The 121896-nt window shown below is 39.5% G+C and overlaps 1 protein-coding gene across 6 annotated transcripts; it reads right to left on the minus strand.

The window, feature by feature from the left end:
• Positions 1-36223: 36223 nt before the first annotated feature.
• Positions 36224-120984, minus strand: LOC149309402 (transmembrane protein 245-like). Of its 6 annotated transcripts, XM_089532366.1 has the most exons (18): positions 120331-120970; positions 113321-113438; positions 110489-110590; positions 109166-109276; positions 105905-106099; positions 101304-101473; positions 90549-90572; positions 82264-82368; positions 80993-81075; positions 77383-77473; positions 76566-76664; positions 76061-76192; positions 72941-73063; positions 70298-70443; positions 51135-51235; positions 50011-50185; positions 42915-43109; positions 36224-41753 (listed from the first exon to the last, which is right to left on the minus strand). In XM_089532366.1, the coding sequence occupies exons 1-18, from the start codon at positions 120865-120867 to the stop codon at positions 41708-41710; spliced, it is 2553 nt and encodes an 850-aa protein (XP_089388492.1). In that variant the 5' UTR covers positions 120868-120970; the 3' UTR covers positions 36224-41707. The 6 variants fall into 6 exon arrangements, with proteins under 6 accessions (XP_089388492.1, XP_089388493.1, XP_089388495.1 ...); XM_089532367.1 differs by lacking the exon at positions 90549-90572; XM_089532369.1 differs by lacking the exons at positions 82264-82368; positions 90549-90572.
• Positions 120985-121896: the final 912 nt, after the last annotated feature.

Below are 121896 nucleotides of genomic sequence, written 5' to 3' on the forward strand. Positions count from 1 at the left end.
TATCCCCCCACTGAATGAAAATGGCCTCATTCCAAGAAGATCTGGTATTGACCATGTGCTCCTATGTAGCAAGAGAGATTCTCAGATGGGGAGCAATGAGAGGAGAAGGATGGGAGCGAAGCACCATGCTTCCATCCTTATTGCGTGATCACACAAAGATTATCAGACACATGGCACTTATCCCGTGATTATCCCATCACTTCCCATTAATAAGAAATGAAGGTAAATGAGAGAACAATTCCTCTTCCTTGATGGGATAATCATGAGATATTGCAACGTCATCTGATAATCTTTGTGAAATTGTGTGATAAAGATGGGAGCACTGCACTTTGCTCCCATCCTTCTCCTGTCATTACCCTGCAGTGTCTCATCTACTATTCCAACATGCGATGCAATTTTCCCTATCAATATCATAGCCTAACAAGGCCCAATATCAAGGATATAAAACCACAGAATACTGTAAATAGTTTTAAGAACAAAACAGGATTCACTTTGTCTACTAACTTTTCCTTTCATTGTGCTTCACACAGCTGGGCAGCGATAATGTTTTGTGAAAGAATGGGCAAGGTCACTTGTTCAGCTGTCTCTTAAAACAGAGATTAAACATATTTGGTTAGACATAAATGGCTAAGGGGATAACTCACACAGGATTTATTGGTTACAGAGGAAAGGTCAATTTATTGTCATCAGTACTGCATTTGAAAACCAGTTCACTCACACAGGCAGACTTGCTATGTCATCTTCTCCTTACCGTCTGATTTTTCCTCCAAGTTCTGAGTCACATTCTTCCACGCTTCCCAAATACAGGGCTTGAGGAAGTACTTTATTTGGCTTGGAATTAGTCAGAAACAGGTGGTTCCACCTCCTCCAAGTCAGAAGCTGTAGCAAACAGAAGTTTGTTTTGCAGAAATCTCTTGGTCACAGTGGAAGGAGAAGTGGTAGGGCCACTGCTGGGGTTTGGAGGTTTCCAAATTGTTTTGACATGCCAAAACAAATGCTGCTTTTCTGAATATCAGCTTGACACTATAATGAACCTCCACTATCCAAATTAATTGTTGCCAAAATAATTTGATGCTGTGAGCAGATCAGTACAGTATTCCTAGGACTTGACTATATGCAGCTTTGAAACTGCCATTAAGGTTAGATAATAGCACCTTCAATGATACTTAATGCCCATCTCTATCTCATTGTTGCCTTGCCTTACAAGCGCTGTTAGAGCACATCTTTGTCATTGACAGGAAAAACCAGTGAACAAGGTCTGAAATGCATTAGTTGTGATACACAGTTCCAGTACTGGGCAGTCAAGTGGTGTCAGTGTCTCCTCCTCTCCCTCCCCACTCACTATTCCAGAGCAGGCTGCTTCTTACTTTCCTTTATTTTCCCTCCATCCACCGCCAGCCAAAAAAGAAATGACAGTCTCCCCTTTTTGAAGAGAGACTCTCATTTCTGTTTTGGCAGTCACAGTGGGAATACAGGGGTCAGAAGGCAGCATTATGGTGGTGGTATGTAAATTAGATTGCACAACCATGGATCACCAAAGCAGTGCTACAGCACTAATCTGGAGAATGTGATAAAGACTGATGCAAAGCCAGTATGTGTCCAATATTAAACTAGCATGATTGTGGCAGGGGATCAGGTACATGCGACAAAGGCTGTAGTTATCTAGACTTTTCATCTTCCACATAAATTAGTTTATTGATTAGATTCTGGACTCAGCTCTGTTCTCACAACAATCATATCAGTTAAAAAATAAAACAAAATAAGGGCAATCAGCCAGCCTCAGAATCGCTAGAGGGAAAGGTGACAAATGGGGAAGAGGAGACACTGACACCACATGACTGCTAATATCACAACTGCCCCGTTGTTTCACACCTAAGGACTGATGCAAAAAGGATTTCCCCATCAATGAAAAAGAAAGCCCTAACCCTCACTTTGGAGACACAGAGCCTTTGGTGATACTTTGGAGATACAGCAGTTATGGGTTGGAGGCATCATCGTGAAATAAGTATCACCAAATGTGCTTTTTTCCATCCTGGTTTAAAAGCTGTGTGTTGTAATCTCCTTTTATAGTACAAACAGATTAATGGAAACTCAGTATTGATTGTGGTGCCTACTAAACATATCATTGCTGTTGCATTCAACAGGGGCTAGCTAGTACAGAAAGTGTGTGGAAGAAAAAGGAACAAGCCTCTCTCTATTGCACAGATGGCAAACTGTGCAAGCTAAGGAAGCTTTTTTGGTGTAACAACAACCCCCCTCTTTTGACAAGAATAAAATCACATACATGGGGCCCCACAACAGCATGGAATGTCACTTTTATAAAGGAACTAATTTACTCTGCTCATCCGACAGGTTATTACTTGTTACTATAGTCCTTCTATTTCTATTGTTGTAGCAAAAACAAACAAAAACTCAAAAGCCAGCATGGCATAGTGGTTTGAGTGTTGCACTATGACTCTGAAGACCAGAGTTCAATTCCCAGCCTGGCCATGAAACTCACTTGGGCAAGTCACATGCTCTCAGCCTCAGGGGAAGGCAATGGCAAACTTCAGATGAGCAAATCTTGCCAAGAAAAGCCTGTGATAGGATCGCCATAAGTTGGAAATGACTTGAAAGCACACAACCAAAGCAACCAGTGAAAAACTGAAAAGATAGTGATAAATGGTCTCTGGTTCCCCAGGTTCAACTCCTGACGCCTGGAAAATTTCCAAGGCTTAGACATTACAAAAATTATCTTTCCCTAGCACTTTTCTCCCATCCAGACTACAACATCTTTACACGATTCAAAATAAAATGGAAAAAAAAGATAATGTGCACTTGATCCTGCATCTTCAGAGACTAGTTGGTTTTATTTTTCTAATTTTCTTGGGAGATTGGAAATACTCTGCGCTCCCCTGCAGACATCAGGTTGCTTCTTGATAAGAAAGTATTGCTAGCTAAGCAAAGTCCCAATTTATTTCACACCCCCTGTGTACTGTTGCCTTTATAATTTACAAAACACTGAAGTTAATACCATTTAATTCAGTGGGAGTAATTCACTACTCTAAGGATACATGGAATTATAGCATTATACAACAAGTGCCACTCTCACCTGAAAATATTACAGTTGATTGATTTCCCCCAGTCCATATACTTTGTGTTTTGTTAGGGAGGAGGAGATTTTAAAAATTGCTTGCAGAGGCAGGCAAGTTAACCCATATACCCCTTCTCTGCACCTGATCATCACAGTTCTAATACGCCTCCACCACCACCCCCCACACACATTTCACAGGCACAGGGTAGCAGACCACTGCTGCCAAGTGAATTGCACACAGATACTATGAGCCAATATGCAAATGCAGTCATTAATTTAATCCGCTTTCCTTCCTTTTCTCCACCAGCTATTTGCTTTGTATCTTGCACCTGAGCCAGCACAAACAGTGAAAAGAAGCACCCCCTCCCACTTTAAACTCTCTTATACAGTTCATGTAACCTGGCCCAGTACAAGTGCACACATGGCACTGTTTTGAGCAGCCACCCAGGGAGGAAGCCCTATTCCAGGCCCTGTATACTGATGCTGAATCTCTCCTTCTCTTCCCATATCTGGTTGTGGGAGCAATCTCATTTGGATAGAACACAAGAAGGCAGAAAAGAAGTCGAAGGCTTTCATGGCCAGCATCCATAGTTTTTTGTGGGTTTTTTGGGCTATGTGGCCATGTTCTAGAAGAGTTTCTTCCTGACGTTTCGCCAGCATCTGTGGCTGGCATCTTCACACCCAGTATCATAAAACAGCCAGAAAACCTATGTCCTAATAAAAAGTAGTAAATTAAAGCCTTGGCCATTGCAGATAAAGAGGTACACAGAGCCAGTTCATTAAACCAATTACCAGAGCAATTTGCTTAAACAAATTGATGCTGGCTTTGGGCTCACACATAAAAGACAAGACTGGAAACAGGAGAAGGAAATAGTTGAATTTTCATAGAACTCAGCCATAGGACAAGCTAAAGAAATACCCCTTTCTGGAGCAAATATTATTTATGAAAGAGCCACTGCTCCTTGAATTTTGTAAGCAACCTTGCTTTTCTAGCACATTATTTAGCCTCCATCTCCATCTAATTTTTGGAGATCTTTGTACATTGAGCACAAAGCTCTGCAGAGGGCTGTGTAACTATTTTTGGTTGAACATGGTCAGATAACTCCCATGATCAGGAGCCTAGCATTGTTAGGGTGGTGATCATGGAAGCTCTGTTACCGTATTCATCTGAACACAGTTACAAAGCCTTCTTTGTGCTCAATGTGTGTTCCATTTTGGTAGTGGATCTTATGTGTAGGCTGTGTCCTCACTACTAATTCAGCCCTGCGCACATTTCAGTGAATGCCTGAGCAGGGCTAGATTCCCACAAATATCTGAAATAATGTACATACAATATGAACACATGTACTGTAAAATATGTGAACACCCCATTGTTAGCAATCTATTGCGGATTTAATCCAAGCCAGAAAAGAATCTGATTCCTCCCCACTTTCTCATTCACTCATGAAACCACCTTCCTCTCACCTATGAACAATCCTCAAAGGATTGTTCTCTCACACACATTGACTTGGTTGATAGCTTGGTTGAAAGTGGGAGATATAACACTAACAACAAGTGCTTGGCACATTGAGTAGTTGACTCAAGAACGACTAATGTCTGTTGTATCTCTTAGGATGCTTAAATTTGTCGTGTGAACTTGAGCCTAATGTACAGCATAAATGAATGTCATACAGCAGAACAAAGGAGAGTGAGGGGCAGGAGAGGAGAGGTTGCTCACTTGTTACTGCAAACATTTCAACTTTTTAGTACCGCAAGAAACCATACAAAAGTTGGAAAATCACCAAACAGTACTTTCATGGCAAAGGGGACTTGGCCATCTAGGTTGTCCCAGAGTATTGAAATCCAGAAGTGGTGGTAGTAGAGCCAGAATAGTGTAGTGGTTTAGATGTTGGATTCAGACTTCAGGAGAGCAAGGGTGCCTCTACACTGTAGGAATAATGCAGATTGACACCACTTTAAGTGTTGTAGCTCTATCCTATGGAATTCTGGGATTTGTCATTTTACAAGAGCTTTTCTTTTTACAAGCGAAAGAATCCTGGTGGCTCACAAAACTACCGATCCCAAGATTCTGTAGGTCAGAGCCATGGCAAACTTCATTAATTTTACAGTGTAGATGCACCCTAGGTTTCAAATCCACACTCACTCATGGAAACCTACTGGGTAACTTGAGCAATTCACCTCTCTCAACTTCCAAGGAAGGAAATACAGTGGTACCCCGGGATACGAATTGATCGCGTTACGAAATTTCCGGGGTACGAAAAAGTTAGATTGGAAAAAACTGTTCCGGGTTACGAACTATTTTTTGGGTTACGAAATTCATTTCGGCGCGTTTCGGCGCGAAATTCAAATGCGAAGCGCGGCTAGCGGCTTTCCAGCGCTAACGGAAAGCCTTTTCGGGTTGCGAAATGTATCGGGTTACGAACGGAGCCGCGGAACGAATTAATTTCGTAACCCGAGGTAGCACTGTACCACACTCGCTGAATAAAATTCACCAAGAAAACCCTATGATAGGGTCCTCATAATTCAACGTTGACTTGAAAGTGCACAACAAATAAAATTAAAAATGGTGGTGATGGATGTGACACTCAGAGTCTAATGACAGAGATTCTAAATTGTCTGAAGGAAATCAAAATGGTGAAAGGTCTGGAAACCATGCCTTATGAGGAGCAGATTAGGAAGCTGGCTATATTTAGCCTGAAGAAGAGATAGTTAGGAGGTGACATGATAGCCATATTTAAATATTTGAAAGGGTATCATATTGAAGGGTGTTAAAGTTGTTTTCTCCAGAGACTAAGACATGGAGGAATGGATTAAAACTACAGGAAAAGAGATTCCACCTCAACATTAAGAAGAACTTCTGATGATAAGAGCTGCTTGACAGTGCAATATGCTGCTTTTGAGTGTACTCCTTCTTTGGAATTTTGTAGACAGAGGCTGGATGGCCATCTGTCAGGAGTGCTTTGACTATGAGTTTCTGCATGGCAGGGGGTTAGACCGGATGGTCCTTGGGGTCTCTTCCAATTCTATGATTCTATTATAGAATGACTATAGGCCCATGGCAGATTATGTACACCCCTGCCAATGCACATTGGTATTTTTTCTGCATGAGGGCCTTCACTTCTATATCCACCAGTAAACATGGCAACTTGCACAATAACAATGAAAATGACATCTGAGACAAAATGTAGGCTGGTGAATCTAACATTGGCCCGTTACAAACGGGCACCCTAGCACGGACTCAGTCTGTACTAGGGTTAGAAAGGGACGTCTCTTCCAGATGACCGCCGCTATCTTGACATAGCGGACATGCTACGTCCACATGTCGCACCCCAGAAATGATGCCGCGAGTGCACACTTCAGCATTTGCGGCATCTCTTCCGGGGCGCAGGAAGGAGTGCGATTTTCATGCTCCTTCTTTGCAGTGTCTGGGAACTGCGCCGTTTGGCTGCTGTGGTTCCCGGACGGTGCAACCAGTGGCGGCAGCAGACCGCCGCTTTTCGGCGGTCTGTAACCCGCCATTGTCACTTTTCCTCTCCTGTAAGATTTTTTTAACATCTTTGCCTGGCGAAGAAGCAAGGGAAGCTTTGAAAGATTGCATGATCTATTTTCTGCATATTGGTTGGCCAATAGAGGCGTTGCTCTTTTGTGGATTTTATATTTTGTTGTAATGTCCAATAAGAACACTCCCCAGCCATAACCCAACTAATGGCTGTAGATGTCACAAATGGGATGCTAACCAATATTCCCACTCCTACTCTGCATGGCATGCTACTAGAATCAGGACTAGTGTTTTTCCCCTGTTGTTATTGTTGTTGTTGTTGTTGTTGTGTGCCTTCAAGTCATTTCCAACTTACGGTGACTCTAAGGTGAGTCTCTCATGGAATTTTCTTGGCAAGATTTGTTCAGAGAAGGTTTGCTATTGCCTTCCCCTTAAACTGGAAGAGTGTGATTTGCCCATGGTCACCAAGTGGGTTTTCATCGCAGAACAGGGATTCCAAATTTCTCTGTCTTCAGTAGCTTTACTTTAAAGAGAGAGACAGAGAAAGACATTGCTGGTACTTCACATGCAATTGTCCCCTGACTGGGGGTAACTTTTAACAATTAACTTTTAACAATGACTTTAATAGTGCGTAATAAATTGCAAAAATACCTGTGCCGTATTTGGAAAGATGCTATGCTTTAATATTTCTTGACTTACCAATGGTAGCTTGAATATTAACTTCATTCTCTTCTTCCTCAGCATTTGTTGCAAAGTTTGTATTCTCCAACTTTCCCACTTTTGAAATTCCATTACTTGTTGACAGTATGTAAGTTACTTCATAGCACTGTAACCAAATCTTTCTTTTTGCCAAGGGCTTTAACTGTTTATAAAATGAACAATATAAATCAGGCACAGAGCTTAAATGCACAGCTGAGTAGGAAACGTCATAGAAAAGTAGCTGGAATATATAGAAGCAATGAATCTCATAAACTCATTTCCATGAGTGGAAATGGTGTATTGATTTTGGACTGATTTAAGGGGATCTCGGACTAAGATTAGGTAAATAAGGAACTGTATTGGATTTGTTGTGTTTAGGCTTAAAGAAGGAGATTTACAACCTGATCCTAGATATTTTTTCTTGAAAATAATACCTGCTGATTTACTGCCAAAAATAGGTTCAAGTCTCAGGGTGTATAGGATTGCTTAGGCATGCCTAAGGCTATTGATTTTAGGGGATATTGGCACAACTGTATATAGAGAATTCAGCTGTCAGGTGGAAGTTCTATACTTGCTTTTCTGGAATAAGCCTTAATGAACAAAGTGAGATTTAGGCAGCATTGCATAGCAGAAATGGTGAGGCTTAGTGGGAGGAGAAAGGAGAGTAGCACATTTAAAAACATCACATTGACCAAATTTTCACTTTGACCACATGAAACTATATATATTTAAATGCATTTAAGATGTGCATATGATATTGTAACTTAAAGGTATAATTTTAATTTTGCTAGTTGTTTATGCCACAACTATTTCCACTACATTCAGTAATATACAGGAATTACAATTAACAAGTAACATTAGTACAAAAAACATTTCAGTGGCCTCATTCTCTCTTACGAATGAATTGGTTTGCAATCTGAATTGATGGATCAATTCGACAGCGGAGTGTAGTTCACACTACATTTGCACTGATCTCATTTTTCCCTGTAAATCAACCCACTTGTGGTTCACATTTGCGAATGGATCAGTTCGAAATGGACCCGCTCCAGCCAGCCGAAGGGCAAATTTAAATCGATTCCGATCCGCATCTGGTTCACACTTGCGCAGAATCAATTTATCCCAAAAGACGTGGAAAAAATCGGCATCAAAAAGACGGGTTAAATGGGTCTAGCACATTGCCCCCCTCTCTGAATCGCTTCAGCAGTTTGGTTCAAGTGGTCATTTAAACTGGTTCAAACCGATTTGCGATCCGGTTTAAAATGTAGTGGGAATAAGGCCTAAGTTTTCTGTATGATTGCTATGGGAGGAGGTCAATGGGGTACTGCACAGGTGATGCCAAACCAAGTGATGCCACCGGGTGTCACCCCACCTTCCTTGTTCACCTCCATCAGTCCTATCTCTTTCCTTCCCTCCTGGTTGCAGCTTCATTGGGAGAGGTGAGTCTGAATGGCTAAGATCCCCAAAGGGGCTTGCTGGAGCCTCTTCTCTCAAAATGAAGGGCATTTGGGAATTTCCCCCAGACTCCTGGACAGAAGCCTGAAATGTAGGATATGTCCAGGAAAAGGAGGAGGTCTGGTCAACCCTGATCTTCCAAACAAAGATAAAGTAATGACCAGCAGATACACATGCAAGTATTTGTATGAAGTAAAATAAAATTAAACCCATATGAAACATTTCAGAATATGTGTCAATTTCAGTCACAGTGGCATGGTCATGTCTGCTCCTTTTTTCAAACGCATGCAACATTTTCTTTGCCACATTAATCTGAATGTTGGCCTTTGAAGAACACAAAATAAAAATTCTGGAATCCATAACTGGGCAACAGCTTTACAGTATCTAGGATGAATTTTCTCATTTTAATTTTAGTCAGCATGGCTCTATTTGTGTGTGTGTGAGTGACTTGAAAAACTGAAAGTTTATTCTCCAGATACCAGTTTGTACTGACAAGCAATGCACAAAATCCTGAATAAAACAGACCTCAGATGTTTCAAATATAATCCTATGCCACATTATCTTTATTGCTGCAAATGATTATATTAAAAAAGTTAATAGAATTTGTATCAAATTTTAAAGGGTGTTTTAAAATACAAATGTACAAATTCAAGATCCTAGTTAACCATTAATAACATGGAAGTAGAATTCAATGATATAGCCGTGTTAGTCTGTAGAATCAGTATGTAGAGAGATCTTGTAGCACCTTTGAGACCCACTGAAAGAAAGAAATTGAGCTTTCATAGACTTCAGTCTACTTTCAAATACATCTGAGGAAGTAGGCTGAAGTGTACGAAAGCTCATGCTGCCAATTTCTTTCTTTCAGTTAGTCTCAAAGGTGCTACAAGATTTCTCTACATACTAATAACTTGGAAGTTATTTACAGATGCCTTTATCCATTCTGCTATTATGTTATAAGAGTGGCTAGTTTATTGGGGGCAGAGAAGTTGGTATGATCCCCTTTTCCCATTTTTTTTCTTGCTAATGTTGAAGTCTACATACTTTTCCTAAGTCCATATAATAAAAGTTTATTATAGAAGAAGAGGAGGAGGAGGAGGAGGAGGAGGAAGGAGGAGGAGGAAGAAGAAGGAGAAGAACTTTAAAGGTTTCTATTTTCAACTATTCCTCCTAATTCTCTTACTGATAATCATATAAACTCTTTCAGATGTTTTACCATAAAAATGTTATGGAGCGGGGGAGAGAGACAGATTGAGACAGAGAGGATGGACCACTTCGGTAGATAAAATGTAACAGAGCAGAGATTCCAAAATAATGACCTGGCTGCTGTTAACAGATTTAAAGCACAGGAAGGAAGACATCCCAGGCCTAGAACTGAACACAATAGTAGTAGTTGGGAAATACATTTCTGTCCAAACAAACTGCTGTCACGAGACAAAAACCACATCGTTAACTGAACACTATGATCCAGGTGGTGGTGTTTAAAGAAAACAAAACCAAAAGAGACTGGATGACACAGCCAAATGAGACACAAGCCCAAGAAGGAAATGTTATTCCGGATATTTCATCTGCCAACAGTTGCAACTGCATTGAAGACTCATACAGCTTTGGAAAAAAGTCTATTTGGTTTAGTGTGCAGAGGCTTAGATTTGGGAGACCTCAGTATTCAGGATGTTGGGGTGAGGCAGCGGGATGAAAAGTAGAGATAGCTTGGTGGAAACTACAGCTGTCAAACCTTCCTGCATCAAGAGGTCCTTGGAAAAGGATCTGGAAAAACACAGGCAGTGACTTACAACAGCATGCCTTTATTTGTTTACAACATTTGCCATGTTAATAACACTACCAAAAATGACCGGCAAGCTTACAAAATGAGGTGGAGTAAGGTAACCATTTAATAAAAACAATAAAGACGTGTGTACTAACTGCAAAAATGAGATCGGATCCTAATTTGGTGCTTCACAGACAGCCAAATTTGTTTCAGATGGCTCTAGAGGCTGGATGACTTGACTAGAGTTCTGCACAAAGTCATGATTCAGAAATCCTACAGCCTATTCCTTTTATTGGCAAACACTGAAAATATTAAAGTCCTACAAAAGAGTGTAATGGGGGGAGGGAGGGAGAATGAAATCAATGTTGCCTCTAACATTTTTGCCCCTAATGAAAATTTATTTCAGCCCCCAAATTTCAAGAGAGACAGAGACAGAGACAGAATTCTTTATGCATAGAACTCTATTGTATTCAAATTCCCTTGGAAACTTTACCACTTTGCTTTGATAGCCCAAACTCTACTTCTAAATGTTTTACTGAAATTTCAGGTCATTTAGATTAGTGACAGAAAAGTAGTTTTAAATTGTTCAAATGGTGAATGAAACTGAGAAGATGGCCAACTCAAGTGTCCTTTTCTGTAGGCAACTGGACACCAATAATTAATTTTGTTATTATTATGAATTGGGTACCTCTTAGAAATTTAACAGTACATAAAGGTGTGGGAGGCTGAAACGTTTTTCAGTAGCATCAACTGTCGTCTTGACAGTTACATAAAAAACCAACAAGAAGTACGGTATATCTCCCAGGATGAAAAGTAATAAGGCCAAATGAAAAAGGCAACAGTAAGATGCATTCTAGCTCCCGCATCTTCCAAAACTGTATGGTTTTACACCAGTCTCCAGAAGACTTCTTATCCTGGGAATGATTACTATTTTCCTAAGTCAGCAAATGTGGCCATTCTCAGAGAAGAGAAATATTAGGCGGTAGGACAAAACAAGGGCTAGGGGAAAATATGCAGCAGAGAAGGTGGCTTTCCCTCTTCCTTGTCTTGAGTAGAAGATACAGCAATGACTTCTCTTCCTGTCATTCATTCTCCATTTATGCTGGATATCTGCCCAGTACCACTCTTCAGGTCCATCATACACCTCTTAGCATCTTAGTCTAAGGAAACCTATCATCCATATTTTAGCCTGTCTGATAAGGAATGGATCATCATAACAATACAGGCATACCTCCTTATAGAGACCTCCCTTCTAGTGTCATGTTGAATGTTCTAAAGAGATTAGTGCACTCTCTTATAACGTGCCTTATCCCAGATGGGATAAAGGCACATTTATTTTTAAAATGGGTTTTATCACATTCGACCATCATTGGGCGAATGCATCCCAGATGCCAGCTGGGGGAAAAGCACAGGATAAGCCCAGCTGGCATCCAGAATGTAAACGGGATGTATTTGCACTGCCATGGGCGAATGCGATAAAACCCATTTAAAAAATAAATGCATTTTTATTCCATCAAGGATAAGGCATGTTAAAAGAGAGTGCGCTAATATCCTAAAGCCCCCTGCGTATATCAGTGCCAGTTGGCCATTCTCAGTGTGTACCCAGTTTTCAAAACTAGGCCTGTAGTGCTAAACACAGTGCTAAACAGGTCAGCCCTCCATATCCACAAATTCTTTATCCACAGATTCAACCATCCATGGCTTGAAAACATTCAATAAACAAAAGAACAGACCTCCATTACATGCAGCAACAGCTGCTACCTGCTAAAGTAGGTTTGGAAGCAAGGTCAGGCAGTGGGGAGTTGGGCCGAGAGATGCCTTAGTAAAGTATACTTAACTATACTGACCTAAGATCTTGGCCCATATTTCATTCCGACCTCTCTCGTGTTTTAATTATTTTTCCCAAACACCTTGATAGGAACAGGGGGAAAAAGAAAAGACAGAAAACAGTATCCCTGTCCCTGGTTTATCTGTGCAACTGTATAGCAACATGTTATGACTCTTCTGTCTTGTGGTGCTCAAAAATGGTTTCATAGTTTCTGTGATATTAATTATGAGCCTTCAAATCTCAGTTTCATCTGGTAAACTTTCTCTTAAAAAAAACAGGCATTGTGGTTATGTTTTAATAGGAGTCAGAAAGAGTTTGTGGTTAGATTATGTATTACAGATGTTTGTCAGCAGCACAGCTACCCAACAATTTAAAGTCCTTCTGAACTTTCTGATGAATACTATCTACTTCTGACAATTTATTGTAATTAAATGACACTGAATTCTAAGGGAAGTTGGTTTTCTTGGCTTTCATAGTAAAGATTGAATTATACAGTTATTCTGCTCCAGATTTTTTGCATCTGTGCCATTATCCTGCTTAAAACAGGAGTACAGAAAATTTACATCATTTACATCATTTACCTGCTCCATGCTAATATAAGACCTTTAATCACACAGAGAGAAATTATCATTTATAGTCATAAACAAACACCTGTAAAGTCTTTAACATTAGAGCAACATTGCGAGCTTGACACTTTGCCTATATAGAGAATGAATGTTATCCCAGCTGCATTAGAATGGATTTAAAATTTGGCAGAAGAAAACTGGAAAGCTTTCACACTCGTACCAAAAAAAAAGTTCTTCCCATAAAAAGGACCACTTTACATATTTTTCCTATGTCATATGAAATTAGTCTCCGTTGACAAACATAGAATATTCGTATCATAACAACCCATAAAAGTGAAACTGATGGAATAGTGAATCATGATCTGTTTGTTTATGGATCTGGGGGAATTTTAAGGTGTCTTGTGTCACTGGGAAATGCCACTTTTCACTGAGCTCAGAATTTCTTTTATGCCAGGATAGTGGAGGCTGTAACTTGTTCAACAGCACTGAATGACTGAATGCAGAGAAGTTATTTAAATAGAGGAAAGGGGGTTTCTGAACTGGGCAAGAGCCATGGTTTTCAGATTCTACCATTCCACATCTGAATATTCAAGAACCCTGACATATTGGTCGCAGAAGATTCTGCACCAGGATTGCTCCAAGGGTTGGCAGACTGCCCTCAGTGGCCTCACTCAGCCCATTTGCCAGCCACCACTACTACAGGTTCCTTTCCCCTCACAGTCATGAAGGGACTTTCCTAACAGTGTTATAATAAGGATGCTTAACAGGCAGCTAGATTTTAAGGAATGAGAGAGAGAGAGAGAGAGAGAGAGAGAGAGAGAGAGAGAGGTGGAGTCTGCTATAACTGGGTACATGACTCAAAAAGAAAAAAGAAAGTAGGACGTGGCGAAATTTCCACATACATAGTAGTGTATAGATGAAGAAGCAAAAGAACAGACAAGACAAAGGAGTTTATCACACTAGTGAGATTCCACGGGGAAATCAGAGTTAAATGAGATTTAAAGCACAGAAAACCTGGAAATGCCAAAAGTGTATCACTCAATATCGCAGTTAACGTGAAATAACACGGAGTTAATCTGAATGCAAAGCAGAGCAAACAAGCAGCTTTTTACTTCCAGAACAACCCGAAAGTAAAAAAGCTGCCATTTTTCTCTGCTTTGCATTCAGATTAACTTCGTGCTATTTCACTTAGGCAATTCCCTAGTGTGATAAACTCCCCAAATTTACAAGTTTTGTTTCAAATGTACTTTAAATTCAAATGTACTTTAAATCACGTTTCACTCCCGTTTTCCCACAGGATCTCGCTAGTGTGATAAAGCTCAAAGAGGAAACATACTACTAGGGAGCCCTAACATCTTTAATTCATCCATCCAATATTTTACAGATATAAACCATGGCACATGTGGCCAAGCAACATCAGAGTGTAGTCAAGATACTAAAAGTTATTTGTGAGGAAGAACTCGCAAGCCAAGAGAGGTTGCAGCAGCTTGGTTTTGCCTGAGCCCACTGGGAAGAACAAGAGTCCAGCTCTTCTTGTCCTGTCTCTCCTGCTGAGTTAATTGAATGCAAACTACTTTTGCACTTTGAACTCAGTTTGCAGCAATTAAAGTAAGCTGAGGACAAAGGGGGAAGGTGGGAGGAGAAGAGAGATACTGGGACATTTTAAAAGCAGCTGAAAAAATGGGATGGCAGAGGATTAATTGGGACAGTTGGGTGTAATCGTTGTGCAAGCATGGTGGCACATTTCTCTACTGTGCACCTCAGTACCCACTGCAGTGGTTAGCAGTGAAGCTCAGTAATGGTACCCAACTGTTATGTGGAGCCCCCTGATCAGAGGGAGGGGGGAGAGTTTTAACCTTATCATATACCTTTATATACATTGTTTAAATTCTCCACATTTTTCTCCACCTTTTCTGCACATGTGAACCAAGCAGAATTCCAGATCTCCAGTCTACATTTTTCAGATGTCAATTTCTTCTGCCTAGAGAAAAAATATGGGCAGAGGGAGAGTTTGGAGAGCTATGAACTTTAGTTGACACAGAAATTTCAGTCACGAGGGTCTGGGGTGATATCCCCAAAGTCTCTTTATATTTTGTCTCAGGTGAAGTTTCTCAATGAAGTGGCCACTCAATTTCATGGCTCTCCAATTTTCCAAAGGGCACAATTTGAACATCATCAAGCAGGAAAAACTCTACCATGACTACAGATAGGATGCTTTTCTACAAAACACATACCCTGTGAATATTAGTATATTCCGTGGTTTTTGAAGAGCAGTTATTTGAGATACTTTGAAGTAAAGCCTTGGTTTGGATTTCTTCAGTATAGATTTTATTTTTTAAAAAAGATCAGATTCAAACTACTGCAAAATCAGAAGACTTTATCTCTTAACACAATCCAGATGCCTAAGCAAGGCCACAACCAATTATTTTTATAAGGAGTATTTTGATATTAACTTGAAGCAACATTAATCAGGTACAGAAATATCAACAATAATGGAAGCCTATCCAAATGTTTTAGGGGAAGATGGAAGCAGACAAAATGCAATAGCTTAAGCACATCTTAGGCCACATACACTCCATGGCTACAGTCAAACACAACACAAGCTCAGAGAAAATCCTTGCTGGCCCAATGGCACTGGATTCTACTCTTGCACATGTGGTTGCACCAAAGGTTGAACAGCTGTTATGCAGCAATAACTGTATTATGTAACACTCCCCCATTAACTCTGAAAATATCCGCAACCATTCATTTAATATATTCTAATGTTTTTATAATTCTAAATTTAGTGTCTCATTTCATTTCTCATCCATGTTGGTTCTTGCCACTCTTCAATTTACAAGAGAAGAATGACCTTGTTTAAAAGACAATGCCCTGATTTTGCAGGCCATCACAGACATTAAGAAGCTTAAGTAGTTGTGATAGGGCATTCATGTATTTGGTCAGAGTTGCTGTCCAAGAGTGTGTGGAGAGGTAAGGACAAATGTTTCATCCACATTCTTTAGGTGTGGGCCAATAGCCACTGTGTGAGCTAACACAACTTTGATGTCTGGATGGTAATGGAGGGCTGGACAAACAGACTTCCAATGGCAGGTTGCAGGAGTCACAATCACTAGAATGAAATGTGAGCTGAGAAAGAATGGGAGTCTGCTCTAACTGACTGCATGATAGCTGTGTATGCCCACCCACAACAGGCAAGGTAAACAGCAACTGCCTCCATAATTTCTTATTGAGTATGCATGAAGTATGCACACAGAGAGCAAAGAGGTGAGTAAATTAAACTGCTGCATCAACTCCCCCAAGCATGTTAAAGAAGCACAGAATATAAATCTCAGCCACCAAAAATGAAAATCTAAGAGAAGTAGATGCTGGTGAAAGAAAAAGTCATCCCTGGAAATTATTTGGAAGATGCCTTCAAATGGTCCCAGAAAATTCTGTATCTTTTTGTCTACTTATGCAAGGCTTCCCATCTCTTTCAGCTGAATCAAACATATTAACTCTCAGTTCTATGAAAGCGTAACGCAGCTGGGCAAAAGTCAAATTGTCAAAATAATCCAAGTGATCACAGAATTGCCTGAGGCTATAATATAAAGGGGCACACAAAGAGTCATGGACAGTATGTAACTCTGCAAGTGTAGTAACTTCTAATACAATGCACCTATACTTTATGCGGGGATCCGTTACGGACTCCCCCACGTAAAGCAAATTCTGCTTATGCTCAAGCCCCATTTAAATGAATGTTCCCTATGGGATGTGCCACCCCTTCTCCCTGTGCGGCTTTCAGTGTATGACGCAGGCACACTGTATTGTATTATTTATTTTTACCTTCCTTGCAGGATAATCTAACCCTGCCAGTTCGCTCACTGAAAGCCTGTACTTAATAATTAATTGAGCTGCCCCATGAACCCAATTATGTATTAACAGATAATCCATTATTAGGTTCCAAAAGACTTTTTTTTTTTGGTAGTCTAGAAATGGCATCTCTTGGATCTTAAACCAATAACAGAAGATCCTTTTATATATTTGGCTTTCTAAAGTTGGAACAAAAGTTTTGAGACGAATCCTAGCAGTTAGGGTATAATTGGCCATGAATTTGTTCTAGGAGAATCCCTCATGCTGTTCCCTTGCTGGCCGCCTTCTCTTTCAGCACCCAGATGTCCACATATGTAAACTGGCAGAACTTTAGTTTCTGTCACCATCCTGTAGGTGCTCAAGCAGTATCTGATTCTCAGCTGTCATGGCTTTATGCAATGTAAGATCAGGTTTTAACAGTAGGTCTTCTGTAATATGAAGCATCCTTTCATTCTCTATGACAGTGGTTCCCAACCTGTGGGTCTGGACCCCTTTGGGGGTCGAACGACCCTTTCACAGGGGTCGCCTAAGACCATTGGAAAACACATATTTGCATGTAGCAATGAAAATAATTGTATGGTTAGGGGTCGCCACAACATCAGGAACTGTATGAAAGGGTCGTGGCATTAGAAAGGTTGGGAACCACTGCTCTGTGAAGTGACCTCTCCAACATTTTCTCTGCCCAAAAACACAAGGAAACAAAATTCCCATACGGCTGGAATCTAGTGATCTGTAGTTTCTCCTTTATTCTGTTCCCACTAGTGAAATGTAGAATGTTCTGCCACAATATTAACTATAATATTAACAATATTAAGTTGTCTCAGATTTATCCTTCACAAGGGGAAAATTACAGTGGTTTCAGTGGGAGTCTGCTCCCAAGCACTGGATGAGTAATGCATAGTTTCTAGCCTCTGGAAGTTCCTCATCATTAGTAGCCAGCATAAAGCTGACCACATTCTAATCAAAGCAGTAAATGGAATCACAGGGTTTGGGAGGAAGGATGGTGGTGCAGTCAAAGTACAGGGAGCTCTCGCTCACCAACATGTTATATTGTAAGAATCACCAAATCCTGATGTTAAAAAACTCTCAACATATAGAGGGGTTTTTTTTTTAATTCAGTTCACTTGAGTTGCAGCAACTTCACAGCTAGGGAAATAGAGTGAAATTTGCTTCTATGGTGTTTATTTCTACAGCTGTGAATCAGAACACTTCAGCTTGGGAATAAACACCATTTTATTGTAAAAAGCCATAATGGCTACAATCCTGCATCAAGTTTTGGAGTGTTAATTTCTGCCCAGACAGAACTACACCCTGCCTCCCCTCTTCCCTACCTTCACTCTCTCTTGCCTCTTGCTACCCTCCAGACAGAGCCATGTAGTGGCCAGGGAAAGTGGGGTGGGGTGGGGCATTGAAGAAGTTTATTGACTTTTCCCCTTTCACCATATATACAATGATGTCATCTTCTGGGCCCTCTGGACAATCCCCTAGGATGTCCCAAAGAATGCTGTCATTATTGTATGTCTGACTAAGAGACATAGATGCTTCTTGCTGACCTCCACCCTTCACTGATCACTACATGGCCTTGTTTGGATGGGGAAAAGCAAGAGTCAAATGGGTTTTGAGGGAAGGGGGGTCACTGCACAAGAGAAGTAGTGAATTCCTTCCTCCACAATAATAAAAAAGACATAAAGAGGGGAGAGACACTAACAGGATGTTAACCAATCTATTTTAAAATAAACACTAAAATTGTTAAAGAGCACAGAAAATACAACCCCAAGGAACTCAGCTGACCCCATATTCTTTCCATCTCTGTACTCTGCCATGCTGTAAGAGGAAGACACATCACAAAAGTAGACCACTCATAGAATCACAGTTGGAAGAGACCACAAGGGCCATCCAGTCCAACCTCCTACAATGCGGGAATACACTCCTGATAGATTGCTATCTGTTTAAAAACCTCCTAAGAAGGAGACCCCACAACTCTCCGAGGCAGCATGTTCAACTGTCAAACAGCTCTTACTGTCAGAAAGTTCTTCCTAATGTTTAAGTGGAAACTTTTTTCATGTAGCTTGAAACCATTGCTCTGGGTCCTAGTCTCCGGACCAGCAGAAAGCAAGCTTGCTCCCTCCTCAATATGACATCCCTTCAAATATTTAAACATGGCTATCATGACACCTTTTAAACTTTTCTTCTCCAGGCTAAACATATGGAGGTCCCTGAGCTGCTCCTCATAGCGTCTCCAGACCTTTCACCATTTTGACTGCCTTCCTCTGGACATGCTCATTACATTCACTTCTAGTGAAAATGGGATAATACTTATGTGAAACAGGAAGAGAAATTAAATTCACATCTGAGCCTATTCTACTAAAAAAAGGCTTGTCAAACTCCATAATGATATCAACCTATTGTGTGTCACACTCCAAAACCAAAGGCATGTAAGAGCTGTTCAACAGCGGAACAAACTCCCTCAGAGTATAGTGGAGTTTCCTTCCTTGGAGGTCTTTAAACAGAGGCTGGATGGCCATCTGTCGGGGATGCTTTGACTGGGAGTTCCTGCATGGCAGGGGTTGGACTGGATGACCCTTGCGGTCTCTTCCAACTCTGATTCCATGTATGAGCAGTTCAGTACATGTGTAAGATAATGGTTTGTTATAATGTCAGGGATATTAGTGTCTCTGCTTTATTTCAGTGAACAAACCCTATAAAAATATCCTTTGGGTCTGTCTCACCTTTATATCAGATTTTATTGGATGCATCCAATTTCTTTTACTTTTGAACCAACAATCACAACGTTGCTAGAGAAATCCACTGAAAATTTCTAAGTGCAGTATCACCTCTCAATTGTCCTCATTCCCGTCTCCTTCCAGTATTGTTATTATTGGAATAATTTTCATTGTTATTTTTACTTGTATTTAAAGAAGAAGGGAATGTGGCGGGTATCATCCACAACTAAAGGAAGTATTTATATCTTGGAGCCTGAGCAAGAGGTTGATAGATCAGAGTGCAAAAAGTGAGAGATGGTGTGTGAGAGAGGAAGCTTAAGGGGAAGACCTTTATTACATAAGACCAATACAAAAACTGATAACTAATTGAATGCATTATATTATAGACTCTAGAATGGAAATAGCACATATACTGTATAGCAGAATGTATTGAATGCTTCAGAGAGGCCTGGCAGAACCAAGAGGTATTTGCTCCACTGTTTATTCCCAATGAAGCTGTGTGTGTGTGTGTATGTGTATATGTGTGTGTGTGTGTTCTGTACCTAATTCAGACCCTGAACCTGGAGTTGCAACATCACTCATCAATCCTGAATTTTACTCAACGAAAAGAAGATTTGAGACTGGCCATTAATTTTGTAAGATACTGGAAGCCAATTATTACTCCTTTGGTAAAAGTCATGCCATTGTTGCTTTTAGAGAAACTAGGACAAGTGTCTCTCTCCAAGAGGAATTCCATTATCTGCTCAGCATCTGCTCATAAATTACTAAATAAACTAAAGGGATTTTCTTAGTTTTCCCCTTTTTGCAACTCCTACTCCAAACCTCACATACTTAGATGTGGTGTTCAAGGACACGTCTCTAGACAGGGAGGAGCCTTTCAGTATCTTGGAATAATTTTCTCAGCCAATAACAGCTGGGATAAACATCTCAATGAAGCAAAGGATTTTCATTCAAATGTCTCAGAAGTAAATCTGAACAAAGTTGCCAGGATGCCAGTTTCAAATTACAAGCAACACTTCATCAATCCCACAGAGAATGAGTAAGATGTCTGGTTGGAAAATAAGGGTGTGGACAAATAGGATTGCATTCATAACATGAATAAACTGCTCTAATGTAGTTAATATTGCATGGCAATAATAGAATCTTTCTTCACACTGTCCTTGGAGCTGCATCAGTGAGAGTAAAGTCTCACTGATTATGCTGGACCTCTTAGCAGCTTTCGATATCATCAGCCATGGCATCCTTCTGGGTTGCCTCTGTGGAATGAGATTTTAAGGCACTGTATTACAATGGCTGTGATCCTTCCAGGATGATCAAGCTTGGAAGATGATGCTGTTGAATCCCTGCTTGATGCCCTGACTGCTAGCTTTTGAGGCTCACAAGTTTCTACCTTGTCCCCTTTGATATTTAACATAACAGTAAAACTGATGGGAGAGATTTTCAGAAGTTTGGGGGGTCCAGTGCCACTAGGGTGCTGTGACTGTGGAAGGGCAGCTATCAACAAACTACACAAGATGCTCACGTGTAAAAATATATGGACAGTAGACAGTGAAGTTTGCAGGACTCTGAAAAATGTTAACAGGAAGAGAATCAACTCATTTTGGAAAGTTGTGTTGGAGGCATGTTCTATAAATACCATGGACAGTTGCACACTACCAGTTGACACATCACAGGAGGGTTGACACCCCAGTGGAGTCTTCCTCCCACTGTGGCAGAGGGGTAAGCATAGCCCTTGTGATTTTACCCTACTCAGCTCCCTCCCCAGGGAGGGATGTGAGGCAGTAGTGAGTGCTGTGGAGGGGTGAGACATGGCTTTGTCATTGATCCAGGTTTCTCCCTGGGGAGGGAGCCAGGCCAGCAATGAAGCCACAAAGATCAACCGGGGGGGGGGGGGGGCGCGGAGGCAGGAGAAAACTTCTGCCACCCCACATTCACATCAGGTGTCACCAAGTCTTCTAGTGAAAGGCAGTAGGAAAAAAGGAAGATCACATTACAGGTGAAGAGACTCAATCAAGGAAGCCATGGCCCTGAATCTGCAAGACTTGAGCAAGGCTGTTGACAACAGGGTGATGGGGAGGTCTCTCATTGACAGTGTTGCCAACAAGCCTCGAAGATATTTCCTGGAATGTTTTACCAAAATCCAAAATCCCCAGAATTCCCCAATACAATATTTACCTGAATATTCAGTCAAAATCCCCAGAAATAAATTAATTAAATCTTCCGATTACAGGGAATTCCCTGGAGATTAGCAACAGTTGCTCATTTATAGTTACCACAAGTTGAAGCCAGCTTGATGGCAAATTAACAACAAACTACACATAGATGCCATAACCCTAAGAAAGCATATTGCATGGTATCATGGCAGGAAGGGCATATGCTAAATTGATACACAGTATTGTTTAGTTGCTAAGCATGATTACAGACACTGCTGTATTCATATCACTTTGCACAATCAATGCAAACAATGCAGGGTTGGTGGGGGGACTTAGGAAGGGTCACTGAGGCGCTTTACACACCGCCCAAAAGGGCGGTCTGAAAAGCTCCGTAATTTGCGGCGCAGAGGAGCCCCAGTGGCCAAACTGTGTGACTCCTCCCCGCCGCAAAAAAGAAGTTGCAAAATGCTAAGCGTCTGCTATGTCAAGATGGCAGCGCCCATGTAGAATGGGTGCCACCATTTTGTACATGCCAAGCACGTACTAGGGTTAGCGGCGTCCAGAAAGGACACCCCTTTCTAACCCTAGTATGTGCTCAGCACGTACTACGGTGCCCGTGCGGAACGGGCCTGAGCCACTCTTAGAACCATGTCACTGAAAGAAACACAGAACTCTGATAGCCTAGCTTTGAGACAAGTTAAGAGTTCAGTTAGCCAGTAATGATAAGGTCTCAGTCAGTAGAGATTCAAAAAGCTTGGGGAAACTGCAGGAGTGGGAGACATCATCCAAAATGGTTACCTCTTGTTATATCCAGAGACATTCTATATGAGAATCTGCAATATAACCTTTTGGGGAAATAGTAGTGTATCTCACAAGCAGAACAATTTGTATTTTCAAACTCATGACAAACAACTAATCCCACACTAACCTCACCCCCAACACATGTGCCAGATGTAACGCATTCTTTGGTATTCTTTGGTAAAAACATAAAAGCAGGCTTACTTAAACATTTTAGAGGTTTCATAACATCTCTAAGGACTTTATCGCATGGGGGAAATTTCCTGGGATATTTGCTTGATCGAGGGAAAGATTTTCCCACGACATTGTGATTAAGGAGGACTTATCTTGTGAAGAACCAGGAATGCTCCAGCAACAAATCATTCATGGGGTTTAAATAGCAATACCACATATTCTCCAACATTTCATAGATGAAAACTGAGACATATGTGGCCAAGCAACATCAGAGCGTGGTTAAGATAGCAAAAGCTATTTATGAGGAAGAACATACAATGTAGGAGAGTCAGCAGCAATTTGCTTTTGCCTGAGAGTCCACCCCTCCTATCCTCTCCCTCTTATTGAGTAAGAATACAAACAGCTTTTTGCACTTTGAACTCAGGTTGCAGCAAATGAAGTAAGCCAAATGAAGGGGGAAAGGAGGAAGAGGAGAAACTGGAAGCTTTTAAAAGTGGCTGAGTGAGTGTAGTGATAGGAGATTAACTGGGACTATCCTTCCCAAACTGGGATAGTTGCTCGGCAGATTTGGTGGTCAACATTGTGGATTTTAATCTAACCCATGCATAAATCAAGGGTAAAAAGTAGGGGGTTGTAGCAAAGGATGTAAAGGATGAAGCAAAGGAAAACAATGCCAAGGAACTACTAAATTCTGGCAGGCATAATGTTTGTGCTCACCCTAAAGGCTGGATGGATGAAGATAATTATTAATTAGTAATACTAAATATTATTAATATTAATTCCATCCTCCCCCTCCTCTGCCCAGCCCTCTCCTCAGGAGAAAGCTGAGTGGCGGAAAAGCCTTGAGGAGCGTGTGTTTGCCCTTCTTTTTCCTCTGCCACCTGGCCTTTTCAGAAGAAAGCCAAGCATTTGAGGAGCCTTGCAGGGCAAGTGTTTGCCCGTTCTCCTCCACTTGGCCCTCTCATCAAGAGGAGGCTGAGTGGCAGAGGAGCCTTGAAGTCATTCCACATCTTGGTGGGCTGCCCAAAATCCTTTGGTGGGCTGCATGCAGCCCTGGAGCTGTATGGTCTAGAGGCTTGCAATAAATTGAGGGGGTCTCTTGCACTATTTAACATTCTTAAAATATTCTTTTAAAAAACTGAAGTGGACGTAAGAACCACTTCTGAGTTTTTGTTTATTTGTGGCATTTTGGTACCCTGAGTGATCCCTGGAGCTCCAGAGGCGTAAGATTAACTCCTTGACATTCTACAGTTGCTCACCACCAGTCCTTTCTGACTGTCCTAAGCCATGTCCCCTTTCAAATCCATGACACACTGTTTATGATTGTCTTAAAACACCTTAGCAAATGAATATCTTTGTAACAGAAAGTTACAGACACAGCATTGAAATCAAACATTCAATACATTTCAGGCTAATTGCACTTATTTTTAAAGGAACAAGAATTCCTCAAGGCTTATTAGAAGGTTACTGAGGCAATTCTGGTTAGTCTTCATATTAAGAGGGAAAATATACACTGTGTTAAGACAAAAGGACAACTTGCCTAGGCAAATATAAGTTGCTTTCAATAGCACCTCTACTACTGGCTGCAGAGCCTACCAGATGTGCATTTTGAGCCCTTCATGTAACCATGTCAATAGTAAATGAAGGGGAATAACAACCTAGATATGCCATTGGGATATATGGAAGCCTGTTGGCCAAATAAGAGGCCTTGCTAGACAAAAGGAGGATTCCGAAACCAAATGGAATTTATGGCAGATTCCAGGGAGGAACTCCAAAGCCACATCACATTCCACCAGAGTGAAAACTATAATCTGCTGCTGAATTTTATTTTCCTTGGGCTCAGCAGCTTCTGGCTAGATGGATTTGGATGAGCTATGCTTTTTCAACTGCAGCCTCCATGTGCATTAAGAGCATACACTGGCTCACCTTATGCTACTTTAGCATTCTAGTTGCTGTGATTAGCTTGAAGTCTTGTGTTGGTGTTTGTCCATTTCTTCCTGGACTCCTTCATAAAACCTCTCAATTACTTTTTCCTCTGCCTCGATGGTTGGTGCATACACTTGGAATATTTATATGTTTTCTGAAGACTGGCACTAGAGACCACCTTGCAAACATACAATGGCTAATGGAGCACACAAAGAAATTCCAGAAAAGAATCAGCATCTACCTTATAGGTTATAGCAAAATATTTGACTGCATAGTTCATCAAAAGCTATGAATAGTTCTTAAGGACATGGGAATGCCAACACATCTGATAGTCCTGATGAGAAATCTATGCTTAGGAGAAAAGACTACTGATAGAGGCAAAGGAAGCAAGGTCCTAAATCCACAGAGGTCATTCAGTCATGTTTCTGCATCACTGGCGCAATGGCAAAGCAGATGCTTTTAAGATCCTTGATTGTATTCCTGGCACCATCATTAGAAGGACCCTTTGAAACCAAAAGCTTTTTTTCAAAACAAAATATCATTAAAAAAAGATGAATGCAAAAAAAAAAAAGTGTCTCCAAAAGGCTGTTATTCCTTCTACCTTCACAGTACTATTTAAAAATGTGGTTTCAGAGGAAAGCCAATGAACCCAAGTTAATCTCCGGATTGTAGAGAATTGTTCTCTTCAGTTCTTTTATGGGTATTGTGTCTAGACTAGTTTTTAAATGGGGCAAAAAGTGGAGGCTTCCAAGCTTTCTGTGGCTGACAAAATTAATCATAATTGAATTATTCCCATGGTTCCAACCATTGTCATCTCTTTCCCATAGAAAATGGTAGACAGGGTAACTGTTATTTGTATTAAGGGGCTGAAGTATTTCCAGAACTTTGGTTCTTGTGGCAGAGTGATGTCCAAAACTCTGTAACATACTGTTCCAGCTTAGGAAGCACAGCTTCATTCATGGATCAAGTTCAGGTGGCTAATCGGAGAAGAAAGTGTACTGTCAAGATAATAAAAAATGATCCAGTAGGGCATTCCTTGGAACCCTAGAAAATTATCTTTAATGTTAGCTAGAAAATTATTATAGATTGATATGAGAGGCCAATGCGAGACAAATATAATGGTTCAGTTCATTGTATCTGAAACCTAATGAGATATACCAGTGGTGTTAAAACTGTGGGTCCCCCCTTTATTTGTATTGGTTTTATTTAGCTCATTTCCACTGAAGAAGAGCTTTCCACGTTTCTCAAAACTAAAGTTTTTTTGTGGGTTTTTCGGGCTATGTGGCCATGTTCCAGAAGAGTTTATTCCTAACATTTCCCAAAACTATTTTTGCATTCTTTTAATGGTGGTGATGATGCCTCCAAGTTGTTTCTGACTTATGGCCACCCTAAGACAACGCTATTACAGGTTTTCTTGGCAACATTTATTCGGAGAGGGTTTGCTATTGCCTTCCTCTGAGGCTGAGAGTGTGTGATGTGCTCAAGTTGGTTTCAGTCGGTTTCCATGGCCAAGCTGGTATTTGATGCCTTGGATGCTTTTATCTCACCAGTACCTTTCTGTGGTGGTGGGATTGCCTCTCCTAGAACAGTGGTTCCCAACCTTTTTAATGCTGCGACCCTTTAATACAGTTCCTCATGCTGTGGTGACCCCCAACCATACAATTATTTTCATTGGTACATGCAAATATGTGTTTTCCGATGGTCTTAGGCGACCCCTGTGAAAGGGTCATTCAACCCCCAAAAGGGTCCCGACCACAGGTTGGGAACCACTGTCCTAGAAGAATAGAATCATAGAGTTGGAAGAGACCACAAGGGCCATCCAGTCCAAACCCCTGCCATGAAAGAACTGTCAATCAAAGCATCCCCAACAGTTGGCCATCCAGCCTATGTTTAAAGACCTCCAAGGAAGGAGACTCCACCACACTCTGAGGGAGTGTGTTGTGAAGCAGGAGGCTGTGTTGATGGTAGTACTGCTGCTGGTTATCTCCCCCACATTAGATAGGCTTTTACCAAGGAGACAGACTAAATGTGCCAAAAACAGCTATTGGGCAGCACCAATAGTGAAGGCTGACACTGGGAGGAGAGCTCTCAGAGACAACAGCAGTAGCGCCATAGCTAACACTTGTTAGTACTGTGCAGAAGGTGACACTAGTAAACCACTTTTTAATTGCTTTTACCGTCAAAATACTATGATCCAAAATAAAACAAGACGTAATTCTAGAAGATGAGACTTCCAGATCAGAGGTACTCAGTGAATACCTAGGGAAGAGCATAGGGCAAGTATGAGTAGCGCTGTAGTTAATGATGCAACGGAACTCAAGCTGAAAAGATGGCCAGCTGTTGATGACCTCAGAGGTGAAAGGAAAGTCCAAAGCTGCACAAAAGATATTTTAGGAACATGGCATATGAGAAGCATGAATCATGGAAAACTAGACATTGTAAAAAAAAAAGAAATGGAACGTATGAATACTGCAATACTTTGGGTGAGAGAGCTAAAGTTGACAGGAATGGGACATTTTCAGTCAAATAATTACAGTATTTTACTCAGGAAATGAAAATCAAGAAGAAATGGGGTGGCATTAATAGTGAGAAGTGATGTATCAAAAGCAGTCAGAGGATATAATGCAAGGTTTAATAGGTTCTTGATATCCACTGGGGTTGTAAAATGGTGTCCATTATATAAAATGTAATATTGAGATTTGCTTTTTGGGATTTATTTCTTTTTGTGTGCCTTCAAGTTGTGTGCCTTCAACTTATGGTCACCCCAAGGTGAACCTATCACAAATATTTCTTGGCAATATTTCATCAGAGGAGATTTACCACCTTTGCCTTCCTCTGATGCTGAGAGTATATGACTTGCCCAAGGTAACCCAGTGGGTTTCCATGGTCAAGAGGGGATTCAAACCCCGGTTTCCAGAGCTGTACTCCAGCACTCAAACCACTACATCATGCTGGTGCTTCAGTAAACATAGCAAATACTTACAAGGTAACAGGTTTCTTTCACTGATTCCTATCCACATATCACTATCTTCTCTCCAGTTCAGAGTCCCTGCTAGGTACTTGCAGTAAGATCTGGGTGCATGGAGCAACAGTTGAGTATGACAGGTGACCATAACAAACCCTCGCCTTCTTCTATAATCCAAAGTGAAAACCTAAATAAAAGCCATAACAGTTCAGGACTGGCAATCATAATCTCTTATTAACTTGCTCTATAGGTAGCTGTCATAATTAAGATACCTGATGTAACCATAATGTCATTGTATCTTCAAACAACTATGTGAAGTCAAATTAAAGTGCGGAGAAGGTGTTGTATCTCCTCTTTCTCCACGGAAACAATGAAAGAAAACAGACCTCCTCAATCTTAATTCATCAGATCAAAGCAAAGCAAAAAGGATGTATCCTTATTGCTTGGCTTTGATCTGATGAATTAAAGCATGTATAAGGCATTACTGTAGTATCAGCTTTAAAAGAGATAATTCCAAATAAAATCATTCCATGACTGGAATGTAGAAATAGAAGGGTATAACCTTTTAAAGAGAAATAGGGCAAACAGCAAAGGAGAAGGAATACCATAATATGTCAGTGATGTTTACATCTGTGAAGAAGGCCAAGAATCCTGGAATCCTGGAGAGCATCTGGGTAAAAATTAAAGGGGAGGGAAACAATAGGGATGTTATTGTGGGAGTCTACTATAGACCCCCAGACTGAGGAATTGGATGATACCTTACTAGAATAGATAACCACACACTCAGAAAGGAAAGATGTAGTAGTGATGGGTGACTTTAGCTATCCAGATATTTGCTGGAAGTCAAACTCAGTCAAAACTTTAAGGTCTAGCAGATTCCTCATTTGCCTGAAAGACAATTTCATTGTCCAAAAGGCAGAAGAGGCAACAAGGGGATCAAGTATTTTAGATCTGATCCTAAGCAGCAAGGATGACTTAGTTAATAGAGTGCAAGTGGTGGGATCATTAGGTGGAAATGACCATGTTCTCCTGGAGTTTGTTATACAATGGAATGGAGAAGCCAGGCATGCATTCTAGACTTTAGGAGAGCTGATTTCAGTAAACTTAAAGAAATACTGGGGGTGATCCCATGGTCAAGAATACTAAAAGAGAAGGGAGCTCAAGATGAATGGGAGTTTCTCAAAAGGGAGATACTGAAAGCCCAATTTCAAATTGTTCCAATGAGGAGGAAAAATAGGAAGTGTCTCAAGAAACCAGGATGGATGACTAAAGAACTTTCAACGGAGCTAGGTTTTAAATGGGGCATGTATAAGATATGGTAAAAGGGGGCAATTACCAAGGAGGAATTCAAGCAAATCGCTAGCACATCTAGGGATAAAGTCAGAAAAGCTAAAGCGCAGAATGAGGTCAGGCTTGCTAGAGAGGTTAAGAACAATAAAAAGGGCTTTTTTGGATATGTCCGCAGCAAAAGGAAGAAGAAGGAAATGGTAGGGCCACTGTGTAGAGAAGACTGCAAAATGCTAACAGGGGACAGAGAAAAGGCAGAATTACTCAACACCTCATTTGCCTCAGTGTTCTCAGAAAAGAAAAAGGGTGCTCAACCTGAGGAAAATGGAACAGAGGACAGAATAGGGGAAATAAGTAAATTTTCAGAATAGCAGAAAATAAGTAAAGAGGTAGAACAGAAATACCTGGTTAATCTAAATGAATTTAAGTCTCCAGGACCAAATGAACTACCAGGAAGGATTCTAGAGCAGGTCATTGAACAGAGAATCTGTGAACATTTAGAAAGGAATGCCATAATCACAAAAAGTCAACGTGAGTTTCAGAGAAACAAGTAATGCCAGACTAATCTGATCCCTTTTTTGGATAAAATTATGGTGTGCTCTTGGTATCTGCTGAGGTGTGGTTCCAGGACCCCTCGCAAATACCAAAATCCATGGATGCTCAAGTCCCATTAACTACAGAGGCATTACAACAAATGGCAAAATCAAGGTTTGCTTGTTGGAATTTCTATTTTTTAGAATATTTTCAATCTGTGGATGTTTGAATCCATGGATAAAAAAATCCATGGATATGGAGGGATGACTGTACTAGCTTGGAAGATGAAGGGAATGCTGTGGATGTAGCATATCTTGATTTCAATAAGGCCTTTGACAAGGTTCCCCATGACATTCTTGCAAACAAGCTTGTAAAATGTGGGTTAAACAAGGTAAATATTACATGGATTTGTAATTGGTTGACCGACTGAACTTAAAGGGTGCTCAGCGATGCCTCCTCTTCATCTTAAAGGGAAGTGACCAATGGGGTCCCACAGGGTTCTGTCCTGGAACCAGTGCTATTCAACATCTTTATCAAGGACTTGGACAAAAGAATAAAGGACATGCTTATCACATTTGCAGATGACACCAAATAGAAATATGATTCGTTGTTATGACGACAAATCGTAAGATTTTTGCTTTGGTTTACAGAACCTTGAAGGACAATATGACATCATTATTGGCTACCATCTGTAGATAATCTATACTTAAGAAAGTGTGGGTTTAGAGCCAAAGAAAGGAGCTGGGAGATGTAAGAAAATACCCAGAGTCCAACCACTTCTAAATTTAGGCTTAAACTTCACAACTAATGAGCTCCAGAAACCGTGAAACCAAGCCTTAGTTGTACTGTGGATGCCTTTGTTTGTTTGTTCACTGGAAGGCTCTTTGATGTCGCCTCCTAATACAAATTCGACAATCAAAGAATTGCATCAGCATTTCTGTGGAAAGAGACTGCTATAATTTCAGACAGGCAACATTCTTGGGTTATTTTTTTAAAGGACTGAACATTTGCGTTGCCAGTCTGGCATAACAATAAAGGGCTAGTGGTTTTCATTATTGCTGTTATTAATCTATTAAGAAAATGTTTATGTGTTAATTTGGGTGGGGTTTTTGGTGAGGGATTTTCAGGGTGATAAAAGAGAGAAGAGAATGTGCATGGAAAAAGCCATTTAGACATCTAGAATGTAGCAAAATATCAAGTTAAGGAAAATACTGCATAAAAACATCTGATCACTGTTTGCAGAGACTAACAGAATGCTACACACATATAGAAAGCATGGCGGGGCTTGATGTTATGAAGATGTGGTCCATCTGCTTTTATGGACATTTCAGTATGGCTCAAGCAGTTCTTTCTCTCTATCCCTAAGAGTATCTGTTACTCAAATCATCCATTATTATTCAGAAACCAGATGGAATATATTCACCACAAACTACATTTCCTTTCCTTTTCAGGCTTGACCTATGGAGAGAAACACAAAGCACCAACCATATGTCCTGCTCTGGTAGGAGCTTGACTAAACAAATAAAGCTTCGGTTTGAAAAGTCCCATGCAGGTAGTTAGAACAAGAGGTTCATCGAATTATTAGTAGGCCATCACAGCGGTTATGTACGTAACAGTGTTGTAAATGCCATCTTGCCTTCTCTACCTGGATCTTTGCTCAAACATGCTTAGGCCCCTGCTTGAAACCTCATGCTGACCCCGTTTCCTTGGGCGGGTTACAAACGACCCTCAAGGGGCCGTTTTCCCACCGCCGCCATTCGCTGCGTAGGGAAGCCCCAGCGGCCAGACCGCGAGGCTTCCCCGTGCAGTGAAAAAGGAGCGCCGAAATGGCGGCGTCACTTCCGCTGCGACACGTCTGGACGCACAGCGTCCAAGACGTCCAAATGGCGGCGCCCATGTGGATGAGCGCCGTCATAAAGTCTGCGCTCCGCGCGTACTGGGAGGAAAGGCCGTCAGGAAGGTAAGAACCTTCCTAACCCTAATACGGCCCTTCCTAACCCTAGTACGCGTGGAGTGTGTACTTTATGGCGGTTTATAACCCGCCTTGGGCACAAGGACATTGAAAATGGGTCTAATACGGAGGTCCCATCTTCTTCAGTGGATACTCCTATTCTGAACACCTGAGGGAGAAGATTCTGTTAGCCAGCACAACTCTGATGTAGATCTACTTTTGATTGTTGTGAACGGGGAACATTCACTATCTCCCTCATACAATGACCCAAACGTCCCCTTGAAAACTACTGTTTACATATAAATAGAGACAGTCACTGGTTGTCAGAGAGTCAGGGGTGAGGGCAGCTGCTATGCAACAGTAGCTGGGTGCATGACAATGAAGGTATCCTCCAGGACTTCACTGTGCATCTAACAGTAAAACAAGATACAATAAAAAAAGCATTAAAAGTTCCAAGATCCCCATCCCTCCCCCCGTCATAAAAACATAATAAAGGCTAAAAAGAGATTAAACCAAAAAGAGGTTAAAAACAATGGTGTACAATAACAATTAAAATGAGATGAAATTTCAAGCAGAGACCGAGTAGAATAAAAGGTAAAAATAGAGAATAATGGGAGATGGGGGTGAACGGGGAGGCAGGTCAACAAGGATATTCTAACCCGCAAAGGCCTGCCAGAAGAGATCCATCTTAAAGGTTTCTTAAAGGTTTTCAGGGTGGTAATCTGATGGATCTCATCTGGCAAGTCGTTCCAGAGTCTAGGAGCGGCTGCAGAAAAGGATCGCTGGGTCATCTATCGAGAGGTACATAGTTAGACATGTTCCCACCCACTCCCATCAACACCAGCCAGTAAATCAATGTGTTGGGGGGTAGGGATACAACATTTTGAGAATACAATTGTGACACAGTAGATACCAGCAGAGTGTTAGAATAAGCTATTCATTATATTGATACATCCATTTCTACAATTCTATTTGTAAATGCTATGATTTTATTTATGAAATGTAAAATATGTTGTTCAGACTGAATGTTCATTCCAGATTTGAAATGTCAACCTAAGGTTTAGCAATATCGCACTTGTTCTTACTTATCTTCTACCCCCTCCTTTCCTTTAACAGGTCCAAATCCAGATAGGATGGTCAGAGTGCCTGGGTCAAACATACAGTAGTTGTCCACACAATTGTTCCTGATTGCATAAAGTAACACAATGTGATTATTGTTCATCTTCAGATCTTTCCCATCAATATGTAGAAGTTGAGGTGGAACAGATGGGGATAACATACTCAACTCCACTAGGAATCCTACACTTTCCATTTCTGTGGCGCACAATCACTGTGTTTAGCAAACATGAAAAACTCAGGTGGGTGATATGTTGTGATTCATGCATAAACCTTTGTGCTTTCTTGTTTAGATTTGAGACAGCCAACACAGCTATTTCTGAACAGTATTGGGTGCCTTTCCCAACACTGACTGTTTTCTCATTCTGCATCAATTCCAAAAAGAACTACTGTTCTTTGATGTGGCTCCTTTTATACTGCAAGCTGTCTCAGAAGGCAATTTTTCACTTCCACCATGGAGATATAATTGTTGGTGTCAGAATGATGATGGTGGCATAGATGTGAATATCTCCTCCTTCCCCAATATCTCGTTTGTCTAATTTCCCCACATTCTTGCCTTTGGACAGACTACTTTCCAATTGTCTAACAATAAGGATAGTCATCAATTGAACAATGGAATTGATCAGACTAATACTGGTCAAGGACAATTTTGGAGATTTCCATGCATACAGTACCCATAAAAGAGGGAAGAGAGAGAGACATCCTTTCAAGCCCCCATCTGCATAATCTCCACAAAAATGACTTTTACCATTTCTGAAAATACAAGTCCACATTATTAATTTGTGCCAAGAATGAAGCTGGCATTTGTGCACAGGGTACAGAGCTTTTCTTCCACTAGTGAACAACCTTAAACTTCATATATGCATAGCCCAACAGGTATGGATTATTTTTGCCTGTGAGATGGGCATCTTTGTATGATATTTTTGTATATTCAGTGAAGAAATACACAAGATCTTTGTGAGCATAAAAAAAAAATCCCCTACACCTTTACCAATGCTGATCTTTTTTGGATGAGAGGTACCTATTCTGAAAAACAATTGATGAGAATATCCTGAGATGGCCCCAATGGTCTGGTCAGGAAATGTGGAATAAAATATGATCTGCTATGAAAAGCAAATATATACTGGAGCAATGCAGAAATGCTTAAAAGACACCTGACTCAGTAGCCCCACGGTTATAGTTACATGTTGGACTCCATGGTCATAGGAGTGTTGGTGATGCTAGTGCATGTATCCATTTACCCTCTTATTGCTTGAGATTTTTGAAAGTCTAGATTCTCAGCCCTCTAAACAAGAGCATGCAATGTGAACACACATTTAGTTTACCATATGACCACTCCTAAGTAGGGGCTCAGTTCCTTCATGTCTCTTCATCACCAGAGAAAGGAGCAGCTGGAATCAAGAGCCATTTCACTTTGCCTTCTGGAAAGCATAGCAAGAGTCCTGATTCGCACATTTCCCTTCCTCATTAGATGGAAAGTAATAGGAATTTGGGCCCATCTTTTGCAATTGTGTTTCCAAAAGGTACTGTGAAATCCCAATACCTCCCCTCTCTCTCACATATGTATCCTGTGCCTCCCCAATCCCTTCAGCGTTCAAGACGTAATCAATAGATTTTTTTAAGTTCTAAAGAAAGTGTAGGGACCCTCCCCAAACCACTAATTTTTGGACGAATGTGATAGAAGCAGAATATAAATGGGAGGACAAAGTCATAGTTACCATTCCCACTGATGCTAACATTAAAATCAGCACAGTAGTGTACTGTATATTTTGATCCTCAGGGGAAAGAAGTCATGACACTTCGAATAGACTAGATGGCCACTGTAATGTAGAATTTCTATGCTAGCATTGGCATATGGATGGGATTGAAGGTGAACGAAAATGAACATGCACTGCACTGTATAATTTTGCCAACAATGGCTGCGACAGGTTTTAACGGGGAAACTTTAACGACTGCTTGGAATGTCACCAAACCTAAGACCTGAATAATATGTCACTGGGTTCCACCTAAAGTTGGCACAAATTAAAAAGATGCCCATATTCTTTGAGTCAGTTTATAACCAAGAAACAAAAGAAGACATGAACAGCTCAGCAGATTTATCTAAAACTTGACAAGGTAAAAGGATGGTGCTAGTTGTTAGAAAGAAAAAGGAACAATGTTATAATTTTAATTTAAAATTAGCTTTTTTTGGCCTATTTTAAGTTATTGATCTCATAATGTCTTTCCATGAATGCACTTTTATTAAATTATTGAAATAAACGAAAGAAAGTTTGACAATAACAACAAGGTACAAATAACTGCATGTAGATTTGATATAACTGGTGATTCTGCTCTGGCCATTTTTTGTTTTAGAACTGGGTTTGCTTCCATGAAAGTTGGTAAGACCAGTACAATTTAAGGACAGAGTTGATGAGTAGGTATCAAACATCATCCGTCTTCAGGGTCCTTTGTGCGGTTGGTGTTACCAACTTTTCCGAGAGCACTTTTCAAAGTGGCTCTTCATCTTGTGAAATCGCTGTGCTGAGAAACATCTGAAGGGTTATCTCCATTTTTGCTGTTGTCAGCATTAAACTGATTTGAGATTTATGGAAAGCAGTTGCATTTTCAGCACTGAAATGATATAAATCACTAACCTCTCTATATGCAATGCCAGTTCCTGGGGGATGGGGAAATATAAACTTTTGATAAACTATGAACCTCATGACACGTAGACATTCACATGCCACAGTGGCCAAGCCACAAGATACATCTGATCTGCTTGTAATTGAGCTGTTGTTGTCATCATGGACTTTTTTTAACATTTATCTGAATACTTGATTAAAAATAAAAAGGATAAAAAGCTGTGACTCAACGACACACTCTAAAATGTATTCTGGGGGGAAACGCATGGACTGAGACACTGAGCACAGAGACTATCCTGTTTATATTCCACAGGAAGAAACCTATGTTTGACAGGGAAGACATGTCCCAAGGTCTCTCATCCTCAAGAAAGAGATGCATGGTTTTATAGTTGGCTTATTATTCTATATCCATTTATAATGTCAAAATGTTACTGCATCTGTTTTTGAGTTTATACTATTAATTTCTATATGAGCACATTTTTTCAGGCATTTAATTACCATGGCACAGATTGAGTCATGTTACTTAAAGCCTTTTGTTTTCTGCCTTTGGAGATTATCACAAGAGGCTTCTACAGCATAGCAATCGTGGTTTTGAAGCACATGGAAACATACCAGTATTGGAGCAATCTCTATCGTACCTCCACTTCAATACTTGGATAGTGCTACATGCTCATTCCGCACTGCCTGGGAACAGCGAAAGGAAGGGGGGAGGAAAATCCCACTCCCTCATGCCATGTGACAACTGTCTCTTCCATTTCTGAAGCAGAAAAGATTATTGCACAAGAGTGACTACTTGGATAGTGCATTATTGGGAGTCACTGATGGGTTTTTCCCATCAATAAGGTGCCCTTCAGAAATGACTGAAGCACACAACAGCAACAGGGATGAAGATGGCATCATGAGGCAAGTACTGCCCAATAATGCTACTATCTTGCTCCGGTTCTACAACAGAAACCTTATGTGATAATATCCTTTGACACTGGGCATTCTTTATCTCCTGATCTACTGCAACACAAAGAAGCAAATTCCTACTCACAACATCACCAGATTACTGTAGGCTGGCCATTGTGATTGCTTCTTGGTTTGAGAAATCACATCAATACACAGATGCACACATACTTGGGACCAAGACAGAAAACATTTTTTTCAGGGAACAAAGAAACCACATGCAGATTGTAGGTAAACATCTCAAAACCTTTCAAATTAATTAGCAGTATTGTATTTATGGAAGCATTCAACCAACATTATCAAATTTATAACCATTTTTATTGTGCATCTTTTTTGAAAAAACGAACCAACAAATTTGTATTTTTAAACATTTTGAAAACAAAGTATATTTAGACAGTGGATTTGGAAACACTAAACATGCATAAAAATTCATATTAAATATATTATGTGGTAGTCAATGGTGACACGGTTGTCAGAATGGATTCCTCCATTGCCCTGAATCCTGTTACATCTCAAAATATGCTTCAAGAGGGCTGGAGGGCCCTCTTGAGCAGATCTAGGAGGAGGAGAGCAAAGGAAAATCCATCTGAGCAAAGCTATAGTACTGTACATAGTACAAAAAGTGCAATGTTCTCTAAAGTGAAAGTTCTATGTATTTTTATTTCAGTCCAGTGTATTTGGCTAGTATTCTAACTGCCAGACTTCAGTATTTCTTTCTAATAGCAGCTCAATTTATGCTTTGGCCTGGAATAAAATCAAGGGCTGAGCACACTGCCTGTACCTGTATATCAACCAAATAGCTCCTATTTACAGAAGACAAAAATAGAAATGGTAAGAAATAATAGAAAAGGATTCTACATATTCTTCCTGTATTTTGTATTCATGTGTGTATTTCATGAAGCCTCCCCAAATTATTGTTTCTGGTCTACAAAATGAGGGCTTCGTTGTACATTTATTTTTGCATGAGGATTGCTTCTCTGTGCACACCATATGGGGAAATCATACATGCTGTTTAATTGCATGTGAATGCTTATTTTGTCATTTCTAAACCTGTGATTTTTTTACCATTTGTGTCTTACTTCCCGATATATGAGCTACACAAGAAAGGGGTACAGATCTTTCTAGCATTTTTGTATGACTTAGTGCAGAGTTATTGCATCATTTTTAAAGGTGGAATAAATACTTTGGATACCAGAAATTGTTTATGAGGGAGTATTATGGAGTTAAAGGATCAAGCCAGGGCAATTTCCCATTCCATTCCCAGATACAGTAACTCTGGAAGATGTACAGCCCCAACTCCCATGTAATGTGTAGTAAATGGCAAGTCTGATCTATGATCTTTTTGGTACAATGTGCCACCCTAACAGATCAATGTACTGAGACCAGGGGCCCTTTTAGACACATAACTGAAGCAGTAGGATTCCACTTTAGCTACTATGTCTGCATCATGGAATCCTCAGGTTTATAGTTTGGTGAGGCACTAGAGCTCTCTGGATTGCCGCTCCCTAAACTGCAAATCCTGGGATTCCACAGGATGGGGCCATGGCAATTAAAGTGCAATAGTATTTTAACCGTGAAAGGATGAATGAAGGTATGCATATATCATCCTATGCCATCAGGCTGTCCATTAAGGAAGATCTTCTGAATTTTTGCTGTCACAAATGAAGGTCCCACTGCTGTTGTCTTAAATCCCAGTGATTTTGTTGGGAACCCTGCCATTCAGCAATGAGGCTCTTGGGAGGACAATTCTACATTTCCAGCAGAGGTACTGAAATTAGCAACATGGCAGATTTTAGGTGGCTGGTGAAGCCTCTAGTTGATTCTGGTGGAAGCCGTGGGCTCACCCGTCTCATGACATTATCCAGCACAGGTCACTAGGAATCCCATTTCCCTGGAGTACTATGCATTGCTACTGTTACTAGGCAGATGGGTTTTCAGTATTTGTTAGCTTATGGCCAAACAATAGCAGTTGTTACTGTCTTCAGTATATCCCTGTCATATATTTCAGTTTGGCTTGATAGTTTGAGGCTGGGAAAATGTATATATACAGCTGGGAATAGAACAGGGTAACAAACATTCCTGTTAGCAACCTGCTCTCATCGCTAATGAGATGGAAATTTGGTCATACCTATGTACTTCACTTTTTATCTTTGTTTTTGCAATATATAATGTTGGAATTTAATCTTCTGGGGTCTTACTCTCTTTGTGCACACACACACACATGTACAACAGCACCAGGAACCCATAGCTAGCCACAGCGATCTTGAATGCCAACCATGGGATAGCCTGAGTAACACTAGGTTTTTAGAGACTGAATTCTACCACTTTCTGCAAAGGGATGCTGGATCTCATCAGCTAAAGAAATGTGATACCTTTCTGCTACAGATCACCTGCTGCATCATTTATTACCAATAAAGTTTATCTTATAATGCTAACATAAAACAGTAACATTAGTTTATAGTACCAAACAAAGTCTAGAAGAGGCCTGGAAATACAGTCATGTCCAGCTCAAAACACCTAGTCATGTATCTTGTCCAGTAGTCTCTCGGGTTTTGAGTGACAGTATCTGGTACTGAGAATACAAGAAACAGCAGGAATTTTCATTGTGCACCATCTATCTCACTGTCTGAGAGCCTCTCTGCCTAAGCTGAAGTAATCTTGGGTGTGGTACCAATGGCGATAGTGTTGGGAGACTAAAACATATATGTTGAAGCTACCTTTGCTTCAGTGAACTTAAGATTTCATGAAACTATCATAAATTATTTTGATCCCAATACATGTGGCATGTGACTTCTGGTTTGAGGGAAATGACCTATGGATGTGGGACCAGATACGACTCCATTATGATGGACAGACCAATACGTCTGACCTTTAGGCTGCCTGTACCATCTGAAAGGGGTAAGAGGACTTTTTTTAATGGTCTATCCCTGGAAACCATGAAATGAGACCATTAATGTCCAACTCATTTTATATTCTTACTCATGATACTGGAATGGAGCCTTGATTTTAGGATGAAAACAGCCTTTGGTTGTCATCATGAATCACAGGATTGGAATGAATTTGGAGATTCAAATCAATCCTCTGCTCAGTGCCAGCTTGGCAATGAAGATACCACCATAGCATCTCTAAGAAGTGGTATTATTAAATACATCCACAAAAGGTTGTTCCTGTTGTTGTTATGTTGTTTCCAACTTATGGCGACCTAAGGCAAACCTATCATGGTTTGGTGTTTTTTTTTTTTTGTTGGGGGGGGGGGGGTCAAGATTTGTTCAGAAGTTTGCTGCTCCTGAGAATAAAATTTGCCAGTGTGTTTCATGGCCAAGTTGGGAATCGAACCCTGGTCTCCAGGGTTGTAGTCTAATACTCAAACCACTATACCACGCTGACTCACCCAGCTAAGGTATCTACCACCTTCTGTTCACTGTTAAGAAATTAATCTCAGGGTTTATCTGAAATAAGTTTCTTTGTAATTTCAATTTCCATGCACTGGTTGAAATCCTGATTTTTGGATAATTAGAAGTCTCCATTTGTCTTCATACCTTCTCTTTTCCAAGCTAAATATACCCAACTCTTTCAATTTTTCGTCCAGATCTTTCCTCACACTGGTTGTTCTACTTTAGAGACACATTTGTCATTGGCCTTAAAAGATGGCAAGCAGAACCAGGCACAATGTGACAAAGGTAGCCTGACTCATACAGATTAATCAGGAATGATTACTTCCTGTGACCTGGGCAGTATGCTTTTGTTATGCAGCTCAAGACACTATAAGCTTTTTTTTTTTATCAACTATATAACACTGCTGGCTCATATTTTGTATGGAAGCAAGGAAGGTAGATGATCAGAGCAAATTATACCAATGCTGTATCGTTGTGCTGGTTGTTGTTGTTCTTTTTAACTGCCTTCAAATCAAGTTTGATCTGTGGTAGCCCTACGAATGAGAAATCTCCAAGTCACCCTATCCTCAACCGCCCTACTCATCTCTTGCACATTCATCACTCTGCCTTCTCTGATTGAATATAAATATATATACATATAGCAGTAAGTCTTCTTTTCCTATTGCCCTCAACTTTACCAAGCATTTTTATCTTTTCTAGTGAGTACTTTCTTCTCATCATATGGCCAAAATGACTATGCTAACCTTAATATTCAGTGATATACCCTTCAGGATTCTTGTCTAAATCCTCTATAGCTGTCCTTCCTAGTTAGTTACTGTTGGTTACTGGTGCATATTTAGAACAATGAACATTGCTGATTTTGCCTTTGAAGCACTCAACATTTTGAGTACAGCTTATCTAAGCACTATCTAGATCTGCATGAAACTGTCTGAGCGCTAAATTGTTGCCTTGCCATAAAGATCTTTAAAATGAATGAGCAAAAGGGGCAAAACCCTCTTATTGGCAAACTACTAAGATCTTTGGAACTCCTTCCCAAGGAAGTTTTGTTTGGGCCCCCCAACGGTTTTAGCCTTCAAAAGAGCTCTGAATACATAACTGTTTCAAATGACTTGTAATTGACATTTTACTGATTATCCTGCTTACTAACACACACGCATGCACCACAAACATATCTGTTGCACTGTTCTTCTGTAAATTGCGAGTTCAGGATTTACAGATGTTGTAAGCTACCTTGAAAGGATTCTGTTCTGAATATTTTAAAATATTATTATATTTTTAAATGTTAAAAATATTCAACATTTTGATTTTTCTACCCAAAAATGAGATGCTGAAATATATACCAGCATCTGGATCTTATAAATCTGAGAGATGAATATAATAATGATTTCACTGAACAGTATTGGAAGTATCAGCAGGATAAATATTAATAGAAAATGGAATCAATGTTCGTGGGGAAGCAGAGAGTCAATCTTACATTAGAACTCCCTACTCACCCCAGAGTTTTAAAAAGTGCAGAAAACAGCCAATCCAAAACACTGTGAGCTGAAAAAAATGTTTAATCCTTTTTGTTCAATGCTTGAATGTAGTAGAGGCAAGGCATATTTTTAAGTACCTTGGGTCTGAAGATATATGGCTGAAATGTATGCTCATGTTCTGTCATTAATACTAGAATAATTTATTTAAGCTGTACCTGATAGAAGTGATTATGAAAGAAGGTACTACTTTTTACCTTACGCCAAAGCTTCAGTGCAAAATGAGGTAATAATAAGTTAATATTTGCAAGTATACCATTCTTAAAATCCATAAACTCTTCACCTGCCAGGTCATGCACTATAATGCTACATTTTCTGGAAAATATTTCACCATTTAGCAATCCACACAGTTCAGTCTGAGGACACTGTTTTGACTCTGAAGCACTGAACTTTCTAATATATCAGTATAGCAAGTTGTGAAAATAAAACAGGGCTAAATTGAATATTTTAGGAACAAAAACTGTTGAATTTTATCTTATAAAATCTAATTACATACATAACCAAAAATATAAATACAAAATTGGAAATGTCAACAGGATGGATCTTAGATACAAATTTAAGAAAACATGACTCAAGAAATTTTTGGAGAGAGGAGATGATTTTGCAACCATCCACCCAATATTTGAGGTCTGTGTAATAAGCAAACAACAGGCAGCAAACACTTCCACTTGCAAACGCAATGCATGTAATAACCTATGACATCAGCAGGTATGCGCCTACAAGAAGGCTGCATCAGTGAAGGCTGTCAGTAGGCACAGCTGGAAAAGAATCAAAGGCCACTGCTTTCCTAAGTGTCATGCTCACAGAAGAAACAGGCATTCTCTCAACAGAATATATTATAACTCTGTTTGCTTCACTCTGTGGCAGTTTTCAGTTCCTCAGGACTTTCTCTAGATGATCTATAAAGAAAAATAATAAAATAGTTACGGATATCTGTACAAACTGCTACAAATTTTTAACCATCATAAAAATGCAGATTAATGAAAATCGTATGTGAGTGTTTGTGTGTGTGTGCACATGTGCGCATTGCAGAGGGAGAGAAATTCCCCTTTGAACATTATCCAGACTAGCAAAATCCATTAATTATTACTCTGGTATAAACACTAGTTTATACTAAAAATATTAAATGAAGATCAACACACATTCTTTTCTTTTTTTTTAACTTTATATACTCCTAATGTTCTTACATGAATGTGATATTGTACCTGAAATTGACTGGAAGAAGGGATTAAATGAGAATGACTGTTGATGTTGTTGCCAAAAAACAAACAAACAAGCCCTTCCTTTTTTTCCGGGTCTGATGCAGTAAAGGCAAGTGTCTTACAAACCTTATTTACTTAAAGAAAGTTTCTATCTTGCTCCTTTTGTGTCCTTCAAATCCTTCCACAGAATATGAAAGATCTGTGGACTGAGGGATCATTTTAACATTGGTATCACAGCAGGGTGTCTTAAAACTCCCTTAAAAACCAGCTAATAAGCTAGGAAGGGGAAAAGGAGGGGAAGGGGGGAAAAACTGCTACGGGAAGGAGCATAGAAGTTTCTTTAAGTGTCAGAGCCACCCAAACCACTGTGCTAGCAAAAGAAAATGCTACGCTCCTGCCCATAGCAGTTTTAGTTCTCCTACTGAGAAGAAAACACCTTTCTGGCATTGCCTGCTGAAAGATGGGACACTTTGTCTTCCAGTGTCTGGTGACTGTGGTCTGTGCATATGTTTGAAACAGGTTCCACAGTTTGGAACCAGTTTTATTTGGCTGCTTGACCAGTTGGAACAGAATTCCCTCCCCATTTCCTTTTCCTTGAATTTGCAGATTCAAGTAACGGGGGAAAATTCTCAAGTCATGCAAAAAGCAAAGAGTCTTATGTTGGTCATAAGAAAATATATTACATACATGCTACATCAATACTATTTTGGCCTAATAAAACTATTGCCTGAGATAGCAATAACTCATTTCTCTTTTTATCATTAAAAACAAAGGAAAACGTGAAGATGGGGGCGGGGTACCGAACAGGCAAATTGTATAAGGTGGCAGTAATTTGTAACAATGACTATAGTAGCTTACCGATATATCTGCAAAGGCCAAGGCATTTGTGACGGTGTGGGCAATGAGGATGTTGGACTCAAAAGCATAGCACTGTAGATATTAGAGGCAACCACAAGTATACACAGGAGAATGGGTCCTATGATGGCTCCTTCCAGTCCCAGGTAATATGCTCCACCAGCTACAGCAAGGCCTGTCAGGTATGGATGTCCTCCACTGCAATCACAATATACTTATTTACAATTATACCACACCATATCTGATCTATCAATACAACACTTTTGTCTAAAATATTTAAAGTTGGGTTCTACACTGCAGCACTGGTGACTTGTGCATGTTTTTTTTTAGGGGGTGGGGGGCTGACCGAAAGAGTCTGTTTGCGGTATATATTTGGGTAGTGATTCTTAAAGGCAAAAAGGTGTGAGTGTGTACGAATGGCTGCCAAGTGATGGGGCAGGGCAACAAAATGACTTGGATTGGCCATCAGTTTTTCTTAAAGGATGCATGTGATGTAGACTGGAGTCCACAAAAGCCTATGATGAAATATATGTCCCAAGGTGAAGCTAGATCCCTCATCCCCCCACTAAACTTTCCTTTTGATGTTGATAATATGTAAGCAAGCCAATTGACAGTCTGAGACTAGAAATGCCTACCCATTTAACTACAAGTAATTACTATCCTATCTCCAAGATACACCTTTCCATCATCAAGCATCACACACACGATGCAACAAGTGCATGTAGAGCTATGGATATGTGTCTTACACAAATGATGCATCCAACAAATGAATAAATTTTTGGAGGAAATACAAAAGAGAAAGAAAGACTTGAAGAGTTCACCTAAGAATTTAAAATTGTTGCATGAAATAAAGATATTACATAAGCAACTGGACATGAGAATGGTAAAAGAAATGGCGAAGAAACTTTGATATGTAAAGTTTAGAAATTTTGAATCTGCAAATAAACCTAGGAAATGGTTGGCTTATCAACTGAGGAAGGAGTGGTAGTGAAGATGATAACTTGTATACAGGATAAAGGAGAACTGATATTTTCCAATGTTAAAATACAAAAGGCATTTTAAAAGTTATTATTCAGCTTCATTTAAAAAGAAACAATCTTTGACTAAAGAGATGGAGAAATATTTAAATTAACAAGGTTTATATTGTTTCTGAGAATCACAAAAGGATCAATTGAATTGATTACTTTGGAAGAAGTAACTGACAGTGTAATTGACCAGATTAATACAGGGAATGATCTGGGACTGGATGCCTTCACAGCTGTTTACTACAAAAAGTTTGAATCCAAATAGGCTCCACATTTAAAAAGAATATTCTACTCAATTTTGATTAGAAAAGACATTCCAGATTATTGGAAACAAGCAACTATAACTTTCATTTTGAAAGATGGAAGAGATGAAACTGCAGTTAGTAATTACAGGCCAATTTCTTTATTGAGCAATGATTATAAATTATTTGCATCAATTTTGGGTGCCAGAATAAAAGCGATATTACAAAATTATATTTATGAAGACCAATATGGTGTTTTGCCAAAAGGACAACTGAGACATAATTTAAGATATGCACTGGATGTTATCAAAATGTTGGGACAAACACAATGAAAAACAGTCTGTGTGGATTTTTATTTATTTATTTATTTGGATGCAGAAAATGCATTTGATAATTTAAACTGGGACTTTTTGTTTGTTTCACTGGAAAAATGGACTTTGGGCACAACATGGATAAAGGGAATCTATAATCAACAATCAGCAAGACTTTTGATTTATATATCAAATTCATTTCAGAATAATTTTGAAAAGATTTGGCAACAGATTAAACATGATCTACAGAGATGAAACCCCCTGAAGCTGGTCACTGATGGGTCAAATTTCAATGATTAAAATGAATGCCCTGCCTAAGATCATACCTATCTTGGGGGGGGGGGGTACGGTACAGAGAGCTCAAAAGGGACTGCTTAGATCAAGTATAGGGAGGAGACCGCCATCTGTTTTCAGCACTGTGAATAACCATCCATCTTGCATCTGTCTGGGATGCGTTGACTGGCACCTTTGTTGAGTGGGGACAAGATCTCCTCTAGGAGAGGAGAGGAAAATGGAGTAGAGTGAAAGATGCCTGGAGGTGGAGTACTTGCAAACTCTATGGTGTAACCCTGATGTACAATGGTATCTGGGGTGATTAGGAGGTATTGGGTGAAAAGAGATATGGTCTTCACTTGTAATTTTTAAAACAGTTATTGGAAAGATTTAAAGTACCTATAGGTAAAAAGCTTTTGAGATTTCATAATGAAAAAACTGCGTTAAGCTATAGTTCAAATTAAAGTTGTAGTTCATTGATGATGAGCACATGACTGGAAAAATGCATAATATGTTATTGAAAAGAGAAATGGAAGATGGACAGGTGAAAAAATGTATGGTAAATTGGGCCCAAAATTTGGGATCTAACATTGAGCTAGAAAATTGGGGGAAATGCAGTAGGCACTTGTTATCTGCTGTGGTTTGGTTCCCGGATCTCTGTGGATAACAAAATCTGTGGATGCTCAAGTCCCAGTAAAGACATTGGCATAGAAAAATGATCCCTTATATAAAATGAAAAATCAAGGTTTGCTATTTGGAATTTATACTTTTGGGGGGTATATTTTTAAATTTTTTAAACTATGGATGCTTGAATCCATGGATAAAAAAAATCCGTGGATGAGGTCTGACTGTATGGATCATTGGGTTGAAAGATTTCATATCATGTAATATGAGAGAAAATTTTTTATAAGATAATGTATCGCTGCTATTTTACACCAGCGAGATTATCCAAGATGTGTAAAGGTTTTAAAAATAAATAGTGGAAATGTGGAGTATATGAAGGTACTTTTTACCATGTTTGGTGGTCTTGTGATAAAGTGATTGGAGACAAATATGAAAATTAATGCAATCAATTTTAAGCTTAGAATTGATTAGAGTTTGGAGTTGTTTTTACTGGGTCCATAAAAAGAGAAATTTAAAGATATAAATTATAAAGTGATGCATTATATGATAGTTGCAAGATTGCTGTATGCCCCGAATTGGAAAACAGACTCTCTTTGTACAGAAGAATGGATTACAAAACTATTTGAGTTGGCTGAAATGAACAAATTAGAAACGCTAATTAAAGAAAATATTTTTATAATTATCTAAAGGACTGGGAACCATTTCTGATTTATATGAAGAAGAAGAAACAAGGGAAGAGATTAGTTGTGGATTTAGAGATTTGAAACTATTTGGTATAGATGACTAAGTCAGAAATGAAATAAAGCAATTTGCATTACTGAGAAACTTAAGATACAAAGCGTTAATATTCCTAGTCTTGCGAAGTGGGAAGTCAATTTTCAATTGCATTAAATGTATTAATTTGAACTTATGCTGATTATATGTGGTTTATTAATAGGTATAGTTTTAAGGAGGAATTGGAGATAATGAGGTGGGTGCGGGTAGTTTAGTTTTATTTTGTTAGATAGTATAGAGTTATGATTTTATGTGTATCTGAGTGGTTTTTTTTAAAAAAATTATGCGTATCTCAGTATATGATTAATGTTTGAAGGCTTCTCGATGTGTAATGAAGGGAGCAACTAAATGCTTAAGACATTATCGGGAATCCTAGAACCACCACATGTTGAGTAAAAATAGCGTTGGAATCGAGTTTCACCTTAGCCCTGACTCCACCAAAGAAACTTTAAAACAAAATGACCTGAGGAAAGATGGGGAATCAGTTATAATGTTAGCAAAGGTTTTAAAAGGCGGCTGATGTTGTGCTTGACTAATAACTTTTGTAGCAGCTTTGCAAACTGCTCTAGATGCTCTGTCTGGCCTGAGCACAAAGTGGAATTGGGATATGAAAAAGAATATGAGGAACAGTTTTAGAAGCCAGGTAAAACCCAGGCCAGCCCTGGAGCTGTGTGATAATAAGGTTTTCCACAGAAAACCTCCCCAGGCAAAGCCAAAATGAAGAAATGGCTGCCCAGACTCAGAAAAAAGAATATAAAGAACTCAGTAGCTCTGAAGCTTGGCTTAGGATGCAGCAGAATAAGACAAATCTATAGTGTGACTGTGAGAAAGGAAAGGAAACCCTGGAAATTTCCTGGCTATTTGAATAAATTAAAGTTAGCTGATTTAATGCTACAGAAGACAGGTAAATCAGAACAAAAGGTATTATGACACTACCCAGTGGATGCACCTTGGGATGAGAATGCTTGAGCAGTGGACCATATTTCTTGACAACATTCTGGAATGTGAAAATGAAGTTCCTTCATAGATTAACTACCTCTGAGAGGTGACTTAGAAATAAAGTACAGAAACTCGCTCTAATTTAAGCAGTGGAGAAAACATAAAGACAATTAGTCTCTGAGCCCTCTGTAGCTGTCTAATGCCTGCTCTCATTCCTGGCAGTCTCTGAATCTCTGGCTTTCACAGGCTTTCTGGAATAAAATATATCCTTTAACCAAGATATTAATGTATTAGGCCCATAAATGTGTAATAAATGGACAAGACACAAATTACATGTATAGAGACAGCTGCCAGGCTGAGTTCATTTGCGACAGTACTTTGTCAATGGCACTGGAGGACTATTACTAAAGTGCCAACAGATTTGTATGCCACACAGTATGGTACCCTAGGCGCCCACACCACTGATGAAGTCAGGGTGTAGCTTGTTTGCAATAGATGACATAACTAAATGCAACACACCAAGATGTACCCATTTAAAAAAAAAATGATTTGAAATGTGCTCCTGCTTGTGATACCATTATCAGCTCCAGTCACACTGATTAACGATCGTCTTGTACACTTTAGGCATCTCATGCCCTGATCTTGCTTTATTCTCTAAATATTATCACTTTATATTATTGCACCTGACTGTCTGCAAACAATCCACATTTCTGCTTGTCCATTTATAGCTGTTTTCTTTTTCCTGTTGTACTTAATTTAGCGGGTATGCCCTTGTTTCATGAATACAATTGATCTGGCATGGACCACCTGCTTATATCGGCATGAACAAAAAATGACATTTCATGTAGTCTACTATTAAGTTGTATAGCTATGTCCCCTGTTTATGGCCATAACTTTGTGAATAACGACTTAATTTGGACCTTGTATACATCAAATTCTAAGAAGTGAGATGGTTAACACCCATGTAATAGGCTTAAAAACCATTCTGCATTGGTTAAAAAAACAGAGCGGTCCAAAACTAAATTCAACTGTTAACCCCAACTGTTGGGTTAAATTCACCTGTTAGTCCCAACAAAAGTCCAGTCAGTGAATCAACAGGACTAATGTAATTACTGAATCAACAAATCTCACTGATCCAATAGGACTGCTCTAGGTTGTGACTAATACAGTGCGCCCGCGCCATACACGGGCGCGCCATACGCGGCCTTGAGCATATGTGCTCAAGCCGCGGCGGCCGCGCCATACACGGGTGTGCCATACGCGGCCTTGAGCATATGTGCTCAAGCCGCGGCGTGCGCGCGGGGCAGAAGGGGCGGCGCGTCCCATTCAATTGAATGGGCGCGCACGCCCGTTGCACCCTGCGCGTGCCTGTGCCGCCGCGCACAAGCCCCATTGTTTCCAATGGGGCTCGAGCATAGGCGGAATTCACCTTACACGGAGGGATCCGGAACGGATCCCCCGAGTAAGGCGAGGACGCACTGTAACTGGATTTAACCCAGGTTTTCCCCATAACTGCTTGTGTTTGCCATATGCAGTAAACCCTCCATATCTGCAGGGCTTTGATTCCAGAACTTGCTGCAAATACCCAAAACCATGGATACTCAAGTCAGGATTTAACATTTATTTTAAAATTTAAAATTAAAAGACTTCCTGGTGAGAAAGTGGAAAAGCAGAGCATTGAATTCTGGAACAGGCTTCCTTGTAAAAAAGTGGGAAATGGAGTGAGGCAGTTTAAAATCTGGGAGAGGTTTCTTTGTGAGACAGTGGGAAACAGAGTGAGGAACAGGTTTAAATTTTGCAGCAGTTTAAGTGATGTGAAGGTGGGAAAGAAATTAAGAAGAGGTTTAAGTTCTGACTGTGGCTTTGTGGTGGGATTTATAGTCCGCCCTGCACACTCAGGTCGTCTGGGAAGAATCTGTTGAGCATCCTGATAACGAGATATGTATCAACCTCACAAAGGGCCTTTTCTATCTTGGCCCCTGGGATCTGGAACACCCTTCCTGAGGAACTCCACTCCGCCACCTCCCTGGAACTCTTTAAAAAGAGACTTAAGACCTTCCTGTTTCGGCAAGCCTTCCCCGATGCTCCTTGAAGATATATGACTCCCCCCTATATGTACAGCATTATCGAGCACATTTAGCTGGCCTGGATTTGATGTATGGTTTTAACCTGTATTTTGAAATGTTTTTATTGAAGTTTTATTTATGTATTGCAATTTTTATCCTGTATTTTATATTTGATATTGCAATTTTTACCTGTACACCGCTATGATCAACACGGAATAGCAGTTTATAAATAAATTTTTTTTAAAAAAGTTCTTAATTTCAATCCACGGTTGCTCAAATCTGCAGATATCAAACCCACAGATAGCAAGGGCCCACTGTAAAAAGAATAAACCCTTCCTATCTGTGGGGGTTTGGGTCTTTCACCCTCCCCCCCCCCAGCAGATGAGGAAAACAATGGGAGCTCAAGTCTGTATTAGTCAATGGACAGCAACATATGTGAACCTATGGGCATGCGGCACTGTTGGCTAATACAGGGTGGGATGCTCCGCAGGAGTGCCAATCCATGGATGGCTAGCCTGTCGATACAGCAGGTTTACTGTACTTTACTTGTCAAATCCTTCATATTTTATTGCAATTATCTGGTTTGATAGCACAGCTTCATGCTGCTTTACAGTATCTCTAAATCTGTTCAGTGATTTCAGAGTTGCTACTTTTCCTGAAATTAGTCAAACCCATGCCATCTGGTGATATGTGTCCTTAAATGACCTTCTATTTCTGAGAGCAGTATGTAATCATATTTTAATTCCCATCCTCTGTATGACTGATCTGGTATAGATGCCTATCACTTTCCAGCTAGGCTGCTATAGGACTTCTCCCAATATGGTATGTTGTTGAGAAATATTTACCCAGATATATCAGAATAAATTGCTGTGTCTACAAAATATGTTGGCAACAGATGGCAAACCAAGAGGAGCACAGCTTTACATCCTTCTCCTTGAACGAGCCAGAGGTCTAGAACTGCAGGTACTGCTGCCCAGTATGTTCCCAGAAATGGAACAACGCCAAGTATTGCAGCTAGTGCTAAAGGTAAACAAAATCTGGGTTAGAAGTGAGAATTCAAACACCCACTTATATCATTAGAAACAGATTCCTACAAGAATCCTGCATCTCTTCATACTGCATAATTGCATTTAAATGTGTAGGATCATTTAGATAAATTATAATAGTTCAGGCCAAGAGTTTGTAAGTTATCCTGATTATAAAAGTATATCATTACTGCCCAAACTTTGACACCATTAGGTCAATAACCCAAAAGGAAACCAAATGATGTAGCAGACGTTTGCACAATGAGGCACAACTATTTTGACTTTAAAAAGCAACTAAAAGTTGAATTTCTTACTTTGGATTACCATATGTGCTATACCATTAGAATTTAGAAGATTTTATCCAATGCAGTACAAGAACAAGGTTAATCATCACCACTTTTTCAGAAGTCCTGTGGGCAGCCTCCCCCACAACCTCTCCTGAAGGCAAGGAGATCCAGAAAGTCCTGAGATGTAGGTGGGATGCTGCACTGAAAATGGCAGGGAATTTTCCTTGCATAAGTATTCCTATGCAAGCTCAAGCTCATAGTTGAACTATGTGCCTGCCTACTGACATCAATGGGACTTAGATTTCATTATGAGTAACTTGTCCTACTAATTTCAAAGGAACCTAATTTCAGATAGATTACTTTGGATCTAATTCATTATTTTCACATATTTTAGAACATATATCCAACCTACTGTAATTCATAAGGGAATATACAGAAGACAATTAAAATGTAATTAAGGCAATAGAATGACCATTAAGCAGCCTGAAATATGGAAAAAGTGAAGGTTGGTCCTAGGGCTGCTAGGATTTTACAGGACAGTTCATTTGAGGTGTACGCATATGCCTTTGTTCCAGCAGACATAAAATTCTATGCTAAACAGTGAATAAAATCTTGAGTCAAGTAAGTAAATAGCTCATCATTTTTTTCACTTCTCACCTGAAGGTATGAAGACAATGTTAATTCCAAAAACAGTATGAGTCAGCCAGGTGTATAGTCCATAGAACCCAGCCATTTTGAGGGATGCATCAAATACACCTCTAGAAAAACCAAAGAAAGCCATCAAAAATCTTCTAGATGACCTGCATGAAAATCCTGTCTTGAAAAGGTGTTAAAAACAAATATATTAGTTCTTTTACGATCAAAGCTATTTGCTACAAATTCTACTAGTGATGAAAACACTTTTACTTGCTCTTAGCGTCAAGGATTTGAAGTTGATAATAAAGGGGAAGCAATTTTAATATATGTTCTGCATCCCTAATCTCAATGTAGACCACACACACCCAAACCAGCATGGAGCAATCTGAAATGTAAGAAAAATATCAACCTTCTAGTTTCCCCAAACTGGCATTTTCTCAGCAGAATATGACATATGAGGAATCCACACTCTATTTGAGAGCAGATTCTTGCTTCCTGCATCCAGGAACATGATTTTACTTTAAAGGAAGATTTACATTCCCCATATACCTTATTTTACCAAGAAAACAAGGTAGGGTAACTGAATCACTATAGCACCACTGAATGTGGTTGAGGATGCAGCTCCAGCCTCAATCACTTCTAAGCTCCATAATGCCCACCTCTGCACTAGGTGACATCTGACTGGTAGTATCAATGAATGATACTGCTGCCCGAATGTATTCAAATTACAAATAATCATAGAATTGTAGGGTTGGAAGAGACCACAAGGGCCATCCAGTCTAACCCCCTGCCATGCAGAAACTCTCAATCAAAGCATATAATGAAGACTGGTAGATTGTTACACAAACACATCATGTGCTATAAAAACAATGGATTTTTAAAAAAGGACATACTGTCACTTGAAAGGCTTTATTGTTTTCTAATAATTATCTTTGGATATTTTTCTTTGTTGCCATTAATATTGTTATTATTACTACTATTCCTCTTTTAAATACAATTTCAAAGTCAGCTAGCCTTGAAATAAGAGAGCAATAAAACTTGAATAAAAAGAAACAGGCACCTTGTAACTTTTTCTCTTCAGTGATTAAACCACATACCTCCTTCCCATCATCTATTTTAATATCTGACCTTCTATGTACATATTCCTGAGATATACCAGCAGCTATGAATGTAAGTACTTCACAGATTTTTACAGACTTCAATAATAATAAATAATCTTGATATGTTATAAGAGATCTTGGTAGTACAGTAATCAACAGAAAATTTAAGTGTGTCTCAAACAGTGATACTACTCATAAATTACAGGGTTGTTGTATAGAGTACAATATAATTTATAAGAAACATTTTAAACAGTCTAATGTTTATACAAATGTTTATTATTATCACCAAATGTTATCAGTGATTGCACCACAGAAGATTTTAAAGGTATTATAAGAAGATGCCCAACATATATGCATGAGGGGAAATAAACCTAGGTTTCCTGGTTTCTAGCTTTGATTAAAAAAGTAAGATTGATCCAAATAATAGTGACAACATCTGTGACTGACCAGTGAGACAGTGACATTTGTTGCTTTCCAAGAACAATTCAGAAACAGATCTCTTGGAAGTAAAATACTAGGCTGTCTTATATTTCCGTCCAAGCTTAAACAAGCAGTGGTTAAACCACTCTTGAAAAAACCCTCCCTAGATCACCTGATAAGAAATAATTATAGACTGGTCTCCTTACTACCATTCTTGGACAAGGTGATCGAGAAGGCAGTTGTTTTCCAACTCCAGGCTGTCCTGGATGAAGCCGATTATCTAGACCCATTTCAAACCGGCTTCGGGGCTGGATATGAAGTTGAGACTGCCATGGTTGCCTTGGTTGATTATCACCGTCTGGGCACTGACAGGGGAAGTGTGTCCCTGCTGGTGCTCTTGGACATCTTAGCGGCTTTCGATACCATAGACCATGGTATCCTTCTGGAATGCCTGAGGGGATTAGGTATCGGGGGCACTGTGTTGCAGTGGTTCAGGTCCTACCTCTCAGGCAGATTCCAGATGGTGATGCTGGGAGACAGCTGCTCTCATAAAATAGAGGTGACATCTGGCATCCCTCAGGGCGCCATTCTGTCACCCATGCTGTTTAACATTTACACGAAGCCACTGGGAGAGATCATCCGAAGACATGGGGTGGGGTGTTATCAGTATGCTGATGACACCCAAATCTACTTCTCTATGAGTCAGTAATGGGCTGGATGATGGAAAACAAACTCAAGTTGAATCCAGAGTAAATGGAGGTGCTTGCGATAGGTACCCCTGGTCCAGGGATGGAGATTTGTCAACCAGTCCTGGATGGGGTGACACTTCCCAGATTGGTCATGGAAACATCTAGATCAGATCATATCACTTCAATATTAAAATCTTTACATTGGTTGCCGATCAGCTTCTGGGCGCAATACAAAGTGTTGTCATTACCTTTAAAGCCCTACATGGCTTGGGTCTGAGTTACTTAAGGGAACGCCTCTCCCTACACAATCTGCCCTGCACTCTTAGAATATCAGGGAAGAAACTACTGGAATACATGAAAACCAAATTAGTTACAACTTCCCATAAAGCTTTCACAACCGCAGCCCCTGAACTATGGAACAGTTTGAGGCACACTCTCCTGCCGAAAGAGATCCGCCTTATTACTACACTTTAAGAAGGCACTTAAGACAGATCTCTTCTGGCGGGCCTATCCATTTGATCTGCTATAATTGATCCTAAAGAACATCCCCACTTCCAACTCAATAGTATGGGAACAGACAATGATTGCCTATTTTAATGATTGGTAGCAGTATTGCTGACCATTTTATTGTTTGTATTTTTAGATTACAATTTATTTGCATTTTGTATTGTTGAATTTTTTGCTGTAATCCCACCTTGATCCGCAGGGAGAGGCGGGAAATATATTATTATTATTATTATTATTATTATTATTATTATTATTATTATTCCAGTGAGCTAGAAGCAGTGTTAGTGCATGCATTAGTAACACTTAGCTAAATGTGCACTCAGGGTCACACTAGAAGAGATGGTTTGATTGAGTTCATATGTTTACTGTACATACTTTAATATTTTTGTTTCAACTGAAGGTTTGCACTAATAAGAATAGAAATATTTTAGTTGGATTTATAATGTAAAGCCATGTGTATGTATGGCAGCCAACATGTTACAGTGGTCTGAGTGTTGGACTAGGACTCCAGACCAGGGTTCAAATCCTGCCTGGCCATGGAAACCTACTGAGTGACTTTAGGAAAAATCACAGGTTCTCAGTCTCAGAAGAAGGCAATGGCGATCCCTTCCCCAGAACAAATATTGCCAAGAAAACCCTGTGATAGGTTAGCCTTAGGTTCACCAATAGGTTGGAAACAACTTGAAAACATTATAACTACAAAGAACAATCATGTGTGAACATAAATAGATATGTACTGTTGAAAGGCCTTAATCATGCTGGAAGTTGAATTAGACCCATTTCAGGACACTGGCAAATGAAATTCTCCTCCTTAAGTAACATATTTTCAAAAGCAAAAATGGTCCAGAAATAGTTAAGCAAGTATTTAAAACCTCCCCAGGCCATACTTTAAATGGACACTTTCAGGCCTGAATCCACACACAACAAATGACAAAGCTCATAGAAAAACAAAAAGTCATTGCAAAAGCCTATGGAAGTGTCAGGATATTTACAGGTGAACACTTAGTGACTAGTCCAAGCAATAGTCTTCATGATCCAAATTCACAGTTAAAGATAAGCATTAATGTTTATATTCCCACCCCAGTTACAATTTATCAATCATATATGAATTGAGTTGAAGACTGTGACAGAAGAAATCAATTCAAATCTTCTTTTGCTCTGTGAAACTGTTTAAAGGATGTAAACAACTAGATAAGGAGACAGTTTGAAAAGACGGACTGGGGGAAATGCAAGCATTAGTTCAGTGTTAGTTTTAGGATTTAACTTTAAAGAATCACATGCTTATTTGTTTTCTTTAATTTACCAATTTTCTTTTGTTTGAGTACAGGTCATAAGGTTACTTACATAGTAAACAGAGAAGGACATTAGCATTCTTGACTTCTACTTTGTTTCATTTTGTTGAGGATTCTTCCCTAAACTAATTTCTTAGGCCAGACTCCAATGGCGTACTTTCTCTGGATTGCACTGCTTCTGCCAGGATAAGTGATCTCCCTCTTCCTTCTAACCTCCTGTGTTTCTCAAACACATGATTCATAGCGCTAGGAAAACCCCTCTGGTTTTTAGAATCACAGAGGGCTGTAGCAGGAGAGAAAGAAATTCCTGATTCCACTGTTGCCAGATAACAAAGTACCCCAATACATCCTACACTTTAATATTAAAGAAATATCACATAGTGATTGTATGATTTTAATGTGTACTTTAGTAGGAAAAAGGGGAATAGTTTTATCATCTGAATTGCGACAAAACGTGGAATTAACATCTACTAAAATATTACATTGGTTTCTGATATCTAAAGATCTAATTTAATATTTGACAGTTCTAGTTTTCAGCTATTAAGAATTCAACTGCTAAATGAGCAGCTGAATATATTTTGATAGCTTTGTCTCAGATTTGTAAGAAGTTCCTGAAACCATTATTTATTCAGTCTAGTAATAAAACTTGTGGTACCTTAGTGGAGAGGAGGAATGGTTGGTTTGGTCAGGAGTGCAAACCTACAAAGAAAACAACAGCTTCTATAATAAGGTTAGGACGTAGTAAACTGACCCTAGCTTTTAATTGTTTAAGATCAAATACTATGGAAAAATCTTTTGAAACAAAAGAATAGTTCATGCTAATTCAGAGATGGAAAGAATTAAGTTTAATATGTCATAAATAAGGGGAAAGTTTGGGAAACAGTAAACAGTACTAGTGATCGTACAGATCAGCCTTTAATGTGTTTATTTCAGTTGAGTCTTGACATGATTTTTTTTTCAAATATTGTATTTTGTAGACCCGGAGAGAGGTTTATTAGATTTAGGTATCTGAATTTTACCAGACTGGTCTCTGATTTAGAATCTGAACTGAAACAGCTAAGAGGTAATTTTAGATTAAGTAAGGCACTAAGTGTTAATACGTTAGCCTCCACCTGATTAAATTTATGGTAGGTTGGTGGGGCTCCAGTTTTTGCTAAGCTATCTTTAAAGAAAGGAAGCATAACTGTAATTCACTGATCAATTACTTTCAGATATTGCTTCTGTATTATATTGTAGTGTCCTGCTTTTAAAACTAGAACAGTGAAAGAAGAAAACTATGGTGTGAAACAGATGGCCCCTTTGCAGTGGCTTTCTAGTGGCTTGAGGGCGCGTCGTTTAGACGCATGTCTCCAAGCTGGCAGGAAGCCGCTGTGAAGACACCCGCCTGACCACACAGCTGGTAGCTTTGCGGTGCTCCGGAGGCACAGCATTTATATGCCACATGCATGCTGCAAAGCCACAGCAAAAAGCTGGATCGGGGCCGTGGTGTGTGGTTGTTGTGGCTCCGATTCGGTGATCAAAGAGGCAGCATCAAGCTGCCCCTTCGGGGCCATCTGTTTTGGCCCTGTGTTCTTGATGAATAACAATCAGGTCCCAAAGCAGATTCAGCATTACTGAACAATATTTGTATTAAATCATGGAATTTCAGGATCTTCAAATCAGTTCTTTTGCAGCTTTTGCAGATCACACACAGATTTCTGACATAATAAGCAAGGCTTAAAATTGCTGGTTCTAATATTATTATGATTATGAAGTTTCGTTCTTATCACTTTAATTCAGTTCTAATCTATACTCAGTTCTGAGTATCAGAACTGGAAGGTGGTACAGCTGGCCCTCCCCAAAGGTGGGCTTCTCTTCTGCGGCCTTGAACTTACGTGGAAGGCAAGCCCCAGCAGAAGTAATGGGGTGCGTACCTGCGCTGTGCACTCCGTGCCGCAAGCGCATGGCCCATTATTTTCAAGGGGGCTTGAGCATATGCTCTTTTCTCCATATGTGGGGGTGGGGGTCCGGAACAGATCCCCCACGTATGGCGAGGGTAGACTGTATGGTATGACTGATCAATTAAAAATAATGCAGGAATGAAATGTATACTTTTTGACCTCTTTTCAGCCTGCATTTATAATAATGTAGGGTTTTACTCTTCCCATCTTATATTCCCCCAATCAATGATGAAAAATAAACTGAAGTTTTATTGTATACAGATGATATGGCTGTTATCCACTCAATGGAATAAGGAGGATTTTAAAAACACTTGGTGAAAATTGTAAGACACAAAATATTATATATAATTACAAAGAGATCAATGTAATATCCCTTTCCAAGAAGGCTATCAAATGATTTATGGATATATCACAGAATAGGTTGGGGGCTTGGCATACTTTCAGCTTTTACTTTATGAAACAGTTTCTGAAAATCTCATTTGAGGCTCCGAGATTAAATTCTATTTTGTCATCATAAGCAATTTTAAAATTCCAGAATATAAAAATAAGGGATTTTAGTAATAAATACTGAGAAAATACCACAGTTGCAATAATTGGGGGGAGGGGGATTTGGGGAAACTGTAACACTTTCGTTTTGAAATGGGTTCAAAACAGTGTTTTATTTTAGGGATACAAGAAAAATATTGTCCACTATATTCTTTACTGTTCCATTCCAGAGTTACTTGTTAAATTAATGGATTTTTTTTCCTGGTAATAGTAAACTTTTGCTATCATGAAAAGAAAATCTTATATTGTAACAGCCATGGTGTGGTTTGTGGAAATCTGACTTGTCATATCATGCAAGCATGAAACTGCAAACAATCCATGGGTTCTTAGCCATGAGATTTGGAATGCAAGGTTGGTACTTGTCCTATCAACTTTGTCTGGTTCAATCCATGGTTTGACATGTTACTCAAACTCAATTCAACTGCTTCTGACTGGCTTCTTTGGAAAGTACACTGCCAAGGAAAAGAATTCCGAGGAAAGATTGTTTATATAATGAAACTACTTGAACCTCCTGGTCTCAGCTGCAATTCATTGCGGTAATGACACAGAGTGGAATGTACAGGAAAAGCAAAAGGCTAATGCAGTTGACCTACATGCACAAGACAGGGAAGGGCTCTAGAGGTGGGCAATTCTTAGTGAGCACCCCAGTCATCTTAATTCAAACAGCACATGCAGGAAGAGAGAAGCACCAGAAGTAAAATTTTCATCTTTCACATGTGACCAAAGACAGTGATGCCATAGGTGAAGAGAGGAATGAATGAATGAATGAATGAATGAATCTTTATTTGTATACCGCCATTCCCATGATCACAGCGGTTATCCCCCCCACATTAAACAATACAGTGCAGCAATAAAAAATCCATCATTCAATGAGAGTTATTTTTTTTTCTTCCTACAGCAGGGAAGAGAGTAATATGTTAATATCTATGGCCCTCTCCAGACGGGCCTTTGCAGCGCCCCCATCACATGCTAGGGGTTGGCTGAGGGTGCACCGCCCATACTGGCCTCACCCCTAGCACGTGACAAGGGCGTCAAAATGGTGGCACCCTATACACACGGGCGCCGCCATTTTGACATGATGGACGCTTAGCAGCCTCACGTCACGCCCCCATAAGGACGTCACGAGTGCGCCATTGGTGCACTGCGATGTCCTTATAGCGCTGCAAGAAGAACCCGATTTTTAAGTGTTCTTTTTGCTACGCAAGGGAGCCGCGCGGTTTGTCCACTGCAGCTCCCTTGTGCAGCAAAACAAGGCGCAGGCAGACCGCCTTTTTTGGGCAGTCTGTATCCCGCCTATGTTACTTTTCTCTATCTGTTTTTGGAGTTTAACCATTTTAGGACTGACATCCTGTTAATATTTCTATTTTCTCCTGCATATTCCCATCGCATTCTGAGGTGCATTGACCATTGTTGTGACAGTCCTGATGCCCCACCAGATTTTCAGTCTGCAACCTCCTAGGAAGTTCTCAGAAAATAAACACACATTTTTACCACAAGGCGCTAAGGCTACCTGTGGAGAGGTGTAGGGAAAAAAAAGACTGCTGAAATCTGGTGTTGTCAAAAAAGTTGAAGATGGCTGACATGTTATGGAGATAAGATTTCTTTTTCACAAACTGCAAAGAAGATATAAGAGTCAAGACAAGATCGCCATCGTTATTGAATGCCAAATGCAAACCCATAAAAAAAATAAACAGAACTTTATTATACAAAAGTACTAAAAATACAAAACTAAAATGTATACTACAAAGGCCTGTCAGAGAAAAGTATGTTAAGTCTTCAAATGTCCATCTGCAAAACCTCTGTGCACTGAAAAAACAGACTTTAATTTAAAAATTTGAAAAAGACTGACAGGCACCTTCACCTGCCAATAAATATGCACACATGGCATGAGCTACAAAAAGAAAGAAAAAAGCAGTCATTACTGACATGATTTTTCTTCAAATGAATTTTTAAAAAGGTTTTACCTTTCTCTGTGTGGATTGATAGAAGACCAAAGCAGTATCCATATAAAAAAATACAATGCTTTTTAGCTTGAACACTAATACTTGAACACCATAGGTTTCAGAATTAGAAACAGGAAGATGACATTCCTTTAAACTGAATCATGTTATGGCTAGAATCCTGTATGGTGCTGTATAGCATAGTAGTCTTGCATGTGGAACTAACTACAGCTGACCATTCACCACCACCATTCTGGACCTACCATAGAGCCTCTGGCACCCTCCATGGCTTGAGGCTGTTAGTGGGGGAAGTTGGAGAAGATCTGAAGAAGATCTGGCTATGTCCCTCTAGTCAAACGCAAAATGATTACATCATCCCCTGAGATCTGTTGGGTTCCTCCAAAGGTCTCAGAAGATCATGTAATAATTTCATATCTGGCTACAAGGAAATTTATCCAACTTCCCCCTCCAACAGCACAGAAGGGTGGAGGATGGGTGGGCCTCCAGTAGCTCTACAGTAAGTCAGTGGTTAGTGTACACAGGAAATATCTGTAGGAACTGATACACAGGAACAAACCTAATAAGGCTGACTGAAACTTCTACAACTGCCTTTTGGCAGTAACTCCCTTTCACAGATATAGGACATGAATTCCCACTAAACCCAATTCCAGTCCCCAGTGGAGTAAAAGGATGACATGAAGACGGAGGGTGGATGAGTTGTGTGAGTGTACAGATGACCACTTGAAGAATTACAGCTACAGGTAGGCAACCTGTTCTTCTTCATGGTCTCTGTGACTCTCACATGTGGGAGAATAGCAAGGTAACTCACTAAGGATGGGTGCATCATATCAGGACTGATGACAGAACTGCTTTATGAAAAGCCGTATGGGATCAAAACCGAACATCTAGTTTGTAATAAGACACAAAAATAGACAGCTGTGACAATGTAGGTACATAGAAGAGTTCCAGGAAAGGAATCACTTTAAGATTTGTCAACGACATTGCTGTTGCTTGAACTGAATGAGCTTTAATCCCTTGTGGAAGTAGTTTCCAAGCAAGGGGGTAGGCAGGGTGGACAGTATTCACCACTCAGTGGGAAAGATACTAAAATAAGACTGCCTTTCCCTTCTTATGCATGTCACAGGCAAGAAACAGACAAGGAATCTTCCAGAACTGCTTTGTCAGTGTGACACAGAATAGGAGCGCCATTTTAACATCTAGGTTATGGAGGGTGCACTCCAGGTCAGAAAATGGGGACTGCATGAAGGCCATGATAACCAGAGACTGGTTGAGATGAAAAGCAGAGGCCACCTTAGGCAGGAAGAGGCGTCTGTGGAAAGAACATAAGCTTAATTTTTTAAAAAAAAATATAATGTATGTTTATGTGTCAATGTTTATGTTTATAAAAGTAAGATGTCTCCTTTCTTCGGGAAACACATTTCATAGTTCCTGTGAAAAAATCAGAAGAAACACAGAATAGAATAGAATAGAATAGAATAGAATAGAATAGAATAGAATAGAATAGCATCATAGAGTTGGAAGAGACCTTGAGGGCCATCGAGTCCAACTCAATGCCAGGCAGGAATACACAGTCAAAGCACCCTTGACAGTTCAGCCTGTTTAAAAACATCCAAAGAAAGAGATTCTACCCCATTCTGAGGGAGTGTGTTCCACTATTAAACAGTTCTTACTGTCAGGAAGTTCTTCTTAATGTTTAGCTGGAATTTCTCTTCCAGTAGTTTCAGTCCATTGCTCTGTGTCCTAGTCTCTTCTAGAGGGGCAGAAAACAAGCTTGCTCCATCCTTAATAAGATATCCCTTCAAATATTTTAAAAAGGCTATCAGGCTAAACATACTCCTCACAGGATATAGTTTCCAGGCCCTTTTACCATTTTGTTTGGCCTCCTCAGGACGTGCTTCAGCTTGTAAAAAACTAGGATTGGGAAAGACAGCTATGAAAGGACTAGACAAGATCTTAAAGTACAAAGATATAAAACTGAATACTATAGTTAGGATTATCCAAACCATTGTATTTCCCAACATCATGGATGGATGTTATATCTGGACAGTGAAGAAAGCTGGCAGAAAGAAAATCAACTCATCTGAGATGTGATGCTGGAGAAGAGTGATGAAAATAGCTAAAAAGGCAAATAAACGTGTCTTGGAACAGATCAAGCCAGAACATTTCCTGGAAGCCAAAATGACTAGGTTAAGATTGTTATACTTCGGAGGCATCATGAGAATGTAGGATTCACTCAAAAAAACAATAATGCAAGGAAAGGTGGAGGGTACAAGAAAGAGAGGTAGCCCACACACCAGATGGGTAGACTTAATCAAGAAGATCACAGCTCTGAGCCTGCAGGACATGAGCAGCTGAGGACAGAGGGGCTGGAAGATGTCTCATTCACGGGGTTGCCATGAGTCAAAGTTGACTTATATAGGCAGTTAACAATTATCTCATCACAACTGAGTGGGACAGGTCTATGCTTAAGGCTCCTCTAGGGGTGCAATTATCTTAGCAAATATATATGGTTAGTTTATAATTCAATGGAGGAGAGGAAGAGTAATTCCTTTCAGTGGTCCCCAATACTGCCTCAGTCATGGTGACCATGGTCAACATGTAAGGTACAACATCTGATTCTCCATCAGTGTTATGTGGTTGCTTTGGTAAACAGGCCTTCCATGCAAGCTGTGTATGGAATAATCCCTTCCATAGAAGCTGTGGTCTGCAGTTTATTCCATGCTGACGAATGACATGTTAGTGCATGGCCCTATACACTATGCATATTAGACCACACAGTACAGGGCATATTCCACTGACTCAGTCAATTGAAATCCAACCCGTGAAAGAGGATGACAAACAGGTCTCCTGCACTTAACAAGCTAGGCATTGTTTGCCATTAGCTTTAAAACAAGGGTGAACAACTATGGCCTTCGAAAGGGATTTGGGGGATCCCTTCTCCTATAATCTTTCATCACTAGTTATAACGCCTAGGGCTAAAGGGAACTGTAGGTCAAAAAATCTGAAAGGCCACATTTGGCAAGCCCTCCTTCATGGACTTGACTAAGTAGGAATGAAGGGCTGTCAAAAACAAACTCCTCAGCATCAGAGTAGCCAAACATTTTCCTTTGAAATAAGATGGGGAATTTTTTCTTAATAGATCTAGGACTATATGGGTCCAGCCTGTAATTGTCTGTGTAAAATGCATCCAAAAATGAATCCTGGTTTCTGCTGCTTTAACTAAAAATAAAAATGAGAGGGACTTAGTCACATTCTTCTGAATACCCAAGGGGATTTGAGTGCCTGAGACCAAAAGGCACTTCCAGGGATAATAGAGAAGTAGAATACTTGATAAGCTGATGATTTTATTACACAGTTATTTACTTATTTCATCAGTGCAAAGTGGCTGCGCTTCTGAGACAAAAGAGGATTGTATGAGAATAATAAGGATCACATTTTCTCCTCTTAGTCTTAAAAGACAGTTTAAAGAAAGGATTCAGGGTGTATAGCAAGAGAAATATAACAACAAGTACTGTTGGACAACACGCGACAATATGATGTTTGTGAGTGTGCAAAGTGCATGCAACATTTGTTCAAGTCCACCAGGTGGAGCTCAGAGTTCAGCTCCCTCCAAAGCAAGATCATCATCAGCAACAACAACAACAACAAAAAATTAATTCCAAGAATAGTAATGAGGAATAATGTTCAATTTTGGTCTTTTCTATGTTTAAGTGGAATTAAGGTTCCACTTTTCAGACTGCCCTGATTACAGCTTTTATCTTCCATTTCAGATACTGTTTAAACTTGTTTCTAAACAAAAAGGTCACAGTTTGAGCCTTTAAAAAGTTAGTAAAGTTTGTCTTTTTTAAAGTAAGGAAGGGCTGAAATAGACAGCCTGGATTGGGTGGCGTGAAGCCACCCCACCTGAACATGGATTGGGGCCATGGCAGCCGCACACCACAGCCCCAATCCTAAAAGTAGCTTTTTTTGCGGCTGAAAAAGGGACAGTTAAAAGCCGCCTATAAAGGCTCTTCCGCAGCCCCACAGCAGCTTCCCGGCATGTTGGGGGCTTGTGTCATGTAACTACCATGCCCCCAAGACACCCGGAAGTCAGCTGACATGCAGCAGCTCTGGGCACCTTCAGGGCATCATGGCAGCATGCAGCGTATACATGCCATGCTCCCAAGCCGTCCACAATCACCCGGAAGGTGACTTTTAGTGCCAATCTGTACTGGCATGAATTTGAAATGAAATAGCTCATCAATTGCAATTGCTAGAACTCTTTTGTTCTGGACCAAGCAGGGGATGGAGTATCAGACATACATACTCAGTTACAAAATGAATTAAGAGTAAAGTGGGAAGTCTGCAAGCAAAGGGGAAAAGAGACTTAGGTCCAAAACACACTGCAGAAATAATCCAGTTTGAGACTACTTGAGCTGGCTCAGTGCTAGGGAATCCTGAGAAATGTACTTTATTGTGGCACCAGAACTCTCTGACAGAGAAGGCTAAATTTCACACAAAACTACAGTTCCCAGAATTCCCTAGCATTGAGCCAGGGAAGTTCAAGCGGTCTCAAATTGGACTATTTCTGCAATGTGTTTTGGGCCTTGCATAAAAGGGAACACAAAAGCTTGTTTTTCTAGGACGAAAACGTACTACATTCTTTCATATGATGCTGGTGCAAGGCCATCACAACTCCCCTTAATAGAGTTTTGCAGGCTTAGTATCTAGACAGGATAGCTTTAGCAAATTGGAGTCTGAAGCTTCAATCATTGTTGTTCTGCCACAAGTAAAAACAACTTAAGTCAACCCCAAGTCCATATTTCCCATTATAGGGAGAAGAGGGAAGAAGGAAAAGGCAACCCCCGCTGATCCCTTCCAGTTCTGAAAAGACAAAGATGACAAAGAAGAACAGGAAACTACCTCTTAAAAGACCTGGGAAACCCTTGAGCTAAGCTCCATTTTCGAATTCAAGATACAGCCTTCTCCTCTTCTTTATTTCCTCTTCCTTCATATGTCTGTTCTAAGAGGCACACCCAACAAAAGTCTTTCCCACTGCAAATGCAGAAGAAAACATGGTCTTCAGAAGGAAGAAAGAGGTGCTTTCTAGCCCGACCCATGGTTAATCATACATTTGAAAAGGTAATGATGTTTGCTGGACAGAGCAGAAAGTCGCTGTCTTGGCCACCAGAGCCAAGGGAAGAGAACAAAAAAGTGATCTCAGAATTACAATGAAAATACTCCAGTGATTACTTGGAAAAGAAAACAGTTCAGATCCATCATCTTATTATTAACATGAGACATCATTTTAAGAAGAAGAGATATCTTCTTCCAGCTGTTGTGAGCATCTCTTGAAGTCGTCACTTGAAGTATTACACCTAATCTTATTAAAACCAATTTAAAGCAATTTCCATTTGGGCCTTTTAGACAAGGAATAAGTATGATAAGTACTAGCAAAAAAAAACAAACCAAAACAGGCTAAACATTTTACAATTTCAATTTTAAAAATGAAGAAAAGTTTTATTGTTTGAAAAGGCTGGATATTTGTTAGGAAAGTTGTATTACTAACAACTATACTCATAAAGCCATTCAGATGTTACATTGAGAAAAATCTTTGGCAATATATGAATTTTTATGTGCCTCAGTAAAATGTTTCTCACTCCAGAGCACTATATAACAGTAATTAAGCACTACTTAAGCGGTCTCCAGTTAAGTGGAATTTGCTTTTATAGATGAAGCACTGTCATTTATGTACATTACAATGAAAGCCACACTATTATAGCCTAGTTCTCACTGAGAGTGAATTATCTTTCGGGCAGAGAGTCCCTGCATACTGGAAATTAACACATCCAGTAGACAACTAAGCAAGAACCTTTCCCCCTGACTTGGTAGCTTTCTATATGAGTGGAATATGTGAAGAAGCATTTGATTATGTGAGCACTGCTTGACTGCTTGAAATGGTACAGTCCAGAAACAAGTTGACTATCTCAGTGAGTTTGACTCTTAAAAATTTAGTGGTTCTGTCTGAAATATAGTTGCAAAATATTGTTTCAGGAAGATTTTTAATTTACACAGGTGTGAGATACTGAACTTGTTTAATTACTAATGCTTCAAGAAATTCTCATTTTCTACTGCCATGATATAAAAAGCATACGTTTTGAATAAATCACACCTTCAGTACTTGATGTAACAGATGAATGTGGGTACACACAAGATGCAATATAACTTGAGATGATGCAAGAATGCTCTATATCCTATTATTGTTAATTAAATCATTTTGTAGGCACTGAAAGAACAAACTACATGCATATTATCAACGTCATTTAACATGTCTAGTTAAATGATGTTAAAAATTTCAGTCAAGCATTCACATTGGTTTTCTTTAGCATATTATGTGCTTTTAATATGCTGAAAAATAAATTGTTTTCTTTGGAGAACGTATCACCATGTCATTTCCATCATCACATTTTATTGTTTATTCAATAGTGTCCTGGTACTCATAACTGATTTTTGTAAACAAAACTGAGTTCAGATTATATCCAACTTTCCTGGCATCTATGCTTTAGTACAATGAATCTGCAAGAGTACTTTGGAAATTAGATCCCCCCCCATAATATATTGGTAGATAACTCTGCCTACTGTGCAAAGTCTGTGTTTTGTATGGTGGATGAAGAAAATGAAACAAGTAATAAAACCTTCTCAGACAGAAAACATTCATGAAAACCTGAGCATTGGCTAACAAGTTTCAACCCAAAATACTGATATTGGCTTTTCCAGAACTAATTCAAGGAACAAAATCTACAGTAAGTTAAGCCATAGCCATACCTGTGTGCATGCACTCATGTGAAAATATCGCACACACTAAATTGCACTGAGCCCGTGACAACATGCAACTTAGTAATGTGCAATATCCCCACCAGAGCAAGCAGAATGGGAGCTTCAGGGAAGAAGGGTCTGGTGCATTCAGGAAAAGAAAAACATGCCACTTAGGGGAAAGACAATGGTTCAGGCAAAAGGTGTGCATGCAACTCAGAGATAACATGAATTCAAGGATCTCTACTCCAGTCATGTACAAAACCAGACAGATTAGGTCCTGCTCAGCTAGCTTTAGGAATAATATTACCAAGACTACTACATTTTATGCACAGTACCAGCAAGACAGCCGGTTGTCATCTGAATCATCACAATTATGGGCCTCATGTTATATTCAGCAGCCAATAAGCTTTTTATTGCTCCACAATTCATTCCAGGCTATCAAAATATTTAACTAGCCATTTATTTAAGCACTTAACACTAATACATACACTTTACATACATAGCATTAGATGTAAAAATGCGATTCTTAAACACTTCTAAGACAACAACATATATGAACAGAAATTTGGCAAGGGGTGTCCTCTTCACTAATCTTACATGTTAAGTAGGGAATTTAAGTCATCTGTTTAAAAGGTCTAAATGTACTGTGTATGCAACACTTGTACCTAACCTGTTATCTCATGCTGGGTATGCAGAGTTCTCATATCCCACCATCCCACAGAATCAATGAGCTGAACTGTGATGGATGGGCAACCTTTTCATTGCATGTGGGTCATGCAGACTCTTTTGTATAAACACGCCCACTACAGCCATGCACACTTCCCATTTCATATTAGCATGCATGAAACTACGACCCAGCCACAGCTCAAGGCATCAGAAGTTTATTCTCCCTCTTTGGCCAGGAAATGGGCCATTTTAAACTTCAATTCACCCATAGATACACAAATATATATAAATAAGCAATGGCTAGAGCTGAGGTCTTTTTCCCTCTGAAACACATATGAAAGTGATGAATTTGCTTGGGCTTCAGATGAAGGAAATAACGTTTAATGTTAAGACTGATGCTACATAGCTCCCTCAGTCAGGTACTTACTGTAAAATGTTATACTCATGGGATCTGATATTTCAACCTCCAGAAGTGCCAAGATATCCAAGCACAGTAATTCATTCATACTTGTATTTACCACTCTTGTACGCTGCAGCCTGCTCTTTTATATAAGTAGCAGTGTACCTATCAATTCCTCAAAGTCAGCAAAAGCTAGCTGAATACTAAGAAAAGCTGAAAACTGTAAAAAGGATTGCAGTAAACTGTTTTGTGTGAACAAACACATGACTTCAGTCACCTCATAACTAGTCAAGACTTTGGTCTAGTGCAGTACTGCCTAGTCTGACTTATTGCAAATTTATGAGATGTTCCATAAATCTAGAATTCTTGACTGGAGATTTCTGTAAATGAAATGAGCTAACTAGCCCCTCCTCTTTTAGATAACTTCTAATTGTAGTTGTAAATATCATGAGAACTAAAAACTGATGACCAAAAACTATTACTCACCCATATGGAAAGAATACTTACAATACTGGCTTAGATCTGAATTTGTTATTACAGCTGATTACTGAAATCAGGGGAACCTAAGTTAGTAATGGTTAACTTAACTTACATGGATTTTAAAATTGTGATCTACTTTTAACTAATTTTATTATTCAGCTGTGAAGAAAACTATTCATTACCCTTTGCAAAATGCATACTTCACAAAATACTCAGTTTATATAGACGCATTTGTGTTTACTCCTCTTTCCAAATTGTTTGCATTTTCTTCTTCTCTATTTCCAGTAAAACAATGGCAGGATCCAATATGACATATTATTTAAGACAGCTTACTTACACACTTCCAGAAAAAGAAAAGAAAAAAAACCCTTTCCAACCAGAAACTCTATGTATCATGATAATACTTAGCAAAATAATATTCTGATAAGAATAAGTGTAGAACAGAAGGTTAAGGGGAAAGCAGAGACAAAGCATTTATTTTGGAATAGCAAAGTCTCTTCTGGAATGAGGTAAAATTATGAAAACATCTCTTTATATTTGTCTGGTAACAAAGGATTGGAATGCTAGAATAAGAATCATTTATTTTTTTTTAAAAGGTGTTGGGAAGGGATGAAGATTGGACAGGGCAAATGTATAAAGATACATGGGGTGGCCATATGTCAAAAGGTGACATGAAGGCATATAAACACACAAGAATGAAGAAATCGGTAACTACTATGGCAGTTGGTTAAAACAGGTAACACAATGGAAATTATATTATTCTTTTCCCCTTTGTTTTCAGTTTCCCTACCTTCTGGGGTTCTAAATGTATTTAAGACTGTAAGGTTTTGGGCCAGGTAATAACGTAGTCTATAATTGCTAAGTTCTTAACAAACTGCTGACTACAAATCTTAAATCTTTTATGTATTCTAGCCAAGCTTGCAGGGTTCTTCAAAGTAAGGTCTATTTCAACCTGTGCAAAGAACAGTACCTTTTGGCAGCAGCACCTAAGAAAAAGCAAAAGATGTATCATACATAGAAGGCTGAATTAAATATTCTGTTTAATTCAGCCTTCTATTTAATGCTGCCTTATGTGTCTGACACATCTTTTTCTTTTTCTTTCGTGCTGTACTATGCTTTGCAAAAACTGAAATAAACCTTACTTTGACACACCAAAGCCTTCAAATAAAGTTTGGTAGCTGTCAGTGTTGAAGAAATTGTGTCTAGCCCATATAATGAAGCTACTGGAGGCGCAGTGGTTAAATGCCTGTACTGCAGTCATTCACTCACAAAGAACAAGCTTATGAGTTCAAATACCAGCTAGTGGCTCTGGGCTGACTCAGCCTGGCATCCTTCCGAGGTCACTAAAATGAGTACCCAGCTTGTTGGGGGGTAATTAGCTTACACAGTGTAAACCGCTTAGGGCACTGTTAGAAATGTACCTGCTATTGCTACTGATGTTGACATCCCTAGGAATACAGCCTGCCACAATGCACCTATACAGTCATGTTAGTGAGTGGCCTGCTTACTCTGTATCTGTGAAGGAAGGCTGTACACAGAAGAGGGAGGTGTAGCTATAACTATCTTTTGGATTATTTCCCATTAATGTCAAATTCTTATCTCTTTCAAAACTATTTTAAGAGAAATCTCCTGTGGAATGACTGAAGACTGCAGGCTTCTAAGGCAATGACATGTAAAATTAATTTAAATTAAATTTAAATTTACCACTGTGTTTTAAAAACAAATGACCCCAAGGTGCACACTTCAGCTTCCCTAAGTAGGCATGTCAAATTTCAGATGTCTGTGTGTCATGGTTTTGGAGTATGGCTCTGACAAACCCCTCTGAGTTCTCTCCGCTAGCTTAAATCTTTCCCTATATGCCTTTTTCTCTTAGTTTGAAGCCTGTCAAACAATGTCAACATTGCTAACGCTCCTTTTAGATAATCTCTTCAGTTTTTCCAGGGACTGCAGAACTACTTAATTCAGGTTTTTCAGCTACGTTTGTATCTTTGAAATATACAGCTCACAGCTGCACAGAACCAAATTTCAGGGCAAAAAACCTTTGCATTAGCAGGGGTCAAAAATGTGGCTCTATCCTTGAAAGCAAAATAGTCTAATCCCAAGACTCTTTACAACTGGTTTCTTGCCACCCACACAGTGCAGAATGCTACATGTCCAGATTTGCTCTACTGACTATGAGGTTCTTAATGAGGAACAGAATTGTTGAATCCCAAATACCTATCTGTAGCAGCTTATTGATCACAAGGGGCTCTATTCAACACTTTTGGCATCAGCACAAAATTGAGAGAACAAGTACTCGTCAGAAATAATTCATTGCTGCCCCTGCCCTTGCACCCATTCTCACCATAAGAGCAGATTTCTATAACTAGCAGGAAAATAATATTGTACCTGATGGCCTCCTCCACAGACTGGCCAACTATATTTGAAGAAGGGCCAGGCTGTGACAAAGGTGTCAGGTTGATCACCCACTTCACTGGTTTGTAGTATTCATCACTAGAACTTAAAAGGTAGAACAATGTGGTCAGGAAAATCACCTGAAAGATAGGCAAGAAGAAAGCATATAATATTTTAAATTATATTTTAAACATATATTTTTAAATCCATATACAGTCATCCCTCCATATTTGCGGCTTTGATATTTGCGGATTTGATTATTCACGGATTTCATTAATATGTTCTCTCTAGGAATCTCTAGGTCCTCCAGTGCAACTCTGTGGTCAACCTTAACTAAAAGTTGCACTGAAAGACCATTTGTAGCTACTCCAGTGCCATTCTATGGTTAGTGTATGTTGGACATTGGCCACAGAGTTGCACTGGAGGACCTAGAGATTCCTAGAGAGGTGTCCTCTCAGGTAAAAACAGTGGTTTTGTTATTTGCATTTTTTCCATATTCACGGGGGTCTTGTTCCCCTAACCCTAGCGAATATGGAGGGACAACTGTACTGCATTTTGAAATCAGTGGGAAGAGTGATTAAAGAGGATGTAGCACAATTAATTCCTGCCTTCATCTAGTATGTGCATCATCTTCAGATTGCAGTCTCTGTATCTAATTTTGAATTACTATGAACTAACTATAAAGCAACAACACCTAAGAAATCTCTGACCAAAACAGCCTTTAAGAGAAACATTTCCTTGTGGATCCATTAACTACCAGTTCACACATCTTTTAAAATTAGAATGGATCAAAAAACTGCAGGAATTGTGACATTCTTATTAGAAAGATGATTACCCAGGCTTTCCAGTTAAGAGTCAGGAATTCCTTTTAAAAAACGAATGTAGGGATCAAAAAAGCATACCTTAAAAAAAAAAACACTCTCACAATCAACTGCCAATTTTCACAATCTTCTGCTATCTTCTGAAATCTTATGTCACATGTAAAATAATGAAGAACATGCTTGCAAAAATTGCAATTTCAGTATAGTATTCCATTTGATATAATTTTCATGAGGAGGGATATTTTCAGTAAACATTCATTCTGTAATAATAATGTCACCAAGCTCATTTTTTTTCCGAGCAAACATTCAAAACTGTTTTATCTCCAGAAAAAGTTAAGGATAGATTTTTTTACTTTTTAGAAACTGTAGTTCAATTTCTTTGCCCTGTACCAAGCTGAATAATGTGGAATGATGTTGGGAAAAGTGGAAGGAACTGGGAAGAGAGGAAGACCACATATTAGATGGATGGACTCAATTAAGGAGGTCACGGATATGAATCTATGGAAACTGGGAAGAGTAGAGGAGGATAGGGAGTCTTGGAGATGTCTCATCCATTGAGTCGAGATAGACTCGAGGATGGTTAACAACAACAACAATTTAGGTTCTATTGCTGGCTCTTAAAATTGTAATATTTTAACATTTTGATACAAACTGAGTTGGTTCAGTTGCTTTGGTTAAGAGTTCATTGATTGTTCTGTGTTCATATATTAATTAATTTCCCTTAACTACTTATAATTTGACCTCTATGGAAAAGGAGATTTTAGAGATTTTCTCATGCAGTGCCTGGATGAATGATTACAATAAAACTTCCAGAACATTTCATTTTGTTTTTTAAAAGGCTCTTTAACCCCTAAAATAGCTGGGAAAGGGGACAAAACATGGCAAAATGGTACCATTACATGGTAATGGGGACTCCACAACCGCAGAGAGTGTTTGGGGCTGAGAAATAAACAACTCGGAGGGCTCTTGGGGGACACTTGACCCACATATGGTGCTCAGCCCACACACTTCCCTGCCAAGCTTAAAAGAAAAGAATTATCATTATGAAATTTTCCTGAAAGATGGTCTATGACAAATATCTGATGCCAGGAGAGTTAATTTGGTTTAAAGGCTTCCCATGAAACCTGAGCAAAAATTATCACTCCAGCACTTAAAATTCCACAGACTCCTTCAAAGAAACCAGTGCAGCATAGCCTGGCCAAAACACTACTTGTCTAATAGAAGCTGTTTGTGCTTTCCAAGAAGCCAAAAGTCACAGAAAGATACTTTGGCCATCCCCAGATTTACAGCATTTGTTATTACAGTGTGTTCTTGACCAATCATATCAATTTTATCTATTAAATTGTTCCCTTTCCTCCTTAGTGGATGTTGCATTAAGCAAGGAAAGGAGAAAGAAATTAGCAACCAGTTTTAGGTTTAGCCTGACATGATGTCCACACACAACATATAAGTGGGCAAAAACCAAGCACTCCCAGGTGCAAACTGATATTGAGACTTAACATGCAAAAGGAAAGGCAAAAGTTGCCACAATTGCACTTTACTTGCCACAGTTATAGTCCCCATGAAGGATCCACCCTGCAGGCATAAGTCTTGAAAGGAAAAAAGAAAAACTCTATTTGGGACATCAGGCAGAGAAGATCACAACTTACATGGAAGACCCTTCCTTTCTCAGCTGTGACCTTTAACCAAAATCACACCCATCTCAATATGACAATTAGGTTTGTAAAATACTGTACAGAAAAGAGGTGAAAAATAACCATTAAAAGCCATGACAGAAAGAAGTGTAAAGCATAAAATAACAAGAAAGGGTACTCACCAGTGAGAGTACAAAATTAAGGAGAGCAGTGCCACTGTAGAAGAGGATGGTTACTAAAGTTGTAACTGTGCTGAAAAGGAGGCTCACATTGTGACTCATCAATATCCAGAGGGATTCTAAGATCTGGAAAACAGAAGTATAGCCTGAAGTCAGTAGCTTGGCAAAACAAAACACACACACACACACACACACACACACACACAATTTCAATGCATAATGCTTCAGGGTGAAACACATTCTCAAGAGGAGGAGTCCCCTTTTCTAGAATAAGCAGCAGCAGCATTAGGCATATGAAGTCCCACTATTTTCTCCATATAAAATTTATTTCAAATAAATAAATATTCTGAATGTATTTAATGCATTTGCCTATCAACTCACCAGTCCTCAAGGGTGACTGTACACCAGATAAAAACATTTAAAACATAATAACACTAAAATACAGGTTTGCGCCGATTTGAGCTTCCATGGTTGGCAAGCCCCGTTTTTAATGGAAACTTGTGCATGCAGCCGTGTCAGCAGATGTCCACACATCATGCCACCATAGTAAACAATAGGACTTGAGATCTCGTGTTTTTGTTATCCATGGGAGAAGGGGGAACAGAATGGACCCTCCCCCCCATGGTTATCAAGGAATGACTGTAGACTAAAGCCACTTATTTTATAAAAATATAAAAACCAAGCCAAAGCCGCCATGCAAAATAATACAGCCTTTGCTGCCAACTGGAAGCTCAAATGGTATGGAACCAGTCTTACTTTCCCTGAGAGGGCGTTCTGTAGTCAGGGTGCTGCTACAAAGCCCTGTTAAATGTTCCAGCCAATCTAATCTTGTGGGTTGTGATGGGATATACAAAAGGGCTTCTACTGAAGATCTCAAATTTGGGGCAGATTCATATGGAAGGAGCTGGTTTTCTGGCCCCATGCCATCTAGGGATTTGTAGGTATAGTGGTTTGAGCACTGTGGACTATGGCTCTGGAGACCAGGGTTTCAATCCCTGCTTGGCCATGGAAACCCTTTGGATGACCTTGGGTAAACTACATTCTCTCAGCCTCAGGGGAATGCTATGGCAAACCTCCTATGAAGAAATCTTACCAAGAAATCCCCAAGACAGGTATGCCTTAGGGCTGTCATGAGTCGGAAATGACTTGAAGGCACAAAACAACAACAGCAGTAAGATAAAAACCAGGACTTTGAAAGTGAAAATCATAAAATAAACTGAATATGCTAAGTATGAGAAACTACAAAGTCACAAAGGCAAACATATATACTATAGTATTTTCTCTCCAAGTGGGAATGCAGGTTGAGAGTTTTGGCTCAATGGACTTTTTCAATTATATATGGTATATTTAATTATTTCAAATGTAATCAAATTGAATCAAAGGATTGGTGCATGGCAACTGCATAACTGAATAAATTAACCTGACAAGGGAGAGGACGATGGGAGGACATTTACAGGCTGGAAAGTCATGAGCTGCTCTTATACTACTTTTGGAATATTTCCAGAAGACAGTTAAAGGTTATAACTTAGCAGTTCTTACTTCAGGATATCATAATCTGCACCATCCAGATGTTGCCATACTGCAACTCCCATCAGCCTTGGCTCAAACGGCCAATGTTGAAGAATGTTGAAAGTTGTTCAACAACGGCTGGATGACCCACTCTGTCTTAATGTTTAAGCAGATTTTACAGAATGCATATTAAATGCCATGACAAATTATGCATGACAAATCCATGCTGATTCATTTTTGTTGATGTTCAGCAAAGCCTGAGTCATTTTTGTAGTGGTTTGAGTGAATAAACACAGTATAATATGTACTGCAAAGGAAAGCAATACATCAATGACATCCAGAAGGATTAACAAAACAAAACAAAACAAAAGACTTTCCAATACCCAAGTGTCAAGGAATCACCACAGAGTTTTTAGTATTATACAGAATGCAAATGCCAGTTTACACAGACAGGGGAGTGTTACAACTCTGTGCCTCCAGAAATAAATGCCAGATTAAGTTATTTTATTACCTGGTGTCCTAATGTTACATATTTCTGTCATTTTCTAAAGACACTGTTAGGAAAGAGTTAATTTCTGGAACACCAAGAAAAAATGTAGCTTTAGTGAAGAAAGTGAAATAAACTTTGACAGAAGGTGCAGCCAAATTTCCAGTGTGAGGGAAGAGGAACTGCGTAGTCCTGGCAGGCAAGGGAACAGACATCAGGGAACAGAGTGCCATGAAGGAGTAGGAAGCCAAATGGGAACAGGACTAAAAGAAAAGGAAAACAATTGAAGGATGTCAGTGCAGGCAGTGAGCTGAGGAATGGAGCATACAGAAAAACAGCTAAGGATGAAGCAAACTTTTTTGGGGGGGTGGGGAACAGGGTAAAAGAGGTAGACAGTTGGTAGATGGAAAGTTCTGGAAAAACAGAAGATGGGGGGGGGGGTTATGTCAAACAATACAGAGACACCTTTTCCCAGCCTAATGTCCTGTTGTGTTGAGGGATAGGGTAAGAGTGATTATATGACAATGGAGATAAAAAGACAAAAGTGAATCACAAACCTTGATTTAAAATAAAAAGCAAACTCTATGGAAAGAGAGTTTGCCCCTTGCCACTGTTTTTTTTTTCTTTAAATACATGTGTGTATGGACATGTATGCACACATGCACAGTTTGGAACATAGATTTAATAATTAGCTCATTAATGTTAAAGGTTAGAAACTGGAAGATTAATTTTGTTACCATTTTGTTAATTATTGAAATAATTTAATTCATTGTATTAGCATTGATTAATTAGCCAGGTGATGCATTCTCTCCAATCCTGATACTTCTCTTAAGCCCTGTTTGCCTATATCTAGCAGAGACACAAGCACCCATCCCCTGATAAATTCTAACATCTAAAAAAAACAAATTTGTTAAAAGTAAGTAGGATTAAGTGCAGATTTCATCTGGCACTCTATGGAATTCACACAAAGCGAAAGGGGGGAGTCAATGAATTAATACTTCAATCAATTTTTGAAAAAATTCCAGCTCTGCAAACCCAGATGAAGGAATGAAATTACACAATTGATGCTTTTTTTACTTCTGAAAACAGGATTTTCTCTTATTGCTTCTACTGTGAAAGACACATACCGAAAGAAATGTCTCTATGTTCTCATGTATAAAGGAAGCAACATCTTGCCAATCAAGCATATCACCTGGCCAGCTGTTCTGACGGTGTAAAAGCTGTTTTTGTCCTTTATGTTTCCCTGTGTGAGATACATTCTGTAAAGTAAAAGGAAAACATTCACCCACTGCTCAGAGACTATTCTGGGGACTGGAATAAAATATATGCATAGACATGAAGGACACATTATTATTTCGCATGCATTACTGACACTGCTTAAAGAAGTAACACTCGGGTTCTGTTCAATCATTAATTTCCCCTAGGACTGTATCCAGAGCGAAATGAGAAATGAAGGTATATTGTATGCATCTTCTTCCCATTCTTTCTCATACATTTACAAAGTAACTAGAGAATCAAAGGAGTCCGAATTTATTTAAACATAAGATCTTCCTAACCCCCAGGTTCAATATTCTTGTATTAGCATTACATTTACTAGATTCAATAAACTACAAGTATGTCTACGATACTTACTTTCACAAACCACGTATGATATAGTCTGTCCCACAGCTCCAGCACTTGCTTTTCAATTACAGCAGTGTTGTTCACTTTTTCTCCTAATATTTTATGCAGCTACAAAACAAAATGGAACTTTATACCAAAACAGCCATGAGAGGAAATGTAAAGGTGAATACAACGGTGGGACAGAAGACATTACCAGAGATGGAGCAATTTTATGAACCCGCAATAAAGCCATACAACAAAAGATTTGAGGAGAATGAATTTAAGCATCACAAGTTTAAGAGAGGAACTGGGAGTTTTGTAGTCCATTTCCAAGCACAGTTTAATATGGTAGCTTTGAACTTTACAAGCCCAAAACTGCCCATGTGCTGAGCTCATATCAAATACAAACATCATCCTCACAATACTTCAGAAATGAGATGGGACTAAGAAGCAATACGGTCTTTTCAGTGCTGGTGCTCTGTTTCTTCAGGGACGCTTATCTAGTATTGAGTCTGATGTATGTTCACTAGGAAAGATCTTTACATTTCCCCCAAACTTTTTTAAAAAATTTTTGTTATATTTTAATGCTGAATTTTGGCTGCTCTATTGATTCATTTCCACTCCTTTTATATTATATTATACAGCAAACACTTTTGTAAGAAGGAAATGTTCTGTTTTATAAATTATTGCAAAAATCCCTAAAGAACTGGTGTCTGGTGTCAAATCAAATTTTATTCCCAATTTCATTCTGTACTAATATTTACTATACAGGGATCTTTTTGCAAAGATAAAAGAAAAATAGTGCAATTATTAAAATAGTATTATTCAAAGATTAATCTCACCTTACCTTATATGTTATCCATTCTCGACCATATTGATACACATTATTGGCAGCAGAATTCATAGCCTTTTGAAAAACTTGAGCTTCAGGAAGCCAGCTAATTTATAAAAAATAAAGTTTTTTTTAAAAATCCAATTAAATGTCAAATATTGTGCACTGCTTTAAATAAATGAGATACAGAAAGGCAACCGGGCATACCCACTGAGACGTCTGACATGCTCTGAACAGGAGATGGCCATGTCTTGTAAGTTTTACATTCAGAAGTCCTTTGAGATTCAAAAGTGTTTTCAGAATTTGGAACTGTGAGATTCCATCAAAGAAACACAAACCCATAGGCCTTCTAGAAAGCACTAGAAACTTGGATTTTTTTTTTTTTATGGCTGCAGCTTAATATATCCATAACACAGATACACACTTTTCTAACAACGTTAGATTATCATTGGCCTGTTACAGACAGCCAAAATAAAGCTGCTTCGAGTCACTTTGGAGGTATGGTATTTCAATGATGCATGAGCCCTACAGGTCTGGAAGCTTCACCAAAGCTGCACTCCAGTCCTTAGGACTGGAGCATGGCTTTGGTGCGGCCTTTGGACTCTTAGGACGCATGTATCATTGAAATACCATACCTCCAAAGTGACTCGAAGCAGCTTTATTTTGGCTGTCTGTAACAGGCCATAGACAGAAGGAAAATGGCATGTGCCTACTAGGAATATGCTGTACTATTATTGATACTATGTCCTCTCCTTATTCTTTACTCACCAGTTCTACTATTTTATCATTTTTACTCTTTCCTTAAAAGTAATTGCTTTCCTCAAAAAGTAAATGTCAAACCATGATAAATAAAGGGTAAATAGCATATGTCTACTCTGGTGATTCTTCACCTTTTTTGAGCCATGGATCTCACTAAGAATCTGATGAAAGCTATGGTCTTCTTCCCCAGAAAAATGCAGTAACACAAATTTAAAAGTAACAGGAAAGTATGAAATAAGAATAGGAATAGTAAGAATGATTGGTATTATTATTTACTTAACAGTTTTATAATAATTTATTAATCTTTTACTCAAAAATGGATGCCAAATTAAATATACACTACAAATTATTTTGTTCAACAGTGTCCTCAGTCCATAGCAACTTGTAATTCTGAGAATCAAACTAACTTGTTACACGAGAGATTGGAAAAGTAGTCATTTTGGAGTACATTTCAAATTCACTTGGGAACTTTGCGCTGGGGTTTGTTTACCAAAGACATTTTTTGTGTCTAAACTGCCTCTGTCTTGGTCTTCCCTTTGCAAGTCAAAAACAAATTGTGGCTTATGATTCTAGATTGTTAGAAGAGAGATTGCAGTGCAGGTATAAATATAAATAAACCATACACAGTAGTTGGTTTGGACAAACATGGTTTGTTTAGTCACACTTAAAAGAAGAAAGTGCCAAGCAAGAAAACTGAGAATTCTGAAGGAGGATGTTTGCTCATTATGACAAGCTGAATTCTCAGAAATTTTGTCTTAGACGTTTATCACACTAGGGCTAATTTTGGCATTAAAGAGAGATTAAAGCGCATTTAAAGCATCCCACAAATAAAGCGAAAATGATGAGTAATTGTGCGAATGATAATCACACATAATTGCGCAAATAAGGTGATATTGGAAATGCATTGTTGCTAAAATCCCAAAAGTAAAAAGATGTGTGTTAATGCTTCTTTGTGACCACTCTAATGGTGGTTTTTGTGCAACGTCATGTGAAAAGTCCCAGAGGACTTTTTCTGCAACCGTTCACAGTCTGTAAAATGGGCTGCCGAATGAGATCTGTCAAATTACCAGTTTAGGTGCTTTTAAGAAAGCTGTTAAGATGGACCTCTTCCAGCAGACCTTTCCGGAATAAAGTCCTGGACATATAACAATCACACAACCACCACTCCCATACACTATTGATATCTATGTATTATGTTATGACTCCACCCACGACTATTAGATTTTATATTTTAATATCCTATGTAGTTTTAATTGCAAATTGTTTAATTCTTTTTTAAGGGGGAGGGATACTGTGTATATGATATTATTGTATGTTTTTATATGCTGTTAGCCGCTTTGATTGTTTTTTTAAAAAGCGGGATATAAATGTTTTGTTATTATTTATTATTTATTAAATTGTTTTGCGCAATTACATGATTTTTCCGGGATATTCACAGGATAGACTCCCAATCTCCTTCGTGTGATAAACTCCTTACAATGATGTAAGGGTTTCTGCTGTTTTCACTGCATAAAGTTAGGAAAAAGTAGGCTTAACAAAGTGATGGGAGAGGTCATTTGTTAACTGCCGTTAAGCTGACTGCCATCTATCTGACATCAACAAGAAGACTTCAACTTATCAAGACCTATTAATGAGAGACCTTCCAGTCACCCTATCATCAACAGCTCTGCTCAGGTCTTGCAGATACATGGCCATGACTTTCTTGACTGACTGCATCTATCTGTAATGTGCTCTTCCTCTTTTCCTACTGCCTTCTATCTTATCAAGCATCATTGTCTTTTCTACTGAATCATGCCTTCTCATGATGTATCCAAAGTATGACCATCTCAGCTTAATCATCTTGGATTCTAGGGACAATTCACACTGGATTTGCTTGGGGACCCATTGATTTATCTTTTTAGAGCTGTCCACAGTATCTTTAGAATTCATCTCTAATTATTTTTATTAATAATAAAAATGTATAATATATATTTTATTAATAAAAATCTATTAAGAATTTTTATTTAGATTTATAACATATTTTATTATTTTTATTAATGTTCAACTGTAAACCTGCATTTGCACTTTCCTCTTTGACTTTCTTCATACATAGATTTATTTGAGATATCTAGATTAGAAACATGCAGGGACACTATGCTAATACTATATAAATACAGCTGCACAAACAGTTGTGTTTGTGATAGGTTGCTGAACTGCAGTCCATAAAGTGCAACCAATCACTGACTAATCAACCATTGTGCAATAGATCAGCTGAAGGCTATGGATGAGTTAAAACTGCTTATTGCACCACTGATTTTAGAGGCATGAGATCCAGCATCTATATTTACAGTGCTGAAAACTATGGGATCTTGGTTTTCAGACCAGCTCTGTATAAATCAGCACTGCTCAAATATTAATGAGATATGGATACATCAGTACAGTTCTCTGTTCAGTACCCATAACTTTGTCCAAACAAAACACTTCCTACTTCAGAGTCCATTTTCTCCCTCATTTCATAATCACACTCCCAGTCCTCAATGCCAAGCAAGATTAAGAGACCATTCATATGCTAAGGTATTTGGAATTTAGAAGACTTGGTTTTTAAATTCTGTCACTATAATTTCAGTGGGCCTAAATACAAAAGGCTCTAGATCCTGTCTGGTCTTGGAAGCTAAGCAGGATCAGCCCTAGTTACTGGTTGGATGAGAGACTGCCAATGAATGCTCTGCTACAGATTATATTTCAGAGTAAGGAACTGGCAAAACCACACCTGAGCGTTCCTTGTCTAAGGAATACCTATGAAAACCATGGGGTGGTGCATAAGTCAACAGTGGACTTGAAGAAGTCTGCACACAAATGTACAGATACAAAATTTTAGTATTCTTACCTAGCCCATTCTGGATGATTGGCTACAGTTTCATTAATCAAGCTGCTTGTAACTTCAATCATATGTACACTTTCTTGGTGCACCTAAATTCATTACAGAGAAGAAATATCTAAATGAAATTAATGCCAAGTTGCACACAGCATGTCCCAAATATACAATAAAGAAAGAAAGGAGAAAAGTCTGGAACAATAAATAGTATTATTTATTTTATTTATATCTAAATATCTACAGCACTCAAGGTAGAAATAATAAGACAATAGAAACAACTTAAAGAATCAACAAGATAAAATTAAACTGAGCACAAAAATCCAAAATCAAAGAGGATAAAGCCAAATTATAACCATTGGCCTGAAAAGACAGTGAGGAGGAAAACAAATCCTTAATTGTCTCATTCTTGTATGTAAAAACAAGAAACTCTCCTTTTCCCCCTCCATGCTAATGAGACAGGCAAAATGTTTTTGTTTTGTCATGACAAATTTTGTTTTCATAAGAATTCTTTTTGCTGAAAATTGCATAAAGTGTGTGAATGATGCATAGTGTATAGTTAATGTACAACAGTTGTTAAGTTGCTGCTTTAAATTTTTATAAAAGCATCAGATAGCTGCTTCCATCTTTCTGATCAATCACACAGTCCTATTGTTTGCTGTGTGTCTATACTTTGCTTGACAAAAGGGAAGGACAGAAGGCTTTATACAACAGATCTGATGAAAAGTGATATGATCCATATCTCATCCTTGTGCTAGAGAAGAGAATTCTTGCAGAGGCTAGTGATTCTTGTCTCATCAATAATGAGAAATTTTGAAAATATTATTCACATCCCCAGAGAAGAGGCATATTTTACCTTGGCACGGAAATGCCAATGCCAATTTCAATTACCCCTCCAAAGAAAATTTTACATGTTTAATAACTGAATAATAAATGGCAATGATGTTTTACCACTGATCTATGGACCTTGTCCTTAACTAATCTATTTACTGTATTTTTTTTTCTTAGCTTATCTTATAACTTATAATTTAAGTTTATTCATCACAATATTTTTGTACTATTTTTAATGTTTACAGTTTCATTTTGTGTAGTTAACATATTTATTTTTACAACAGGCAATTGCTTATCAACATTTAATCAGCAGGCATTTATACTGATTAAGTCAATGAGGTCAGTTTATTGAGGTTTTAAGTGGAACCAAAAGCACTGAACATCAATGATCTCTGTAGACTTGAATGAACAGTTTGTAAATTAAATCAGTAACACTGCTTAAATGCAAACAATACCTTTGCTGTGAGAAGCAGGGCCAGCAGGAGAGTGCCTATTACTAGTAGAAATATAATGAATATGCTAATGATTTTATCTAGCATTTTCTCCAACCATACGATCATCTGTGAAGAACAAAAAAGGGGGGAAAAGCTGAATACTAAGAAATCAAAGTAATGTGAAAATGTACTCTGGTACTTCTAGCAGCTTTCCACCTCAGTGAGATCTTCACTTATGGAGAGACTGACCGCAAGACTGGATGCCAATTTCACTGTATTTACACTTTAGCAGCATGAACATGTTTTTTATAAAAAAGATGAAAGTGATTTTGCACCTCATTAAATGAACTGCTAGAAAAACAGCCAGAAATTTAACATTTCCTACCAAACAAATTCAATTTTTCCTCTTCTTGCACTCAATAATCAAATGTCCATTATCAGTTCATGTAAAGGAAGGCTCATGATCAGCTGCTAAATGTGCCCTTGTAACCACAAAGGACTTTCAAGAACAGTAAGTCTCAAACGCCTTTCAGTTAACAAATACAAAAGTTTGAACAAACTGACAAGGTTTTGAACATGAGGTTCCTTAGCCCATTTGCTACTGCAAGATGCAACCTATAACCACCCACATATTAAGCAACTGCCTTCAAAGAACACTCACTAATACTAACTGCTTCGATTTTACAGAAGCCCACAAACTTCAGGAAATTGTAAAGAACACTGTTAATATTCAAGGCTGGAAGTAGCCTAGATAAACCTACGTATGTGAAGGACTATATGAGTAAAACCTACGTGTAAGTTAGATATAAGTTTCCACATATACACACAAAATCTCTATAAATTGGTACTACAGTAGAAAGGAGAACATACAGCTGTGCTGTAATGGCTTACTTGAATCTTTTAAAAGTTTCCAGCACACATGTTTCTAAAGTCAGCAGTAAAGATTGTTATAAGATTGTGCATTAGAGGATCCATTTAACAGCTGCATTCTACTAATCTCAAAGGACTCTTAACATTCACTTAGAAGTTTTATGGCATATTGTTGTTGCTGCTGCTATTGCTGTGTGCCTTCAAGTCATTTCTGATTTATGGTGACCCTAAGGCAAGACTATCACAGGGCTTTCTTGGCAAGTTTCTTCAGGGGGGGGGGGGGGTTGACATTACCATCCTCTGAGGCTGAGAGACTGTTATTTGCTTAAGGTCACCCAGTGGGTTTACATGGCTGAACCAGGATTCAAACCCTGGTCTCCAGAGTTGTGATCTAACACTCAAACCACTACACCGCCCTGGCTCACATCTGATAGTCTAAAAATTTGAAAGAGAGAGAAAGTGAAATATACTCCAAACAACCTGAAAGTATATAAAACTATGATGCATAACAAAAAAGAAAATAAAATATGCTAACAATTTAATTACTTAAAAAAATTAAGTAGAATTCATTCTCCTTTTCAGCTTAACTATATATACAGCAGTCAAGATAAAAGAAATAGCAAAAGGAGTAAATAGGAGTAAAAAGAACACAAAAAAGATAGCAGCCTCCAGCTTCGGAAGGAGGAGGAATCCAGGGATTCTGCTTCAGGAGTTAGGAGGACAAAGAATCCCTGGATTCCTCATACACCCCACTTCCAATGCTGGAGGCTGCTGTCTCCCATTCCAACAACAGCCTTTTACTTTGGGACTTAGGAGAAGAAGAATCCCTGGAGCATCTTGTATGAATGGGAGACAGCAGCCTCCAGCTTCAGGAGTTAGAAGGACGAAGCAGTTGTTAAGGATTTGTTTATGTCATAACTAGCTTCATGAAGTACTCTATGGTCCTAAGGTGGCTGGTTCCCTTTGTCTTTCTTGTGCAGCAATATTTTGACTGAAAGCCCCTCTGCCACTCCTTTTCTTTCTTCATTACCCCCTTGCTGCCCCCTTTCCACTCACCACCCCCCTGATCTTTCTACCACCACCCACTTTGGGAATCACTGTTACAGGTTTGTTTTGTGTAATTATCATGTGTTACACATAATACTGCGTATAATGTGATACATTAAATCTAAGTTCCGCTCTATTCCTCCATTCTATCAGAGCATAAACCACAACATAAACAGACAGCATTTTAAAACTGGGTCAACTGTAGCTATATGAGAAGGATTGGGGTATGCTGACATGCTACCACCATTTTACTAACATGTGGCTCACTAATGTTGTAAAGGAGGGAGGAGCATGATGGGGGCAACTAAGCATGTGAATACTGGCAAGCACTTTTATTGGTGGGGCCTTGACTCATCCCTCCAACAGCACATTTCCAGCTATAGAAGCAGGTGTCTGTGGCAATCAGTTCTTCATAAGGTGTACTACTATTGCATATTAATAATAGTGTGACATGGGCACAACAAAGGATTGGTGCCCTGTGGGGAGAAATAAGTAATGCACTGGGATGACTGGAGGGCAGCCCTCATGCATTCACTGGACGTGGTGTAAATATTGATGCAAGAGCAAATGTAACTACATTGAAACAGAAAGAGTATAGAGCATTTATGAACTTGTTGATTTGAACTTGTTGATTTTTTAAAATAAAGATTTCTCCTTCCCCTTCTATCAAAAGTCTTCAAACCTTCCCTTCATCTACAAACACTATAAACATCATACAGATGTAATTATTCCAAAAGAGAACTAGGAGTGATCTGACTGTCAAAGAGATTTCATATACTGTATGCCACTTAAAAGCAAGACTTCAAAACTGCTCAAAAGCACTTCAAAAGTGCAGAGTAAAAGGCAGAAAATTATTTTTTTAAAAACCTTGCATCAGGTTTTTAAAAATGAATATTGAGATTGCACGATGTGATCTATTACCTGTAGTCATGATACAAGCTAAGGAAAACCTATATCGTAAGACTTTACTGAACTAATACTTGTCTCTGATTTAATACAGATAGGTATCCTTTAAGAGAAAGTCCTATTGTATGTTTTTAATGTAGCCTTGCCTTTCTTGATTTTAGAGAAGTAATTTGTAAACCCTGATACAAAGCATGTGTGTGCAAAAAATGTTTAACATATAATGCAACTGAACTGGTGTCCTAAGGTCAGCCAGAGAGGGAAAGTACTTTCAGTCAAACAGCATTTATACACAGTGGAGTATTTTCCATGGGAATATGCTGACTGTCTCACTTGCTATCATTAGATTCTGCTTATCTATAGTTGACTACCTGAATCACATCTTCCTAACCCTTATGAAAATGTAGCCAGAAGAGAAAAGACAATCTGGGCAAGGTGGGTGTAGAGAATAGAAAGTATCATTAGGGTAATACTGACAGAAACTGAAAAGCTTCCAATTCCCTATGAGGTCCTCACAATTAAAGTAGGATGGTAGCAAAATATGTGTGATTGTATGCATAAAGGTGGAATGTACACATTATTGAAAAGAAACTGGCTCTTACTGTATTATTATTAGCAGAATAATGAACCCATTCCCCCAGTACAAGCAGACAACTACACCATCTTCATACTTAGCTGCTCCAGTTTCTTTGCTGCTCCCGTTTAGGCCAATTCAGAAATCACCATATTCAGAAAGAACATAAAAGCCGATGTACAGATAATGCTCTTGAAACCAATGTTATACTTAGTTAATAGGAAACCTTGTTTAGTATTAAACATGATGAAGGTAAATATCAACATAAGCCCTCAGACACGGTTAAAATAATAGTGGTGGGAATTTCTGTACAATACAGAAAGTGGGAAAGGTGTAACCCCCATAGGCTCACGCTCTTAATATACACTCAACTATAAGTCAATTTTAGGTATAAATTGAGGGCAGGTTTGGGAGCTAAAATTATGGATTTTGATATGACCCATAGATACGTCAAGCGTAAAATGTAGGGGCATGTAACAAAGGATCTAAAGGAAGAAGCAAAGGAAAACAATGCCAAAGAACTTACAAAATTCCAGCAGGCATAACTGTATGTGCTCACCCTAAAGGCTGGATAAATAAGAGAATAGAGGAGATCAGTGCTTCCAGAACAGATTATATTCTTGCCTTGCACCAGCAGATGGTTCCTTTTTTAATGTTAGTGTACAGTACATACATTGACTCATGGATAAGTCAATTCAGATTTTTTGGTCAGGTTTTTAGCTAAAATTTCTAGACTTATACATAAGTATATACAGTCTTAAGGGGTCAGAATAAATATATGTACAGTGCTCCATTTTCCTATCAATATGGGCTGGGAGCAATTAAATGTACCACTTTGTTTTTAAGCAAAAGTCATCTGACAGTTTACTGCTCAGACTTGACTTTTCCTAACAAGCTTGGTGTCTGTCTGCATCTAAACTGGCAAAGTGGCAAAAAAACAATAAACAATAAACTAAACTTACTTTACTGTTCAATGAACACCGATTTCCCTACTGCTTACCACACTACCCTAATCAATGGTTGGATTCCCTCCACCATAAACAGAAATATACTGACCATTAGTGTTTTAGTTTCATATTCAAGTAAGTAATGCAAGTGATTACAGCAATTCAAAACAGCTGCCATAATTATTACCATTTTAGAGAAACCCAAGTAGTTAAGCTACAGAAGGTAATTCATGTATGTTTAAAAAAAAAGTCAATGGAACCTCTTCTAAACATGACTTTAAAACAAACAAACTTGATACCAAAATTTTTGCTTTTGCAACCAAAGTACAAAAAGTACAAAATAAATGTGCAATGAAATTTCAGTACTAATATCTTGCATTAGTTCATTTCTTATTTGTTAAAAATGCTGGAGAATTATGCCTACGTATTTCAAGAAATTCAGATTGCTTTAGCACTGCTATATGGCAGACCCTAGCAGCTGTTTAAAATATCTACATTATTCTAGCAATCATGTGGTCTTCAACAGCTGTGCAGTCATTTCTCCTTTGTGTTCTCTCTCTTTGTGTATATGTGTGCATGTAAAAATATGTATAATACACAAACAAATGCAAACATATATATATATATATATACACACACACACACACACACACACACAGTGCTATCACAATTCAAATATCTTCTGACTGAAATTAACAGGGAGATAACCAATGGCCACACTGTCTCAGCCTCAGCAGAAGGCAAAAGCAGACTGCCTCTGAACAAATCTTGCCAAGAAAACCCTGTGATAAACTCACCTTAGGATTGTTAATCAGAAACACTTGAAGGCACACAGCAACCACAAATCCTGTATCCCTACTTCAACCCAAAAATGTCCATCATAAAGAGGAGAACTTCACTCTTGGACATCTTTAGAATCTATATAAAACACGGTCCCCTGCTTTGCTTTATAAAAATATGAATTAGACCAGAAGTGAATGTTTGGTCATTTTCAGTTTTATAAAGCCTGACCACAGATACATTTGTGGCCAGAAGAGAGGCTGGTAAGGGTAGTAAAATGTTGCCCACTGAATCCATGTAAACTGCCCTCACCAAGCCTGAGCTAATGAGGATCCATTCTGTGTCCAGGAAGTCTGAAAAATCAGGTAAGAGAAAGTCCTAGAATTTTTCCTGTATCATACATTTTATATGGGTGTACCACTTACGTGGCTGTTTTGGTAATTTCCCCTAGGTATCTGGCTTTTCTTTTCTTTGATTATCTTCCCAAGGCCTAACCATCTGCCAAATGATGGGTTGTTTTTCATCAATCATGTGTTCTCAGACTTTTTGCCCTAACAACATACTTTTCTGTATAATGCTAGAGTCTCAAGTTGTTCATGTACACCCTACTCTTTGTACATTTATGTGAAGAGCTAAACTATGGCAACAAACCAGACTTTTTCAGAAGGACTTAGAAAATATCTAATTGAAGATGCCTTAGAAAGAGAATTCTTAGATTTCAGGAACGGGGAGAATTACTGGGAAGTAGAAACCATGGACATTCCTGGTATAGCAAGAGATAGCAATCAAATTGATACTAACACCTGTTCTAGTGATGAAGGAGGCATTTATTAATTCCAGACCCCTTACGAGCGGTGGGTGAACATGATGTGAGATTAAGATGAATGCAAAGAAAAGAGACAGCTCATAGATTTTTTTTGTTTGCTTAACATCAGAAGCAGAACTACAAAAGCCTGTTTGTCCTACTGTATGAAAATTAAAATGAAGGTATTTTGAAATGAAATCCTACCTTTATTTTCAGCTAGAACAGTAAAAGGGTCACCTGACTGTGACAGGCAGATTGATAATGTCAAATTAAATGCTGGGGGATAGTTAAGTATTTAATTTACTTTCAAATTTAAATTTTAATCTATCATGCAACTGAAATCCTTTGTGGTTTGCTCAGAACTAACTGCATTTCTGTATATCAATTACACAGTGTAATTTGACAAAAGAAGCATGGTGAATATTTTAAGTATGTCTTGAGTTGGCCACCTTCCAATAAAACATTTAGATATACTGTGAGATAGGGTGCAGAATAAATATCCACATTTATTCTCAATTCAGTGGTTTGTAGTCATGAGGCCTACAAAAGAAATCTTATTTAAATACTACTTTGGCTCAATGATTGCCCGTTAGTTACGTTTTGTTATGCTTCTTTGAACTTGAAAACAGGAAGCTTTACCTTCACTTTCTTTCAGAAACATTGTATCCCCAAAAGCCAATGTGAGGCAATAGGTGGAACTTTGTTGTTGTGTGCTTTCAAGTGATTCCCAATTTATGGCAACCCTAAGAGAACCCATCACTGGGTTTTCTTGGCAAAATCTGTTCAGAGAGCTTAACTCTGCCTTCCTCTGAGGCTCAGACAGTGTGATTTACCCAAGGTCACCCAATGGGTTTCTATGCGCAAGCAGGGATTTGAGCCATGGTCTCCAGAATCATAGTCCAACGCTCAAACCACTACACCACACTTGCTCGCAATATCTAGCTATTTTAAATGAATTCAAGCCTTCAGGGCCAGCTACATTGCATCCAAAGGTACTAAAAGTAGAAGTAATCTCAGAGCCACTGTCAATGATCTTTGAGAATTCTTGGAGAACACATCTCAAAATATCCTCACCTTCAAATACAGCAAAAAAGAGAGCCTACGCATTTACTGGCCAGTCAGCTTGATATCAATATCAGGAAGGGATTTAGTATAGATCATTCAACAATCAGTCTGTGTACATCCAGGGTTGCCATAAGTCATTTCTGTGTTAAGATGAACCTGCCACCAGGGTTTCTTGGCAAGGTTTCTTCAGAGAAGTTTTCCACCGTGTCTTCCTCTGAGGCTGAGGCTCAGAGTCACACAGTGGGTTTTCGTGTCATAGTCTAATGCACAAACTATTACATAACACTGGCTCTAGGGGGGAATTACATGATGGAAAGAAAGCAATGAATTTCCCAAGGTGAAGCAGAAGACATTCATAGGTGAGAGGTGATTAGTACAGTTTAAATTTTAACTATTCACTGCAATTCTTCTGCTACCTCATTCCTGTGTTTCTCAAGAATGTCTTCAGGGCAAGAGGAAAAACAGCAAGAGAAACGTTCAGACACCCTTTTCTCACTGCTTCTTTCGTGTCAAGACCCTTCCCATTACTCTTCCTTTCCAATATGCACTTTTGGAAGCAAAACATGCAGCTTGGCCACTCTGCAGACCTCTCACATGGAAATAATTTTACTTAAAATGAAACTAAGGCGGGATACAAACCGCCGCTTTGCGGCGCTTTCCCGCCACCGCCGTTTGCTCCGTGCGGGAGCTGCAGCAGCCAAACCGCGCAGCTCCCGCGCGGAGCAAAGAAAGAAGCTCCAAAATGGAGCTTCTTTTGGAGTCGCGTTTGCGACGTAGCGAGGCGCCAGGGGCGCACTCGCTACGTCACGAAGGACGCGACGCGTACGGACGCTCAGCGTCCGATACGTCAAGATGGCTGCACCCGTATGAACAGGGCGCCGCCATCTTGTACGTATTCAATACGTATTAGGGTTAGGGGGGTGCGGAAGCACCGCCCCTTCCTAACCCTAGTACGTATTGATGACGTACTATTTGGCGGTTTGTATCCCGCCCATGACTTTGTCAGGTTTCCACATAGTTCAAACCTTCTGTGTATACAATCATGAACTAGATGGATCTCAGTCTTCTCAATTAGATATAAATAACACAGTTAAATGTGGGTAGCTGGTACACAATCATTCTGCATGACATATTTCATCAAGTGTGCCAAAGGAATTAGATATCATTGAATGACCTTCTGTAGCTTATATCATAACCTGTTACGATAAGACGGTTGTGATACAAATAAGGAACAAGCCATGTTACCAGCAAAAACAAAAGCAAAATGGACACAAAGCACATCTTTCATGCTGAAAAACAAACTCTACTTATTTACCTTCTTATTAAGCCAATGCCACAGCTTGGGGGAAGGAAAGTGGGAAAACAGAGAAGAGAAAAAGACAAGAAGACAGGGAAGGATTATTGGAGAATGCAATTGTAGTCCAAAAATGAAACAAAACACACAAAGTTGTCTTAAGGAATGAAATGGAACTATTCCAGACTCAGAGGCTCATCACTGTTAGAAAAAAGTGGCAGAAACCATCAAAACAATTTTTCAACCAGGAAAAATGCAATGTTTTTGTGGGGGTTTTTGGACTACGAGGCAATGTTGTAGAAGAATTTATTCCTGATAATTCACCAGCAGCTGATTAATGATCCATTGTCTGCTGGGAAACCCACCACACCTGGAGTAGTTTTCATTTGCATTTGCTGAGTCTTGATTTTGGGGTTTTTCAGGACTGGTAGCCAAACTTCGTTCACTTTAAGGATTTCTTCTTTTTTGTTGAAGTTGTCCTGGTGTTTATGGATTTCAATGGCTTCCCTGTGCATTCTGACCTGATTGGTTGACATGGTCCAGAATTTCAGTGTTCAAATGCCATGTATTTAGAAAAATAAAAGCACACTTAACTGATACTCTTGAGCTAAAGTGTGCTTATTATTGTTATCCAATTTATGTGCAACAATTATCACACAAAGATGGCAAACTTTGTGAAGCATTGTTGAAATGCTTAAAAGGGTTGAAAAAGCTGCATTCAGTTAAAGACCCCAGGTATTGGAAATGGAGATATTAATGTGCCTAAAATTCAGTGAAAAATTACAGTGAAAATTAGGAATCTAGCAGCAGAAACATAAGTGGGTTTAAGGGTAGCACTGAGTTTTCTGGTGCTGATGTGCTAATGCAATACACACTGTCTAATACAGATGTGTCCCTATAGAAGAATCACTTGCTACAGAATTAACTACTTAGATAACCTTAAAAAGTCATACTTTGGTACATCCAGAGAAGGTGATTACAATAGCTATAGACAGACCAGTGATTCTGATCTCCTACAACATTAACAGAACAATTAATTTGGAATACACCTGGAAACTCTGCCTCCTACTGCAATTGTAATTTTTCACTCTAGTCTCTTCATATTATCAGGGCACTGTGCCAGAAAAAGAAAAGAGAAACTCATGAGATAACTTTAAAATAAGATGTATACATCATTACAAAAAACTTTTGTTTTTGTGTTGCTAACACATTTCCTTGTCCTTTGGGAAAACAATCTTCACTCAGGGCTAGAGAGTGACTATTGCCTCTAACAAAGAATTGTTATACTCAAACTGAAATGGAAACCAGGACTAGGTGGGCAACTGTCAGCCAGAGGACTTTTTCTTCAGCTGCCCCGAGACTGTGGAATGACCTGCCAGAAGAGAGTTGACAACTGAATACACTGTCTTAATTTAAAAGAGTATTAAAGATCAGTGTTTTCTGTCAGGCTTACCCAAATGATTTTTAAATCGTGAATTTTAAATGATGAATTTTAAATGTGGATTGTTTTAATATGCATATATGTTGTCCCTTTAAACTGTGTGTTTAAATTGATGTGTATTTTATCTGATGTGTTTTAAATGATCTGGTGTGTCTGTTAATTGTTGTTGTTCTCCACTTCAATCCATGGGGAGAGATGGGTAAGAAGTTGTTGTTGTTGTTACAGTTGTTGTTGTTAAGATGGAAAGCAGAAACCACCTTCAGGAGGAAAGAGATGTCCATGGAGAAGACCACTTTGTCCCTATGAAAGGGCAAATAAGGTGGATGCATTATGAGCACTGCCAAATTCACTGGATCTATGGACAAAAGTGATGGCAAACAAGAATTGCTGTCTTCCAGTAGAGCAAGTGATTACAGGATGTCATCTGTTCAAATGGGTGCCTAGCAAGGATCAATAAGAGACTCCATGTAGACAACATTCCATGAGTAGGCGGATAAAGATAATGCAGCCTTTTAAGAAAATCTTTATCTTTGCATACACTCACCAAGAGGAAGCATCCTGTAGCTTTGAGAGCCAAGATGGCAACCAGGAAATCCTTCAGAAAGGATGATTTAGCTTGCAGATACTTGCTGCATCAGATACTGAGGGTATCTGATGCCTCAGTGTGTAGGAAAAAACCAAAAGGAGGCCCACTTGGCTGCACAGGAGCACTTTGTCAACTGTTTATGACCGCAGACAACACATGTTGGATGTCATTTCATAGGTGACATGGATGAGGTCTCCATGTAGTGAGCCTGAGCAGAGGATGGCTCTGGAGAGAGAATCCTGTCATGCAGCATGGAGAGGAGATTGCAGCACTCCCAAAAGCGACAAAGGTTTGGAGAACCATGGCTGGCGGGGCCTCCACAGAGTGATTATAATATGGTTTGCACAGTCATCCTCAATCTTTGCAATGACCCTCATGAGAAGAGAAAATGGGAGAAAGGTGCATAGCAGAAATCCAGCCCATGAGAAAAGAAATGTATCTCCTAAAAAGCCTAAGCTTCAACACCCCCTGCTGCAGAATTGAGCACACTGGGTGTTTGCCGGGGATGAAAAGAGATCTATTTCAGGTGTTTCCTAAAGACAGAAAAGGTGATAGAGGAAGACAAAGTCCATCTTCCACTCATTGAGGACAAAGTTGTTCTGCTGAGATAGTCAACGAAGAACACTGTCAATGCCTGGGATATGAACTACTGGGAGGAAAATGCCCCTGCATGTGCACCAATCCCTGATCCAGAGGGTAAGCTGAAGGACATGTTTCTTGTAGAGGCAGAAGACAACAGTTATATTGCCCTTAGCCACCTGGATGGTCCTGTATTGAAGCAGCCTCTGGAATTCACTAAGCACTTTCCATATTGCAAACAGTTTGAGGATATTTATATGACACAATTTCTCAGTATTAGACTACTGGGCTGGTGATCTTAAAGTCCTGGGTGTGAGAACCCTAACCTGTTGTGGACCAGAGAAGGTCTCTCATGGTGTTTGGAAAGATTGGTTCACCAATGGGGGAACCAAGGAACCAAGTGAGATACTATGAGGAACATGCTTGGACAGTGCTGATCAGAAGTGAAGATATCCAGAAACAATTTGTAATAAGACCTCATCTGGAGTCAGGCAAAGAGAACAACCATGGCCTTGGGACAGCAATTCTTTAAGACCTTCTGGGATGTAGGAGTCCAAGTAGACCATAAGTTGCACATGAGTCAACAGTGCAATGCAGCAGCTAACAAGGCCAATGCGATTTTAGGCTGCATCAATAGAAGTATAGTGTTTAGATCAAGTGAAGTAATAGTGCTACTCTGCTCTGGTCAGGCCCCACCTGGAATACTGTGTCCAGTTCTGGGCACCAGAATTAAAAAAGGACATTGAGAAACTGGAGTGTGTCCAAAGGAGGGCGACTTAAATGGTGAAGGGTCTGGACACCATGCCCTATGAGGAACGACTTAGGGAGCTGGGGATGTTTAGCCTGGAGAAGAGAAGGTTAAGAGGTGATATGACAGCTCTGTTTAAGTATCTGAAGGGATGTCATGTTGAGGAGGGAGCAAGCTTGTTTTCTGCTGCTCCAGAGACTAGAACGCGAAACAATGGATGCAAACTACAGGAAAAGAGATTCCACCTCAACATTAGGAGGAACTTCCTGACAGTAAGGGCTGTTTGACAGTGGAACAAACTCCCTCAGAGTATAGTGGAGTCTCCTTCCTTAGAGGTCTTCAAGCAGAGGCTGGATGGCCATCTGTCGGGGATGCTTTGATTGTGATTTCCTTCATGGCAGGGGGTTGGACTGGATGGCCCTTGCAGTCTCTTCCAACTCTACGATTCTATGATTCTGCATCAGGGCCTTCAGGGAAAATGCTCTGTACTGGGATAGAAATGCTCTAGACTCCACAGAGTTGAGAACCACACCTATGAACTGAATATGAGGTAATGGTCATAACAATGAATTCTCCCAATTCATCATGAATCCCAGGTCCCAAAGAAAGGACACCATTAAATGTACATCTGCAGAAGCTGGTGGAAAATAAAGAGAGACTATCAACCAGTTGTCTAAAGACAGGAAGACAGATATTCCACTGACACTTAGCCAAGCTGCTACTACAGCCAGACATTTTATTTAAAAAAAACCTCATGACAGCGCAAGGATGATGGGGAGGATGCAAATTGGTAAGCAGAGAATCAAAGGAAGCATCTGCTGGATACTGATATGAAAGTACGTGTACCCTTGGTCTAGCAAGGTGAACCATTCTTCTCTGCAGGGACGAGGAAGCATATTTGAAAGAGTAGCCATTCATGGTAAGCCTCCTCTGAACAAATTTTGCCAAGAAAACCCCATGACAGGTTCACCTTAGGGTGACCATAAATGGGGAATGACTTGAAGAAAAAGAACTACTAGCCATGCTGAACCATTTGTGAGGAATGGAGGAATTAATTTCGCTGAGATCCAAGATTAGGCACAAGCCTTCATTCTGTTTGGAGACTGTGAACTATTTTCGGTAGAACCTGAGGGGTAAGAGGGATGGATTGATTTGCTCTATCACACCCTTTTGTAGGAGCATTGCATTCTCCTGGTTGAGTGGGTCTGCAGGCTGCGTGGGTCTGAAGTTTGCACCAGGGGCAGTTCACAGAACTTTATGGTATACTCTTGTCAAATTATACATAGTACCCATGTATCTGCATTGACAGCATACCACCTGTCAAATGTGCACTAACCAGTTGTGAAACAGGAAGTAGGATTGGTAGCTGCTTGGCCAAGGGGAGTTATGAGGCAATTTCTTGGTGGAAAAGCAATGCTGTGACTGACTGTAAGAATGCCAAGAAAAGGATGAGCCTTAAGAGGGAGTTCTGGAATGCTGATAAGGTGGAAAAGTTGAGACCCATTTAGGTGGGGAGCGCTTCAACTAGTACTGCTTAGCCCTGGCTTGTGCAGGCTGGGATTGGAGAGTTACCTCTTAGCCATCAACCTCATTTTCTGATTGTGTTTCCTCGGCTTGTCAAATGGAAAGGCTTCAACGATAGACCCTGCATCATGGGTTAGACTTGTGGAGCACAGCCTTGCCCATCTTTTTATCATTGCCCTACAGACATTCCATTATGGGGGCAACCTGTTACCAGAGGAACTACTGGTAGACCCCCATGCAAACCTGATAAGAAGTGGAATATTTTTTTAAATTTATTTATTATGTAATTTACCTATATGCTGCATTTCTCCCAAATAGTCATGGCCCATGGCATCAATCTTATTTCCCTCCTTAATGGATGGAGAAGTATGGGCCTTTTCTTGGAAGATCCAGATTGTGCAATTTAATAATGATGAAATTTGGTAGAGGGTGCTTAAAAAGCAAAGGACAGTCTTCTTCTTAAACAGTGGGCTCTTGGTATCCACTGGGATTTGGTTCCATGACCCCCAGTGGATATGAAAATCCATAGATATTCAAGTCCCATTAAATACAATGGATAGGAAAATGGTGCCCCTTATATAAAATGGCAAAACCAAGGTTTGATTTTTGCAATTTATATATTTTTAAAATATTTTCAAGCTGTAGATGCCTGAATCCATGAATAAAAAAATCTGTGGGTATGGATGGATGGCTGACTGTACTTGGTACAGATTTTCAATCCTCCTCAAAGTGGAAGGAACAGAGGATGGAGTCTACCAGGAGTAACATGCCACCTTCCAAGCTGCCAAAAACATTACAGCTGTAGCAAGAGTATTTTGAAGCTTGATTTCTTAAAGAGTGGGTCCTTAGCCATTCTGGAGACCTGTTCCACAAAGGTGCCCAGGTCATCTGAAGGGGAAACTAGATTTTGGTCTCCTGCCAGCAGGTCAAAAGAGGAAGCAGAGGGATCCTCTAGAGATGAATGACCTGGTTCCTCTTCTAATGATACTGAACCCTCTAAAAGGCTGAGGTGGAAGTATAACAGGGCATTGACCAGAAATAATTTTGGATCAGTATCAAGATGAAGAATGCTGTGCTAAAGCCAGAATGATAGGGGTTTGTTCAGTTATGCCTCACTTTCTGGATAAAAGTCTGACAAAACATAAAAGAGTCAACCATGTAGTCCTCACTCAGGCAGAAGAGACAATACACGTGGCCATCAGAAAGCAGGATCTTCATCCCACAGCCTAAAGTCTTTGGACTAGAAGCCATCAGACAGTGAAAGGATCCTACCAGGATGGACAAAACACACAATTTATATGAGTGCCAACAAGGGGATGGGGTTACTGCCCAAATGCAGTTCTAGAAACTTCCAAAGATGATGATGATTATTATAATATTTATATTTATACCCCACTTTCCCCCCACAATTGGGACGTAGTAATCATGTAATCATGGCTCTGGTCATAAAAAAATAAAGTCTTTGATTAATATGCCCCTCTTAATACATAATCATAGTAATTTGAAGAGTAACAGTTCATGCTAATACAAAATGGGAATTAAAACAGAATTAATCTACACTCATCCCTCCACATTTACAGCTTTGACTTTTGAGGATTTGATTATTCACCGTTTTATTAATATGTTCTCTCTAGGAATATCTAGGTCCTCCAACACAACTTTAACCAAAAGTCACAATGAAGGACCTAGAGATTCCTAGAGAGAACACTCCACTAGCCATTTGTAGCTCCTCCAGCGCAATTCTATGGTCAATTTCTGGCAGATGTTGATCACAGAGTTGCACTGGAGGGCCGAGAGAGGTGTTATCTAAGGTAAAAACATAGTGTTTTTGTTACTTGCGGTTTTTCCACATTCACAGAGGTCCTGTGCCCCTAACCCCAGCGCATGTGGAGGGGTGAGTGTAGTAAAGTTTTAAAAATGTATATCCCGTTTAAAAACAAAATGTAATGTAAAAGATACAATAGCTTAAAAACAGTATATGCTTAAAAATACTAAAACAGTAAAACAGTAAAATAAAACTATATTCAACCATCAGTCCAGCACCACACAGCATCAGTGGCTCAATCTCAATTGTTTATGAAGGTCTGGCAGTACAAAAATGTTTTCACTTGCCACCGGAAGGACAGCAAGGACGAGGCCATCCTGGCCTCTTTTGGAAGGAGTTCCAAGTCCTGGGAGCAGTTACTGAGAAGGTCCTCTCCCTTGTTCCCACCAAATGAGTGCGACAAGATGGTGGGAGAGAAAGGAGGGCCTCTCTAGATTATCTCAGAACCTGAATTGGTTCATACAAGATCTCCATGCATGTGCAGAATGACCCTTATGTGTGAGTCACAGAAACCATGAAGAAGAAAGGAGGAAAATTGCAGCCCAATACACTGACAAAATATTCATCCTTTGAGACAAGAGTAGGAGTGGGTGTGGTGAAGCCTACTGTGTACTAATAGAGTCTACATTTTTTTAATTCCAATTTGCTCACAGACTTAACTGCATACTGACCTATCTATCTCAGATTTTTTTTAAAAATCCTTATTATAATGGTTGGTTAATCAAGAAGCTTGAATACTATGGCAATGTAAAGGTTAGTATATTTTCACATTTTCTAGATACGGAAATGCTCTTTGATGACCAAAAGGTTACTGGATGGCATCCAGAACTGCCTAAATGAGAACATATGTATGCTCCATTAAATGCCTATAATATGCATATCCATATAGATATACAGCCTGTGTAGTGTATATAAACTGTGCAGAAGTTGAGTGTTTTATGTGAAGAACTTTATATTTATACAAATCAATATCTGCACACAGATTCATAGACTGCTTGTACATTAAACATTACGTGTGAACATCCGTATTTTTTCAATCTCTCCTCCACCAGTGGGTTATTAAATTTACTTTCAAGGATCAGGAAAATGTAACAATTAAAGAAAAAATTAACAGGACGATCCGTCTAGCTGCATCTTGATCAGTTCCACATTCTTGTATTTTGACTGGTTCATCTTCCCATCCAGATTTGGAACTGAAAGGTGAAGTCAAGGTATCTGGAACATCTCTGGTACATCTGATAAGGCATAAGCTGTGCCTTCTAATTTCTGGACTTTATAGAGCTTCATTTAACATATGGCATCCTTACTTCTTCTCATAAGCTAGCAAGTTTGTTAATAATTGAATAAATACAGTTGAACCGATGTATCCACAGGGGATATGTTCCCAGACTTACAATAGATAGTGGGAATTGTGGACAATGCTGAATGTTGTATTTCTGCTCTAAGTTGACCACTGAGTCAGACTCCTGATGCCTAGAGAAATCTTACCAGATGCAGGTATGTGAAACCACAGTTACTGATGATCCCATGGATACAGCAGTATGACTGCACTACTATATTAAACAGGTATAGCTTGTGTGTGTGTGTGTGTGTGTGTGTGTGTGTGTGTGTGTGTGTGTGTGTTGATTTATACTTTTATTGTTTGCTGTTCACTATGAAAATATTATACACAGGAGATCAAACCATTGTACCTTCTGGTTTGGGTTTGCTTGTAAATAAAACTGTTTTGATTCAGGCCAATACAATTTGGTAACAGGTTTAGCACATGTCATTGTGTTTACACTGAAATGTTCATTGACATACATAATATAGTAGCTCTAATCCAATTTAACAGAAAATATAAAAGCTGTACTTTACAGCAGATAGACTAAAACTAGAAATGAAGACATGGCAATTGTTGTTATTCAATTATTACTGGATATTTAAAGATGAAGCAGGATAAAAAAAAGACACAAGTAAAGAATGCCACTTTTCTTGCTTACCCAGATCTATTATACCTCACTTGTATGCGGGAATTATCTATTCCATAGCATGGTAAGTGGGGGGTTGCTACACAGCTTTGTCTGGGACCTACAAAACAGAGGTGGCTCAACATAAAGAAAGATGCTGTATAACAATGGGAGAGGACCCCTTATTTCAAAAGAATTTTTATTTGTTGTTTTTGTATTTATTTTGTTTTATTAGTTGCTATAAGCCACCCTGGAAATTCTTAATTGAATAGCAGTACAGAAAAGCTGCTGAGACATAAAAGGTTGACACACAAATGATTTACCAATTTTTACCCATACAGAGACTAGCCAACTACTACACCATGGGAAAGTCATGGTGGATTGTGTAGAAAGGCTATCTCCTCCTCATTTTTCCACCACACAGATAGACCTTTACTGACATAGTCGCAATATAACAGACCCCAGTCATGACAGCTGTATCCAATTCCTTCAAAAGAATAGAGTAAAATCCATAGGAAGGAAGCATCTAATGCACCAATACAGCTAAAAGTAACCTAAGGAGACACAGAACTGATCACTCCTTTGGGTGAGAAATAATTGAGAGAAAATAACAAACATTTCTGGAGGGCAGAATCATAGAATAATAGAGTTGGAAGAGACCGCAAGGGCCATCCAATCCAACCCCCTGCCATGCAGGAACTCACAATCAAAGCACCCCCGACAGATGGCCATCCAGCCTCTGATTAAAGACCTCCAGGGAAGGAGACTCCACCACTCTCCGAGGGAGTGTGTTCCACTGTCAAACAGCCCTTACTGTCAGGAAGTTCCTCCTAATGTTGAGGTGGAATCTCTTTTCCTGCAGTTTGCATTTACTGTTCCATGTCCTGTTCTCTGGAGCAGCAGAAAATAAGCTTGCTCCCTCTGCAATATGACATCCCTTAAGATATTTAAACAGGGCTATCATATCACCTCTTAACCTTCTCTTTTCCAGGCTAAACATCCCCAGCTCCCTAAGTCATTCCTCGTAGGGCATGGCTTCCAGACCCTTCACCATTTTAGTCGCTCTCCTTTCGACATGCTCCAGTTTCTCCACATCCTTTTTAAATTGTGGCGTCCAGAACTGGACACAGTATTCCAGGTGGGGCCTGACCAGAGCAGAATATAATGGCACTATTACTTCCCTTGATCTAGACACTAGACTTCTATTGATGCAGCCTAAAATTGCATTGGCCTTTTTTGCTGCTGCATTGCACTGTTGACTCATGTTCAACCTGTGGTCTACTTGGACTCCCAGATCCCTTTCACATGTAGTTTCATTCAGCCAGGTGTCGCCCATCCTATATCTGTGCATTTCATTTTAATGCCCTGAGTGCAGTACCTTACATTTTTCCGTGTTGAATTTAATTTTGTTAGCTTTGGCCCAGCTTTCTAGTCTATTCAGGTCATCTTGAATTTTAATCCTGTCCTCTGGGGTACTAGCTACTCCCCCTTGTTTGGTGTCATCTGCAAATTTGATAAGTATGCCCCCAATTTTGTCCTCCAAGTCATTGATAAAGATGTTAAATAGCACTGGGACCAGGACAGAGCCCTCTGGGACCCCACTGGTCACTTCTCTCTAGCATGAAAATAAGAAATGTTAAAACCTTGGTCCATTGATTTACTTCCAGATTACAGAATAACAAATATTAATTTGAATCGTGAGTTGCATGTCTGTGAATTACAATGTTCTTGCCTTTCAGAAAAGTAACTCCAACTGACTCACAATGGTGGAAGGGGAGGAGAGGGCAATTACTATTCTTCCTTAAACCACCACCAAGCACTCTTTTAGAGGGTATACTGGTCCTTCAGTGCTACAAGAGAAACCAGTACACAGTCCAGTAGTGAGAACATCCCACTACTCACACAACTTTAAGATAAGGCATTAAATATAATGTATCCAAAAATGTAAGAAGATAAGCATTACTGATGACAACATGGAAGGAGTTCTGTCTAAGCAATTATCAGCAGGAGTTTAGCATGTGAATCCATTCAGTATAATGAAATGAAGATAATGATAAAGAAAAGCAGATACTATTTTTTAGAGTGAAGTTCTTTAAATCAGATATTTAAAGTAACTTTAAATACCTTACTGTCTAATTTTAGAATGACTCTTCCAAGCCCTATGATGGGCCGTGGTGCAAGAGCTTCCTGACGCTCTTTGACGAAGTCTTCCAGGACATGCCACCAACTGTTGCAGTGATTCCCCAAGAAGTTCACAACCCCAAAGTGAACCACAAGTTTTTTGACAATCCACACTGCAATCAGAAAAAAGATGAAGTTTTTAAACATTCATGTAGCAACACTGCAGTATGCTTTATCCACTGCAGTATGCTCTGGTCATAGGAAAAAATGTCTCTAAGTAATATGCTCTTTTTCTTAATACATAATAATAATACTTTGAGGAATAATAGTTCATGGTAGTACATATTCAGTATTTAAAAAGCAGAGAAGGGCATCTTTCAGCTCTCCAGAAGTTATTGGACAGTTTTCCACCATATGCTATGCTGACTAGAACTGACAATATCTGGAGGGACCTCAAGTTCTCTGCTCCAAGCTAGAGATTGACCAACAGATATAGTCGGCCCTTCTTATCCACGGATTTTTTATCCACGGATTCAAGCATCCATTAATTGAAAATATTCAAAAAAAGGTATAAATTCCAAATAGCAAAACTTAATTTTGCCATTTTATATAAAAGGGACACCATTTTGCTATGCCATTGTATTTATGCCCTTGAGCATCCATGGATTTTGTTATTCACGGAAAGTCCTGGAACCAAACCCCAGCAGATAACAAGGGCTCACTATAATAAGCATTATTCAACGAGATTCTTGAATCGCCCTCCCTCCAGTCCATCTGCCTTGGTCCAGGCCTCGGAGGTAGAGAGGAACTGCTGGACCTCTTACCCTTTCCCGTCACCACTCCCTTCTCCTTCTGTGTCATGTCTTTTTAGATTGTAAGCCTGAGGGCAGGGAACCGTCTAACTAAAAAGATTGCATGTACAGCGCTGTGTAAATTTACAGCGCTTCATAAATAAAGGTTAATAATAAATAATAATAATAATAAAGTTGACTAACTGCAAATGCACTTATTACAAAATGTATTAAACTAATATTCAAATATTAGTGACCATGGGTTTTCTTTTCTGTCCATGTGACACTACAGAAAAAGCAAATAAACAGAGTTGCTTAGACACGTGTTATATGACTCTTCTAAGGCACCATGAGAATTCCATCTAAATTTGCCTTACTATCTAAAATTAACTTGAATCCATAGTGTCTTTAATCATGTAACCCAATTCCTGTCTTTCGGTAAATGTTTGACTTTTTAATCTACTTCACTAGACTTTTCCCTTGGAGTCTACAGTGCTCTCTTTCTATTTGCGTGAGATTTGACTTACTTTCTACTGGCTCCCTCAAGTGGCAATCTTGTATGCTGACTTGCTGATACTGTTACCACCCAGCCTTCTCTATAAGCTTAGCACAGCTAAGTGTGAAGTCTAGTAATTATTATTATTATTATTCATATCCATTCTTTTTCCAGAACTAGGACCCAGAACAGCTCACAATATAAAAAGAACAGTACAATAAAAACCCAGAAAAAACATACAATATTAAAAGATTGCTTATTAAAAGAATAAAACACAGTTAAAAAGATAAAACTGTTTAAAACACTTAAAATGATGCAACAACCCAAGCCAGTCCTTTAAAAACATTCTGTTTTTAAAAGCCTGTCTGCATAAGAAGGTTTTAACCTGCTGGCAGAAGGACAACAAGGAAGAAGCCATTCTGGTATCCCTGGGAAGAGAGTCCAGGGGCAGCCACCGAGAAGGCCATCTCTTGCGCTCCCACCAACCATGCTTACAGTGGTGGTGGGACTGAGAAAAGAGCCTCTCCTCAGGATCTCAGAGCCCAGGCCAGCTCATACAGGCAGACACAGTCGGCCAAATAGCCTGGACCTAAGCTATTTGGGCTTTATAGGTGATAACCAACACTTTGCATTGTGCCTGGAAACAAACTGGAAGCCAAGCTATTTCCCAGCAAGCTGTAGAGTTATGTGGAAGGGAGTTTTCCTTTCGTCAATTGCACTTGAAACTCCCAAATCCAAACTGCCATGCTTTGAAAGTGTTATATATACACAAAGTCATATCTTAGACCAGCAACCATATTCATGCCATGGTTGGTGCTCAATTCTAGCAGCACTTGCACAGCCAAAAAGACAGAAGCACAGAAACCTTTGTTGAGAGAAAAATATAACTGATAAAACCACACCACTAGCCACAGCACAAGTTTTTAGTCAGAAGCTAAAATTTTATGATTCTATAAATGATCATTTATATCCCAAAGTTTTGGGAAGCTAAAATTAAAGTTTAGATTCAAAAATAATTGTGTTCCTGTGGTAGATTTCTAACTGACTTTAAGAATACTCTAATCTTTTGCTAACAAAACCATGATCATGTCACCCTGTGCAATATTTTGAATTTCTGCAATGTTGTTAAGGCTATGCTCATCAATACAATGGCTATGATCATTTTCAAAAGCCCCACCATCATGTTATACGTACTGTAAGTCCTGCTGATTTTAGCTGGCCAATTCTAAGGCCAAGTCTGGACCAAAGCCAATGTCAATAATGTGATCTTAAAGATAAGAGATCAAACTTTATATGAAAAACAAAACCAAATAATGTGCCTTTTAACTGAATTTTAAGCCTCATAAAATGTCTGATGTATATCTTTCTAGCAGACATCTAAATAAATCAATTTGATTAATTTGTTGTTAAATGCCCTTGAGTTGATCCTGAGTCATAGTATGGATGAGACATCTCTGAGACCCTCTGTCATCCACTGCTGCTTAGGCCCTGTAAACTCATGCCCTTGACCTCCCTGATGGAGTCTATCCATCCGCATGTGTTCTTCCGGTCTTTCGGCTACCCTCTCCCTTTCCTAGCATTATTGTCTCTTCTAATGAATCGTGCCTTCTCATGATGTGGCCAAAGTATGACAGTCTGATCATATTGGCTTACAGGAAGGTTTCAGGCTTGATTTGTTCAAGGACCCATTTGTTTGTCTTTTTGGCTGTTCACAATATCCTTAAGCACTGTTCTGCAGCACCACATCTTGAATTAATTAATTTTCTTCTTATCCACTTCCTCCACTGCCCAGCTCTCACATCCTTATATGGTGAATACAATGGATAGGATGATTCCAAATTTAGTCCTCAGTTTTATATATTTACACTTTGGAGTCTTGTGTAGTTCCTTCATAGCTGGCCAGCTGTACCACAAGGGAAAGATACTGCTACACAGATTGGTTTTAACTGGACAGAGAGGGCCTTTTTGGGGGATAGTAGTGTACTAAGGTGTACGGGAGGAAAAGAGAATGTGCACTTCATGTGTGGAATATATGCATGTATATGCAGATATGTGTGCAAACCCCACAATAAGTGAAGTGGTCCTCAGGCCAAAAAATATTGTGTATCCTAATTTATAAGTTTTTACATCTACACCTTCTTGAATTGGAAGCCACTGAAGTTATTCATAGACTTATTCTTGAAAAAGTCTAGCTATCACATGTTGCATTAACTGTAGCTTCCAATAAAATATATAAAAAATATATCAAGGGCACCTGCATGTAGAGTGCAGTATAGTAATCTAAAGAAAAGGTAATTAAAGCATGGAATAATGTGGCCAGATTCTTCTTCCGCAAAGTCACAGCTGGCACACCAGGCAAAGCTGAACTTAAGTACTTTAGGTCACCAGTATCAGCTGACCCTCCAGGAGCATTCTCAAGCTGCCTACCTGATCTTTCAGAAGTAGTGATACCCCACCTAGAACAGGATGTACTCAAGTCTTGGATTAGGCTGCCTACTGACCAATAGAATAAGAGCCTACTGAGTCTACCTAGCTGAATTTTAGCCCTGGTGGCATTGTGGTACTGCAGCCACAACACTGTGAGTTAGATCCCAGAGGGCTCCAGCTTGACTCAGCCTCCTACCCTTTGGTAGGTCAGTAAAATCAGCACCCATCTTATTTGGGGCAGTTGGCTTATTATTTATTTATTTATTACATTTCATTTCTATGCCGCCTTTCTCCCAGGAAGGGACCCAAGGCATCTTACAAGATTGTAAAATGCTCAGAGAGTGCTGAGTTCACTATGAAGCAGTATAGAAATGTAAATGCTGTTGCTAAATGCTATTGCTATCCTATCTCTCTGCATCTTTGGAGAACATTTTTGATTTCTAACCTGTTGCCTGGATACAGTAAAAGACTGGATGTCTATAACTCAGGTTCAATCTGGATATGATGGAATTACTGTTTTCTTCGATTCTGCTCACCTCCTACAAGTCAAATTTCCTTCAGTTCACCCATTACCCATGCCACTTGCCAATCCCCAACCCACAACATTTGCTTATGGTCAGGCCACACTGCAGTGGAGAAGAGGAAATGGAAAAGGTCCCTTAATGTTTGTAAATTTGCCAAAAATATTGACAAACATGTCAAAAATTGCAAGCTTCACACTAGTTTTCATTTTGTCTTAGGCTGTCTTATTATAATAAACTGGCGAGGTGGGAATTTTGTTAATATGATCACTCAAATAAAATCAAGCCTTATGCAAGTTATAATTGCCTTAAAGTCTTTCACCTATATGATATTGTTTTGCTTCACAGTATCAGAAAGTAATGACTAACCTGCAAATGGTACTGGTAGCAGCTGAATTATCCAGAGATTCAGCCAGATTTGTACTACTACAATGGCCCATGCAAGCAAAATAAAGTAGATGTCACTGGTTTTCTTCTTTCTAAGAAGTGCACCAATGTCAGGTTTCTGTCTGCCACGCACCGTGGATGAAGAAGGAGAAGATGCATTATCACTTTCTGTAGATTCTAAAAGGGAAAAAAAGAACAACATGATCACTCATAATTTCTGTAAGACTACTAAGCTTTAACTTGTGGGTCCCAATTGAACTGGTCAACATGCTGGGAAAAAAGGAAGGGGGGATATAGTATAATAATAAAATAAAAAAATAAAATAAGCATATCTGATCATAAGCCTTTTTAGGATTGCTTTAGCTCTGAAAAGTTCCATTTGCCAATCTCATGTAAAGCCTATAAAATAATTATAACATTAATAGTAAATTGACATTTACACAGGTTACTGACCTATCTAGAAGAAAACTAGTTAAAACGCTTTTCTAATTATAAACAAGCCATGCATAAAAATGAGTATTGTTTTCTACTGGATGAAGACTCAACTCAAAATGAAGATGTTTCTGCTGCTCAGTTTTGTTGTTGTTGTTGTTTTATGAAAGGCTTAATGTACCCTGGCATCTCCCTATCACAAACAGAAATTCTTACTTTAGTATTTAGAATCATGTCACAGGTTACATCAGACATCACACCAAACCATTTTTTGTATTCATCTTGAAAACCAGAATTTTTTTTAAAAAAACACCAGCTAGACATAGGTTTGTTAACCATGTCTGATTGATAAAACATTACTACAACCAATGCTCCACTTTTTGAACGTGTAGAAAATGAAAACAGAAAAGCAGTTCTACATCATTTTGCCAATACAAATGCCCTGAAAAATAAAGACAACCTTAAAATATCAAACTATCTGTTGAAAAGACTGATTTGATGGCATACAAAATTCTTACCAAGTACAAAACTTTTAAAGTGTTCATATTTTGCATTTTCTTCTGTATCTACATTTAACTAAACTTTCTAATACAGTGCGCCCACGTATGATGAGGGCGCATTATACGCTGCTTTCAGCATACTGAAAGCAGTGTTGCTTCTTCCGGCGCTGTGCACTAGAAGAAACAATGGCACGCGCACTGCCAGCACCTCATGCTGCCGCGAGTACGAGCCCCATTACTTGTAATGGGGCTCGAGCATATACGTTTTTTGTTTTATGCAGGGGGGTCTGGAACAGATCCCTCACGTAAAACAAGGATGCACTGTATTTTAGTCTTACTTGAACAGTACATTTTCTACTGCTAGAGAAGAAAATAAAAATGATGTAAAGTCGAAGGCTTTCACTGCTGGCATCCATAGCCTTTTGTGGACAGGCTATGAGGCTGTGTTCTAGAAGAGTTTATTCCTGATGTCAGAACATGGCCTCATAGCCCAAAAAACGCACAAAAATGATAAATATCAATGATGCTTCACAAATATACACTGAACTGAAGGTCTGCATGCTTTATAGTAGCCACTGATGAAGACAGAATCAAAATGCACTGCATACTTACTATAATAGGCTGCCTTCTAAGACTTAAGTTGTGCTTCTTCTTCCACTTACTTGGGAGGAAGTCCCACTGAACCTTAGTAGAGCTTACTTCTGATTAAGTATGTAAAGCAGTGGTTCTCAGATTTTTTACCCATGACCCCCCATTTACGTATATCTACCTGTAGACATTGTGCCCATCCCTGACATAGTATATGAATAAAAATATTTTAGTTGCTTAGCGTGATACTTTTGTTCACACTTTTATTTATGCTCATATTTTAACATTTATAAGGAAATAAAAGCATTCAAACGGGGACAGTTTCATTTAAATAAATTCATTACCTAATTCAGCATATGTAAATTTTACATACTGTATCACACACAGCCACATCACATGCACCAATGCTCACAGATATGTACAAACTATAACTGCGGATGGGGCTTGTGTGAGTCACTGGAAGTGGAGTTAGCAGCCTAGCTCTTTACAACTGCTGCCAGAGGCTTTCAAGCTCAGTCCCTGCACAGGGAGCAGAAGGAGAGCTGTTTCTAGGTGGCCATCTTTGACTGGGTGAGGTTTTTACAAACATGGGTGTGAAGGGGCAGGGGCTCTGTGAGTCACTTCTGTGAGTCACGGGGGGGGGGGGGGGGAGAGCAGCCTAGCTGTTTAGAACTGCTGCCAGAGGCGCACACTAAAGCAGAAGGTGAGCTGGGAGCTGTGTTTAAGTGGTGCTCCTTTACTTTTTCTCTGTTTTGTTTTCTTTAAGGGGTTTGTGGTGGGTTTTTGCTCATAGAAAGTGAGCGGAAGGAGCTAGCCGCCACTAGATCTCTATATAGCTGTAGCCACAGTCTCAGTGACAGACCTTGGTGAACAGGCCAAGCCAACAGGGGTGTTCAATGGGGGAGCTTTTGACGGAGAATCTGATTTCCTTCCCCGCACATTCAATAAAAACGCATAGTATGAATGCATCAAGCAAGCCATGAAAAACAAAAGACTCACTGGAACCTTAAATCATTAACTGCAGCTTTTACTCTGATTTATTGCAGTCCTCCTCCACTATTTTCTGTGCTATCTTTGCAATGAGCTTTGCAAAATTGGCTTTCACAAAATCTTCGTAGAAAAATTAGACTTTCCCATATAGTTTTGACATTGATCCAAGGAACTGAAAATTGATTCTGAGAGACAATAGCTCAGATCTAACTTTGCTACTCGATTGTTGCTATAACTCCATTCTTACAAAGGTTATAGACATACTTTCTTTTTTTTAAAAATGGAAGTGTGGAATCTAAGGGCCTGAACAGACAGGCCAACATAAAGCTGCTTCGGGTCACTTTGGAGGTATGCTGTTTAAATGACACATGCATCTTAAGAGGCCAGAAGCTGTGCCAAAGTTGTGCTTCAGTCCTTAGGACTTGAGCATGGCTTTGGTGCAGCTTCCAGCCTCTTAGGATGCATGCATCATTTAAATAGCATACCTCCAAAGTGACCTGAAGCAGCTTTATTTTGGCCTGTCTGTTCGGGCCCCAAGTCAGATGGCATTCCAAATTGGCACTGGGTGACATGCTATGACATTTGTCCAATCAGGTGGCATAGCAACTCTAGATAACTGCCTTTCACCTCTCACCCTCAGAACCAACCACAAAAAGATAAATCCAAAGATTAAACCAAAGGAAGCTAACTTTTATTAAAACATTTCTGGCATTCTTACAGAGCATTCAGTCACCTGAAGGTTGGGATGGATGTTCTTCATTAGTAGATTCATCCCCTGAAAATGATATTGCCATGGCAATTGTGGATGCAGCAATTGAAATCATCTGACCAGGTAGTTCTGCCCCTTTAAAAGATACAAAGGTTTTTTTAAAGCAAACATGTTCTACACATTTTAATAACTGGCTTTTTTCTGCTCATTTTCCTACTGAAACTATACAGTATTTCATTTCAGCTGATACCAGAACTGTGCATACAACCATTCACTTCAACTGTACTACAGGGCTATGTGCACTACCATATAGGTGGAAAGCTTCAGAAAGAAAGTTGGGATGAGGCTCACCTTAGTAAAATTTGGGCTTGGTGACTCATAAGAAGACAGACAACTATAAATGCATTACATCCACAATCAGGAATGTCTTAACATTTTAAAAAGAGAATTCTTAAACAGTAAGTGAAAGGAACTGAACTTTATTTAAACTTACTTTTAGATAAAACAATCAGGGGTAGCCATGTTGGTCATATAGCAACAGCTAAAATCCATAAAATAGTAATACATTTATTTGACCTACCAAAATGCACAAAATACAATGCAAGCTTTCGAAGCTCCACTGGATTCTTCATCAGACAAAGATGTTAAAAATCATATAGGGGAAAAAAACTGGAAAATGATGTTAGTCACAGGCCTACATTTTCTCAAGTTGTTGTTGGTGTGTTGTTCCATGGATCTATGAAAGTGGAGCCCTCCTCCTTTTGGCCATGTGGCATTAGGAGTAAAGCATTCCAAAGTCCAGGAAATAAAAACTGAATTCCATTAGCAATTCAAGAGGTATTTGCTATTAGAATTCAAAATTTATCTCCTAGACCTTGGAGTGTTTTGTTCCCAGTAGTACATAGTCAGAAGGAGGAAAAGCATGCTTACACAGATAACCCTTCACAGAATACCACACCAACAACACCTTGAAAAAATGCAGACATATGACTAACATCATCATTTTAAAATTTTCCTGGTGTATGATTTTTAACACTTTTGCCTGACGAAGAAGCGAGTGGACCTTTGAAAGCTTGCATAATGTATTTTGTGCATTTTGTTAGGTTGAATAAAGGCACCACTGTTTTGTGGATTTTGGATGTTGTACTTCCAGGTAGATATGCAATGTTTGATAGAAAAATGTCCAAGCTGGTAAGACATGTGGATGAAGAAGCTTGCGCTATAGGACCATGGCTCGCAAACATATCCCAGACGCAGCCCTCCAGGCTAAAAATAGCATACACAACTACGCTCAATTCTCAACAACATATCTTAAACAGAATTACCATAAACATGTCTGTTTCTTACCTGAAGATTCTTGCCCAGTTGGTTGCTCATGCAACATACCGACAGTCATCAAGATAACTATAACCAAAAAAACTGGAATCCTCCAAGAGCCTGCTGCAGAGGCTGGGGGGGGGGGGGGAATTAAATTTAGTTAAATAATTTGCATAAGGATTGCCTGGTTTGAACCAAATTGGTTTAAACTTTAAACCAAAACACTTTTTTTAAAAAAAAAAACCAAACACTCCTGTTTTCTTTTTTAAATTGATTGTTAATATATATATTTTTTAAAAGTCTGGCTGTTATTATTATTTTCCAACCCACTTATTAAAACAACAATGTCTGTTTGAATTTAAATATTTTAACTTTCACAGTTTGCAGTTTTTCATTGTTAGACCAGTATCCAGTGTTAGCTGATTCTTTTTGATCACTTTTATTTTATAGTGCAAGAAATGCCATTCAAAAACAAATCCTTCAGTTAATGTAAGTTCAACCAAAACAACTCTGAGGCCCCATACAGACAGGCCAAAATAAAGCTGCTTCGGGTCACTTTGGAGGTATGCTGTTTAAATAATGCATGCGTACTAAGAGCCCAGAAGCCACCCCAAAGCCACAATCCAGTCCTAAGGACTGGTGCGCAGCTTTGGTGCAGCTTCTGGACTCATAGGACACATGCATCATGTAAACAGCATACCTCCAAAGTGACCCGAAGCAGCTTTATTTTGGCCTGTCTGTATGGGGCCTGAGAGTACTTTATATGCTTTATTATGTATAGTCTATATATATATTCAGATACAATAGGACCAATAAGTAATATAAAAATTGGTGTTTTACTGAAAGATGTAAATCATATCAGAGCTTAATAACATTGAATTGTTAATGTTAGAAAGCACTAAAACATGGTTGATTAAGCTTTCTAATAAATAAAATATGAATTTACAGGACCTAAGCAGAGCAGCGGAGAACAGGGAATTTTGGAGATTTCTCATTCACAAAGTTGCCATGAGTCAGGATTTACTCAAAGGCAGTTAACAACAACACAACATTAATATAATAAACAGGATTAAAATTCTTTCATTAAAACGGTAATTCAAAAAAAGAAGATTGAAACAAAAAGACAGTTTAAACCAAATAAAACATTTTTGTTTGCTTGTTTTAAAAACCTGTAGTGTTTTTTTTCTCCAACCCTGATAATATAGTCATAAACAGGAAGGGTTTGTTTTTAAAAAAAAAAAACCCAAAACATAATGATTAAGTGGCACTCAGTATAGATACACAATGTTTTATTATGGACTAAAAAATTTAAGAGGAAACATTTTACTAAACTTTTCACCTGCTCTAATGCAGATACACACACAAATGTGACATACTGTCATCTAAAGTAGAAATGAAAAATTCTGATCCCACAATCATGTCAAAGGAATAGGGAAGGATGATGATGAACCATGTTTTATTACAGTATGCAAATACAGTGCCTATCAAGAACTATGAATAACCATGACCTAATCCTCAGATCTCATAATGGTAATCTAAGATTTACCACTACATGAATATCACTGTCTTAAGCACTAGGCTTATACATCTGACAATGTAAAGAGGTGTGGAAGGCTCATACAGGTGGATTTCTTGCTAGAATTGTTTCCTATTAGAGTCTGAGTAAGCTGATTAAGGTATAAAGCCAAATTATGACTAAACCCTATTTCACAATCTTAAATTCCAGGGTAAGTGTAAGATTTATTTGACATGTTTGATGTAACAGCAAATTATGGTTTGCCAGTAACCAGGACAGCAACCACATTATACAAAAAAAAAAAGAGTGTGCAGTCCCAAGATTCATTTCAAACCCATTCCTGTGTATAACATAACATCATAGTGTTATGCCTAAAGACTAAATTATTAAATTCCAGTCCATTAATTTAGTGCTGTTTGAAACAACAAAATTATTTTTTCCTATTTCAAGGAGTAGAATCCAAACTGAAGCTGAATTCTTGAATACTTGGAATGTTTCTCCCTATCTCTGAAAATTAATGGTATCTTAAAAGTTTTACAGAAGAAAAGAGTTTCAGATTGGCAACTCCGCTATGTTCATCATCATCTAAAGCAAACAACTTATAAACTAATCAATATAAATCTATACTATAATAATTTAAAAGTGTCTGTCTGTTATGCTATACAAATTCATCACAGTCATTAAACCTGCTGTGCAAAGGAAAACTATATATATATAATATTTTGAGCCATCAGTCTGTCAGCCATATTGAGTACCCTCTGAACATTGTGGATATTTATTTATTTAATTTTTTATGCTCTAGAAGGCATAAATGAATTGATTTGAAACAAAATTGGTATTTACCCTCAGGTTTACATCCCAAATTTCCACGGAGGTTTGTGGCCATCACCAAAATATGGCTAATTTCAGGTAATGGTTGGTGGAAAACAATTTGAAACAAATTTCAAGGTCTCTAAGGCCTGTTACAGACAGCCAAAATAAAGCTCCTTCGAGTCACAGTGGAGGTATGCTGTTTCAATGATGCATGTGTCCTAAGAGTCCGGAAGCCACACCAAAGCCACGCTCCAGTCCTTAGGGATGGAGTGTGGCTTTGGTGCGACTTCTGAACTCTTAGGACGCATGCATCATTGAAACACCATATCTCTACTGTGACTCGAAGCAGCTTTATTTTGGCTGTCTGTAACAGGCCTAAGTATTACTAGTCAGACTTTTGTTTTATCCACATCATAAGCAAAATCAACATTGGCAGGTAAATTTCTGAATATAGAAATACTAATATGTAAAGTTAGCACATCATTCAGAAAACTATGGAAATGTTTTATATTTTTGGATAACAATATACTCACCCAAATGAAACAGCAATAAAATCCAGATAGGAACAGAAATTGTTCTCAAGTAACGTTCAGTGCTTGGGTTCCACTTGAATAATACAGTTAACAGATAGCCTGCTATCAATGTCCATATCTTTGGAGGGAAAAGAGGAGATTTTTATGGATTGTTATTATTGAGTCTGTTTTTAACTTTGTACTTGTCTGCGCGCTTCGGCGCATTTTGTTAGCCGCCCTGATCATTGGAAGGGCGGGGTATAAATAAAAATTTTATTATTATTATTATTATTATTAAAACATATATCAGAGCTAAATCCTGGCAAAATGAAGCTGATATAATTTTACAGGGTGGGGGGACCTCAACGGGAAGCCCTTGTTGCTTTTATTACAATTTTGATAGTGTTATCTAACTGCTACAAGTGTATGGCAAACATTTTATTTACAGTTAGGCTCACAGAAAAGAAAAATATTTTCTAGTTTTAAACTAATAGAGATATTCCAAACTTTAATATGACATTTCCCTTTTAGATGTGATGTCCTGAATGAACTGGAACGCTTATGCTCTGTAAACTGTAGGGCTTATTCCTAAAGATTACCACCTAGAAAGTAGCCATCTCTTATAGCTTATATCATAGCCTACACAGACAGCCTGCAGCCCATCAAATCCACCATGCTGTTACCCAAAATGTGTGGTGCTTGTAGAGCCTCCACTCACAGCTGCAAACCATCTTTAATTAATTTGGGGAATTAATTGGCTTTGCGAGTGGGGTAACATTTGCAGTAACTAAGTATCAGCTATACTGGTAATAACTTATATGGACTCCAGGCACAAGGGATTCCATGAACCTTTATGTGAAGGAATATAAAAGAACACACATACTAGAGTAACTCATTGTCTTACATAGTGCTAACCAAACTTAGAAAAGTGAATGGAGATAGTGGAGTTTTGAGGGCTGGATACAAGGTATGTCTATCGATCCTGAAAAGATGGTCCACAGAAAGCAGAAGCAGCTTAAATCACAAGGTTCAAGTCTACAAACGAAAGAATAGCAACTCAGGCCCAAAACACAATGCAAAAATAATCCAGTTTGAGAATGCTTTAACTCCCTTGCTCAATACTAGGGAATTCTGGAACTGTAGTTCTGTGAGACATTTAGCCTTCTCTGTCAGAGAGCTCTGGTGCCATAATAAACTACAATTCCCAGGATTCCCTAGCATGGAACCAGGGCAGTTAAAGCAGTCTCAAACTGGATTATTCCTGCAGTGTGTTTTGGACCTCAGTGTGAAGTCTGAGGGCAACAGTCATCGGACAAGCGTTTGGGGGGGGGGGGGGTTGACTGCAGCAAAAAGGCTAAGTTTTGGGTTGCTATTTATACCTTAAAGTCAACCCCAATCCATAGAGGCTCCATGATTGCCCCTCAACAGAACCTAAGATGGTTTCCAAAGTTTGTTTTGATATTTGGGAGATGAGAGGGATTAATTTTGATCAGTGATGCTTCATGAACCTAGACAAGATCTGGAGTCTCCAGGAATGAGAGGGCAGGAAGGGGTCTTTAGGAACACACAAGAGATGAAAGGAAGGTGCCAGTCTTGTTTGATATGGCAGAACTATGTTTTTTGGCTTTCGGTTTCCATCAGAAATGCAGAGTGGGGATGTGTGTGGCAGCACTCTTCCAGCAAGCTCCTCCATTCCCACGGCTTTCCACATACCTGAATCTACATGGAATTCACACTACCTATTCCAGCGCCATGTATGCCACTGGAGCCACTCATGCTGGTGTCTAATGTTACACCAAACTTTAGATGGATTAATACATATATTTGGGGATGTTCGGAGGCTTCCAAGACAGTGATAGATTTGAAGTGGACAATAATGCTCAGCGCCAGCACAACCTACGCCAGTTGTCATATGCATCCCTCAGAAGTGAAAATGTTGCCCACCCCTGATATAAAGAACTTAACTTTCAGTCACTGCTACCTTAAATATTGTATATAATAGGCAAACACAAATTATACTATGAAAATTTGCAAATATTATTAATGTACAAGTTGAATTCTACAACAAACTCTGGAAGTATATATTTGACAAGCATTTGAAAAGAAAACATACACTCATCCCTCCACATTCGCTGGGGTTAGGGGCACAGGACCCCCGTGAATGTGGAAAAACCACAAATAACAGAAACGTTGGCCTATTACAGACTGCCAAAATAAAGCTGCTTGGGGTCTCTTTGGAGGCATGTTGTTTAAATGATGCATGCATCCTAAGAATCCGGAAGCTGCACCAAAGCTGCACTCCAGTGCTTAGGAATGGAGTGTGACTTTGGCGCGACCTCCGGACTCTTAGGACCCATGCATCATTTAAATAGCATACCTCCAAAGAGACCCGAAGGAGCTTTATTTTGGGCAGTCTGTAACAGGCCATAATGTATTTACCCGAGAAAACACTTCTCTAGGAATCTCTAGGCCCTCCAGTGCAACTCTATGGTCAACATCTGCCAGACACTGACCATAGAATTGCACTGGAGAAGCTACAAATGTGTAGTGGAGTGTTCTCTCTAGGAATCTCTAGGTCCTTCAGTGTGACTTTTGGTTAAAGTTGATCACAGAGTTGCATTAGGAGACCTAGATATTACTACAGAGAACATATTAATAAAATCCGTGAATAATCAAATTCGCAAAAGTCAAAGCTGCAGATGTGGAGGGACAAGTGTATTTGTTTATAAAAAGTTAGCATCAAAGATAGAGATCCTTTGTTGAACTGGGCCTCACTCAAAAGGGCGCGTGTGAACAATGGCTCGATACACATCCACGTCAATTATCATTAAACATCTGCATGCAAATAAAGGGATAAGCAGCCTGAGGGAAGATTCAACTAGTCCCACCTGTAGATTGGAGTATTAGCAATGTATTACATTGCAGGACTGTTGTAGAAATGCCTCTGCACAGCCCTCCAATCTATAACAGAGATAATGGTAAATTCCATGACAATGCATGGCTGTTGTAAGCTACTCTCAGCTTCAACCCAACCCTCAAAAGGGATCCAATACCTCTGAACATTGCAGACCCTGATCTGTAGCATTAACTGTGCTGTAAGGTTGTCACAAATCACTTTCTGCAACCAGAGTCCCTTCCAATCTGCAGTATGGTGACAATTAACTGTATTTGCTTTCACTGGGGTTTTTAAAACATATTTCAAACTAAGTAAGAACTGAGAAGCAAAAGAAACTCTGTTGCTATCTTTGCACATATTGTGAATTGGATTGGGCAAACACACTTCTACCCAGTCCCAAATATATCAATATCTTGGATTATTCCACTGATGTCTCTATATCTCATTTCTGCCCCTAAGCAATCCCTTTTCCTTCTAGTGTCTTCTACATTTGAAGCATGAAGATTATCTTTTTATTGATCCTTGTAAGCTGTTCTAGAAGCCTTTGCAGCTGCAGAGTGGGGTGAAATGCTTTCGTTTAAAAATAAGTTTCTCAGTACAGTATTAATAAAAAAAGATCTATGCACACAGTGAGACAATTCTCTTTAAATTAACCTGTTTCATCCTCAGTACTTTTTTCCCCAGTTAATTCGTTTCATTCTCACTCTCCCTGGTTTGCTATTTCCCCAGTCACAACAGTCACAATTCCAAATTCACTGAGCATGCCTAAGTCATTTGGCTGGTAGAGGGGAATTCTACAACTTAGGACATGGGTGGGCAACTTCAGAATAACTGGGGGCCAATTACTGCCAAACCCATATCCAGCCAAGATGTTTTGAGGCATATATATGAGGTTGGCAAAAAGCCACTTCTTCAGCTTCCCAAAACATTCTTCCCAACCACAAAAGGAAAATGGTGAATATGCAGCTGCCGTTAGAGCAGAACACATCCTGAAGGGTTCCATGGAAGCAGTTCTATGCAACACCCCTCACAGTCTCTGTGTGTGCCTTATGTTAGCAAAAAGTTGCAGAATTTTTCACTGCTCCCTTGACAAAACACAGCAGTGTGCTACCAAGAGGGCACAAAAATGGCAGGAGGGGATTCCTAAAGTTTTTTGTACTTATGCAGAGTTCTCCATGACTGACAATGTGTCCCTTTCATATCTAGTTTTTGTCATTTTGGCTGCAGAAACTCAGGCCTGTTACAGACTGCCAAAATAAAGCTGCTTCGGGTCTCTTTGGAGGTATGCTATTTAATTGATGCATGGGTCCTAAGAGCCCGGAGGTCGCACCAAAGCCACACTCCATTTCTAAGCACTCGAGTGCAGCTTTGGTGCATCTTCCCAATTCTTAGGATGCATGCATCATTTAAACAGCATACCTCCAAAGAGACCCGAAAGCTTTATTTTGGCAGTCTGTAACAGACCTAAGAATGGGGAGGGCAGCTATGAAAGAACTAGAAAAGATCCTAAAGAGCAAAGACATACAACTAAGCACGAAAGTCAGAATCCTACAAGCAGTTGTGTTCCCCCTTGCCATGTGAGAGCTGGACAATTAAGAAAATATTCATTTGAGATGTTGTGCTGGAGAAGAGTGCTGAGGATACTGTGGTCAGCCAAAAAGACAAACAAATGGGTCACAGAACAGATTAGGCCTGAGAGTTCTTTGGAAGCCAAGATGACTAAACTGAGACTGCCATACTTTACGCATGTAATGAGAAGAGACGGCTCATTAGAAAAGACCATAATGCCAGGAAAGCTGGAAGGAAAGCAAAAGAGAGAACGAACACACAGTAGGTGGATGGAGTCTATGAGCGAGGCCATGGGTATGAATCTGCAAGAACTGAGGACAGTAGTGGAGCACATGGAGTCTTGGAGACGTCTCATCCATAGGGCAGCCATGAGTCGAGATCAACTGGAGGGCAATTAACAACAACAAACAGAACTGCCAGCTCAGGAGGCATATACAAGGCATCTAAGAAAAGCAATGCACTCTTTCAGGTCCCATCATCCCAGGCTAAGCTACTCCACAGATGAAACCTGGTTCTATTTGGTGCTAGGCTTCATGATTTTCCTAGAACCTGCCTCTGCTTACCTAACTAGGGGCAGAGAGATCTTGTGTACCACCTTTCAGACCAACTGAAAGAAAGACGTTGGCAGCATGAGCTTTCATAAAGCCTGCATCTTCAGATGCATTTCGTAGCACAGGGGTAAATGCCTGTACTGCAAGCCACAAGGTTGTGAGTTCGATCCCAGGCAGGTCTCCAGGATCCCCTCAGCCTGGCATCCTTCCAGGGTCACTAAAATGAATATCCAGCTTGTTGGGGGCAATTAGCTTACCAGTGCTTAAGAGCACTGCATAGTTGTTGGCATGCTGTTTGAAAACATTGAAATTCTGGACCATGCCAACAACTATCAGGTCAGAGTGCACAGGGAAGCCATTGAAATCCACAAGCGCCTGGAAACTTTAACAAGAAAGAAGAAACGCTGAAAGTAAACTGAGTTTGGCTACCAGTCCTGAAAAACGCCAAAATCAAGACCCAGCAATAGCAAATGAAAACCACCCAGAGTCAGGGGTTTTCCCAGCAAACAAAGGATCTCTAATTAAACAGACACAATAATACTCCTTGCATATCTTCCCACCCTGAGGCCTTGCCACCTACAACAGAACAATACACAGATTAACATGGGAATCACTCCTCCCAACCCAGGATCACACTCTGTGTGTGTGTGTGTGTGTATATATATACACACACCCACTCTCTTCGATGCCAGCATTCTCTGAAGATGCGTCAGGAACAAAGTCTTCTAGAACCAAATGCATCTGAGGAAATAGGCTGAGATCTGGGAAGGCTCATGCTGCCAATTCATTTCTTTCAGTGAGTGTAAAAGGTGCAACAAGATCTCTCCAAGTAGTAGTAGTAATAATACTGTAATAGTAAATGCATCTGAGAAAGTAGACTGAAGCCTACAAAAGCTCATGCTGCCAACTTCTTCCTTTCAGTGAGCCTCACAGGCGCTACAAGATCTCTCCACATAATAATAACAAATGCATCTGAGGAAGTAGCCTGAAGCCCATGCTGCCCCTTCCTTCCTTCCTTCCCTCCCTCCTTCTTTCCTTCCCTCCTTCCTTCTTTCCTTCCTTCCTTCCCTCCTTCCTTCCTTCTTTCCTTCCTTCCTTCTTTCCTTCCTTCCCTCCTTCTTTCCTTCCCTCCTTCCTTCTTTCCTTCCTTCCCTCCTTCCTTCCTTCTTTCCTTCCTTCCTTCCTTCTTTCCTTCCTCCTTTCCTTCCTTCCTTCCCTCCTTCTTTCCTTCCTTCCTTCCTTCCTTCCCTCCTTCCTTCCTTCCCTCCTTCCTTCCTTTCCTTCATTCCCTCCTTTTTTCCTTCCTTCCTTCCTTTCTTCCCTCCTTCTTTCCTTCCCTCCTTCCTTCCTTCCTTCCTTCCCTCCCTCCTTCTTTCCTTCCCTCCTTCCTTCTTTCCTTCCCTCCTTCCTTCTTTCCTTCCTTCCCTCCTTCCTTCCTTCTTTCCTTCCTTCCTCCTTTCCTTCCTTCCTTCCTTCCTTCCCTCCTTCTTTCCTTCCTTCCCTCCTTCGTTCCTTCCTTCCTCCCTTCCCTCCTTCTTTCCTTCCCTCCTTCCTTCCTTCCCTCCCTCCTTCTTTCCTTCCTTCCTTCTTTCCTTCCTTCCTTCCTTCCTTCCCTCCCTCCTTTTTTCCTTCCTTCCTTCCTTCCTTCCCTCCTTCCTTCCTTCTTTCCTTCCTTCCCTCCCTCCTTCTTTCCCTCCTTCCTTCTTTCTTTCCTTCCCTCCTTCCTTCTTTCCTTCCTTCCTTCCTTCCTTCCTTCCTTCCCTCCCTCCTTTTTTCCTTCCTTCCTTCCTTCCTTCCCTCCTTCCTTCCTTCTTTCCTTCCTTCTTTCCTTCCTTCCCTCCCTCCTTCTTTCCCTCCTTCCTTCTTTCTTTCCTTCCCTCCTTCCTTCTTTCCTTCCTTCCTTCCTTCCTTCTTTCCTTCCTTCCTTCCTTCCCTCCTTCCTTCTTTCTTTCCTTCTTTCCTTCCTTTCCTTCCCTCCTTCTTTTCTTCCTCCCTCCCTCCCTTGAGGCACCCACCCAGGGGCTGCTGAAGCACTCGAGGGCCCGGGAGAGGAGGCGTGCTGCGCGGGCGAGGGCCTCCTGGGCCGCGAGGGAGGCTCCGAGGGCGTAGAGGCCGTAGAGGGCGGGCCCCCCGGCGCCCAGCAGCAGCAGCAGCCTCCTCCAGCGGAGCACTTGGCGCCCCAGGGCCTCGGCGGCGGCGTTGGCGAAGCAGAGCGGGAGCAGGAGGGCGGCGCAGAGGACCGGGGAGCCGGAGCGTCGGAGGCGTCGGAGCCACCCTCGGCCCAGCGCCGTCAGAGAGCTCTTGAAGGGGTGCAGGAAGGTCCCGCAGAGGACGGCCCAGAGCAGCGGCCGCAGGAAGGCCTCCAGGATGAAGTAGACCAGCACCGCCGCCCCGCAGCACAGCCCCGCCAGCACCAGCGCCCCGGTGTTGTAGAAGGCCTGACGCAGGGGCTTCTCCAGACGAGGCAAAGGGGGCAGAGGCAGAGGCAGCGCCGCGGGAGCCGGAGCGGGGCTCGGGCTGGAGCTGGAACCGACGTCCCCGCTCTCCGCCATCGCCGCCGCCGCCGCCACAGAAATGGACCAGGAGGGTGCTGGGAAATGTAGTTCCCCCCGCCCTGGCCAGCGCAGGTTGGCCGCAGGGGCCTCTGGGAAACGTAGTACCACAGGGGTAGCCGTGAGGCCATGTAACAAATACGCTCCTCCCTCCATATTTGCGGGTTTGATTATTCACGGATTTGACCTCTCTAGGAATATCTAGCTCCTCCTCCAGGGCAACTCTATGGTTAACTTTAAAAGCTACACTCAAAGGCCTAGAGAGATTCTTAGAGAGGACACTCCACTAGGCCTTTGGAGCTCCTCCAGCAACTCTATGGTCAATGTCTGGCAGATGCTGACCACAGAGTTGCACTGGAGGAGCTACAAAGGCCTAGTGGCGTGTCCTCTCTAGGAATCTCTCTAGGCCTTTCGGTGCAACTTTTAATTAAAGTAAACCAGTGGTCCCAAAACTGTGCCCTTTAACAGATTTTGGACTTCAGCTCCCAGAAGCCTCAGCCATGTTGGCTAATAGCGTGGGATTCTGGGAGTTGAAGTCCAAAATCCCTTAAGAGCACAGTTTGGAGACCAGTGACCAAGATTCCTAGAGAGGACACTCCACTAGGCCTTTGTAACCCCTCCAGTGCAGTTCTATGGTCAGTGTCTGTCAGACGTTGACCATAGAGCTGCACTGGAGGAGCTAAATATTCCTAGAGAGGTGTCCTCTCAAGTAAAAATCATGGTGTTTTGTTATTTGTGAGGTTTTCCCATATTTGCGGGGGTCTTGTGCCCCTAACCCATCAGCGATACCTTTATTGGCCAAACAAAATGCACAATACAAAAATAAAGGTATCACTGATGGATTTTTGTTTGTACACTTGTTGTCCACTATTACCAGGGACAAAATGTAGGACAAATTCGAGACCAAACTGTAGGACAACTGCAGGACAAAACTCAGCCCAAAATGTAGGACATTTAAGAAAACGGGAGGACCTTAAATGTCCTACATTTTGGGCTGAGTTTTGTCCTGCGGTTGTCCTACAGTTTGGT

The sequence above is a fragment of the Sceloporus occidentalis genome, unplaced genomic scaffold (assembly GCF_023333645.1).
Source record: "Sceloporus occidentalis isolate IW3139 unplaced genomic scaffold, rSceOcc1.0.p SCAF_7, whole genome shotgun sequence".
Lineage (NCBI taxonomy): Eukaryota > Metazoa > Chordata > Lepidosauria > Squamata > Phrynosomatidae > Sceloporus > Sceloporus occidentalis.

Bases quoted from the DNA above. Each gene is read 5' to 3' on its own strand.
- LOC149309402 (XM_089532366.1), bottom strand. From the start codon at position 120,867: ATGGCGGAGAGCGGGGACGTCGGTTCCAGCTCCAGCCCGAGCCCCGCT. The intron at 109,277-110,488 runs GTAAGAAACAGA...TATCTTTTAAAG, and splicing joins AACTGGGCAAGAATCTTCAG to GGGCAGAACTACCTGGTCAG. The intron at 70,444-72,940 runs GTGAGTACCCTT...CCTATCTTTCAG, and splicing joins TTAATTTTGTACTCTCACTG to GTGATTTTCCTGACCACATT.